At 37.6% G+C, this 144,179-nt stretch overlaps 9 protein-coding genes, 1 long non-coding RNA gene, 1 other non-coding gene and 1 pseudogene across 11 annotated transcripts in view; 8 read left to right on the top strand and 4 right to left on the bottom strand.

Moving 5' to 3' along the window:
* Positions 1-34,288: 34,288 nt before the first annotated feature.
* On the bottom strand, positions 34,289-36,934 carry LOC146905505 (uncharacterized). Its single transcript, XR_015019644.1, has 2 exons — positions 36,792-36,934; positions 34,289-34,561 (listed from the first exon to the last, which is right to left on the bottom strand). It is a non-coding gene; the product is annotated as an uncharacterized LOC146905505 (long non-coding RNA).
* Positions 36,935-66,996: 30,062 nt separating this feature from the next.
* LOC146905504 (uncharacterized) lies at positions 66,997-67,947 on the top strand. The gene is made up of 2 exons (XM_085727050.1): positions 66,997-67,416; positions 67,506-67,947. The coding sequence occupies exons 1-2, from the start codon at positions 67,276-67,278 to the stop codon at positions 67,815-67,817; spliced, it is 453 nt and encodes a 150-aa protein (XP_085583176.1). The 5' UTR covers positions 66,997-67,275; the 3' UTR covers positions 67,818-67,947.
* A 7,067-nt stretch (positions 67,948-75,014) lies between these two features.
* LOC146905503 (putative calcium-binding protein CML19) lies at positions 75,015-75,715 on the top strand. The gene has a single exon (XM_085727424.1). The coding sequence runs from the start codon at positions 75,241-75,243 to the stop codon at positions 75,664-75,666; it is 426 nt and encodes a 141-aa protein (XP_085583550.1). The 5' UTR covers positions 75,015-75,240; the 3' UTR covers positions 75,667-75,715.
* A 3,616-nt stretch (positions 75,716-79,331) lies between these two features.
* Positions 79,332-80,222, top strand: LOC146905502 (uncharacterized). Its single transcript, XM_085728559.1, has one exon. It carries the CDS (start codon positions 79,332-79,334, stop codon positions 80,220-80,222), a length of 891 nt encoding a protein of 296 aa, XP_085584685.1.
* Positions 80,223-88,039: 7,817 nt separating this feature from the next.
* LOC146905501 (uncharacterized) lies at positions 88,040-88,764 on the bottom strand. Its single transcript, XM_085728557.1, has 2 exons — positions 88,515-88,764; positions 88,040-88,428 (listed from the first exon to the last, which is right to left on the bottom strand). Exons 1-2 carry the CDS (start codon positions 88,762-88,764, stop codon positions 88,040-88,042), a joined length of 639 nt encoding a protein of 212 aa, XP_085584683.1.
* Positions 88,765-95,220: 6,456 nt separating this feature from the next.
* On the top strand, positions 95,221-96,793 carry LOC146905500 (uncharacterized). Its single transcript, XM_085726954.1, has one exon. The coding sequence runs from the start codon at positions 95,338-95,340 to the stop codon at positions 96,250-96,252; it is 915 nt and encodes a 304-aa protein (XP_085583080.1). The 5' UTR covers positions 95,221-95,337; the 3' UTR covers positions 96,253-96,793.
* Positions 96,794-103,206: 6,413 nt separating this feature from the next.
* LOC146905499 (uncharacterized) lies at positions 103,207-106,885 on the top strand (annotated as a pseudogene).
* A 1,099-nt stretch (positions 106,886-107,984) lies between these two features.
* On the top strand, positions 107,985-109,125 carry LOC146905498 (uncharacterized). Its single transcript, XM_085728556.1, has 2 exons — positions 107,985-108,229; positions 108,597-109,125. The coding sequence occupies exons 1-2, from the start codon at positions 107,985-107,987 to the stop codon at positions 109,123-109,125; spliced, it is 774 nt and encodes a 257-aa protein (XP_085584682.1).
* An 11,699-nt stretch (positions 109,126-120,824) lies between these two features.
* On the top strand, positions 120,825-125,778 carry LOC146905496 (uncharacterized). The gene is made up of 4 exons (XM_085728555.1): positions 120,825-121,376; positions 121,698-123,260; positions 123,702-124,235; positions 124,372-125,778. Exons 1-4 carry the CDS (start codon positions 120,825-120,827, stop codon positions 125,776-125,778), a joined length of 4,056 nt encoding a protein of 1,351 aa, XP_085584681.1.
* On the bottom strand, positions 121,071-121,177 carry LOC146905497 (small nucleolar RNA R71). The gene has a single exon (XR_015020890.1). It is a non-coding gene; the product is annotated as a small nucleolar RNA R71 (small nucleolar RNA).
* A 2,894-nt stretch (positions 125,779-128,672) lies between the features above and the next one.
* On the top strand, positions 128,673-128,981 carry LOC146905495 (uncharacterized). The gene has a single exon (XM_085728554.1). It carries the CDS (start codon positions 128,673-128,675, stop codon positions 128,979-128,981), a length of 309 nt encoding a protein of 102 aa, XP_085584680.1.
* Positions 128,982-142,122: 13,141 nt separating this feature from the next.
* The window catches only part of LOC146905494 (uncharacterized), a 4,650-nt gene continuing 2,593 nt past the window's right edge, over positions 142,123-144,179 (bottom strand). The window contains exon 2 of the mRNA XM_085728553.1: positions 142,123-142,818. Within this exon, the coding sequence (XP_085584679.1) occupies positions 142,123-142,818 (696 nt within the window). The remainder of the gene's footprint in view (positions 142,819-144,179) is intronic.

Raw genomic sequence — 144,179 nt, 5'->3', positions numbered from 1 at the left:
TCAACTTGATGCCCCTTTCAATGATGAAGAAGCTTGGATATGGTGAGCCAAAACCAACACGAATGACCATTACTTTAGAGGATCGGTCAATCTCTTATCCTTTTGGTGTGCTTGAAGATGTGTTAGTGAAGGTGAATGATCTTGTATTTCCAGCAGACTTTGTGATTTTAGACATGGCTGAAGATGAAGATATGCCACTCATCTTAGGAAGACCTTTCCTTGCAACTGGTCGTGCTTTGATTGATGTTGAGATGGGAGAGCTAATGTTGAGATTCCATAATGAGCCAGTGGTGTTCAATATCTTTGAAGCAATGAAACACCGAGAGGAAAACTCCAAGTGTTACCGAGTTGATGTTGTTGAAGAAATAGTAGAAGACAACTCTCGTGAATCTCAACCACCACAACCTCTTGAAAGAGCAATTGTAAATTCTATAGAGAGTTGTGAGCCTTATGTAGATCTTGAGGTGAGTGATTGTGTCAAGAAACTTGAGGCAAGCAAGCAAGAGTTAGGTCCGGTAAAAATTGAAAAGTTAATTGGTAAAGACGACACCGTGGCATCTACTTTGAGTAGAGAAGGAGAGAAAAACCCAGAATTAAAAGAACTACCTTCTCACTTGAAGTATGTTTTTCTCACTAAAGATGCCTCTTAGCCAGCAATCATCAGCAACACTTTGACACCTTTAGAAGAAGAAAAATTGATGAGGGTGTTGAGGGACAATCAAGGATCTTTGGGGTGGAATATTTATGATTTGAAGGGTATTAGTCCAGCTTATTGCATGCACAAAATACACATGGAGGCTGAATACAAACCCGTTGTTCAACCTCAAAGAAGGCTCAACCCAACAATGAAGGAAGTGGTGAAGAAAGAGGTGCTAAAGTTACTGGAAGCAGGTATGATTTACCCTATCTCTGATAGCTCATGGGTAAGTCCGGTCCACGTGGTACCAAAGAAAGGTGGAATGACGGTGGTGGCTAATGAAAAAAATGAATTAATACCCACCCGTACCGTTACTGGCTGGAGAATGTGTATAGACTACCGTAGGTTGAACACCGCAACAAGGAAGGATCATTTCCCGTTACCATTCATGGACCAAATGATCGAGAGGTTGGCTGGCCAAGCCTTTTATTGCTTTTTGGATGGGTATTCGGGGTACAATCAGATTGCGGTAGCTCCAGAAGATCAAGAGAAGACAGCCTTCACTTGTCCATTTGGTATATTTGGTTATAGGAGGATACCCTTTGGGCTGTGTAATGCGCCGACGACCTTTCAAAGGTGTATGCTCTCCATCTTCTCTGACATGATAGAGAAGAACATTGAGGTATTTATGGACGACTTTTCTGTGTTTTGTAAGTCTTTTGATCAATGCTTGTTTCACCTAGATGCTGTCCTTAAACGATGCACCGAAACTAACCTTGTTTTAAACTGGGAAAAATGTCACTTTATGGTGACCGAAGGTATAGTTTTGGGGCATAAAATAAGTGCGAAGGGCATAGAGGTGGACCAAGCCAAAATAGAGGTTATAGAGAAACTCCCTCCACCTGTTAATGTTAAGGGAGTAAGAAGTTTCTTGGGGCATGCTGGTTTCTATCGGCGTTTCATAAAAGATTTTTCAAAAATTTCCAAGCCCCTCTGTAACCTCTTGGTCAAAGAAACTGAATTTAATTTTGATGATGAATGTTTGAATGCTTTTTCTTTGATTAAAAACAAGTTGGTAACTGCACCAATAATCATTGCACCCGATTGGGATTTACCATTTGAACTTATGTGTGATGCAAGTGATTATGCTGTTGGTGCAGTCCTAGGCCAACGCAAGAACAAGTTTTTCCATGCAATTTACTATGCAAGCAAGGTTTTAAATGAGAATCTAATTAACTATTCCACAACTGAAAAAGAGTTGCTTGCGGTAATTTTTGCATTGGAAAAGTTTCGTTCTTATCTAATAGGCTCCAAAGTCATTGTTTTTACAGATCACGCAGCTCTTAAATATCTCTTGACCAAAGGGGATTCGAAGCCTCGGCTGTTGAGATGGATCCTTTTGTTGCAAGAATTTGATCTTGAGATTCGTGACAAAAAAGGAGTAGAGAACGTAGTAGCTGATCACCTCTCAAGGCTGGAGAATGACGAGGTGACAAAGAAAGAGAAGGCCGTTGGGGCCGAGTTTCCAGATGAACAACTGCTTGCTATTGAAGAAAGGCCTTGGTTTGCTGACATTGCGAACTTTAAGGCCGGTAACATAGTTCCTGATGATATGACCTATCCTCAGAGGAAAAAGTTCTTTAAAGATGCAAACCACTACGTGTGGGATGACCCTTATCTGTTTAAATTAGGCACTGACGGTTTGATGAGACGTTGTGTTGCAGGTGAGGAAACTCTTAGTATCATGTGGCACTGTCATAGCTCAGCTTATGGGGGCCACCATAGTGGAGAAAGAACCGCGGCGAAAATTTTGCAAAGTGGATTCTGGTGGCCCACCCTTTTCAAAGATTGCCACGACTTTGTTACACGTTGTGACAAATGCCAAAGGACAGGTAGCATCTCTAAGAGGAATGAGATGCCCCTATCTGGAATCATCGAAGTTGAACCATTTGAATGTTGGGGCATCGATTTTATGGGACCTTTCCCTTCCTCTTACTCTTTTCTTCATATTCTTGTCTGTGTTGATTATGTCACAAAATGGGTTGAAGCGATACCAAGTTTTGCTAATGATGCTAAGACAGTTGTTAACTTCCTGCATAAAAACATTTTCACTAGGTTTGGAACACCTAGAGTCTTGATCAGTGATGGGGGAAGCACTTTTGCAATAATTTTCTTGAAAATGTGCTCAAAAAGTATAACATAAGGCACAAAGTTGCAACTCCCTATCACCCACAAACAAGTGGTCAAGCAGAGGTTTCAAACCGTCAGCTGAAACAGATCTTAGAGAAAACAGTTGCGTCAAATAGGAAGGATTGGTCTAAAAAATTAGACGACGCACTGTGGGCATATAGGACTGCCTTTAAGACTCATCTAGGGCTCTCACCCTATCAGTTAGTCTATGGAAAGGCTTGTCATCTTCCAGTTGAGCTAGAACATAAGGCATACTGGGCCATTAAGGCCTTAAACTTTGATCAAGAAGCCGCTGGTAAGAAAAGACTCTTGAAACTTAATGAACTGGAGGAGATGAGGCTTAGAGCAAATGAAAATGCGCTCATTTATAAAGCCAGGACTAAAAGGTATCATGACAAAAACTTAGTGTCTAGGGATATTAACTGTGGGCAACTAGTTTTGTTGTATAATTCCAGATTGAAGCTGTTTCCTGGGAAGCTCAAGTCAAAGTGGTCTGGACCGTTCTTGGTAAAAAGTGTGTCACCTCATGGAGCTGTTGAGTTGATGACACCTGAAGGTGACCGAAGTTTCAAGGTGAATGGGCAAAGAGTTAAGCCATATCTGGGTGGTGACTTACCGAAAGCAAGGGTAGGACTTATTTTGAATGATCCTTAGGGGTCATCAGAAGTCAAGCTAGTGACGGTAAAGAAGCGCTTGGTGGGAGGCAACCAACATTTAAATTTCAGGTAGTATTTCTTATTTCTTTTTTTTATTGCTTTCAAATATTCAAAAACACAAAGATTTTAGCTGAAACAGACAGAGGAAAGAAAATTTTCATGACCAGTACTGTGCAAATCGTGACACGTTTTGGGCAAAATGTGACACGATTTGCCTCCCTCTGAAGCTCCTCTCAGAAATTTTTCTAAGTTAAAAAGGTGCCCATTCGACATTTTCAAAAACGTGTCACGATACTGAAATCGTGACACGATTTTTGGCACCTAAAATTTTTTCTAAGTCTCAAACTGGTGCAATTCGACAATTGGAAATCGTGACACGTTGGCCAAAACGTGACACGATTTCTGGGCAAGAAATTTTTCAAAAATGAGAAATCATGACACGTTTCGCCCAAAAGTGACACGATTTTTGCAGTTTCAAAAATTAAACCGTTACAAAACCAAATCGTGACACGTTTTTGGCCAAACGTGACACGATTTTCCCAGCCTATAAATAAACCCAACACGATTTTCATTCCATTCACTTCCAAAAGTAGCCAAACTCTGCCAAAATTTTCCCAGAACCCTAACCTACGATTTTCTAACCCTTTTCTACCAAAAATCTTCATCTTTTCATCTTCCAATCACCAAATAAACACCATCAACCCTCATCTTCACCCTTAAACAACCCAAATCCAACATCTCCATCATCTCCACTCCAAACCTAACTCTAATATTCATTTTCCTTCAAACCCTAACCCTAACCATGGTTGAGACCCGCAACAAAGGCAAGTCCCAAGCCACATCCCAACCAGCCAAAAAGGCCAAAATAGCCCCCAAACGCTAACAACCTGTCAAACCTAGCCCCAACACCGCACCCCCACCGTCCATAAACCATCGGTTTTATAATACTACTGCCCGAGACCGTTTCAAGGACATCCGAGGCTATAGGGTGATCCCATAGAGAGGTTTTGATTTCACCAAACTCATCTCTAACCCTGAGTTCCATCAAGTGATCACTGAGAGAGGGTGGGAGTCCCTTGTTAGTATGATTTTCGAGCAGGCCAACAAAACTATTGGGATAGAATTCTATTCCAATGCTAGGTATATGGGGAGGAAGTATGTGTCCGGAGAGGATTAATCAGTTGCGGGAGATTGTGCCACCAGAGACTTGTGATGTGAAGAGGAGGATGGAGGAGTGCAAGAATTGGGATGATGATAGGTGGGAGGAGTTGCTAATGCAGATTTGCGTTGAAGGTGCTAAGTGGCATGGAGGGTCACATATGCGGTTGAGGGCTGACTTCAAGCCCCATGCAAAGGCGTGGGCATCTTTTGTGGTGTAAATTATTGAGGGCACCTCTTGTACTTCAGAGATTCCGCTGCCCCGCTTATTGACGCTGTCTGCTATTCTTGATGGTTCACCCATCAATGTTGGTGAGTTGATTGCCAACAATATTTTTATGTTTGCTTCAGGTACCAAGAAGGCACTCCCTCACTTAAGCCTTATCAATTGGCTTTGTGAGGAGGAGGAGTGCGATTTGTTTGCTAATGACTTAAGTGCAGCAATGATGAAGCCCATCACCGACACTTACATGGATGGCTTTGTCAAGGATTATCATGACCGCATGCATGCTATCATGGTTGCCGAGGCAGCAGCAGCAGGACAGCCACAGCCGCCACCACCACATCAGCCACAACCACCACCTCAGAGTCAGACTTTTCATGGAGAGGGGAGCAGTCAGCAGGTTACCTATGCGCCTATTCATCCGATGATGCTAGACTATATGTTCAGCCATGCCAACTGGATGAATGAGGTGTCAGATCAGGAGTATTGGAACCGTCCGAGGTTTGGTCAGGAGTTCACTGAGGCGGTCTGCCTCAACAGGAGGAAGATGACTGGGTCTTTCGAGCGCTTTGATGGGTCCGAGGAGGCTGTGGACCATTACTTTGATGTCACCAGTGGTCGAGCTCAGGATAGAGAGCAGGAGATTCGAGCTGACTTTGCTGCTGGTGGAGCTCAGTCGAGGCAACACTTTGGGGAGGATACCTATGCAGAGGAAGACCCCAACACTTGGATTCCGGAGGACCAGATGCATGATTGAGTGGGCTACTGATGACCCATTCTTTTATTTTTCTGTTTTTGTTTCAGCACTTTGGTTATGTACTTTTAATTTTATGTTTGAACAATTTTATTTATTTTGGTGATGTTTTACCCCCCGTTTATGTAATTATTCCTGCACTTGTTTATTATTGATGAATTTGTTTGTTTAGTTGACTTTTTACAGTTTGATAACAAATAGCTGTTCAAGTGGTATTCCAAAAGTTCAAAAGGAGGAGTGACTTGATTCAAAGGCGAAGTGTACGGCAGTAAAGATAGGTAGTCACAACTCCCAGAAATCTCAGCCATAAGGTTCATTGCCATATTTTGTTTTTCAATTTACTTATATTTAGATTAGTTTTCCATGCAACTACATTTCTAGAACTTGCATTGTTTCTCTATTATTGATTGGTCTTTGTTAATTACACACTGAGGCAAAAGTGCTTGGTCCTGTGAGCCTTTTGAAGCCTACCCTGATTTTAATTGTTAAATTTATCCTTTTCTTAGCCACTTTGAGCCGGTAGGATTAGAACTTTTTGTTCGGTGACAAACTACATTACAAACTTAGAGACTTTTAGGATTTGTCCCTTATTGTTTTCTGAGTTAGGCATTGTAGAATGTTGCTTAAAATTAAGTTTGGGGTTGCTATTGGAATTTGCAACCAATTAAGTTTGGGGTGGGGGTACTAGAGAATAAGAGAACAAAAATAAGAGAACAAAAAGAAAAAAAAATAAGTCATGCAAAATGCAAAAATACACACAAAATTGGTGTATGGAAAAAAAATTGAAAATGAATGATGAAAAAGGGACAAAACATTGAAAATCCGAGTAACTTCAAACTCAACTGTTCCTAAATGTTAAAAATATTCTCTAGTACCTTTGCATTGATTGTTATTCCACAAGGTGAATGATTGTAGGATTGAATTTGTGCTTTAACTTCCGTAGGAATGCCTAACTCAAATTTTGTGTAGCCTAATTATCCAAATATATCCCGCCTTTCACCTAAGCCCCGTTATAACCCTAAAGACCTCAAAAGTGTGTAATGATATTGACTTTGATTGATGTTTAGAAACTTTTCAAGCGTATGGTAATATGTAGACCTGCATGTCGACTGGTAGAACCCTATTTCAATTATTTGCGTGGAGTTGTGAATTGGTGGATGCGTACAAGTCACACTAGCTCATCTTTAGCTAGTAAGGTGTTGAACTTTTTGGGTAGTACTGCTTGAATAGGTAATTGTTATTTTACTGTTGATTGTCAGCTTTGCAAGTAAATTCCTTGAGGACAAGGAATGGTTTAAGTTTGGGGTTGTGATGACATCTTGTCATTACGTTGTTTTAGATGTATTTTAGCACAAAAATGGAGTTCACAAGGAGACTTATGCAGCAAAAGAGCAGAAAAAGTGAAGAAAAAGCAAAGAATGAAAACGTGTCACGATTTGGATGAAACGTGACACGATTTGAGAAGCTTCAGAAAGGTTTGGTTCGACATTTGAAAACGTGGCACGATTGGTAAAACGTGCCACGATTTGGAGAAACCCTAATTTGTTTTCTTGCTCTACAAGGTGAAAACGTGTCACGATTTACTTAAAACGTGACACGATTTGGGCGATATTCTGTGCCTATTTATGCTGAAGTCTATTCCAAAAACAAGGGTGACGAATTCTAGAGAGAAAAGTGCGATTTTGCAACCGCAAGGAAGACCCGGAGGATGATTTCTTCATCTTCCAACCACTTTGTGTATGTTTTATTACCTCTAATGATTATGTTATTTGTAAACACTATTATGAGTAGCTAAATCCATTAGAGGTTAGGTCTGAGATGATTCGTTGTAACCCTAATTGAGATATTATGTTGTGAAACTCTATTTATTGTGAATGATATTCTAGTCTTTATTCAATTCAATTGTTCTTAATGCTTTTTATATCCTGATCAAATATAAATATGATTTAGTGAGAATGAATGACTACTGACCATAGCTTTCTACTTAGACCTATTGAATTGTTCTAATAAACATGGTTAGTCTTGGAATGGATAATCGTTTATTAGTGATATTAGGTTAACGTGCTTTAAACCTTCAAAGATTATTAGACCACCTAAGGCATTAGGGGCTGTAGTTTAAGAAGAGGGTCCTAACTCAAGGGATTGATTAGGACTATTTTGTTAACTATCGTGGGATTAGAAGATCATTCATACGAATAGGTGCAACATAACAATTAGGGGAACATCGAGGATTCGAAAGACCTAAACTCATCTCTCTCTTATTCTTGAAAACCAATTTATTTTCAGCAATTACTTTTATGCAATCAAACCAATCTACTGCCTAGTGGCAAATCAAAATAACCTTTATACATCCTAAAATACAACGTAGGTGAATTATTGAGATTAAAAACAGTCCTCGTGGGATCGATATTTTTACTACTTCGATAGTATTTGGTGCACTTGCCAATCATCTATCACATGTGCGTTTCACCGGCTAATTATAACGGAATCATAAAATTCACAAAGTTCGTCTCATGGTATCATTTTGAAAAACCAATTCACTTTCAAAACAAAACCAAGTTAGATCCATCACATCATAGGCTAAATACCATTAAACACCTTAATTTAACTCCTAATACTCAAGTTTTGAAGTTTGGAAACAAACTATAAGTTTTGGGTTGACTTAGAAATAGTTATGCGGAATTTTCATAAAATTTCACCAAGACCTCCTTGGAGTGTTTTCATCATAACTCAAAATATAAAAATCATTTTCAAGACAAAACAAAACCACTAGAAAGCTAACACAATTATCTAAAACTTTCGTGTTTACACCAAAGGCCAATTCAAAACAAAAATGTGTGAAAAAGACGCAAGAACGCAAAACAGGGAATGCTGTCAGAGAGAAGCCGCTTAAGCGAAGGAATGCTCGCTTAAGCGACCAACTTACAGTGACTGGGCGCTTACTTCTCGCTTCCAGCTTGCTTAAGCGACCGTGCATCAGTTCTGCACAATTTTTCACGAGTTCAAACCATTTTTCACCCAAAAACCCAAATTTTGATCTCCCAACACCCAAATTTGTTCCCAAAGGTTGTTTACAGGTTCATGTAATCAAAAAGGCTTTCAAAAACACATCAAACTTGAAATTAAAAAACATTCCAACATCATTTACCAATTCAACCCATTTTCACAAAAACTCTCAACAACCATTCAATTCACACCACAAATCCATATTTATAAACACCCAATGTATGAATCATCAACAACAACATCAATTGAACATGAAATCATCAACAATCCATCAACAACAACATTATTCTTCATCAATTTTGAGCAAAACACAAGTATACAAGTATATATATCATGAGTGATGACATGCTGTCATTACGTAATTTTTAGGACTTATTGTGACATTTTGATAGAGTTCTCATGCAATTTATACTGTTTTGGAGTGCAAAAAGCTGAAATAATGAAGTCTGTTTGAAGCAAATCGCGCCACGCCAATTTCAAGCCGTGCTGCGATTTTTGATGCGAAATTACAACCTCCCTGTTTGAGGGAAATCGCGGCACGCCTATATACATGGCGCGGCGCGATTTTGACGGGTCAGGCCCATGACTTCTATAAATACTGCACTCTTTGGTGAGAACAAGGGTTACGATTTTGGAGAGCAAAGTGCGATTTTGAGACATCAGAGACGGCTAGAAGGGCGATTTCTTCAACCTTTTACCAATTCATGTATGTTTTAATTATTTCATTGATTATGCTATTTGTAAACTCGATTATGAGTAGCTAAATCTCTTAGAGATTAGATCCTAGATGAATCTTTGTAACCCTAATTGACACATGTTGCTGTGAAACTCTATTTTGTTTATGAATTCAATTCTAGTTTATTCAATTCAATTGTTCTTAATGCTTTTTATATCTTGATCACATATAACTTGATTTTGTGAGAATGAATGACCACTGACCATGACTTTCAACTTAGACCTAATTGAATTTTTCTAATAAACAGGGTTAGTCTAGGAATAGATAATCGTTTGTTAGTGATTATAGGTTAACGTTCGGTAAAACCTTCAAGAATTATTAGACCACCTAAGGAATTAGGGGCTGTAGTTTAAGAAGAGGGTCCTAACTCAAGGGATTGATTAGGGCTATTTTGTTAATCATCGTAAATTAGAAGAGGATTCATAACAAATAGGTGCAGTAGACCAATTAGGGGAACTTAGAGGATTCGACGGATCTGATTTCATCTCTCCCCATATTTTCTTAACAAATCTTTATTTTCTGTTTCTTGATTTAATTAAAATCAAATTAAATCTACTGCCTAGTGGCAAAACAAAATAAATTTTATACATCCTATTTTTATAACGCAATTGAATTATTGAAGTTAAAAACAGTCCTCGTGGGATCGATATTTTTACTACTTTGATAGTATTTGGTGCACTTGCCAAACGTCTATCAAGTTTTTGGCGCCGTTGCCGGGGACTGTTGATTTATTTCGACAAGGCAATTACGTTATAATTTAGGGTTTTTGCAATTTAATTTTCTGTTTTTGAATTTTATTTTTCTGTTTCAGTATTCATTTGATTACTCTTTATCGTGCAGCGCTACTAAGGTATTTTGCTGTTTATGCGAGGTAAACAGAGCTCTGACGACTTAGAGTACGATCCGAAAATTGAAAGAACTGCTAGAGCACTTCGGAAAGCTGTCCGGTCGCAAAGGTTATCTCAGTCCGTTCCACCGGGTGTTCGAGAACAAATACCGGAGCCACTCTCAACTGAATCTGAAACGATCTCTTCTCCTAAATCTGCAACTATGGAAGGAGAAGGAGTTGTACCACCGAGACCTAAGCTAGGAGACTACGGGTTAGCCACTCATCGCGGTCAACTGACCCATACTTTTCAACCAGCTAACCCCATAGCTTTCGACATCAAGACAACTGTCCTCAACGGTTTGAGGGATAAGCAATTCGATGGGACTGAAGCTATGAGTCCTCATGAACACTTGAGCTGCTTTGCTGAAACTTGCGAGTTTTGTGTGCAACCAGCCACCGTGACTGAAGCACAAAAGAAACTAAGGCTATTTCCTTTCACCTTGACGGGAAGAGAAAAAGATTGGTTGCTAACAATACCAAACGGGACTGTCCAAACATGGGAAGAGTTAGAGCTGAAGTTCTTGGAGAAATATTTCCCTATGTCTAAGTATTGGGAAAAGAAGATGGAGATCTCTAACTTCAAGCAAGGAGAAGGTGAGTCATTATATGATGCTTGGGAGCGATTCAATTTGCTTCTTAAGAGATGCCCTAATCATGAGTTCACCGAGAAACAATACCTCCAAATCTTCACTGAGGGGGTAACACCAAACACTAGAATGTTCTTAGATGCTTCCGCGGGAGGTAGTCTCAAGAGCAAAACTGATCATGAAGTCCAAGCTTTGATAGAAAACATGGCTGGAAATGAGTATCGTGTTGAAGCGAAAAAGAAAGAAAGAGGAGTGTTTGGGGTAAGTGAACAAACTGCTATCCTTGCTAACCAAGCAGCTATGAACAAATAAATCGAAGCTCTAACTAAGGAGTTTCAAGGCTTCACTTTGGCTCATAAGCAACAACAAGTGGCTGCAATCAAGTGTGATCTATGTGGTGAAGAACATCCCAATGGTGAATGTGTACCAGAAGGTTCTAGTGAAGAAGCTAACTACATGGGAGGATATCAAAGGCAAAATCAGTACTACACTCCAGGAATCAACAAGCATCCCAATCTAAGCTACTCGAATAACAACGATTTGAATTCTCAGATGCTTACTCCTCCTCAACAACAACAAAGAAAGCCATCAGCTCTTGAGGAAACTATGATGAATTTTATGAAGATGACTCAAGGCAACTTTGAAGAGATGAAGAAAAGTCAAGAAGCTGAAAGAAAGAACAATGAAGCTTCTAGGAAAATGCTTGAAACTCAATTGGGGCAATTAGCTAAGCAATTGGCTGAACAAAGTAAAGGCGGATTCTCAGGTAACACTAAAGACAACCCTAAGAATGAGTCTTGTAATGCTATTGAATTGAGGAGCAAAAAGGTTTTGACACCTTTAGTTCCAAAAGCTCCAAAGAAGGTTGATGATGTAGTTGAGGTGGAGGAGAATGGTGAAGTTGAAAAAAATAATGAGGGTGTAGTTGAAAAAGAAAATGATCATGGAGTAGTTGAAAACGAAAGGAAGGAAAAAATAGAGGGAGAAAAAAGTGAGAAGTTAATTGATGAAGATTCAATCTTGAGGAAGACGAAGAGTCAAATATTGAAGGATGGAGACAAACCACAGGTTATTCCATCATATGTGAAGCTTCCATACCCTCACCTTTCAAAGAAGAAAGAAAAGGATGAAGGTCAATTCAAGAAGTTCATGCAACTTTTCTCACAACTTCAGGTGAATATTCCTTTCGGTGAAGCTCTCGATCAAATGCCGTTGTATGCTAAATTCATGAAAGACTTGTTGACTAAAAGAAGGAAGCCTAAGGATGATGAGAACATAGCACTTTCTGAGAATTGTAGTGCTATTCTTCAAAAGAAGCTGCCGCCTAAGCTGAAGGATCCTGGAGCTTTTACTATCCCTTGTTCAATTGGACCGGTAGACATTGGTAGAGCTTTATGTGACTTGGGAGCAAGTATCAACTTGATGTCTCTTTCAATGATGAAGAAGCTGAAGTGTGGGGAACCAAAACCAACAAGAATGACAATTACTTTAGCTGATCGGTCAATCTCTTATCCTTTCGGTGTGCTTGAAGATGTGCTAGTCAATGTTAATGACTTGGTGTTTCCAGCAGATTTTGTGATCTTAGATATGGCTGAAGATGAAGACATGCCACTCATTCTAGGAAGACCTTTCCTTGCAACCGGTCGTGCTTTGATTGACATTGAGAAAGGAGAGCTAATGTTGATAAGGAGCAAGTCGTGTTTAATATATTTGAGGCCATGAAGCACAAAGATGAAAATCCCAAGTGTTACCGGATTGACATTGTTGAAGAAATAGTTGAAGATGACTCTTATGAACATCAACCAACACAACCTCTTGAACGTGCAATTGTGAATTCTATAGCAAGTTGTGGAGATGATGAAGATCTTGAAGTAAGTGATTGTGTGAAACAACTAGAAGCAAGCAAGCAAGAGTTGGGACCTGTAAAAATAGAAGAATTAATGGGTAAGTACTCTATGGATGCTCCTATTTTGAGTGGAGAAGGAGAGAAAAATCCAAAATTAAAAGAACTCCCTTCTCACTTGAAGTATGTTTTTCTCACTAAGGATGCCTCTAAACCAGTAATCATCAGCAATACCTTGACACCTTTGGAAGAAGAAAAATTAATGAGGGTGTTAAGAGACAATCAAGGAGCTTTGGGGTGGAACATTTCTGATTTGAAGGGTATTAGTCCAGCTTACTTCATGCACAAAATACACATGGAGGCTGAATACAAACCGGTTGTTCAACCTCAAAGGAGACTTAACCCAACAATGAAGGAAGTGGTGAAGAAAGAGGTGATGAAGTTACTAGATGCAGGTATGATTTACCCTATCTCAGATAGCTCATGGGTAAGTCCAGTTCACGTGGTACCAAAGAAAGGAGGAATGACGGTGGTGGCAAATGAAAAAAATGAATTGATACACACCCGCACCATCACTGGTTGGAGAATGTGTATAGATTACCGGAGGTTGAACACCGCAACAAGAAAGGACCACTTTCCATTACCATTCATGGATCAAATGATTGAGAGATTGGCTGGCCAAGCCTTTTATTGCTTCTTGGATGGGTATTCGGGGTATAATCAAATTGCAGTGGCTCCGGAAGATCAAGAAAAGACTGCCTTCACTTGTCCATTTGGAGTGTTTGCTTATCGAAGGATGCCCTTTGGGCAGTGTAATGCGCCGACGACCTTTCAAAGGTGTATGCTCTCCATCTTCTCTGATATGATAGAGAAGAACATTGAGGTATTTATGGACGACTTTTCTGTTTTTGGTAAGTCTTTTGATCAATGCTTGTTCCATTTAAATGTTGTACTTAAAAAATGCACCGAAACTAACCTTGTTTTGAATTGGGAAAAATGTCATTTTATGGTAACTGAAGGTATAGTTTTGGGGCATAAAATAAGTGCTAAAGGCATTGAGGTGGACCAAGCTAAGATAGAGGTTATAGAGAAACTTCCCCCACCTGTTAATGTTAAGGGAGTAAGGAGTTTCTTGGGGCATGCCGGTTTCTATCGGCGTTTCATAAAAGACTTTTCAAAAATTTCCAAACCCCTTTGTAACCTCTTGGTCAAAGAAAACGAGTTTAATTTTGATTCTGAATGTCTAAATGCTTTTTCTTTGATTAAAAACAAGTTGGTGACGGCACCAATAATCATTGCACCCGATTGGGATTTACCTTTTGAACTTATGTGTGATGCAAGTGATTATGCTGTTGGTGCAGTCCTAGGCCAACGCAAGAACAAATTTTTCCATGCAATTTACTATGCAAGCAAGGTTTTAAATGAAAATCAAGTTAACTATTCCACAACTGAAAAGGAATTGCTTGCGGTAATCTTTGCATTGGAAAAATTTCGTTCTTATCTAATAGGCTCCAAAGTCATTGTTTTTACAGATCATGCAGCTCTCAAATATCTCTTAACTAAAGGGGATTCAAAGCCTCGACTGTTGAGGTGGATCCTATTATTGCAAGAATTTGATCTTGAAATTCGTGACAAGAAGGGAGTCGAGAATGTGGTAGCTGATCACCTCTCAAGGCTAGAGAATGATGAGGTGACCAAGAAGGAGAAGGCCATCAAGGCCGAGTTCCCCGATGAACAGTTGTTTGCTATTGGAGAAAGGCCTTGGTTTGCTGACATGGCGAATTTTAAGGCCGGTAACATAGTTCCTGATGATCTGACCTACCCTCAGAGAAAAATGTTCTTCAAAGATGCAAACCACTACTTGTGGGATGACCCTTATCTGTTTAAGGTAGGTATTGACGGTTTGATTAGACGTTGTGTTGCAGGTGGGGAAGCACATAGTATCATGTGGCACTGCCATAGCTCAGCTTATGGAGCCCACCATAGTGGAGAAAGGACAGCTGCAAAAGTCTTGCCAAGTGGATTCTGGTGGCCCACCCTTTTCAAAGATTGCTACGACTTTGTCACAAGGTGTGACAGATGCCAAAGGACAGGTAACATTTCAAAGAGGAATGAAATGCCCCTAAAAGGAATCATTGAAGTTGAACCATTTGACTGTTGGGGTATTGATTTTATGGGACCATTCCATTCCTCTTACTCTTATCTCCATATTCTAGTCTGTGTTGATTATGTCACAAAGTGGGTTGAAGCGATACCATGTGTTGCTAATGATGCCAAAACTGTTGTCAACTTCCTTCAAAAGAATATTTTCACTAGGTTTGGAACCCCTAGAGTATTGATCAGTGATGGGGGGAAGCATTTTTGCAATAATTTTCTTGAAAATGTGCTCAAAAAGTATAACATTAAGCACAAAGTTGCAACTCCCTATCACCCACAAACTAGTGGTCAAGTAGAGGTTTCAAACCGACAGCTGAAACATATTTTGGAGAAGACAGTTGCGTAAAACAGGAAAGATTGGTCTAGGAAATTAGATGACGCACTGTGGGCATATAGGACAACCTTTAAGACCCATCTTGGGTTTTCACCCTATCAGTTAGTCTATGGGAAGGCATGTCATCTTCCAGTCGAGCTAGAACATAAAGCTTATTGGGCCATTAAGGCCTTAAATTTTGATCAAGTAGCAGCTGGTAAGAAAAGAATTTTTAAACTTAATGAACTTGAGGAGATAAGGCTTAGAGCGTATGAAAATGCGCTCATCTATAAAGCCAGGACAAAAAGATATCATGACAAAAACTTAGTACCTAGGGATATTAACTGTGGACAACTAGTTTTGTTGTATAATTCCAGGTTGAAGCTGTTTCCTGGGAAGCTCAAGTCAAAATGGTCTGGACCATTCTTGGTCAGAAGTGTGTCACCATATGGAGCTGTTGAATTAGTGACACCTGAAGGAGATCGAAGTTTCAAAGTGAATGGACAAAGAGTTAAACCATACATAGGTGGCGACCTACCAAGAGAAAGGGTGGCACTCATTCTGAAGGACCTCTAAGGATCCTTAGCAGTCAAGCTAGTGACGATAAAGAAGCGCTGAGTGGGAGGCAACCCACTAGATTTACTTTGTTTTCGATTCATTCTGTATTTTTTTTATTTTCTTTTTATGTCGAAGTCCATTGAACTTATTTCCCTATTGTAATTGCTCCTGCACTTGTTTATTATTAATGAATTTGTTTTGTTTCATGTGACCTATTCCAGTTTAGTAACAGTTGTTTGATGAAACGATATTCCAAAAAGTTCTAAAGGAGGGGTGACTTGATTCAAAGGCGAAGTGTACGGCGTTGCTAGGTAGTCACATACTCCCAGAAATCTTAGCCATAAGGTTCATTGCCAAATTTGTTTTTCAATTTACTTTTATTTAGATTAGTTTTCCATGCAACTACATTTCTAGAAGTTGCATTGTTTCTCTATTATTGATTGGTCTTTGTCGATTACACACTGAGGCAAAAGTGCTTGGTCCTGTGAGCCTTTTTGAAGCCTACCCTGTTTTAATTTGTTGAATTTATCCTTTCTTAACAATTTGTGAGCCGGTAGGATTAGAACTTTTTGTTCGGTGACAAACTACATTACAAGCCTAGAGACTTTTAGGACTTGTCCCTTAATGTATTTTCTGCGTTAAGGCATTGTAGAATGTTGCTAAAGATTAAGTTTGGGGTTGCTATTGGAATTTGCAACCAACTAAGTTTGGGGTGGGGGTACTAGAGAATAAGAGAACAAAAATGAAAGAATTATGAAATTGTCATGCAAAATATACACAAAAATGGTGTATCAAAAAAAAAATGAAATTGAATGCTGAAAAAGGGACAAAACATTGAAAATCCGAGTAACTTCAAGCTCGATTGTCCCTAAATGTTAAAAATGTTCTCTAGTACCTTTGCATTGATTGTATTTCCACAAGGTGAATGATTGAAGGATTGAATTTTGTGCTTTAACTTCCGTAGGAATGCCTAACTCAAATTTTGTGTAGCCTACTTATCCAAATATATCCCACCTTTCACCTAAGCCCCGTTATAACCCTAAAGACCTCAAAATTGTGTAATGATATTGACTTTGATTGATGTTTAGAAACTTTTCAAGCGTATGGTAATATGTAGACCTGCATGTCGACTGGTAGAGCCCTATTTCAATTTGAATGCGTGGAGTTGTGAATTGGTGGATACAAACAAGTCAAACTAGCTCATCTTTAGCTAGAAGGAGAATGAACTTTTGGGTACTATCGTTTTGTCAGGTAACTGTTATTTTATTGTCGTTTGTCACTGTTGCAAGCAAATTCCTTGAGGACAAGGAATGGTTTAAGTTTGGGGTTGTGATGACATGCTGTCATTACGTAATTTTTAGGACTTATTGTGACATTTTGATAGAGTTCTCATGCAATTTATACTGTTCTGGAGTGCAAAAAGCTGAAACATGGAAGTCTGTTTGAAGCAAATCGTGCCACGCCAATTTCAAACCGTGCTGCGATTTTTGAAGTGAAATTACAACCTCCCTGTTTGAGGGAAATCGCGGCACGCCTATATACATGGCGCGGCGCGATTTTGTCGGGTCAGGCCCGTGACTTCTATAAATACTGCACTCTTTGATGAGAACAAGGGTTACGATTTTGGAGAGCAAAGTGCGATTTTGAGACATCGGAGAGGGCTAGAAGGGCGATTTCTTCAACCTTTTACCAATTCATGTATGTTTTAATTATTTCATTGATTATGCTATTTGTAAACTCGATTATGAGTAGCTAAATCTCTTAGAGATTAGATCCGAGATGAATCTTTGTAACCCTAATTGACACATGTTGCTGTGAAACTCTATTTTGTTTATGAATTCAATTCTAGTTTATTCAATTCAATTGTTCTTAATGCTTTTTATATCTTGATCACATATAACTTGATTTTGTGAGAATGAATGACCACTGACCATGGCTTTCAACTTAGAGCTAATTGAATTGTTCTAATAAACAGGGTTAGTCTAGGAATAGATAATCGTTTGTTAGTGATAATAGGTTAACGTTCGGTAAAACCTTCAAGAATTATTAGACCACCTACGGAATTAGGGGCTGTAGTTTAAGAAGAGGGTCCTAACTCAAGGGATTGATTAGGGCTATTTTGTTAATCATCGTAAATTAGAAGATGATTCATAACAAATAGGTGCAGTAGACCAATTAGGGGAACTTAGAGGATTCGACGGATCTGATCTCATCTCTCCCCATATTTTCTTAACAAATCTTTATTTTCTGTTTCTTGATTTAATTAAAATCAAATCAAATCTACTGCCTAGTGGCAAAACAAAATAAATTTTATACATCCTATTTTTATAACGCAATTGAATTATTGAAGTTAAAAACAGTCCTTGTGGGATCGATATTTTTACTACTTCGATAGTATTTGGTGCACTTGCCAAACGTCTATCAATGAGCATGTAAAATTCAACATTAACAACTTAATTATCATCAAATTCATATACCCAAACATTGCATCAAAACATAAGCACGAATTTCACCAATTAAAATCACAATAATCACTTATTTCAAATAAGCACTTTTGCATAGAATTAGAGAAGGGATTACAACTAATAGATTATGAATGAAATCTAACCCCCTTACCTCAATAAGCAACAATCCTAGCAAAAGCTTCAATTTAGCTCCTAGAATCTCTTTCACCTCTTGATTCTTCAAGCTTCCTCTTCTAACCCTCTTCTTTCTTCCTCTTGTTCTTTCTCTCTCTACCTCTCTCAAATTTGCAAAATGAATGTGAACCCTATTTTCTACAAAGACTAGAGCTTAAATAGTGTCCACACTAATGGGCTTGACACTTAAAAAGTTTTAATGGGCCCAAGACCTCTAAATAACTAAACCACAAAGTCTTACTCACGTACGGTAAAAAGTTATCGAACACTTACCGGCTCACCACTAATTACTACAACCCACTTGTAACTTAGTAAAAATAATGGTTCTCACTTGAAACACTAAAAATAATCATCATAGAGGAATTACGAATTTACCCTTGCTCACACAATGACTAAAATAACCCTAAGTCCAAAATGACTAAAATACCCTTCTAACACCGAATTCTAATAATCTCGACCAAAATACACATAGAGGCAATTAATCACGTATAAGCACGTGTATAAACACATAAAAAAATAATTAAAATAAATCTAACAAAAATCGGGCTGTTACAGGTACCAGTTTTTACTCACCAAAATTGTATGTTAGAGTTATGTTACTGAGCAATACAACACATCACCAATCATCACCAGAATCAGAATTATGTTATGATGCATGAAGACTCACTATAAATAGACAACAAAAATTCATCACCAATATTCTTCACCATAAGATTTATTTATCATCACCAATAATCATCACCATACTATTTATTTATCATTACCAACAACATCCCCATATTATATATATATTTCACCAAGGACGACATCAAAATCAATATTAACTCGCTACATAGCGACACCACGACACAACACTACCCTCATCCATTAACGACACCATTTTTACATCTATTCGTTTTATTAAAAGCAACCTTATAACATTTTTCTTCAGCTCTTTAATGGAATTCCTATCTCCCTTTAATTTATCTCACTGTTAGTAAGCTCGTTATCCCAAGTCGTGACTCCACCATAACTTAATATTTGTCCCTCTATTATCGTCACCTATAACTTCAACAATTCCCCTAACAATACCCTCATTCTAACTTAAGGTCTTTACATCATCATTATAACGTCATCAACTTTCCCAACAAAGACTTCATTACATATTACGGTGTCATTCTCCTATTATCAATCACTATTACCATCATCAATTATTATAAACCACCATCACATATTTTCATTTATATTTGTCTTACTTTTCTGTAGATGGTTTCTGTTTTAAACTCACTGTCATTACAACATTTAACTCACCTATTTATCTGCACCATTTACACAATTAAAATTCATCTTAATAACTTTAAATAATTCAACATTTCACCTTACCACTAATATTATCCTTAACATTACAAAGGAATAAAATATATCACATTTGTAACAACACAAGGAATAAAATATACTCCCTCCGTTTCTTTTTTAAGTGTCGTTTTAGAATTTTAACAAAAAAATATGAAATGTATTTTTGCACATTTTTTTCCTATTATACCCTCATTTTAATCCACTAATAATTTCCTATTTTTTTTGTACACACTTTATCTTTTCAATAAATTTAATATGTAACAAAGAAGTGTTAGTTACTACTCTCTTTCTCCAACAAATTCCTATTTTTTTGCGCTTTAACTTTTTCACATAACAAACAATTTTTTATTTTTTTAAGAAAAAATTAACTTTCCTCCAACTCCTTTAATCAAAATTGAGGCTTCAACTATTTCACCCTCTTTATCTAGCATCAACAATTCCAATGAGTCTTCCACTCTTTCTTCCTATTGAACATTCATGGAGTATTTTATTTTTTTCTCTCAGATTTGTTCTTTTACTTTACACTTGTAATTTTTAACAAGTACTACTCATCTTAATTATTTATAGAATTTTAACTCTCAATGGAACCATTATCATAGGTAACAAAATTTTGTTTAAATTTGAAGATAACAAGAAACAAATTTTGTTATAAAACAAAACAAACAAAATTTGTTTAAAAAAACAAACTTTAGTTTTTCAAATATATAGAATTAAATAGTTTTATTGAAAAATATAAGAGTAGTATACAAAGGGTATAATTGAAAAATTGTACCCTTAAAATACCAAAACGACAGTTAAATAGGAACGAAAAATACACCCTAAAAAGACACTTAAAAAGGAATGGAGGGAGTATCAACGATTCATCATAGGAATATATAAAACATTGAAAGTTAAGAACTCTTCACTACCCACATGAATATACAAACCTTATGTTGAATAAAACTCCCCCTTACCTCAATGATCAGTAGAAATAGTGATTCCTACAATTGAATCTTTCCCTAGCCGTCTCTCTATGCCTCATTTGCCTCCTTTCCTCTTCACCCTAGTTTTTTTTTTTACCTCTTCTTCCTTTTTCTCTGTTTTGTTGTAACCCTAATTCTTTACTATTCTCCTCTATTTATAACCACCAATTGAATTTGTTTCTCCCTTAATTTTTCAACAGACTTACTATCTGCACCTCTAATTTGGTTACTATTCTTTTATAATTACACAACCTTGCTGCTCACACCTCCCTTTGCTTAAATCATTAAAACACTACACATGTTACTATTTACACCTCCTTTTCTAGCCAGTCTTATTACTGCACTACTGTTTGCACCTTATCTCTTTATTCTTGCTAAACACGCTATTTATTCCTAAACATTATTTCATCCCACTTTTTAACCAACTAAATAACCCGTCTATGTAACAGCCCGATTTTCGCTAGATTTATTTTTTTAATTGTTTTAATATATGTTTATATGTGTTTATATGTGCTTGTGTGTGATTAATTATCTTGGGTGCAATTTAATGGGTTTTCGTGTTAGAAGGGTACTTTGGGCATTTTGCGAGCAAGGGTAATTTGGTAATTTCATGGTGAGGATTATTTTAGTGTTTAAGTGTGAATCATTATTTTACTAAGTTACTAGTGTGGTAATTAGTTGTGAGACGGCGACTATTCGATAACTTTAACCGTAGGCGAGTAATTAATTGCGGGTTAGTTAGTAAGTGTGTTGATCCCATTAAGACATAAGGGGTTAAGCCCAATAGTGGTGAGCCTATTTAAACCTTAGTCTTTGAGGAAATTAGGTCACCTAATATCATTTGTTCATTCTCAAAAAACATTTTTAGAGAGGTAGAGAGAGAAAGAGCAAGAGGAAGAAGGAAGAGGGTTAGAAAAGGAAGAGGGTTAGAAAAGGAAGCTTGAGGAATCAAGAGGTGATAGAGATTCTAGGAGCTAAATTGAAGCTTTTGCTAGGATTATTGTCAATTGAGGTAAGAGGGTTAGATTTCATTCATAATCTCTTAGTTTAATTTCTTCTCTAATTCTATGCAAAAGTGCTTATTTGAATAAGTGATTATTGTGAACTTAATTGTTGAAATTCGTGCTCATGTTATAGTGATATGTTTGAGTATATGAATTTGATGATAATTGAATTGTTGTTGATGAAATTGCATGTTCAAGATATGTATAAATGGGTATATTGTGAATTGTGCTCAAATTGATGAATTGTGCTATGTTGTTGTTGATTTGTGATTGAATTCAAGATTTTGGATTGTAGTTGTTGCTAATTGTTGTTGCTGAATTGAGTTGAATTGGAAGAAATGAAGTGTTGTTGTTGTTAAAGACCTTGTTGTTTTGAGAAAACAGTTTTTAAACATTTCATAAGTTATTCAAACGCCATGAAACGAGTGTGTTCGAAGTGTTGGAGCCTTGGGTTGTGCCATGGATCATTTTTGACGAATGGGGGGACTTAACTATTCGATTTTGGGGCGAAAATGGCAAAAAACCGTGGCCGAAACACGCAAAAATGCGCGTTTCAGAGCGCTGCGCCTGAAGTGGGGCGCTAGACGCCCACTTACAGGGAGTCAGCGCTGGGCGCTGCACCTCTGGCCCGAGGCATCCTTGACAGGCTTCACGTTGTCTTGTGTTCGGGTGCTTGGGGGCAGTCGTGTAGGGACCCTGTGCGACCGTTTGAAGGTGTTCTTCTTCTGTTTTCATTCACTTTACTACTGGATCATACTTGGCTTGGTTGAAACTTAAATTTTCTAAATGAATTAAAACTTGAATTGGTGACATTTCGGTTTTTCGAAATTTGTCAGAAAATGAACTTTTGCGAACAAAAAGGATTGCATGGTTAGTCTACAGTTCATTTGGACTTAGGAGAATCATTTGAAGTTAGTACGATGTCTTAATCTTGTTAAACTTGATTTTCGGGTGGAATTGTGGGATATACAAACTTGGGATTTTTCAATATGAACTTAGGCTAATCTTTGAACTAATGCTCGATAGTTTGTAAGTGGCCTATGTTTATGCTTATATGATGGATTAAGATTGAATTGTAGGTTTACAAACTTGAATAAGTTGTCTTGCTTTGAAAAATGTCAATGTTGGCTGTTTTTGAAAAAATGATACGAATTTGTCGTAACTTTGTGATTTTGTCATAGTTGGTCGGTGAAACGTACATGTATACTCAATTACACCATATGTGATCTAAGTGTATACATAGTTGAGGCCTAGAGTTTATTTACTTGGTTTTGGTTCAATTGTCCCAATTATTTTGAAGTTGTGAAATGAGAGATGAACTTTGTTGAAAATAATCTTTAAGGACCAAATACTTGGCAAAACCTTTAAGAATAGTCTGTGATCATTATGTGGAGATATGTGAGTGATTGTTAGGTGTTGAATATGAGGTTTATCTCCTTTACTTGAATTTTGAGAAATTGCATGAAGTTGTCGTGATGATTGGTTGATAATTGTGATAATGATTATGTTGATAATGATGTGGTGATGACTCCTTATTGAATTGTGACTTGTTGATTGTGTGGACGTAAATACTTGATAATGCATTTGTTGTTGAAATTGTTCAATATAAATGGATGTTATCCTTTATATTGTTGTTGAATGTATATGAGGTGATTTTGCATTGTCGAGTTTCTGCTTGTATGTCCATGCATCATAGTCACGTTGAGTTATTGATGTTGTAAAAGGGTGTGCTCTTTTACTTCAGCGAAAATGTAAGACGGGCGTGAAATCTTACATATAATGTTTCGGTTACATCATAAGGTGACGACCTTGAGGTGATTTGGTACCACATGCATATATGTGTCGTGAATAGGCGCATAACATAATTGGCATGAGTCTCATTGTTTACATGTGGATGATGATTAATTGACGTTAAATGTGATTGATGAATACATACTTGACATTTGGAATTGTTATGTTGATGTGAATATTGAAGTTGAATGCTCATGTTAATTAATTGAAACTTGATTTGATTCATTTATGTTTAATTTATTTATGTCGATTATGATTGATGTGAAGCTAACCCCCAATGGTTTTGACCGCCTACCTGTTTGTATGATTGGGTAGACGGAGTGCAGGAGTAGTTTTGCGTATTTGGTGAGTTGCTTGAGGATAGCAGGAGCTTCCTCTACTTTTATGTCTCGATGTCTTAGATTAGACTCTGATCTAGGATGTTGTCTTTAAGATTATTCTAGTTTGATTATTTTGTATATGTTGAATGTGAGAAAAAAACACAAGAAGGGGGGGTTGAATTGTGTTAGACGTTTCTTCGTTTTCTCTAAAACTCAGAGCACTTAAGTTCAAAAGCTTGTAGAACTGCTTCTGAATGGAGTGGTCAGGAGCGTATGCAGCGGAATAAAACAGAGAGAAAGGAAAGAAGAAAGACACAAAACAATTATACTGGTTCCTTCCACAATCTGGAAGTAGTCCAGTCCCCCTTGCACTTCCAAGGAGATTTCACTAGAATGTAATATCTGATATAGACAGAGGTGCAATTATACTTGTTTGAGGTTGAACACTTGATATACAATCAGAGGTGCTCACAATACAATCAGATACAGACTCTAAGACTTAAGAATTTCTAAGATAAGAACTTGAAAACAGAAATTCTAAGTGACTTTGATAGCAAAACAATTTCAGCAAAGTTTTGGCACTTGTAAATTGTAGTAGAGTCGTATACCAAACTCTAAGTCTTCACTCCTTTATATAGAGGTGTGAAAGAGATGTTTTGAATTGCCAGCACATCAAAAGAGTCGTTGTTGAAGCTTGATCTTTCACCAATGATCTTTTGCCTGATTTGGTTGTTGTCCTATGAAGAACCAATTTGAAATCCATTCCCATTGTAAAGCAACATCTTGCAGGCGTAGCCGTATTCTGGAGCTGTTTTCTTGTCTTGTAGCATGGACACAAAACAGAGTAGTGGAGAAGGTGGTTGTACAGTTCGTACAAAGTACAATGTCAATGCTTTCGTCCATTTCGCAAGCACATGCCTTCAAACACCTTTGAAATGACCGTTGCAAAGTTCCACTAGTCTTCTGCTGTCCGTAGATGAATTTCGATCCATGAAACAACTCTTGAATCCTTGAATTTTGCAAATCCAGTTGATCTTCAGCTTCTGGTGAAATGGCTTCTGATGAGGCAGCTTCTGATGATATAGCTTCTGATGATATAGCTTCTGATGACGTGACGCTTCAGGACTTCTAGTCTTCAGGAGCACTAATCTTCAGGAGCACTTTGACTTCAGCAGCACTTTGACTTCAGGAGCACTTTTCTTTCAGGAGCGCTTTAGTCTTCAGGAGCACTTTTCCTTCAGGAGCATCTAAGCTTCAATTTCGTTGATTTCTTTTGCTCTTTATTTGCTCATTCAGAACCTTTGTATGATATCAATTTTTAACTATGGTCCTGTACACTTGAACAAATATTAGCTAGTCCAATTTACAATTTTTAATACCTTGTTATCATCAAAACTCTTTAAGGTTCATTGTTAAACACATTTTGTTCCAACAATCTCTCCCTTTTTTATGATGACAAACAATAGTATTTAAAATAGATCAATTGTTTTTAATCTAATTAACAAGTTGACTTTGGGGTACTGAGGTTTGTAAGCTCAGAGTCAGAGGTTTGTAAGCTCTAACTCCCCCTGAGTCTGATAGTCTTTAAGGTGAGGTTTGTAAGCTCCCCCTAAGTTCTACCCAGGTTAATTAAATTCATTTTAGCGCACAATAATAATCAGAGCTTTAAAAAAAATCAATTGATAAGAAGAATGGTTCAAGTAATTATTTGAAATTCGATACTTCAGGTAAAAATGATAGAAGTTTTTCAATATTTTCAAAAAATTATTAATGGGGCTCAGAGCCTTTAAATACTATCACATATACTCCCCCTTTAGCCATTAACAAAAAGAATTAAACAAAAAGAAGAGATGAGAAAAACATAGAATAAAGGTTCAGAACATTAATTAAACATATAAACAATCTAAAAATATTGAAAGCAGAAAAAAATTAAGATTATTAGAGCAAAAACTAAATAATATAAACAATATACACAGAGTTTAGAGACAAAAGATAATCAGGAGAAAAAACTAAGTCAGGAACAAAATATAACACAATGTGAATCAGAAGCATAAAGAACAAAATCAAGCTAGAGGTGTGCAACTAAGGGTTTGGCTTGTTTTGGTTCTCTAAGATCTTATTCAAAATCTCTCGTGTTTCTGCAAGTTTCCGGTCCGTTTCTGACTTGTATTGCTCTTCTCTGATTCTTGCTTCTCTCATTTCAGCTTCAAACTTGATTAGCTTCAATTTCTGGTCTTGTAGCTCTTGTTCCAATTGCTTGTTCCTTTCCTCTAACACCTTGTTTTTCTGAACTAGAGCCAGATCAGGTGCAGCATTGCTCAAATTTACCTTGGAAAGGAATGTCAAGTCTAGATCCTTGGGGTGAATAAATTTAGGAAGAAAGTCCTCAGGTTCTCTTCTTCTTATACTCAATGGATTCTTCACCCAAGTACCAAGGACTTCTATCTCTTCTAGATTTTCTTCCACACCATTCAGCCAGTCTTCCAACTTCTGCTTAGCTTGCTCTTGAGCTTCAATATAGGAGTCATGCAGAGCTGAAATGACATTTACTACCCTTTCCTTCAGTCTCCTCCACTGCTTCTGATAACTTACTGTATGACCCAAGTCATTTCTTCCTTTTATCAGCTTGAGTGCCTCAGAAGCAATGTCTTCCCACACATCTTGTAAAATCTGAGAATACAGGAAAATGGTGGGTGGTGAAGGTTGTTTAGAGGGTTTTGGTGGGGCTGTGGGTACAATGGCTAGGTTTGTTGGTAATTGGCCATTTGTAGTTAAAGGTTGGCTGGTTGAGGGTTGGATATAATCAGTGTCTATAACCATTTCAGAGGCATGATCATCTTGATCAACCTCAGAGTCTATATCCATATCAGACACACCATCATAGTGGGTTACCTTGACTATTTGTACAGGGAAAGGAATGGTAGATGATTGAGTTGGCTCAGGAACAGGTTGTTCAGGAGCAGCATGTTCAGGTTCAGGAACATTGTGTTTTGGGCCGGTTTGTTCAGGAACAGTTGGTTGTTGTTGTGGTGAAGAGGCCTTTTGTGGTTCAGGTGCATGGTGTTGAGGGCTTTCTAAAATGACCTTTTCAGAAGCAGATGGTTCATGAGCCATTTCAGAGGCTTTTTGTAAGTCAGACTCAACATTATCAGGTACAATCATGTTGAGGGTTTGGATGTTTAGAGGTTGAGGGTGATGGAGGAGAATTCTATCAATGTATTGGTTTCTTCTCTCAGAAATTTCTTCTAACTTTTGATCAATCACATGACCAACAGGCTCATAGGAGCTTGTCTGAGAGGGCTTTTTGTGGGTTTTGGTTGATGTTGGATGACTTTGTACTAGTTTTGGATAACGATAACCTAGGGGTTTATCATCATCAGAATCAGAAGATGATGATGAGGTTGATAAAGAGGTTGATGAGTTGCTGGATATCTCATGTATTACGGGTTCTAGGTGAGAAGAGACATTACCTGTTGTAGAAGCTTCTGAACAATCAGTTGTTCTCTTCTGATCAGCTTTAGCAGTATCAGGAGCCATCAGAAGTTGTGAAGCTTCTGAAACTACCATCTCTTGTAATTCAGTAGCGATCTCCAAAGCTTTTTCAGCTGCTTCAACAACTCCAGATGCAGCAGCAGCAACTTCTTAATAATATGAGGAAATTCCTTGATCCTCCTTATAGCTGGCTTCCTCTTCTTCTTTGGTATTGTGGGTTGATCAGGAGCAACCAAGGAAGTAGCCACTTCTCCAATTGATGGCATTGCAGAACCACCAATCTTAAGCTTGTCAGAAGCAACTTTTACTTTCTTCGCAGGTTTTTCAGCTTCCAAGTACTCTTCTGCAGTCAAATTTCTCTTTGATTTTCTACTTCTAGCAAGTGGAAGAGCACCACCATACATTTCTTCAGGTACATCCTCCAGCCTGATGACCTTGTTAGTTGCCTCAAAGTTATCCTTGATGAAATACATCTGCACATCAAGAGGATCCTTCTTGCAGATGGGTGGAAAGTCTTTCATAAGATCAGACTTAGCTCTGGATTCACTCAAGTCAGTATCAAGCTTGGTGACAGATCTGATCAGCTTCATCTGCTTAAGTGTATGAGCATTAATGAACTTTCCAGTTTTAATGTCAAGCTGCTCATCTGAGTAGGTGCCAACACTACTGAGACGGTCCAAAATACCTCCTTGATAGAAAATTTCTAATAAGAGCCTTCCATAAGGTACCCAGGGTCTATCTTCCAATTGGCTCTTACTCAGATTGTCAATGAAATACTTGAAAAGATACTTGGGCATATTTACCTTTTCCTTCTTGATGAAGTGCTGAAGAAGAACTTTCTGTGCCAATGTAGGTTTATCTCCTCCACCTTTTGGAAGCAGATTCTCATTCTGAATCTTCAGAAGAAGCTTCTTATCAATGCTTAAGTCAGCATACTTTCCTGCCCGCGTGGAGTTGTACATAGCTAGGTTTACTTTTTCTTTCCAGAAGCCTTCTTCAGAACTTGAGATATTAATCCCTGAATATTTCCCAGATGCTTCTACTCCGAGTACAGAAGCTATCTGCCATTCAGCAATGAAACCTGGAATTCCACAGATGCTTGACCTGATTTCTGTATAAGTAAACGGTTCAAGTCCCATTTCTTTTCTAGTCTTCCCCTTCAGACTTGGATAAAGCAAAACAATCTCCCTCTCTTCAGCTAATGACGCAGCTTTGTCATAAATTGATGCTCTTACCCAGAAGTGCCTAACCAAAGCTTTATATGTTGGTCCATTCAACATTCTAAAGTATGGTTCGAGACCTTGTGCTTCATAGCAACTTCTGATCCAACATCCATGGAAAGCTAAAGATTCAAAATCCACAGGATTCTCTATTTGAACCATTAAATCCCATTCTTCAAGTTTCATGGTTCTTCCTTTGATATCATAGTCAAGGGCCTCTTGTGCAGAGGATTCTGGAATGTTCTGATGTGAGCTTGATGATGCCATTGGTGATGATGAAGAAGATTTAGGGTTCTAGGGTTTGAGGATTGCGCTTACTTCGCAAGAGGTTTGAAAGAAAAGTGTTTGTTGTGAGTGAGTAGTGTGTGAATTGACAAAGTGTTAAAAGTAAAACAATTGCAATTCAAAAGAGACAAACAAACATAGAATTAATGACACTGGGGGCGCGTGAAAGTACTTTTCAAAGCTATTAAATCATCATTTCCCTTTTAAGTTATACACCAATACATATAAGCCACGTGAAAAGTTCTCAGAGTAACTGCCAAGTTAGTGGGCCAGTGTTACTACAAAAAGTAACTTCCAGCGTTTCCACTAACTCAACTATTCAGGAGCATAAAATCCAGCTTCTGAACTTCAGGTGCTGACATCATCATCAGAAGCGTGTTTTCCTCAGAACCTCAATAAAGAGCTTCTGATGGACCACAACTTCTGAACTGACTTCAGAACCTAAAATCCTATTCAGGAGCAAGCAAGCATTTAATCAGACACAAAGTGCATGTTCAAATTTTTCTTTATAAAATCAAATCTTTCAACAGTTAAAGGCTTAGTAAATATATCAGCCCATTGATTCTCTGTATCAATGAATTGTATATCTAAAATTCCTTTTTGAACATAGTCTCTGATAAAATGGTGTTTGATTCCAATATGCTTAGCTCTTGAATGCAAAACTGGATTTTTAGACAAACAAATAGCAGCAGTATTATCACAATAAATGGGAATACTGTTAACAATTATCTGATAGTCTTCCAACTGATGTTTCATCCAAAGTAGTTGTGTACAACAACTTGCAGCTGAAATGTATTCTGCTTCTTCTGTAGACATAGCAATAGTTGTTTGTCTTATGCTAGCCCAGGATATAAGATTATCACCCAGAAATTGACAATTGCCACTGTTTGACTTTCTTTCAATCCTATCACCAGCATAGTCAGCATCACAGAATCCAATTAGCTTATAATCTAAGGATTTCCTATAAAAGAGTCCAAGATTAGTTGTTCCCTTCAAATACCTGAAGATTCTCTTGACAGCAGTCATATGAGATTCTCTAGGATCTGATTGGAATCTTGCACACAAGCATACACTGAATAAAATATCTGGCCTAGATGCAGTGAGGTATAACAAAGAACCAATCATACCTCTGTACAGCTTCTGATCTACTTTAGCACCTTCATCTTCTTTGCTTAAGGTGCACGTAAGATGCATTGGAGTGTTCATCACTTTACAATCTTCAAGCTTGAACTTCTTCAGAAGCTCCTTTGTATACTTTGATTGATGAACATAGACTCCATCTTTGCATTGATTGATTTGAATGCCCAGGAAGAACTTTAGCTCTCCCATCATGCTCATTTCAAATTCATCCTGCATTAACTTAGAGAATTCCTTGCAAAGAGATGCATTAGTAGAACCAAATATTATATCATCAACATATATCTGCACAACAAAAATATCTTTTCCAAGGGTCCTTTTGAAGAGTGTTGTGTCAACCTGTCCTCTTTTAAAATCATTTTTGATTAAGAAATTACTTAGTCTATCATACCAAGCTCTGGGAGCTTGTTTCAAGCCATATAGTGATTTCTTCAGTTTAAAAACATGATCAGGATATTTAATATCCTCAAAACCAGGAGGTTGCTTGACATACACTTCTTCTTCTATGACACCATTAAGAAATGCACTCTTGACATCCATTTGATATAATATTATGCCATGATTAACTGCATAGGACAGAAGTAACCTGATTGCTTCCAATCTTGCAACTGGAGCAAATGTTTCAGTATAATCAATGCCTTCTTGTTGACTGTAACCTTGTGCAACAAGTCTTGCTTTATTTCTTGTTACTTCTCCTTGCTCATATAACTTGTTTCTGAATACCCATTTTGTTCCAATAATGTTCTTGTGCTGAGGTTTGGGTACCAGATCCCACACATCATTTCTTTGAAATTGATTCAACTCTTCTTGCTTAGCTAAGATCCATCCATCATCTGAAAGTGCTTCATCAACTGTTGCAGGTTCAATCATTGATATCAGTCCAATCATAGACTCTCTTTGTATGAAGTATGATCTTGTTCTTCTTGGACTTTCTTTGTTCCAATGATTAGCTCCTCAGGATGTGAAGACTTATGTTTGAATGTGTTTCTGGGAGGATCTGCTTGATGTGAGCCATCTTGTGCTTCATCAGAAGCAACTTCATCTTGTGCTTCTGATGTGGGTTCAGCTTCTGGACTATCTTCAGATTCAGCTATCTGATCAGGTTCTGGAGTAACTTCAGGAACCTGTATCTCTGCAAAACTTTCATCTTGCTTTGAAGTTTTATATTCAAGCTCTTTGTCATCAAATTTAACGTGCATAGATTCTTCAACACAGAGTGTTTCTGAATTATACACTCTGTATGACTTTGACCTTTCAGAGTAACCTAAGAAGATTCCTCTTTGGGCCTTGGCATCAAATTTCTTTAGGTAGAGCTTGTTATTCAGATTGTAACATGTACATCCAAATTGATGAAAGTAAGAGATATTGGGTTTTCTTCCTTTAAAGAGTTCATATGCTGTTTTCTCCAATATAGGTTTGATATAGATCCTATTCTGGACATAACATGCTGTATTCACTGCTTCTGCCCAAAAATGTTTTGCTAAATTGTTTTCATGGATCATGGTTCTAGCCATCTCTTGTAAAGTTATATTCTTTCTTTCTACAACCCCATTTTGTTGTGGGGTTCTAGGAGAAGAGAATTCATGGACAATTCCATGTTTTTCACAAAAATCTTCAAATGGCTCATTTTCAAACTCTCCACCATGATCACTCCTGATTTTCAAATCTTTGATTCTTTTTCAGATTGTATTTGAGTGCAGAACCTACTGAATACATCACAAGCAACATCTTTACTCTTTAGGAATTTTACCCGAGTCCATCTGCTATAATCATCAACAATGACTAATCCATATTTACTTCCATATAAGGATGCAATACTGACTGGTCCAAATAAATCAATATGGAGTAATTCTAAGGGTCTGGAGGTTGAAACAATGTCTTTGGTTTTAAAAGATGATTTCACAATTTTCCCTCTCTGGCATGCACCACAGAATGCATATGAATGATAGTCAATGTTTGGTAAGCCTTTGACGAGTTGTAACTTACTAAGCTTAGAGATTAATCTCCAGTTAGCATGTCCCAACCTTCTGTGTCATATCCATTTCCTATCATTCACTGACAAAGGGCAAATCACCTTCTGGTCAGCCAATTCAGAAAAATTGATTTTGTAGACATTTTCTACCCTCTTTCCTTTGAACACAATGGATTTGTCTTCCTTGTTGATTACAGTACAATTGGCTTTCTCAAATAATACATCATAACCATTATCACAAAATTGACTAATGCTCAAAAGGTTATGTTCAAGAACATCTACCAACCATACATTATTAATTGAGGTAGAGGAATTACCAATAGTTCCTGTACTTATGATCTTGCCAGACTGGTTGCCTCCAAATCTCACACTTCCTCCTTCCTTCATTGTTAGGCTGAGGAAACTGGACTTCTCTCCTATCATGTGTCTTGAGCAACCGCTGTCCAGGTACCATGATTTTTGTTTCACCTTTGCTCTTAGACATACCTGCATTATTGACATTTTTAGATATAGGTACCCATTGTCTTATGGGTCCTTTCAGGTTAGTACTGGAAGTTTTACTCTTCACTTCATGTACCTTGTGTTGTAAGTTGGGTTGCTTCTGATTAACCATCACCTTAGGTTTAACATCCTTTGGTTTTGGTACTTCAGGAGCAGCAACTGTCTTCTTCTGAAACTTAGACTTCAGAACCTCAGATTTTGGTTTCACCAAACTCTGAGGAACAGGTTCTGATCTCTTTAGAATCCTGATCTTTGAAGTCTTGGAATCAGAGTTGATCATAGCCTTTGGCTTAGAGTTCTTTGGCTTTGAAGTAATCTTAGCCTTAGAGCTAGAAGCTTCAGGTTCTGATTGAACAACAGTTTCCAACTCAGCACCTTCAGGTACAAAGGAGGTTTTCAATCCTTCCTTTATCCATTCACAACATGCTTTGAGACTGATTTCATTAGGTTTCCCTCCGGAAAAGCCAATCCCTTTGCCATTGTTTCTGTAAATGTTGTATATCATTGAAGCCACTCTGCTTCTGTCAATGCCAGATATGATAAAATCTTCAAGAGCAATTTCATGGTTGCTTAAAGGTTTTTCATTACACTTTTCTTGTAGCTTCTGACATAAGAACCTGAGCTTGTCTTCATACGTTTTACAAATGAAGTCAAAGCCCCTAAGTCCTTCTTCAGAAGCTTTCAGATCCAATAGAGTTGATTTTTGTTGTTTCACTAAATCAACATATTTTTCTTTTAAATCCTTCAACTCATTGGTTCTTACTTCAAAATGTGTAAGAAGTTCTTTAAGTGACTCAACAAGTTCATTTCTGGGAATTTTGGAATATACCTCATTTTCATCTTCTGAGTCTGAATCTGATCCAGCTTCTGAAGTTGTTGTTGCTACCAACCCAACAGCTATCTTTGCATCTTTATCAGCTTCCTCTTTATCAGATCCAGATTCACTTCCCAAATCAGCCCAGGTAGCCATTAAACTCTGCTTAATCTGCTTCTTGAATTTACTTGGTTTGACTGTTGACTTCTTTGAGTTGTCCTTTGACTTTTCCTTCTGAAGATCAGGGCAATCAGCAATGAAATGTCCAGGCTTCTTACAGTTGAAGCATCCCTTCTGATCTTCTCTCTTTGAGCTTCTGGAGTTACTCCTTCTTGTCAGAAACTTTTTATTCTTCTTGGCCAGATACTGAAGTCTGTTGGAGAGCATAGCCATCTCAGCAGCGTCTTCTTCAGAGTCTGAACCAGATGGTTCTTCTTCTCCAGATTCAACCACTTTGAGAGCTTTTGACGACTTGCCTTTGGATGGAAGAGCTATTGATTTACTCTTCTTAGTAGACTCATGTTCATTAAGACTTAACTCATGAACTTTGAGAGAACTAACAAGATCTTAGACACTTAAAGTGTTTAAATCTTTAGCTTCCTCAATGGCAGTCACCTTTGGTATCCATCTGGCAGGCAAGCTTCTGAGTATCTTGCTCACATGATCAGAAGCAACATAACTCTTCTTCAGTATTTGAAGTCCAGAGACCAGAGTTTGAAACCTTGGGTACATCTCCTCAATAGTTTCATCATCCTTCATCTTGAACAACTCATACTGATGTACAAGCATAAGAGCCTTTGCTTCTCTGACTTTCTTGCTCCCTTCATAGTTAGCACAAAGAGAAGCAAACATTGCTTTAGCAGTTGACTTGTCACTCATCTTCATGTACTCTGCTTTAGGAATAGCAGTGACAAGTGCTCCTCTGATGATATGATGTGTCACGACCCAAAAACAATCATCGTGACCGGCGCGCGAACTAGATCATTCTAGCCCGGCAAGCCTATTCATCAAACTTGACAACTATAATACATAAAAAATTTCAATTTAAATTTCATTTCAAAATAAATATCCACTGAAATTTCGACAGAGTTTCGTCTATATTTTCAACATTTTCCAAGATGTAAATCCTGTTTTAAAAACCTGTTATCAGCCAGAATCTCCAAATAACATCTTTATTTTTAAACTACTTGTACAACTCAAAATAAACATCCTAGATATTATATTAAATCATGCCCCTTTCTAACTAGTCTAAATCCACAATTTAGCTCATTTCGCAAAAATCATGACAAAACCCGTAAGCCTTTTTCCAGCAGAATTATCCAACTTCAAACGCACTTTCCGAGTTCATTACTAATCGGAATCACATGAAATTTAGGTCCAAACTGTAGGGAATTGAATGAGGAATCCAAAAATCTAATTATTACTTTATTCCAGGTTACACAACAAGATATATCACGAATATACTACGAATATGTCATACGAAGCTTTTACCCAATTTTCATAAGGTTCAAGTACGACCACTTTTAACAATAATACTCCATTTTGATCACCAACTCATCTCACTTACATTAGCAATAAACCATCAACAATGATCATCAAACAAAATTCTCTAATTATCTCCTTTCATGAACCAAGCTACTCTAAAATGAAATTTATCATAGGAATCATATCTTTCACACACAATTCACATACCCATAAAGCTTAATCATAAACATAATCACCATAATCATAATAATCATAAACATATATTCAATATATCATATTCTAAAATAGCTTATACTTTGACATACTTATCTGAGTATGTCTCTGATTCTTTATGATAGCAACTAGCTCGGCTAACTAAGTCGTAGATCCATAACTAAAATTCCTCATTTCCAATGATTGGCCAAGTGCTCATAAGATATTGCTTCGTAGCTAATTCATTCTAAACATAATTTTCATGTTAATATGCGTATGCTATGTTAGTATTCAAGTTGGAGGGTCCTTAGAATTTTTTTTTTCCTTGGTTTCATAATTTTAATTTTTGTTCTCTTTCAAATATTATTCGAATAATTCTTGACTTAAAAGTTCATATCATTAATTATACATTTCAATCGTTACTATGAGCCGTACCTCATAGTCTACATTATCTCTTCGTTGTAGCAAACGGAGTTTTCATATTCGTTACTATGACCCGTACGTCATAGGCTACATTATCTCTTCGTTGTAGCAAACAGAGTTTTCATATTCGTTACTATGACCCGTACGTCATAGGCTACATTATCTCTTCGTTGTAGCAAACAGAGTTTTCATATTCGTTACTATGACCCGTACGTCATAGGCTACATTATCTCTTCGTTGTAGCAAACGGAATATACCACATTATCTCTTCGTTGTGGCGAACGGAAATATACCACATTATCTCTTCGTTGTGGCGAACGGAAATATACCACATTATCTCTTCGTTGTGGCGAACGGAAATATACCACATTATCTCTTCGTTGTGGTGAACGGAAATTTCATAAAATATCTATGAGCTTGTTACACATAGGCAGCATTATCTCTTTCAAATCATTTCTATAAGTATATATGCATCAATTTCGTTGTTAATTTCCCTCCAACATTTATACTAACATCAACATACTTATTAACATAAAAGAGATTTTAGAATAAACTAATAAAGATACCGAATTCAGAAATAATCATTCTAACTATCTTATATTTATTCTAATTCAAATGCACCCTTCATATGGCATAATAGTAATGCTTGCTCAAAAGGCAAGTAATCATAAAAATGGTCTAATTATTCATGTTAATGACAACAATTCCAACATCGAGTAGTACTCATTGGTTCAGCCCCTTCACTTGTTTTCATGATTTTGATATATTTCGAGAAATATGAAAAGATCCCATTGTATCATGAACATTTCATAACAGCCCCAATTCAATTTCTAATGCATAATCATCTATCCTAGTGTTCAATATGGAATTAATAGCATAACTTTGGACTAGGCCATTCACAATTCAACAATCACTTTTCCTATGCTCAAACAACATAATCAACTTTGCTAATCTATATCAATGTATTGTATATTCTCTAAAGTAACACTTCCACTCTCATGAAACCTTCAAATTGTTCAATCTCATTGTTGGCAAATTGAATCAAACAAACTCAATCAAAACACATAATCCGTACAACCTTAACATAAAAAGTAAGAAACTAAATTCAAAGAGACATGCATACGATCACAATAACATTACTATGTGACTATATATATATATATATATATATATATATATATATATATATATATATATATATATATTAAAATATGTAATATTAATACACAACTTGGATGACAACTTGGGTTGCGGCTACATGATTGTGAATAGATATATAGTACTTAGCATTTTGTTTTAGACTAGATAGAATGAAGGGTTGAAGTGTAAAAAGAAAATTGCCCTTCTTAGCCTCATGTATCAAAACAAGTCATCACCATAATCACCCACAACTTATAATTGCATTCCTTAAGCTTAATTTAACAATTTCTCAACAAAAGGTAAAATAGATAGTGATAGCGTGTGGTTCGACCACACAAGAAAGGAAGAGGAAAAGAATTCATTGATGCTTACCTAGTAGCTTTCCATCATGGGTATTCCCAAAAACAAATTTATTTGATGATTTCCATGAAATTGGAGGAAAGATGATGAACTTGGAAAATGAGAGAAAGAGGGGCGGTTGAGCAATTGGAGGGAGGAGAAGTGAGTAGAATCATGTGGAAGCTTGTGGATTTTCCACTTAAAAAAAAATCTTGAGTTGCAAAATTACAATTATGCCCCTTGCTTAAAAAAACTTATGGAGGGATATTACATGATGCTTCTTGTAAATCTTCATATGAGCATGAGTATGTTTCTTTCTATCAACAACAGCTCCTTCTTCATCAAGAACCAAGTCATCACCAACACCTTCTTCTAGTATGTCCCAAAGTTCTTCGTTTAAACTCATGACATAACTATAAAAGTTGGTTTTCCACCAAGAGAATTCTTCACGGTCTCCATTAAATCTAGGAATCTTTCCTACACTGAATTTCTTGTTGTCAACATTGTAATCATGAGCCACAGTAGAATGATCAGGTCCAGATCCAGAGGTAGAAGTAGACATGTTTTTCTCAGATCTTGGACTGTTACACTGTTAGGTGTTATCAACATAACCAAGGCTCTAGATACCAATTGAAGGTGAAAAAAACACAACAAGGGGGGGTTGAATTGTGTTAGACGTTTCTTCATTTTCTCTAAAACTCAGAGCACTTAAGTTCAGAAGCTTGTAGAACTGCTTCTGAATGGAGTGGTCAGGAGCGTATGCACCGGAATAAAACAGAGAGAAAGGAAAGAAGAAAGACACAAAGCAATTATACTGGTTCCTTCCACAATCCGGAAGTAGTCCAGTCCCCCTTTCACTTCCAAGGAGATTTCACTAGAATGTAATATCTGATTACAAATGCTGAAGCACACAGCAAGAGACTTCCTTTGCTCAAGCACACTTTGCAAGAGTCTTCCTATGCTCAAGAATACAATCAAGAGACTTCTATGCTCAAGCACAACTGCAAGAGACTTATAAACAAACAAGATTACAAAGAATAATGTTTGAGGTTGAACACTTGATATACAATCAGAGGTGCTCACAATACAATCAGATACAGACTCTAAGACTTAAGAATTTCTAAGATAAGAACTTGAAAACAGAAATTCTAAGTGACTTTGATAGCAAAACAATTTCAGCAGAGTTTTGGTGCTTGTAAATTGTAGTAGAGTCGTATACCAAACTCTAAGTCTTCACTCCTTTATATAGAGGTGTGAAAGAGACGTTGTGAAATTGCCAGCACATCAAAAGAGTCGTTGTTGAAGCTTAATTTTCACCAATGATCTTTTGCCTGATTTGGTTATTGTCCTATGAAGAACCAATCTGAAATCCATTTTCATTGTAAAGGAACATCTTGCAGGCGTAGCCGTATTCTGGAGCTGTTTTCTTGTCTTGTAGCGTGGACACAAAACAGAGTAGTGGAGAAGGTGGTTGTACAGTTCGTACAAAGTACAATGTCAACGCTTTCGTCCATTTTGCAAGCACATGCCTTCAAACACATTTGAAATGACCGTTGCAAAGTTCCACAAGTCTTTTGCTGTCCTTAGATGAATTTCGATCCATGAAACAACTCTTGAATCCTTGAATTTTGCAAATCCAGTTGATCTTCAGCTTCTGGTGAAATGGCTTCTGATGGGGCAACTTCTGATGATATAGCTTCTGATGACGTGACGCTTCAGGACTTCTTGTCTTCAGGAGCACTAATCTTCAGGAGCACTTTGACTTCAGTAGCACTTTGACTTCAGGAGCACTTTTCTTTCAGGAACGCTTTAGTCTTCAGGAGCACTTTGCCTTGTTATACCCTAATTTTGGACCTAAAAATACTTGTTCAAAATTTTCTTTCATCTTTGATATATGTCTATTATTCTTGAATAATTGCCAATTTGCTATTGTTTACACTGACATTTTACTCTGCTTTATCTCTCAACTTAGCTTTACAAATCTTTTCAACTGTGTATTTGTCCATGTCTTCTTGCATTTCAAGTCATCCAAAACATCTTTCTTGCATTTCAAGTCATTTGAATTGGTCTCTGATCAATTGCATATTCATCTGCATCTTATTTCAATGTTATTTGCAAAATTCATGAAAAAGGGTATTTTAGTCATTTCCTGCATTCAAATTCATTTTAGTCCTTGAAAATTGTTTGTGTCTTTTCATTTGATTTGTATAAGTCTTTGTTTCAATCTCATGTTAAAACCCATTTCAAAAATCACATTTGAAGTCTTTGAGTCAGTTTAGCCCCTAGGGGCATTTTAGTCATTTCCTGTGTTAAAACTCTGTTTAATCCCTAAAACTTGTCTCTGAGTCTTTTCATTTAGTTTGTATAAACTCTTGCTTTAATTCCCTGTTAAAAAACCATTTTAAAATTGCATTTGAGTCATTTTGAATCATTTTAGTCCCTAGGGGCATTTTGGTCATTTCACACAAAATTTTAACAGAGAGAGGTTACTTTGAAGTACCTCATTTGTGTAGTTGGTTCATTTTAGTCCTTTTGTTGATTTTATTTTTTGTTTCATTTTACGTTATTTTCATTTTACCAAATTTTAACCAAATTTTATTTTAATTACATTTTAGTCCCTAAAAATCCTCTTCTTTGCATTTTAGTCCTTAAAAGTCCATACAATTTGCATATAAGTCCTTTTTATCATTTCAGTCCTTAAAGTCTTTGTCATTTTTTACATTTTAGTCCTTTAGTCCTAATAAATTGCAGTCCAGTCCATTTTTATTACTTGTAGATTGGTCCCTCAACTTTCGAAATTGCAAAAAGGACCCTTAAGCCAAAATTAGTCCAATTTTCAGTCCAAGCAAGTCCAGGATACGTGGCAAGCCCTCATTGGCCTACAGATACACATGTCAAGCTATAAAAGGAGCCAACTCATCAAATGCATAGGACAGAATCAATCACAACGTGCCAAATCATCATAAACACAATTCTCAATTCTCTCTCTTCTCCTAAGAATCAAAATCATAATCGTTTTCCAGATTCACCAAGAACACCAATTCAAATAAAATAAAAATTCAAACACTTTCTTCTCCCTCCAATTCTTGACTTAGTAAACTCTTAGGTGTAAATATCATTTTCCAAATAGCATTTAAAAATAAAGCGCGCGCGTAGAAAGTAAAGACGGTTCCTATAGGATACTATAGTCGTTATGGGTGCCTAACACCTTCCCGTAGCGAAAACAACTTCCGGACCTCGATTCTCAAGGGTTTTGCTTATTTTTTCCCTTCCCAAGAAAAAATGAGATATCAAAGGTTAAAAAGGTTCAAACGTAATCAATGTTTGACACCCGAAAGCCAAGATAAAACAGTTGGCGACTTCACTGGGGAAAATTCGAGAGTTACGCCTAGTCTTTATTTCCACGCTTGCGCTTTCGTTTTTACTTGCTTCTTTTTGTTTTCTTATGTGAATAAATGCTTAAATTCTTGCAAACATGTGGGGTGAGAATATCAAAAGTCCTACACCCGGGCTGAGTGAACTTAGGATTTAGGGGGGATATAATCGACAATTCATTCCGGGGGTTGCCTCGTGTTTTGGATTATGCTATCAATCTAAGGCATTTTGGGGGTGATGTTGTCGGCGCGTGTTGTCCCGTTTAGGCACTTTACTTCTAATTGTTCTATGACGCTATGAACCATAGATAACCGAACCCATCCATGGCCATTTTCTAGGATGTAGTGCGGAGGCTAAACCGAGTTTTGTCTCGAGTTTTAGTCGTCATGCGATACTACACTCAAGTTAGACCTTCTTACACATAATCATGGAGCGAGTGTTTGTCTCGTGGCACCATGATATACGTCGGAGAGGTTGCAACTTAGGAACCTTTTTAGAACCTGGTTACTATTATCCAAAGCCCTAGTTTCACCGGACACCATGTCCACCCATGACTCCTTGACTTTGAACCTCAACCCACCATGTTTTCTCTGTACTTGAATGTGATCATGCATACATGCATACATGTATAAACTTTTCCCATGCATTTATCGGAGGACTTAGACAAGTCATCTTTTGAACATCACAGATGTGAACACCAAGTGATACCATCTCAACTAAACTTCTAGTTTTGCTCAAGATCTTCAAATAAAACCGTGTTTCTCCGTGATCTTCACAACCACTTTGACAGGTCTTCTGACAAAAAAAAAGAGTCTTTTCGCATTTGCATATCATGCATCATATGCATCATTCATCGGTGACAAATGGCTTCCCGTGCTCATTGTCTCCTGGTTCCTCTGCCGCAGTCTGAAAAGTGGCTCGTGCTCGATCTGATGCGGTATGCTGACTTGCTCCCAACTCTACTCGCTAAAGGACACTGTGTCACCAGACCAGGCAAGCCTCCGCCTACGCCATTGCTTCCCAGGTTCCGACAAGATCTCACATGTGAATTCCACCAAGGCGCTCAAGGCCACGATGTTGAGGGTTGCTACGCTCTGAAATATGTGGTAAAAGACCTGATAGACAGAGGACTGTTGATGTTTGAAAATAGTGTTCCTCATGTTCTCGACAACCCACTTCCAAACCATGCTGCCGTTAACATGATCGAGGCTTTCGAAGGAGTTCCTGTTCCTAGAGAGGCTCCCACTTTAGATGTCCGTAATGTCGCTACTCCTTTGGTGCCACTACATGTCAAACTTTGCCGGGCTTCTTTGTTCAATCACGATCATGCTTCTTGTTCAGAATGTCTTCAAGATCCTATGGGTTGTTGTAAGATAATATACAGATGATGGATGATAAACACTTGATTTCCAGTGACGTTTGTGTGATTGTGCCAGTGTTTCATGATTCGCCCACTAAAAGTATGTCCCAGACAAGGAATGTTGAACCTTTGGTGATCAGGCTACCTGGTCCGGTATCTTATGCCTCTACAAAGGCAATCCCTTACAAGTATGATGCAACCATGATTGAGAATGGAGTGGAAGTGCGTCTAGTATCCCCAGCTACGGTTGATAACGTCGCCGGAGAAATTACAGCTCTGAGAAGCGGAAAAGTCCGTCCACCCTTGTTCCAAAAGAAGGTGGTTACACTTGTTGCTACAATAACTCCACCAGTTGCTCCTCCTATTGACAAGAACGCCGGCCCATCAGGCCAATCTATTGAGGAGTCTAATCTGGATGAAATTCTGAGGCTTATTAAAAAGAGCGATTATAAGATTGTGGACCAGCTGCTGCAAACTCCGTCAAAGATATCCATCTTGTCTCTACTCATGAGCTCAGAAGCTCACAGAAAAGTGTTAATGAAGGTACTGGAACAGGCCTATGTTGATCATGAAGTCTCCGTGGATCGGTTCAATGGAATAGTGGGTAACATTACTGCTTGCAATAACTTGGGATTTGGTGACGATGAGCTCCCCGAAGCAGGGAAATACCATAATTTAGCTTTGCATATCTCCGTGCACTGTAAGTCTGACATGATATCCAATGTGTTGGTGGACACTGGATCATCCTTAAACGTAATGCCTGAGTCTACGCTAAGACAGTTGAGTCATCATGGACTCTCTCTAAGAGGAAGTAGTTATTTGGTTAAGGCGTTTGATGGATCTCGTAAAGATGTTCTTGGGGAAGTAGACTTGCCAATTACCATTGGCCCTGAGACATTTCAGATCACTTTCCAGGTCATGGACATCAATGCTTCTTATAGTTGTCTCCTCGGAAGACCGTGGATTCACGACGCTGGGGCAGTAACTTCTACTCTACATCAGAAACTCAAGTTTGTGAGGAATGGGTCCGCTGAAGGGATGTCATTTCAAGGCTTGACTGTTGAAGGTGCAGAACCCCGGAGAGCTAGTGCTAGTATGACTTCATTGAAAGACGCCCAGAGAGCTGTTCAAGAAGGGCAAGCTGCTGGCTGGGGCAAGGTGATACATATTTTGGAAAATAAGCGTAAAGAGGGCCTTGGGTTTTCCCCGACCTCAGGCGTTTCAACAGGAACTTTCTATAGTGCTGGGTTTATCAATGCTATTGTTGAAGATGCTGGTGAAAGTAGTTATGTGCCTACGTTTGTTGTACCAGGAGGCACTGTGAGAAATTGGGAGGCCATTGATGTTCCTTTAGTCATGCATGCTTCCATGTAATGTGTCTTGTTCTCATGTTTTTCTTTGTTTTCAAAATAACAATCCTTTCGATCTGCCCAAGGCGAAAGTGATATTCTTGTAAGGGCATGTTTGTTTCGGCATTGCCGTTATCAATAAAAGTTGTCGTCTTTCCCACGACTCTTTGTTTTTTCACTTTTTAGTGCCTTTTCTTGGAAATAATGGTAATGCCAGAAAAAACCAAAACATCTGTATTTTCTTATTAATTTCAAAAATCTGCATGAAAAACATTTTTTCTAAAATCATCCCAATCATATTATGCAGATTGAACCACAATAAACCCGTTGAACACAGTGACCCTATGGTTCCTCCAAATTTTGAATTCCCTGTATATGAAGCTGAAGATGAGGAGGATGATGAAGAGATACCGTATGAGATCACTCGACTGCTGGAGCAAGAAAGAAGAGCCATTCAGCCTCACCAAGAAGAGATTGAGCTTATCAACCTGGGTCTTGAAGAGAACAAGCGAGAGATCAAGATTGGTGCTGCACTTGAGCTAGAAGTGAAAAAGAAGATTACTCAGCTTTTCCATGATTATCCAGATGTCTTTGCATGGTCCTATGAAGATATGCCGGGTCTAGATCCCAATATTGTGGAACATCGGATACCGACAAGACCTGAATGTCCTCCTGTTAAACAGAAATTGAGAAGGTCTCGCCCAGACATGGCTCTTAAGATCAAGGCTGAGGTGCAAAAGCAAATTGATGCGGGTTTCCTCATGACAGCTGAATATCCTGAGTGGATTGCCAACATTGTACCAGTACCGAAGAAAGATGGGAAAGTTCGAATGTGTGTTGATTACAGAGATCTGAATAAAGCCAGTCCGAAAGATAACTTCCCATTGCCTCATATTGATGTGCTTGTTGACAGTACTGCTCAATCCAAAGTATTCTCTTTTATGGATGGTTTCTCTGGCTATAACCAGATACGGATGTCACCTGAAGATAGAGAAAAGACGTCCTTCATCACTTCGTGGGGAACATTCTGTTATAAGGTGATGCCGTTCGGCTTGATAAATGCTGGTGCTACCTATCAAAGGGGTATGACCAATCTGTTTCATGATATGATTCACAAAGAAATTGAAGTATATGTTGATGATATAATTGTGAAATCAAGTGATGAAGAGCAGCATGTTGTGTATTTAAAGAAGATGTTTGAAAGACTAAGAAAGTACAAGCTGCGGTTGAATCCTAACAAGTGTACATTCGGTGTAAGATCTGGAAAGTTGCTAGGCTTCATCGTCAGCCAAAGAGGCATTGAAGTTAATCCTGATAAAGTCCGAGCCATCAGAGAGATGTCGGCCCCTCAAACTGAAAAGCAAGTCAGAGGTTTCCTCGGACGCCTGAATTATATTTCAAGATTCATATCTCACATGACTACTACCTGCGGACCAATTTTCAAGCTGCTCAGAAAAAATCAGCCTGTTGTATGGAATGATGAATGTCAGGAAGCTTTTGATAGCATTAAAGAATACTTGTTGGAGCCACTTATCCTTGTCCCGCCGGTGGAGAGAAGGCCTTTGTTCATGTACCTGTCAGTGTTGGATGATTATGTAGGGTGTGTTCTCGGTCAACAAGACGAGACTGGAAAGAAAGAACATGCTATCTACTATTTGAGCAAGAAATTCACCGACTATGAGACTCGGTATACAATGCTTGAAAAGACTTGTTGTGCTTTAGCTTGGGCTGCCAAACGCTTGCGTCATTATATGGTGAATCATACAACTTGGTTGATATCCCGAATGGATCCAATCAAGTACATCTTTGAAAAACCTGCTGTTACTGGAAAGATTGCACATTGGCAAATGTTGTGTCTGAATATGATATTGTGTACAAAGCTCAGAAAGCAATCAAAGGAAGCATCCTTGCCGAGCATCTTGCTTGTCAACCTCTTGATGATTACCAGCCAATTAAGTTTGATTTCCCTGATAAAGAGATTATGTACCTGAAAGCAAAAGACTGTGAAGAACCACTGATCAATGAAGGGCCAGATCCCAATAGCAAATGGGGACTGGTGTTTGATGGTGCTGTCAATGCTTATGGTAAAGGGATTGGGGGCCATCATTGTAACTCCGCAAGGGCACCACATTCCTTTCACTGCTCGAATAACTTTTGAATGCACGAACAACATAGCTGAATATGAAGCATGCATCTTGGGCATTGAGGAAGCCATTGACCTGAGAATTAAGCACCTTGACATCTATGGAGATTCCGCACTTGTTATTAATCAGATAAAGGGTGAATGGGAGACTCATCATGAGAAGCTGATCCCTTACCGTGACTATGCAAGACGTCTGTTGACATACTTTACAAAGGTTGAGTTGCACCATATCCCTCGGGATGAAAACCAGATGGTTGATGCTCTTGCTACTTTGTCTTCCATGTTTCGTGTGAACCATTGGAATGATGTGCCCGTAATCAAAGTGCAGCGTCTTGATAGACCCGCTCATGTGTTTACTATTGAAAATATGCCAGATCAAGCTGATGAAGGTGTGAATAATGGAAAACCTTGGTATCATAACATCAAACGGTTCTTGCAAAATCATGAATATCCACCTGGTGCTTCCAATAGGGATAAAAAGACCTTGAGAAGATGGGCTAGCAGATTCCTTCTGGACGGAAAAATCCTATACAAAAGGAATTATGACATGATCTTGTTGAGATATGTTGATAAACAAGAAGCTGAGAAATTGATGCATGATGTACATGACGGTACCTTTGGGACCCATGCTACGGGTCACACCATGTCAAGAAAACTATTAAGAGCCGGCTATTACTGGATAACCATGGAGCGTGACTGCCACAGACATGCCAAGAGATGCCACAAATGTCAAATTTATGCTGACAAGATCCATGTGCCTCCGCATGGCCTCAATGTTATTTCTTCTCCATGGCCTTTCTCTATGTGGGGCATTGACATGATCGGGAGAATTGAACCAAAGGCTTCTAACGGACATCGTTTCATTCTAGTGGCAATTGATTACTTCACCAAGTGGGTTGAAGCTGCTTCCTATGCAAATGTGACCAAGCAAGTGGTAGTGAAGTTTATCAAGAATAACATCATCTGTCGATATGGGGTTCCTAACAAAATCATCACCGACAATGGTTCCAATCTGAACAATAGCATGATGCAGGCTTTATGTGAAGAATTCAAAATCGAACATCACAACTCTTCTCCTTATAGGCGCTAGATGAATGGTGCAGTTGAGGCCGCTAACAAGAATATCAAGAAGATTGTTCAGAAGATGGTCACTACTTACAAAGACTGGCATGAGATGCTACCGTTTGCCTTGCATGGTTACCGTACTACAGTGCGCAGTTCAACCGGGGCAACTCCTTTCTCTTTGGTATATGGCATGGAAGCAGTTCTCCCTCTAGAAGTGGAGATTCCATCACTTCGAGTGATCATGGAAGCAAAGTTGACTGAGGCTGAATGGTGTCAAAGTCGGTATGACCAATTGAATTTGATTGAAGAGAAACGCATGGGTGCTATGGCTCATGGACAGTTGTATCAAGTGCGAATGAAGAATGCGTTTGACAAGAAAGTCCGACCTCGTGAATTCAAGGAGCGCGAACTTGTTTTGAAAAGAAGAATAAGCCAGCAACCCGACCCAAGGGGCAAGTGGTCACCTAACTATGAAGGTCCTTATGTTGTCAAGAAGGCTTTCTCTGGTGGTGCTTTGATCCTTACACACATGGATGGTGTCGAACTTCCGAATCCTGTTAATGCCGATATAGTCAAGAAATACTCTGTCTAAAAAGAAAAGAACAGCGTGGTAGGTCGAAAACCCGAAAGGGCGGCCTAGGCAAAAATGCGCTTCCCGGTGGATCGAAAACCCGAAAGGGCGATCCAGGCAAAAGTTAGGGACAAAAAAAATGAATATGAAAAAGCTCGCTGAGATTGTACGCAACTCAAGCAAGAATGAGCGTCTCGATGAGCCGAAAACCCGGAAGGGCGGTTCATGCAAAAATGAGATTGATAATCAAAGACAAGTAACTATATCTGGCGAATCACCATCACCCCTTGGGGCATCTGCAGCTGTCAATGATCGTCTTCATCAGAAGCTTCTGTACTTGTGAATTCAAAATTTCTATGAAATGTAGCGGTCATCGTGTTCAATGTACCACCAACCAATAAAATTACCATTTTCCAAGCTTTGTAAATCCGTGAAGTCATGCCTTTGGCTGACTCTCACTCTTCTACATCAATTTGAGCCTGTGCTATTGTTTGAAACTCTATTTTTCTTTCTATTTTCAATGCTATATACAAAATATTTCCTTTCTATTTGATAATGTCAATGTCTGGAACAAACATCTTTGGAAATTAAAAAAACCTTTTTCTGTCTATTTTGAAAGCAAACCTGAGCAATAAGGTACATTCCAGTGAAACATGCATGAATAAATGTATATCAATGTCCATTTCAATACACGTTACAAGCAGGTTGTTCCCCAGGATGATCTGTGGTCAATGGCAAGAATGAAAAAACAGAATGAAAGTAAAAAATGCAAATAAAAAGCTCGCTAAGTTGAAAACCCGAAAGGGCGGCTTAGGCAAAAATGAGCACCCTGCTGATTGACAACCTATGAAGGCAATTCAGGCAAAATGGGGCAATGAAAAGAATTTATTCCAGGTGAATCGAAAACCCGAAAGGGCGGTTCAGGAAAAATGGGATTGAAAAATGAAAAAAGAAAGAATGAAAGAATGAAAAGCATTGACCACAGATGCGAACATCCAACGTTTACCCAGCACTGACACGCCTAACAACGGCCCAAGAATCTTCCAAAGGTCCCTCCTCTACAAGTTTCTATTGCCCTCAGCCATGGTTTTGATACGTCTTTCAACGACGGTCTCTCCAAAGAGGATTTCCATATGAATATGTTATAGCATGAGCCACTACGTGCCCAATCTTCCAATGTTTCGTCTGTCTCTGTGAAATTTCTCTGTCAAACTACAAACCAATCATGCATTTCAAGCATTCATACATGCATAATCATGCATTTTATGTGCTCATACATTCAATAATCTTGTTATACCATACATACATGTTGCATTCCCAATCTCAACTTTCAATTCAACCCAATCTTCACTTTCAATCCAGTTCAATCTCAACTTTCAACTCAACTCAATCTCAATTTCAATTCAACCCAATTTCAATTTTTAATTCAATTCAATTTCAATTTCCAATTCAACTCAATTTCAACTTTCCAATTCAATGTCTATGTCTCTGACTATTTTCAACCTCCAATGTCTCTTTCAATATCAACTTTCAATTCAATTCAAATCAATGTTAATCCATTCCCAATTTGCTTTTGGGCCAACAATAATGGTCATGTCTATTCTCAAATCAAATCAATGTCAACTTACTCTCAATTTGTATCTTTTCAAATCAAACTTCCAATTTGTATCTTGTCATATGTCTTGTTATTGGTCAAGTGGCTAGTTCGCTCCAAAGAACAGCTTGTACCTGCTTATATGCCTATGTTTTTGGTCAAACGGCAAGTTCGATCCAAAGAACAGTGTGTACCCTGCTTATGTTTTGTCATCGGTCAAACGACAAGTTCGATCCAAAGAACAGTTTGCCCTACCTACATGTTGTGATATTGATCAACCCGCAAGTTCGATCCAAAGAACAGCTTGTATCAACTTTTTGTCTATGCTTCCAGGTCAAATGGCAAGTTCGATCCCAAGAACAGTTTGTACCTGCCTATTTGTTTATGTTTTCAATCAAGCGACAAGTTCAATCCAAAGAACAGCTTGTATCTTCCTATATGACTATGTCTCCGGTCAAGTGCCAAGTTCGATCCAAAGAACAGCTTGTACCTGTCTTGTATTTTTATTCCCAGTCAAGCGGCAAGTTCGATCCAAAGAACAGCTTGTACCCATCTCCTGTTTGTATTCCATGGTCAAGTGGCGAGTTCGATCCAAAGAACAACTTGTACCTATCTTTTGTCCCCTGGTTTGTCTACCCTGTCAATGTCTACCTAAATCCCCAGTGATATGGCATGCTCTGTAGACTCCAGTTCGTTTGTCTTGCATTCATAACCAAAATGTTGCATGGCATTCATGTTTTTGAAAATGTGAGAAGTGTATTTTTATGTCCAAAAACAGTGCAAATGTTAATATTTAAGTATCTTCGTCCCGTCAAATCAAAGACTTCGTCTCTTGACTCTCCGGACAAAGAAACTTAAATAGGGGCAGCTGTTATACCCTAATTTTGGACCTAAAAATACTTGTTCAAAATTTTCTTTCATCTTTGATATATGTCTATTATTCTTGAATAATTGCCAATTTGCTATTGTTTACACCGACATTTTACTCTGCTTTATCTCTCAACTTAGCTTTACAAATCTTTTCAACTGTGTATTTGTCCATGTCATCTTGCATTTCAAGTCATCCAAAACATCTTTCTTGCATTTCAAGTCATTTGAATTGGTCTCTGATCAATTGCATATTCCTCTGCATCTTATTTCAATGTTATTTGCAAAATTCATGAAAAAGGGTATTTTAGTCATTTCGTGCATTCAAATTCATTTTAGTCCTTGAAAATTGTTTGTGTCTTTTCATTTGATTTGTATAAGTCTTTGTTTCAATCTCATGTTAAAACCCATTTCAAAAATCACATTTGAAGTCTTTGAGTCAGTTTAGCCCCTAGGGGCATTTTAGTCATTTCCTATGTTAAAACTCTGTTTAATCCCTAAAACTTGTCTCTGAGTCTTTTCATTTAGTTTGTATAAACTCTTGCTTTAATTCCCTGTTAAAAAACCATTTTAAAATTGCATTTGAGTCATTTTGAATCATTTTAGTCCCTAGGGGCATTTTGGTCATTTCACACAAAATTTTAACAGAGAGAGGTTACTTTGAAGTACCTCATTTGTGTAGTTGGTTCATTTTAGTCCTTTTGTTGATTTTATTTTTTGTTTCACTTTACGTTATTTTCATTTTACCAAATTTTAACCAAATTTTATTTTAATTACATTTTAGTCCCTAAAAATCCTCTTATTTGCATTTTAGTCCTTAAAAGTCCATACAATTTGCATATAAGTCCTTTTTATCATTTCAGTCCTTAAAGTCTTTGTCATTTTTTACATTTTAGTCCTTTAGTCCTAATAAATTGCAGTCCAGTCCATTTTTATTACTTGCAGATTGGTCCCTCAACTTTCGAAATTGCAAAAAGGGCCCTTAAGCCAAAATTAGTCCAATTTTCAGTCCAAGCAAGTCCAGGATACGTGGAAAGCCCTCATTGGCCTACAGATACACATGTCAAGCTATAAAAGGAGCCAACTCATCAAATGCACAGGACAGAATCAATCACAACGTGCCAAATCACCATAAACACAATTCTTAAATCTCTCTCTTCTCCTTCGAATCAAAATCATAATCGTTTTCCAGATTCACCAAGAACACCAAGAACATTCATCCCCAATTTCAAACCCTAACCGTCAAATCCATCACCAATTGAACAGAATCAATACAAATTTCCAGGAAATCAAAGCCAAAACTATCACAATTCAACAAACTAGTTCGAATGTACAAAAGTTCTCAGTGATTCTCTTCAAGAATCTTCATCACCGAACCATTTTGCACCTTCTTGCAATTCAAACATGAAATGCAATCACAAGAGGGAAACTGAGGAAGAGAAGAAGAGAGATCGAAGCTAGGTTTGATTCGAAGAAGAAGAAGAAGAAGCTCAATGATCTATTTCTGGTTTCCAGAGACAACAAATCAAACGCCAGAAGAATTAGAAGCAGTTACGAAGTTCTCCCGTGAGATCTCCGTTCGAATCTCCGATTAAGACAGGTAACATCACCAACCTTCTCTTCTTTCCTTTCAAAAATATCAATGAAGGCGCGTGAGTGTGTCTAATCGATGGAACGATGTAGATCTGTGAGTTTCCAGAAAGTTCCTTTTGAAAAAGTTTTAAAGATCCAAAAAGTCTTTGAAAACCGTAAAGTTTTTTTCGATCTACAACGTTCCAGTGTTCGTATGTGATTTCTGGCTTTGGATTCATGTCTAGGAGGAAAAATAGAATAGATTAGGGTTTGTTGCATTTAAATCGGTGAAAGATTCAACCTCGTCGGAATCTGGAAGGGACGGTGGTTTGGATGAAGATTCCGGCCGATCTTCATCTTCTCCGACCAGTTTCTTTCAGAAACCGGTGAGAGGTAGAGAGAGAAGGAGAGAGTTAGAGACAGAAACGAAGAATGCGAATGAGCCTGGACCGGCCTGTTGTGTTTATAAAGGGGCTTGAACCAGACCGGTTCACCTGAACCAGTCTGGTTCACCCTTGAGCCTGTGTCTCCACCGTCTGATTTAGGGTTAGCTTGATCTGGATCAATCCAACGCCCCTGATGCGTTTGGATGATCCAAGATCCTTTTTCTCTTGGGCCTGGGTCCTTTCTGCGCAGATTTTTGCATCCATATGATTTTCCTACTATTCATACACTGCTATTTGATAATTACACCCCAGTTTTTGTCTAAAATTCCATATTAAAATTCCTAAATTTTTTCATATGTTCTTGATATTTTTCTTGACATTTTTGTAATATTTTTATGTGTTAAAACCTGAGGAAAATATATGTAGTATTTCTTACTAATGTGTTTACTATTTTTTTAAAAATTGTGAAGTTTTGTATGTTTTTGAGTCTAAAAATCCTTTAAAAATTCTAAAAATTTACCATGAATGTTTCTTGTTATTTTTGTGACATTTTTGTGATGATTTTGCATATTAAAAATTGATAAAAAATACTGTGATGCTTTTCTTGCTATTTTGTGATGTTTTTGTATAAAAATTTGTGAAAAGTACATGTCCTTGATCCCTAATCATGATACATGATGTTGATTTGTGAAGTGTGAATTTGTAATTATTTTTTTTGGCTGTTTTGAAGTGGTTTTTACTGCATGTGAATATATTGTATGAGTTTACTTGTTTTACAAGTCATGTAAATGGTTGTTTGTGAAATTAAAGTGACAAATATACCTAAAATATGTCATGGTTCTTGACTTGAATGTGTTCTTATGATTCTCACATCACTAATTGTAATAAAACCTTTAGAAAATTGTCATGATGTGAGGATTATAAGTCATATACTTGCCTTGATGATATGGTAAATTTTAGGTATACTTTGCTACTTTTAGGTTAAGAGTCTTATTACTTTTTGCCAAGTTTTTAGTGCTTCTTTTGCTTATAATTTCCATTCTATGATACCCTATGCTACTAACCACTTTACTTCATGTTTCATGCATTCCATAAGGCATCCCATCCTCCATCTTATATTCTTAGTCTTTATCTTTCTTACACTTTAAAATTCATGCAAAATTAGAATGTAAAAATACCTAGGAATTCTTGTATTTCACTTTATGCTTTTAAATTCTTGCAAGACCATAGCATGTAACTAGGGTATGATGTAAAGGACAATGGACTCTAATGACGTACACCGACACAAGCACCGACACATGCACACACATCACATAGATATTTTTAGATGTATGTTTAGGATATGTATGCTTAGATGTATGTTTAGGAGATTTGAAACTTAGAAAAAACTCTCTTTTCCAAAAAATATGAACAACATCACTCAAATCTTTTTCCTAATAAACTTTGGGATCCAAATTCCCATTGATTTTCCCTTTCTTTTCTTAAATAAAATCTTAATGAATTTTAATCATACTTTGACTTTCTTTTGCAAAATAACTAATTCAACCTCACAATTTCACAATCTTATGCCCTTGAGGCCTCTCTCTCTCATTCTTCAAATTCCAATTTTCAAACTTAAAATCAGCCAACAAAAACAAAAACATTTTTTGGAAGAGAACTACGATGGATTTGATATCTTAAAATTGTACGTAGGCAAGGAAACAATATTCCTTCAATTCAAATAAAATAAAAATTCAAACACTTTCTTCTCCCTCCAATTCTTGACTTAGTAAACTCTTAGGTGTAAATATCAATTTCCAAATAGCATTTAAAAATAAAGCGCGCGCGTAGAAAGTAAAGACGGTTCCTATAGGATACTATAGTCGTTATGGGTGCCTAACACCTTCCCGTAGCGAAAACAACTCCCGGACCTCGATTCTCAAGGGTTTTGCTTATTTTTTCCCTTCCCAAGAAAAAATGAGATATCAAAGGTTAAAAAGGTTCAAACGTAATCAATGTTTGACACCCGAAAACCAAGATAAAACATGCCTTCAGGAGCATCTAAGCTTCAATTTCGTTGATTTCTTTTGCTCTTTATTTGCTCATTCAGAACCTTTGTATGATATCAATTTTTAACTATGGTTCTGTACACTTGAACAAATATTAGCTAGTCCAATTTACAATTTTTAATACCTTGTTATCATCAAAACTCTTTAAGGTTCATTGTTTAACACATTTTGTTCCAACATATGTTATGTTGATCGAGATTGTGCCCATTTGACGGGTTGGAGATTTTATGTATTGATGTATTTGGAGTTTATGACATGTATAGTTTGGTGATTGATGACATCTTGTCATTACGTAATTTTAGATGTATTTTAGCACAAAAATGGAGTTCACAAGGAGACTTATGCAACAAAAGAGCAAAAAAACTGAAGAAAAAGCAAAGAATGAAAACGTATCACGATTTGGATGAAACGTGACACGATTTGAGAAGCGTCAGAAAGGTTTGGTTCGACATTTGAAAACGTGGCACGATTGGTAAAACATGCCACGATTTGGAGAAACCCTAATTTGTTTTCTTGCTCTACAAGATGAAAACGTGTCACGATTTACTTAAAACGTGACACGATTTGGGCGATATTCTGTGCCTATATATGCTGAAGTCTATTCCAAAAACAAGGGTTACGAATTCTAGAGAGCAAAGTGCAATTTTGTGACTGCAAGGAAGCCTAGGAGGACGATTTCTTCATCCTTCAACCACTTTGTGTATGTTTTATTACCTCTAATGATTATGTTATTTGTTAACACTATTATGAGTAGCTAAATCCATTAGAGGTTAGGTCTGAGATGATTCGTTGTAACCCTAATTGAGATATTATGTTGTGAAACTCTATTTATTGTGAATGATATTCTAGTCTTTATTCAATTCAATTGTTCTTAATGCTTTTTATATCCTGATCAAATATAAATATGATTTAGTGAGAATGAATGACTACTGACCATAACTTTCTACTTAGACCTATTGAATTGTTCTAACAAACATGGTTAGTCTAGGAATGGATAATCGTTTATTAGTGATATTAGGTTAACGTGCTTTAAACCTTCAAAGATTATTAGACCACCTAAGGGATTAGGGGTTGTAGTTTAAGAAGAGGGTCCTAACTCAAGGGATTGATTAGGACTATTTTGTTAACTATCGTGGGATTAGAAGATCATTCATACGAATAGGTGCAACATAGCAATTAGGGGAACATCGATGATTCGAAAGACCTAAACTCATCTCTCTCTTATTCTTGAAAACCAATTTATTTTCAGCAATTACTTTTATGCAATCAAACCAATCTACTGCCTAGTGGCAAATCAAAATAACCTTTATACATCCTAAAATACAACGTAGTTGAATTATTGAGATTAAAAACAGTCCTCGTGGGATCGATATTTTTACTACTTCGATAGTATTTGGTGCACTTGCCAAACATCTATCAAGTTTTTGGCGCCGTTGCCGGGGACTGTGGATTTATATCAACAAGGCAATTACGTTATAATTTAGGATTTCTGCAATTTAAATTTCTGTTTTTATTTTAAAATTTTCTGTTTCAGTATTCATTTGATTACTCTTTATCGTGCAGCGCTACTAAGGTATTTTGCTGTTTATGCGAGGTAAACAGAGCTCTGACGACTTAGAGTGCGATCCGGAAATTGAAAGAACTGCTAGAGCACTTCGGAAAGCTGTCCGGTTGCAAAGGTTGTCTCATTCCGTTCCACCGGGTGTTCGAGAACAGATACCGGAGCCAATCTTTACTGAATCTGAAACAATCTCTTCTCTTAGATCTACTATCATGGGAGAACCTGCACCAAGACCAAAGCTAGGAGACTATGGGTTAGCCACTCATCGCGGTCAACTGACCCACACTTTTCAACCTGCTAACCCAGTTACTTTCGACATCAAGACTACTGTTCTCAACGGTTTGAGGGACAGACAATTCGATGGCACCGAAGCCATGAGCCCACATGAACACTTAAGCCGCTTTCCTGAAACATGTGAGTTCTGCGTACAACCAGCCACTGTGACCGATGCACAGAAGAAACTAAGGCTGTTTCCTTTCACCTTGACGGGAAGAGCGAAAGATTGGTTGCTGACTATACCCAATGGGACTGTTCAAACTTGGGAGGAGCTAGAGCTTAAGTTCCTCGAGAAATATTTCCCTATGTCTAAGTATTGGGAAAAGAAAATGGAGATCTCTAACTTAAAGCAAGGGGAGAATGAATCATTGTATGATGCTTGAGAGCGATTCAACTTGCTTCTTAAAAGATGTCCAAACCACGAGTTCACCGAGAAACAATACCTCCAAATCTTCACTGAGGGGGTGACACCGAACACTAGAATGTTCTTAGATGCTTCCGCGGGAGGTAGTCTCAAGAGCAAAACTGATCATGAAGTCCAAGCTCTAATAGAAAACATGGCTGGCAATGAGTATCGTGCTGAAGCGAAAAAGAAAGAAAGAGGAGTGTTTGGGGTGAGTGAACAAACAGCTATTCTAGCCAACCAAGCAGCTATGAACAAACAAATTGAGGCTCTAACTAAGGAGTTTCAAGGGTTTACTTTGGCTCATAAGCAACAACAATTGGCTGCAATCAAGTGCGACTTATGTGGTGAAGAACATCCTAATGGTGAATGTGTTCCCGAAGGATCTAGTGAGGAAGCCAACTACATGGGAGGCTATCAAAGGCAAAATCAATACTACACTCCGGGCATCAACAAGCATCCCAACTTGAGCTACTCAAATAACAATGCTTTGAACTCTCAAATGCTTACTCCTCCACAACAACAAAGAAAGCCTTCAACTCTTGAGGAAACTATGATGAACTTTATGAAGATGACTCAAGGCAACTTTGAGGAGATGAAGAAGAGTCAAGAGGCTGAAATAAAGAACAACGAAGCCTCCAGGAAGATGCTTGAAACTCAACTTGGGCAATTAGCTAAGCAATTGGCTGAACAGAACAAAGGCGGATTCTCAGGTAATACTAAAGAAAATCCTAAGAACGAGTCTTGTAATGCTATAGAATTGAGGAGCAAAAAGGTTTTGACACCTTTAGTTCCAAAAGCTCCAAAGAAAAATGATGAAGTAGTAGTAGAGGTGGAAGAAGATGGCGAAGTTGAAAAAGAAATTGAAAATGGTGTAGTTGAAAAGGAGAATGATCAAGGAGTAGTTGAAAATGAAAAGAAGAAAAAAATAGAGGGAGATAAAAGTGAGAAATTGATAGATGAAGACTCAATCTTGAGGAAGTCAAAGAGCCAAATCTTGAAAGATGGAGATAAGCCACAAATTATTCCATCATATGTGAAGCTTCCCTACCCTCAACTAGAGAAGAAGAAAAAGAAGGAGGAAGGACAATTCAAGAAGTTTATGCAACTTATCTCACAACTTCAGGTGAATATTCCTTTCGGCGAAGCTCTTGATCAAATTGATGAAAGATTTGCTAACGGGAAGAAGAAAGTCTAAAGATGATGAAAACATTTCTCTTTCCGAGAATTGTAGCGCCATTCTTCAAAAGAAGCTACCACCTAAACTAAAAGATCCTGGTGCTTTTACTATCCCTCGTTCTATTGAGCCGGTAAATGTCGGAAGAGCTTTATATGATTTAGGGGCAAGCATCAACTTGATGCCCCTTTCAATGATGAAGAAGCTTGGATGTGGCGAGCCAAAGCCAACAAGAATGACCATTACTTTAGCTGATCGGTCAATCTCTTATCCTTTTGGTGTGCTTGAAGATGTGTTAGTGAAGGTGAATGATCTTGTATTTCCAGCAGACTTTGTGATCTTAGACATGGCTGAAGATGAAGATATGCCACTAATTTTAGGAAGACCCTTCCTTGCAACGGGTCGTGCCTTAATTGATGTTGAATGGGAGAGCTAATGCTGAGATTCCATAACGAGCAAGTGGTGTTCAATATCTTTGAAGCAATGAAACACCGAGAGGAAAATCCCAAGTGTTACCGAATTGATGTTGTTGAAGAAATAGTAAAAGACAACTCTCGTGAACCTCAACCACCACAACCTCTTGAAAGAGCAATTGTAAATTCTATAGAAAGTTGTGAGCCTGATGAAGATCTTGAGGTGAGTGATTGTGTCAAGCAACTTGAGGCAAGCAAGCAAGAGTTAGACCCGGTAAAAATTGAAAAATTAATCGGTAAAGACTATACCGTGGCATCTACTTTGAGTGGAGAAGAAGAGAAAAATCCAGAGTTAAAAGAACTACCTTCTCACTTGAAGTATGTTTTTCTCACTAAAGATGCCTCTAAGCCAGCAATCATCAGCAACACTTTGACACTTTTAGAAGAAGAGAAATTGATGAGGGTGTTGAGGGACAATCAAGGAGCTTTGGGGTGGAATATTTCTGATTTGAAGGGTATTAGTCCAGCTTATTGCATGCACAAAATACACATGGAGGCTGAATACAAACCCGTTGTTCAACCTCAAAGAAGGCTCAACCCAACAATGAAGGAAGTGGTGAAGAAAGAGGTGCTTAAGTTACTGGAAGCAGGAATGATTTACCCTATCTCTGATAGCTCATGGGTAAGTCCGGTTCACGTGGTACCGAAGAAAGGTGGAATGATGGTGGTGGCTAACGAAAAAAATGAATTAATACCCACCCGTACCGTCACTGGTTGGAGAATGTGTATAGACTACCGGAGGTTGAATACCGCAACAAGGAAGGATCACTTCCCGTTACCATTCATGGACCAAATGATTGAGAGGTTGGCTGGCCAAGCCTTTTATTGCTTTTTGGATGGGTATTCAGGGTACAATCAGATTGCGGTAGCTCCAGAAGATCAAGAGAAGACAGCCTTCACTTGTCCATTTGGTATATTTGCTTATAGGAGGATGCCCTTTGGGCTGTGTAATGCACCGACGACCTTTCAAAGGTGTATGCTCTCCATCTTCTCTGACATGATAGAGAAGAATATTTAGGTATTTATGGACGACTTTTCTGTGTTTGGTAAGTCTTTTGATCAATGCTTGTTTCACCTAGATGTTTTCCTTAAACGATGCACCGAAACTAACCTTGTCTTAAACTGGGAAAAATGTCACTTTATGGTGACCAAAGATATAGTTTTGGGGCATAAAATAAGTGCGAAGGGCATAGAGGTGGACCAAGCCAAAATAGAGGTTATAGATAAACTCCCTCCGCCTGTTAATGTTAAGGAAGTAAGAAATTTCTTGGGACATGCCGGTTTCTATCGGCGTTTCATAAAAGATTTTTCAAAAATTTCCAAGCCCCTCTGTAAACTCTTGGTCAAAGAAACTGAATTTAATTTTGATGATGAATGTTTAAATGCTTTTTCTTTGATTAAAAACAAGTTGGTAACTGCACCAATAATCATTGTACCCGATTGGGATTTACCATTTGAACTTATGTGTGATGCAAGTGATTATGATGTTGGTGCAGTCCTAGGCCAACGCAAGAACAAGTTTTTCCATGCAATTTACTATGCAAGCAAGGTTTTAAACGAGAATCAAATTAACTATTCCAGAACTGAAAAAGAGTTGCTTGCGGTAATTTTTGCATTGGAAAAGTTTCGTTCTTATCTAATAGGCTCCAAAGTCATTGTTTTTACAGATCATGCAGCTCTTAAATATCTCTTGACCAAAAGGGATTCGAAACCTCGGCTGTTGAGGTGGATCCTTTTGTTGCAAGAATTTGATCTTGAGATTCGTGACAAAAAGGGAGTAGAGAACGTAGTAGCTGATCACCTCTGAAGGCTGGAGAATGATGAGGTGACAAAGAAAGAGAAGGCCATTGAGGCCGAGTTTCCAAATGAACAGCTGCTTGCTGTTGGAGAAAGGCCTTGGTTTGCTGACATTGCGAAATTTAAGGCCGGTAACATAGTTCCTGATGATATGACCTATCCTCAGAGGAAAAAGTTCTTTAAAGATGTAAACCACTACGTGTGGGACGACCCTTATCTGTTTAAATTAGGCACTGACGGTTTGATGAGACGCTGTGTTGCAGGTCAGGAAGCTCATAGTATCATATGGCACTGCCATAGCTCAGCTTATGGGGGCCATCATAGTGGAGAAAGAACCGCAACGAAAATTTTGCAAAGTGGGTTCAGGTGGCCTACCCTTTTCAAAGATTGCCACGACTTTGTTGCACGGTGTGACAAATGCTAAAGGACAGGTAACATCTCTAAGAGGAATGAGATTCCCCTATCAGGAATCTTCGAAGTTGAACCATTTGATTGTTGGGGCATCGACTTTATGGGACCTTTCCCTTCCTCTTACTCTTTTCTTCATATTCTTGTCTGTGTTGATTATGTCACAAAATGGGTTGAAGCGATACCATGTGTTGCTAATGATGCCAAGACTGTTGTTAACTTCCTGCATAAGAACATTTTCACTAGGTTTGGAACACCTAGAGTCTTGATCAGTGATGGGGGGAAGCACTTCTGCAATAATTTACTCGAAAATGTGCTAAAAAAATATAACATAAGGCACAAAGTTGCAACTCCCTATCACCCACAAACAAGTGGTCAAACAGAGGTTTCAAACCGTCAGCTGAAACAAATCTTAGAGAAAACAGTTGCGTCAAATAGGAAGGATTGGTCTAAAAAATTAGACGACGCACTGTGGGCATATAGGACTGCCTTTAAGACTCATCTAAGGCTCTCACCCTATCAGTTAGTCTATGGAAAGGCATGTTATCTTCCAGTTGAGCTAGAGCATAAGGCATACTGGGCCATTAAGGCCTTAAATTTTGATCAAGAAGCCGCTGGTAAGAAAAGACTCTTGAAACTTAATGAACTTGAGGAGATGAGGCTTAGAGCATATGAAAATGCGCTCATTTATAAAGCCAGGACTAAAAGGTATCATGACAAAAACTTAGTGTCTACGGATATTAACTGTGGGCAACTAGTTTTGTTGTATAATTCCAGGTTAAAGCTGTTTCCTGGGAAGCTCAAGTCAAAGTGGTCGGGACCGTTCTTGGTGAAAAGTGTGTCACCACATGGAGCTGTTGAATTGATGACACCTGAAGGTGACCGAAGTTTCAAGGTGAATGGGCAAAGAGTTAAGCCATATCTGGGTGGCGACCTACCGAAAGCAAGGGTATAGCTTATTTTGAATGATCCTTAGGGGTCATCAGAAGTCAAGCTAGTGACGGTAAAGAAGCGCTTGGTGGGAGGCAATCCACATTTAGATTTCAGGTAGTATTTCTTTTTTCTTTTTATTATTTTTATTGTTTTCAAATATTCAAAAATACAAAAAGTTTTTAGCTGAAACAGACAGAGGAAGAAAAATTTTTCATGACCTGTACTGTGCAAACCGTGACACGTTTTGGGCAAAACGTGACACGATTTACCTGCCCTCTGAAGCTCTTCAGAATTTTTCTAAGTTAAAATTGGGTGTCATTCGACATTGCTTAAAATGTGTCACGATACTGCAATCGTGACACGATTTTACTACCCAAAAATTTTTCTAAGTCTCAAAAGTGGTGCATTTCGACAATTGGAAATCGTGACACGTTGGCCAAAACGTGACACGATTTCTGGGCAAGAAATTTTTCAAAAATGAGCAATCGTGACACGTTTTGCCCAAACGTGACACGATTTTGCCCAAACGTGACACGATTTTGGTGGTTTTCAAATTCTGACCGTTACAAAACCCAATCATGACACGTTTTTGGCCAAACGTGACACGATTTTCCCAGCCTATAAATAAACCCAACACGATTTTCATTCCATTCACTTCCAAAAGTAGCCAAACTCTGCCAAAATTTTCCCAGAACCCTAACCTACGATTTTCTAACCCTTTTCTACCAAAAATCTTCATCTTTTCATCTTCCAATCACCAAACCACCACCATAAACCTTCATCATCACCCACAAATAACCCTAATATCCATTTTTTCTCTAAACCCTAACCCTAATATCCATTTTTTCTCCAAACCCTAACCCTAACCATGGTGGAAACAAGGAACAAAGGCAAGTCCCAAGCCACACCCCAACCATCCAAAAAGGCCAAGATAGCCCCCAAACGCAAACAAATTGTCAAACCTAGCCCTAACACCGCCCCACCACCATCCGTTAACCACCGGTTTTATAACAACGCTGCCCGAGACCGTTTCAAAGATATCCGTGGCTTTAGAGTGATCCCAGAGAGAGGTTTTGATTTCACCAAACTCATCTCCAACCCCGAGTTCCATCAAGTGATCACTGAGAGAGGGTGGGAGTCCCTTGTTAGTATGATTTTCGAGCAGGCCAACAAAACTATTGGGATAGAATTATATTCCAATGCTAGGTATATGGGGAGGAAGTATGTGTCCTATGTGAGGGGGAAGGAGATTGACTATAGCCCGGAGAGGATAAATCAATTGCTGGAGATTGTGCCACCATAGGTGTGTGATGCTAAGAGGAGGTTGGAGGAGTGCAAGAACTGGAATGATGATAGGTGGGAGGAATTGCTTTTGCCGATATGTGTTGAAGGTGCTAAGTGGCATGGAGGGTCACACATGCTGTTAAGGGCTGATTTCAAGCCCCATGCAAAGGCGTGGGCATCTTTTGTGGCGCAAACTATTGAAGGCACCTCTTGTACTTCAGAGATTCCGCTGCCCCGCGTACTTACCTTGTCTGCTATTCTTGATGGTGCACCCATCAATGTTGGTGAGTTAATTGCCAACAATATTTATATGTTTGCTTCAGGTACCAAGAAGGCACTTCCTCACTTGAGCCTTATCAATTGGCTTTGTGAGGAAGCGGAGTGCGACTTGTTTGGTAATGATTTGAGTGCAGCTATGATGAAGCCCATAACAGGTACTTATATGGATGGCTTTGTCAAGGATTATCATGACCGCATGCATGCTATCATGGTTGCCGAGGCAGCAGCAGCAGGACAGCCATAACAGCCACCACCACATCAGCCACAGCCACCACCTCAGAGTCAGACTTTTGCTGGAGAGGGGAGCAGTCAGCAGGGTACCTATGCACCCATTCATCCTATGATGCTGGACTATATGTTCGGCCATGCCAACTGGATGAATGAGGTGTCAGATCAGGAGTACTGGAACCGTCCGAGGTTTGGTCAGGAGTTCACTGAGGCGGTCTGCCTCAACAGAAGGAAGATGACAGGTTCTTTTGAGCGCTTTGATGGGTCCGAGGAGGCTATGGACCATTACTTTGATGTCACCAGAGGTCGAGCTCAGGCTAGAGAGCAGAAGATCAGAGCTGACTTTGCTGCTGGTGGCGCCCAGTCTAGATATCACTTTGGGGAGGACACCTATGAGGAGGAGAACCCCAGCACATGGATTCCGGAGGATCAGATGCAGGATTGAGTGGGCTACCGATGGCCCACCTTTTATTATTTTTCTGTTTTAATTTCAGCACTTTGGTTTTGTAACTTTAACTATTATGTTCGGACAATTTTATTTGCTTTTGGTTAAGTTTAACTCGGTTTCACCCCCCGTTTATGTAATTATTCCTGCACTTGTTTATTATTGATGAATTTGCTTGTTTACTTGACTTTTTCCAGTTTAGTAACAAATGTTTGTTCAAGTGGTATTCCAAAAGTTCAAAAGGAGGAGTGACTTGGTTTTCAAAGGCGAAGTGTACGGCAGTAAAGATAGGTAGTCACAACTCCCAGAAATCTCAGCCATAAGGTTCATTGCCAAATTTTGTTTTTCAATTTACACATATATTAGAATATTCCATGCATTTACATTTCTAGAACTTGCATTGTTTCTCTACTGTTGATTGATCTTTGTCATTAGCACACTGAGGCAAAAGTGCTTGGTCCTGTGAGCCTTTTGAAAGCCTACCCTGATTATAATTGTTATGTTTTATCCTTTTCTTAGCCACTTTGAGCCTGTAGGATTAGAACTTGTTGTTCGGTGACAAACTACATTAAAAACTTAGAGACTTTTAGGACTTGTCCCATATTGCTTTTCTGAGTTAGGCATTGTAGAATGTTGCTAATAATTAAGTTTGGGGTTGCTATTGTAGAATGTCATGCAAAATGCAAAAATACACTCAAAAATTGGTGTATGAAAAAAAATGAATGAATGAAAAGGAATGATGAAAAAGGGACCAAACTTTGAATATCCGAGTAACTTCACACTCGATTGTCCCTAATGTTATAAATATTCTCTAGTACCTTTGCATTAATTGTTGTTCTATAAGGTGAATGAATGAAGGATTGAATTTTGTGCTTTAATTTCCGTAGGAGTGCCTAACTCAAATTTTGTGTAGCCTACTTATCCAAATATTATCCCACCTTCACCTAAGCCCCGTTACAACCCTTAAAGACCTCAAAGTATGCATTGACATTGATTTTGATTGACGTTTAGAAACTTTTCAAGCGTATGGTAATATGTAGATTGCATGTCGACTGTGTATGAACCCTTTTCAATTAGTTGCGTGGAGTTGTGAATTGGTGGATGCGTACAAGTCAAACTAGCTCATCTTTAGCTAGTAAGGTGTTGAACTTTTGGGTACTACTGCTTGATCAGGTAATTGTTATTTTACTGTCGATTGTCAGCTTTGCAAGTAAATTCCTTGAGGACAAAGAATGGTTTAAGTTTGGGGTTGTGATGACATCTTGTCATTACGTAATTTTAGATGTATTTTAGCACAAAAATGGAGTTCACAAGGAGACTTATGCAGCAAAAGAGCAGAAAAACTGAAGAAAAAGCAAAGAATGAAAACGTATCACGATTTGGATGAAACGTGACACGATTTGAGAAGCGTCATAAAGGTTTGGTTCGACATTTGAAAACGTGGCACGATTGGTAAAACGTGCCACGATTTGGAGAAACCCTAATTTGTTTTCTTGCTCTACAAGATGAAAACGTGTCACGATTTACTTAAAACGTGACACGATTTGGGCGATATTCTGTGCCTATTTATGCTGAACTCTATTCCAAAAACAAGGGTTACGAATTCTAGAGAGCAAAGTGCGATTTTGTGACTGCAAGGAAGCCTAGGAGGACGATTTCTTCATCCTTCAACCACTTTGTGTATGTTTTATTACCTCTAATGATTATGTTATTTGTAAACACTATTATGAGTAGCTAAATCCATTAGAGGTTAGGTCTGAGATGATTCGTTGTAACCCTAATTGAGATATTATGTTGTGAAACTCTATTTATTGTGAATGATATTCTAGTCTTTATTCAATTCAATTGTTCTTAATGCTTTTTATATCCTGATCAAATATAAATATGATTTAGTGAGAATGAATGACTACTGACCATAACTTTCTACTTAGACCTATTGAATTGTTCTAATAAACATGGTTAGTCTAGGAATGGATAATCCTTTATTAGTGATATTAGGTTAACGTGCTTTAAACCTTCAAAGATTATTAGACCACCTAAGGGATTAGGGGCTGTAGTTTAAGAAGAGGGTCCTAACTCAAGGGATTGATTAGGACTATTTTGTTAACTATCGTGGGATTAGAAGATCATTCATACGAATAGGTGCAACATAGCAATTAGGGGAACATCGATGATTCGAAAGACCTAAACTCATCTCTCTCTTATTCTTAAAAACCAATTTATTTTCAGCAATTACTTTTATGCAATCAAACCAATCTACTGCCTAGTGGCAAATCAAAATAACCTTTATACATCCTAAAATACAACGTAGTTGAATTATTGAGATTAAAAACAGTCCTCGTGGGATCGATATTTTTACTACTTCGATAGTATTTGGTGCACTTGCCAAACATCTATCAGTGATGTATGAATTATATCCGTTGCGTAGTTGGTTGAATATTTATGCATGTTATATTTGTGAAAGATTTTTGGTAACGTGACGTCTATTTCTTGAATAAATGTTTTATTCGCGTGTATTATCGTTTTAATAGAAATAGGGCGTTACAGTCTACTTCTTCATTACCCATAGATTAATAATTGCAAATAATTTAAGTAATAATATCACATTACTAACCACTAATAATAATAAATACTATTAAATGAGGGATGCTATGTGCACTCTCTCTCACACTCTCTCTTAAACACTCCCTCAATCATTGGTCCACGTCATCAATTTTTTAAAACTAAATACCTGTTAACATGTTATGCTGGTTTAGGCTCACTAAACATCATGTTCTTCTTCAAGTACAGATATGACCTTTGAGAATTGCCAAAACAACCACATCCCAGCAAGCCAAACACGTATTACTCTCGAATGAAAAATGTGTTCTTTGTCTATTTAAAAATCTTCTTCAAGTACAGATCTGACCTTCAAGTAAAAAAAATGGGATCTTTGGTTTTCTAAAAAATTATTATGTCTCTATTTCTTCATCTTTATCTCATCTGAAAAAAAAAAAAACAATCTCACGGTGAACCAGATGAAATTTGCTTGAATCTGACTTCTTCATCCATATTACGTGTTACTCAACATCAACCCTATAACAATTTTTCAATGATTCAGGTGCTTTCTTCACATCAACGGTTCAAATGATTGAGTTGTAGTGCAAAGGCTCAATTCTTTTCTTCCATGGGTTTTTGACGAGCTTGATGAAGACAAAGGGGGTTTGAGAAAAGCCAAGTCTAGAAACGTAAAGCTAATTAAATGGGCCTTTTTATTTTAAATTAAATTAAAATAATAAATTGATACTAATCTAGCCGGTTGCCTGTTTCAAACCATTCCTCTAATAATAATTTGGATCAATAGGAGAGAAAGTATCCAATAACGACTGTGTAAGCGATGGTGCTTAGCATTCCTCTTTTAAAATTAATATGAATTAACCATTCTCAACGCAATTAACATTTCAAAGGCACTTTGACCTATAGTTTGCGCCTCTACGGCCAATCATATATTTACCAAAGGGTTTATTTTGAAAGGATATTTACCACGGGTTTGTTGCTGGTTGAAAAATAAAAATGAATTTTTTTTGAACATATCTTAAAAATATAAAAGAAGAGCAGTTCTGCAGGCAAAATCTGCAAAAACCCTAAGCAAATTCTTCCCAATTTAACTAGCAACTTGTGTGGAGGGAAAATCCTAGGGTTTAAATTGGACAAATTACTTTGCTGTCCTTGAGGTCATGTGCAATTGCCTTGGGAACCAAGTAGCTTGTGGGTGAAGGAAATCTGCATGGAGAATTGAGCTCACGTTTCCCAGGCTTAGTGTAATGATGGTTGTTCCTTTTCACCATACACTTGGCTGAGGATTTGCATTAAGCATTTGAAATGAACGCATGTGATGGCCTCAATTAACTAATGAGCATTTAACCATACACTTGGCTGATAATTTGATTTGTAAGCTTGAGATGAAGCCATGAGAATAGCCATTTCTTCTTTCTATATAAATGAAGCTCATGCCTTCGCAAACCACAACACATAAACAACATTTCATTTTCTGCAACCAAAGTAAACAATGGAAAATTTTGGGAACTTCACAATGTATGCCAAGGATCGTGAGGCTGCTGGTGCTATATGTTTGATGAAAGGTGCACCTTAAGAACTTTATTTGTTGAATGCTTGATGTTTGATTCATAATCTGAGTTTTCTTAACCTGCACCTATTTGTAATTGTGAAGCTATTTTATCTTTTTGATAGTGTGTAAAGTTGTTGTTCAATTTCTTATATATGTGTTTCTTTATCCCATCAAAGGTGTGAATGCAGAATCTCAAACAGGAAGTGGTTTGTGTTTGTTGTTCTTTGGATTGATGTAGTTCTTTAAGTATGTGCTATGTGCTACTTTGATTTTGTTCATTTGTTGTGTGTTTACTTGACATCATGTTTGGTTTAAACATAATATGTGTATGAAGAATAATAAAAGAATAGGTCTGGGATACTACATGGTAAACATGTCATGATTTAATCTTAGTTTCTTATCTGTTGGTGTTATTAAGATGCTCATGCATGTAAAGACTTTAACATCTGTTTGGAGTAGTCATGGGTTTGCATGATTATTCTTTAAACCATGGCAGGAAATTAATTCATGATCATTTGATATTTGTGCAGCATAAGGGAAGGCTGCCTGCTTGCTTTGCAAGATGTTTTAGTTTGCAAGTTGGTCCATATGTCATGCTGCGTGATCATAACTACAATGAGATTGAGATTGCCATTGAAAAAAAGAACGGGAAAGTCTATTTTGCTGATGGATGGTCATTTTTGAAGAACTTTTATGGCATATTAGCTGGTGGTTGAGTCACAATCATCTTTGCAAATTGACACCTCTTTCTGATTGAAGTCAGGAATCTCTTTGGAGATGAATTGGAATATCCTCGCCTGAATCCTCCCCTCAAAATGATGTTGGAGACTCAAAGTGCCAAGGACTATAGAAAGTCCTTTGTTAGATATGGTTTGAATGCTCTTTTCCTTCCCACTGTTTTCTGTCACACAATGGTTAAGCAGTTGACGTCTGATGATGTTTCTTCTGGAGTGTTGGTGAGTTGCACACTTTTTTTATATAAACTTGCTTGCTTATGATAACTGATTAGATGTCTAACTTATTCGTGTTTTTCCCGTGTATTCAGAAGCTGAATTGGCTAGGTTACTGTCAATCTGCATTTCCTGCCGAGCCAACCGAGACAACTCTCATTGATTATCTTGGTTATCCTTGGAAATTGATGATGGAGTTTGGTCGCGATGGAGATATGACATGTCTATTTTCTGGTGAATGGAAAGGTGTGTGCGTTGCGCGTCTCCTGGTTGAAGGATCAAGTGTCAAGTTTGGTGTCACAGAATCCACCAACAATAAGGTTATGTACCTGTGTCCACCTCAGATGTTGGTCTTGAAGACCAGGTTACCACCATCTGCTAATGCCGGTGAAAATGGTGCGTCCTAACGATTCGAACAGTATTTCTGGAAGAATTAGTCTATTATCATGTTGGTCTGTCTTCCCATTGGGAAAATGTGGTCGTCTTTGTAAGATCATCAATGTTACATGATGTGTTTCTATTTTGGTATTAGTTGTACTACTAAAGCTACATGTGTACATTTCAGTGTCTTTGTTGCTTGGTCTTTATATATTGAATCAATTATGAAGTTGCTTTTTATAAGGCAACTTAGTATTTAAGTTCTGATGTTGTACTCTTAATGTTGTGTGTGCTATGTATGTTCACTGTTAATGAAGATTGTGGTTTTGTTTGTTGTGATATGACTGTGTGTGTATCAATCTTATTGCCTCTATTCCTAGGCCATGAGATAGTTTCATGAGGATATCTTAAGTTGTGAATAAGTATTGTATACTGTCATGCAATTGTTGCTAACAATTGCGTATTAAACTTATGCCCAAAATGATATATGGCTTCTATTTATATTATGTGTGGTTAATTCTGAAAAAATGAAAAACTATGGAGATAAAATGATGATATCCCATTGTAGATAATAAAAGGGGTCACATTTACCATACATCTGCATATTGGTGATATCGTATATATTGTCCCTTTTAGTGAATATTTTTCAAACTGCAACAACCTCAATGCTAGCAGTCAGGGCTTAGGTTTTTTATTGTATGCATGATCATTCAACAAACTTGGCCATATTATCTATAATTCTAATATATACTGAAGTATAATGCCATTTAAGAAAAATCCCATAATGCAAGCATGTTTTTTCATGATATGCGCATCTGTTTTTTTTTTTTTTTTTGGTGAAAGATATCCATTTGGTATGGTACTTCACTTATCAATGAGCATGATTTTTCTATGATGCATTTTCAAACGTGCAGATAAATCCTTTTGAGATTGGTTTTGTGGTAAGATTTGTTGCAAATGATTTCATTACTTGATGCACTCAATGTAACCCATGCTTGTGCCAAATGTTGGCCATTTAAGTGTGCATGAGATATTGTCCTTTATCAATGGAATGTAATTGGTTGTCTATTGGTTGGAGTGGAGTGTTGCATCAAATATAAGCTCGAGTTCCGTGTTTAGCTGTCATCTGCCACCCAAATTCACTCATCTCACAAGTTAACTCCAAGTTGTAGGCCTATTGTTTTCATTTAAGCCTAAGGAATGATTTGGTATGCTAGGAAAGTGGTTCTAGAGCCTTTTTGTGATAGCCATTCTGCATACCTACACATGTCATTAATATATTCCAGACAAGTGTTTAAATGATGTATGTTTAGTGGTAATCAGGATTTGTTTTCCGAAGCAGAGATAATAATCATTCATTAAGTAGAGTTATAGTTAATGATAGCTCTATTTGATTAATGTATCTTCGTATGATATGGTAAACCTTGATCAATGCTAAGTTTGTGATTGTTTTTTCGTCTAAAGTCCGGTCATTTTAGAAGTATTTTCTAATTATAGTTGAATTTGATGCAACATAGCACTTATGCACTTACTGTGATATGACTGTGTGATAGATTAAGTGCTTAGTTAAAGTCCAATTCACTGTATGTTGTATTTTTATAAACCTGTGTATGAGTGAGCCAAGGATTATTTGCAAAGTACGATGAATATCATATGACTGTTTTGTTATGGTGATAGTATGCCTTGATAACGTGACACTGATTTTTTTTGGATTTATCCGATTTTTTTTCACAACGACTGTGTATAACCGGCACGGCAAATCTGGTGCAGAGATCATAATAAAAAATTCTCCTATATACTTGAAAAATCCACAACTTCTAAGTACTATATACGCAAAAAGAAAGAAATTGGCAACTGTGATAGGAATAGGCCACCCGTGGCTCCCTTCAGCACGTATTAACCGTTTCTGCTATATGCTTTTCGACAGCAGGGTTAACTCAGCTGTCAACGCCGCTTATCTCTCCCTCGACCAATAAACGCTAACAGAAACTAAATCACTGATGCACCAAACACTCATTTCGGTTACGATCCCATTTGTATAACTGACAATCCGGAAAATTCGATTGATTAAATGTGCATTCATCTCGATCAATAAGGTATTTTTTCTACCATGGTGTCACTTTATGGTTATGCATTCTATTTACCTCAGCATTCATCAAACATCACATTGTTAATATTTTGATCCGTATTAGTCTCGCACAAGAATTAACATAACTTATTCTTCTATATCCATACAGACATCAGGTATAACTCAGATGTCGACGCTCCATATCACAACACTCGGCATATCAATGCAACCAGAAGCTACGACAATGAGCAGGAACACTCCTTTTGGTTTCAATACCATCCGGTATAGCTGAGAATCCGAAAAATTCTATTGATCGAATGTGTATTCGTTTCAATATTTGAGTTATTTTTTCAAGGTTAGGTTCTCTTCTGCTATGGTGTTAATTTATGGATATGCTCTCCATTTTCTCGAACATAAGGCAAACATCGCATTGCTAATATTTTGATCCTTATCGATATCGCGCAAGAATGAGCCAACCAAATTTCGTGTTAGAAATATACTCCAAGATAATTCCTGTTCATATGGATACGAGCACATCAAATATATTTGGACTGCAACCATTGATTCCTTGAAATACATCTCAAATTAATTTTTTTGCAAAGGAAACAACCATTTTTTTATAATGACAGCTGCTGTTTCATCGTATCAGATATCAAAGATTTTGAAAGTAGACCGTTTAAGGAAAAACTAAAGAATGCACTGAGATTATCTTATAGTCATGAGATATCTTTCATAAATAATGAAGGTAATCTAAACAAGGCACTAAATTTCTTCAATTTTGCTATAATGATGGCAGTGTTTTAATTTTACAAGTCAAGATATAAGTCAAATTAATCAAAGAAGCTGCATTTTAATCTACTAATACAATCTTTGTGCAATCTTGGAGAAGAAAAATATTTATTTTCGTTTGAATGTCTCAAGTTGTGGATATCAAGGATGGCTTCAAGAATGCTTTCTCTTGTGTGTTGGTCAAGCAACCGATAACCTCTAATGCATATAACTTGCACTTTTGGATATAAGATTTTTGGTCATCATTGCTATTGCCAAATGTAACAAAGTGCATTGGTATGTGCATTTCTTCATGATTATCATCATTGCATTCTACATGAACACGTTTCTCTAAATGGAAGGCTTGAATACTCTTATAGTAAAGCTTCTATATTACTTGGCAGGAAATCATTGGCAATGCATACAAGCTGAAACACATTATAACTAATCCTTTCTATCTATAAATACTGTGTTCCCAGTTTTCATGAAATCCACCAAGTTTTGATTCATCTATTGTTAAGTTTTTGAATCTCAGATAAGATGGCTAAGGATAAGATGGCTAAGAGAGGTAATCAACTCTATCTTATATGTGTTGAAAGAAAACGCTCATTTCTACAAACATTACACATGATTTGCAATTTTTCATGAATGTAAAGTAATAATGCATGTTTATGTTTATGTTTTAGCTGTGGCTCCAAAGATGACTCATGTGGAAGGAATTAAGTGTGGGAATATTGATCTGGAATTGACGGCTAGAGTAATTCACCTATGGAGTGTTCCTGACCATACGAATCCAGCCAAGGAGGGAAGTCTGCACATGCTCTTGCTCGATGAAAAGGTAGTTCTTTCATGCTTATCTCATTTCTTTTTTTGAAGAAGCTAAATTAGCCCACCCAAATTAGCACCGGTGTTATTAGTTTTTTTTGGTCAATCTCATAATGTAGCATTTTAATGGAAAAGAAGATGTGTCGAAGCTTTTCCTGAAAGTGATCAGTCAGTTGGAACTACTACACGTTATACAAGAGGGATTTTTATTCAATTTGAGCATCATCAAGTTTGAGGTTAGTACAATGGTTATAAGATTCGACACATCTGGGCAGTTACAGATTTTAGGAAATTGGTATCAACAAACCGTTAAGAATTGTATTGTTTCACTGGGCATTGTGACCATTCTAACAGTTGCCACCATTTCAAAATCTGCCTTTAAACAGATAGGTCGAAATTGTCGTAGTTTCATTCTCATTCCTATTTGCATCTTCATCGATTAGAGATTACGATGAATAACATTGATAATGATGAGGGGAATTTGTCCCAGGCTTCTGTAGTTTTTCATTGTAGTGATGCAAATAGGCCTCATGTTTCAAGCTTATTGGTTCGAATCAGAGAAATACTGGATCGTGATTTTGATGCCATCACATACGATGAATCAAATATCGACAATTTGCTTCAACTAATTGTTGAAGTTGCGGTCTGGAAACATCTTCTTACTGATGTTGAATTCGGTTTTTTTATTGCTCTGAGGTTTTTTGTTGATAACTTTTCTTCTGACATGAAACATATTGACAATGCTCTTGCAACTCTCACAGCAGTACAACAGGAATGTGATGTCACAAGAGATGATTTCAATGATGCAGATAATCAATGTACTGTGAATGCCAATGCTATTAAGTAACTTTCAATTGCATAAAAATATGCAGATATCTACATCAATGATTTTGGGGACAAGTTTCACAGAGTACAAGAAAAGAGAACGACATTGAAAGAGAGACTGAGGAATTAATGAACACATATAATGAAGTGTTTGCAAAAATCATGGCAGTGCAGAATAGAAGAACAAATCTTCGGTCTAAATTGGTGAAGGCACGGAGGGATTATGATCAAACTCTTCAAAAAAAAGTCAAAATTGATTGAAGCATGGTCAAATTTAAAATCATTCATCCATATGTAATTTCATCAGTTCTTCATACTGTAGTCCCTGCCTTAACCATGGCCTTTATGATATTCAATAGATATCCCATTTCAATTGTCTCCTCTATTATTGTAATTTTGTGCTCGAAGTTTTAATCTTGGTTGTAATTTGAACTGCTAAGTTATATTATAATTTGATGCTCAATTTTGACGTTGTTGGCAGTTTTCTATACAGTTTCAATTAAGATCATATATTAATTCTGAAATAATTATATGTTTTTCGTTAGAGTTTATATGGGTTTTGTTAGAATAGTGTTTATATGTCGTTTGTATAAGCGTATTCATTTGATATGCTTGGACAGTAAGTTAGCACTATGAATGAGTGAGAATATTGCCATGTAGATACGCTATCTGCAGTTCTGCACAATACTTTCGAGTAATGGTGATATGCACTTTGAGTTTGTAAGTACTGTCTGTCGTAATCAATTACCCTTGCACAGGTTTTACTTGCTCTCTATGTTATCTACGAAGAGATGTAGTGTTGGTGACGATTTCATGGAATTGGTCGCGATATATAGGAGCCAAATTTCCCAAGAGATGATCGCCATGTATGAGTGCATAGATGTGAGCCAAGTTCCCTAAATTAACAAGACTACCGGTTGAGACTAAAACTGCAATTAGAGTCCATGTTTGATTCAATAATTAAGGCCTATCAGATAGAATCAAAATTCTCTGCATAATACTCTTGAAATTAATAATGAATTGTCTTGGTTGTATGTGATGTCTGTGTATAAATTCAATACCATGCTTCATCGCTATAACTCCACAGATATATTTGTTTCCCCAATGAAATATACCTGTATTTATAACCTTGGTCTAAATATACCTGTATTTATAAGTTTGGCTGATAATCATATATACTATTTCAATTTAAGAAGATTTTAATAGAAATGCTAATCATATATATAGAAAAAATTAAAAAAAGTTTGTTAATACGTACGGATCAAAAGTCCACAGTGACTTCAAGAAAAGGGTTATGAATATTGTTAACTGATGTGGAAGACGAAAATACAGATGTTATATCTAATGTAGTTTACAAAAAAGTGTTCCAAAATATTCGTTACTTAATATTATTACTACCCGTGTGATCTTGCAATGAAGTTTAAATTATAATATAGTTCACATTATTTTAGTTTATTTTCATCTGATGTTGCAGTTCTAAATTGCTAATATATTGTGCTCATTATTGACCCGTGCGAATGTTAACAGTTACTATCATAGGACTAATGAAGTTTTTTCGTATTGCTTGCTTCAGCTATTTTACAGAAACTTCCGAATTTCAAAGGTCGGTCACCAGATATTCCAATACTCCGTCTATGTTCTCACGCGTTACCATGCCTTTTCCCATGTTGTGTTTACTTTTGTTTGTGTCTTACAAAATCTTTGGCGGCGCCTCATTTTCCACGCTGATGAATAAACCTCACGTGTGATTGATTGAGTGTATTTCTATATATCCACGTAATACTTAAAAAATGTGAATTCTATCTATTAAGCTATTTGACCACAAAAAAAACTAACATGATAGTTTGTATTATAATTTCTTGTGTTGTTTTTGAAATTAGCTTCATGAGAAGATGTAAAAACAATTTTCATTAATTATTTGTTATGGAGAAAATGAGAGGGAGAACAAATTAAATACACTTTGAATTTAATTTCACTTTGAAAAAGATGATTTTTTAAAATAATAAAATGATTTTTTTATCTTTTTTTTTTATAATTTGGGACAAAGAAAATGATTTTTTTTACATATAATTTGAGACAGATGAAGCCAAAGATTAATAATTTTATTTTTGTGGTGGCTAAGTTTGAACCCCGAACTATGCATATTTTATGCATTGTCCATACTAACTGAACTAAGCTCACGAAGACAAAGATTAATAATTTTTTTTTGGTGTTGACAAAGATTAATAATATGATATAAGATGTTTTTTTGTAAGAATATCATAAAATGTTGATTTGTCTTTGATGAATATTTTTAAAATATAAAATTTCAATAAAATTCTAATAATTGATTAAAGATATTAGAAATAAAAAATATGTATCGATAGTGACACCGTCAACTATATCATTTAATATGAGATGGAAGAAGTACTACTCCCTCCGGTCCTTATTATAAGAAACAATTGACTTTTTTCGTTTATTGTATAAGTGATGTATCTAGTCTATATTTACAATAAGATACATTAATTATTCTATGAAACTAAAAAGTCAATTTTTTCTTATAGTATTACTTTAAAAAGTTTCCAGAATTTTCCAAGATGGTACGTTTTCTTTGACAATTTCGGTACTATAGTTTGGTCGTACAAACTAAATTTTTTTTTTTTTTGAAATAGATACAAAATAATTAATTGGTCAAGTCACGTCACGCGCATTTCATCTTTATATATACTTTTCCCAAATTTGTATTCTCCATTTTAGCATCTTCTCTTTTACATCTTTACTTTAAATTCTTATCTTTTTCTTCTTTACTTTTTTCTTTTTTTGAATAAACCTTTACTTTAAATTCTTATATGATGCAAAAAAATTAATTTGGCTGCTTTTTTCTTTTTACTCAATTTATTTGATTGCTACAACTACATCTATATATACGTGCATGCCTCAGAAAATTTTAGATCATAAAAATAAATTTGTATGTTATTTGTGATGTTATGGACAAGGTAAGCCAATATGAGCGCGTGTTCAACCGTTTTGATGAAAATGGAGATGGTAAGATATCGCCGGCTGAGCTGCAGCAATGTGTTGAGGCGGTCGGTGATGAGAAGTTATCGGCGGAGGATGTAGAGGCGGCCGTGGCAGTTTTGGACTCGGATGGTGATGGATTGTTGGGGTTTGATGATTTTGTAAAGTTTGTGGAGGGAGCAAAAGAGGAAGAAAAAGTGAATGACTTAAAAGAGGCTTTTAAGTTGTATGAGATGGATGGAAGTGGTTGCATAACACCTAGGAGTCTTAAAAGAATGCTTAGCAGGTTAGGTGATTCTAGAAGTATAGATGAGTGTCAACTTATGATCTCTAAGTTTGATCTTGATGGGGATGGGAAAATCAGTTTTGATGAATTTAAGGTCATGATGTTGTAATTCAGTGTTTGTTCCTATTCTTTGAATTATTGATACACTTTTTTCTTTAGTTGTTTTGCATTCTTATAGGCACAAAGTATGTGAAAAATTTACAGTCGGCAACACCTAGATAGAAGATATACAATGGACCAGTAGTTAAAATTCGTTTGAAATACTACCAACATTGAGTCGGCTTTTAATTGTAGAAGTTTATATTCTTTGATATCATTTTTGACAAAATTTAGAAAGAAAAAAAAACAAGATTAACTCAAAACTCAAACAATTTTTTTTTTTTAAAAGACCATGAACCGTCATAATATTCCTAAGGGCGTAGAAGACCTCCAGAAAGGCTCTAAGACCTCCAGAAAGGCTCTAAGATCTCCAGAAGGGCTCAGGAGCCCTCCAGAAGGGCTCCTGAGGCCCAGGCACGCCCATCTTGAAGCACCGCCCTTCTGGGCTTCTAGAAACCGCCTAAAACCGCCTAAAATACGTAAATGCCCCCTGTTGCTTGGGAACCAAGCAACCAAAACCCAAGCACATAGCAGGCTATAAATACCACCCTTGAGAGCATCCTCAAGACATCCAATCATCAGTCTAAACCCTAGCATACGATTCTTAATCCTAGAATCCCTTACCGTACTTTTTGCAAGTACAGTTGGCGCCGTCTGTGGGAAAAGGTAAAACTAGCCTTGACCACGTTTTCTGGATCGCAAATCACGATTCTGGAACCCTCGAACTAAACTTCCAAATCGTAAGCCTCTTTTGACTTGGAAACCCCAACCCTTTTTTTATTCAAACCAACCTAGGTCGCACCCTACGTACGATCTAGAGAAAAGCCTCTCATCATGGCCACACTGGAAGAGTTGGAGTCCCTGCGAACCCAGCTCGCTCAACTCAAGGAGCATAACGAGGCCCTTCAGGGCTCGATGGAAACCTTACAGCAAAAGCAACTAGAGGAGAAAGATGAATCCAACCACGGTGAGATGGATGACCCGGAGCCAGAGCCCTCGTCCACCGAAATCTAGGGAGTGCCGGTACCAGAGAACTTCAAGCCCCCTCATCTCTCCGTTTTCGACGGAAAGAGCGACCCCATGGAGCACATCACGGCTTTCAACACCAGCATGGCTGTGGTCGGAGCCCCGGATTCCCTCAAATGCAAGTTGCTGGCGGGACCCTCTCAGACGCCGCCTTACGGTGGTACATGAACCTCCCACGCTTCTCCATCCTCAACTATCAAGATATGACGAGGAAACTTATCCAGCAATTTTCAGCAAGCCGGCATCGCAAAGTTCCTGCAACCACCCTCTTCAATGTACGCCAGGGGCATAATGAGTCTCTCCGAGATTACTTGGCAAGGTTCAACGACACGACCATTAAAGTAATCAATCCCAATCAAGAAGTGTTTGTGGGCGCCTTCCAGAATGGTCTGCGGGCGGGGGAATTCAATGAATCCCTGGCTCAAAAACCCGCCGATTCCATGGAAGAAATAATCGACAGGGCGGATTATTACAACAAAGGAGAAGAGAGCAATGCAGAAAAGAAGGCAAGGGACGCGAAGGAACGTACGTCCAACAACACGGAGCGGCGAGCTTACCAACCAGCAGCAAACAAGGACCGTGCTCCCTACAGGAGACTCGAAAGGTGACCTTATACACCTTATTATCACAAGCGGCACCTAGAAGATTTCACCCCCCCTGAACACCAAACCAGAACGAATCATGAAGGAAGTTTACGAAACAAAGTTAATCCCAGAACCGATCCCGTCACGTTACCCCGTGATGGGAGCAGACAAAAGCAAATGGTGCAAGTATCACAAAATAAGGGAACATGACACCGATTCCTGCATTCACCTCCGCCAAGAAATCGAGAAATTAATACAAAGTGGAAAGTTAAGGGGATACACCCAGGAAAGAAGGAGTGGAAACAGACTAGCAGATGACAAAAAAGAGGAAGTAAGTAAGGAATACAGACACACACTGAACACCATCTCAGCAGGATTTTCGGGTTGAGGGGAATCAAGCTCATCGCGAAAGAAGTACGTAAGACAAGTAATGTTGTGCCAAGAATACGGGGAACAGATCCCTAAACATGAACCCGATGTTTCCTTCATAGCCAGAGACTATCGAGACGTCATTCCACATGACGACGACCCCATGGTTATCACTCTGCAAATTTTCAAGTGGGATGTAAAAATGGTATTGATAGATCCAAAAAGTGCTGCTGATATCCTATACTACGACACGTTCGATCGAATGAGTTTGGACCCAGAACAGCTACAACCCTTCAAAAGAACGTTGGCGGGCTTTACGGGCAAGCAGGTTCACGTACGGGGTTACATCACTCTCAAAACAACCTTTGGTAGTGGATCTCAGGCAAATACCATTCGTGTCAGGTATCTCGTAGTAAACTCGCCAAGCTCATACAACATCATTATCGGTCGCCCTGCTTTCAATCTTTTGGGAGGTTTCCTATCTACCAAGTACTTAGTCATGAAATACCCTTTAGACGGGGGGAAGATCGAGACCGTCTGGGGCAACCATAAAATTCCGAGAGAGTGCTATCACAACAGTCTACGACTGCAGAAAACCAGGAAGAAGTCTAGTAACGAAGTAACGCACGAAGTCAACATGATAGACCTTGACCCCAGAGAAGATTTCCAACAAGAACGCCTAGAACCCACTAAAGACTTAAAAGAAATCTCCATCGGTCCTAAAGTTCATCAGACTACTAAGATTCGTACATCTTTAAGCCCCGACGAGGAGACCACCCTTATTAATTTGCTACGAAGAAATTTAGATCTCTTTGCCTAGTGCCCTGCTGAAATGCCTGGGATGGATCCCGACATTGCCTGCCATCACTTATCTGTCAAACCTGGCGTGAAACCAGTCGTTCAACGAAAAAGGAAGATGGGCGAGGAAAGAAGAAAAGTTGTGGATGATGAAGTAAAAAAATTAGTGGATGCCCGTTTTATCAGTGAAATAAAATATCCCACATGGATGGCCAATACCGTCCTCGTCAAGAAAGAAAATGGGAAGTGGAGAATGTGCGTAGACTACACTGACTTAAATATGGCGTGCCCCAAAGACCCATATCCACTCCCAAATATTGACCACCTGATCGACAACGCCTCAGGATACCAAACCCTGAGCTTCATGGACGCCTACTCTGGTTACAATCAAATAAGGATGGACCCCCTGGACGCCCCTAAAACGGCCTTTATGACCAATACCAAAAACTACCACTATGAAGTCATGTCTTTTGGTCTAAAAAACGCAGGCGCCACCTTTCAAAGGTCTATGGACACTGCCTTTTCTCAACAAATAGGACGGAATCTGGAAGTGTACCTTGACGACCTGGTGGCAAAGACAAGAGAAGGACGTGGCCACGCAAATGACCTAGAAGAGATTTTGGGACAAGTGAGGAAGTATAAGATTCGGCTGAACCCTACAAAGTGCTCTTTCGGAGTGCAGGCGGGAAAGTTTTTAGGTTTTCTCTTAACAAGGCTGGGTATCGAGGCAAACCCCGACAAATGTCAAGCAGTCATCAACATGAGGAGCCTTTCTAACATCAAAGAGGTCCAACAATTAACGGGAAGGCTCGCAGCTCTGTCTCGTTTCTTATCCTGGGCTGGCGATTAAGCTTTCGCCTTCTTTGCCTCTATCAAAAAGAAAGAGAAGTTCGAAAGGATGCCCGAATGTGAGGACGCCTTCAAACAGATAAAAAAGTTTCTGTCCAGCCCGCCCGTTCTTCAGCGACCGAGTACACACGCTGTTCTTTTCCTATATTTGGCAATCTTCGAAAACGCCATGAGCACTGTCTTGGTAGAAGATTCTGACGCAGGTGAAAAGCCGATTTATTTCGTAAGTAGAGTATTCAAATGCGCAGAGTTGCGATACCAAAAGATAGAATGCCTAGCGTTAGCTGTAGTTACAACAGCAAGAAAACTTTGTCCATATTTTCAAAGCCACAAGATTGTCGTCAAGTCAGATTATCCCATCAGACAAGTCCTTTTTAAACCAGATCTGGCGCGAAGGATGGTAGCTTGGTCTATAGAACTTTCGGAATATGACATCCAGTTCGTCCCAAGAGGAAGTATCAAATCCCAAGTTTTGGCAAATTTCGTTGTGGAACTCATCTCACCAGCCCAGGAGGAACCTCCCTTCGTATGGCTATTGTCTGTGGATGGATCTTTAAACTTGAAAGGCAGTGGATCAGGTGTGATCTTGGAGGGACCTAATGATATCCTCATAGAGCAATCTCTCATGTTCGAATTTAAGGCAAGCAACAACCAGGATGAGTACGAAGCGTTGATCGCCGGCATGATGTTAGCACGAGAGATGGGAGCCGAGAATTTAAGGGCAAAAAGCGATTCCCAACTAGTAACAAGTCAGATCACGGGCGAGTATCAAACAAAAGACATCCAACTTACTAAGTATCTGGCCAAAGTGCAGGATCTCGCCAAGATATTTACTTTCTTTGAAGCAGTCTACGTGCCACGAGAGCAGAATTCTAGAGCAGATTTATTAGCAAAACTCGCCATTACCAAGTGTCCAGGCAACAACAGAACCGTCATTTAGGAGGTAATTGTCGCGCCCAATACCAGGATTGAAGAAGTGCACCACATCGCCGAAGGCAAAGAAGGCTGGATGGAGCCATTACTCAGATACTTGACTAGATCATTCACACCCATCAACAGCGCAGAAGAGCAGACAGTCCAGAAACGGGCTTCAAAATTCATTATCGTCTCAGGAAAGCTTTACAAAAGAGGTCGAACGACTCCTTTATTGCGCTGTCAATGTGAGGACGAGACCCACCTGGTTCTGTTAGAAGTACATGAAGGCGTGTGCAGCAGCCATATTGGCGGGCGAGCTCTAGCAGCAAAACTCCTCTGAGCAGGATACTACTGGCCCACCATGCTTCAGGATAGCTCCAATTTCGTCACAAAATGTGACAAATGCCAAAGGTTTTCAGATAAGAAGCACATTCCAGCTCAGGAATTGATTTCCGTTTATTCTCCGTGGCCTTTCCATAAATGGGCGGTTGACATTGTAAGACCCTTTCCTCTCGCCCCAGGGCAACTGAAGTTTCTTATAGTAGGCGTAGATTACTTTACTAAATGGATCGAAGCATAAACGGTCGCAAAGATAACGACTGAGAGGGTCAAGAAGTTCTACTGGAAGAAGATCATATGCCGTTTTGGCCTTCCCAAATGCATAGTATCAGACAATGGAACTCAATTCGCAAGCTCGACGGTGATCGATTTTTGTAAACACCTAGGGATACAAAAAAAGTTCGTCTCCGTCATCCATCCACAAGCTAATGGGAAAGCTGAGTCGGCAAATAAAGTCATTCTCAACGAAATCAAAAAGAAGCTGGAGGTCGCCAAAGGACTTTGGGCAGAACAGCTCCATGAGGAACTATGGTCCTATTACACTACCCCGCATTCCACAACCAAGGAAACGCCATTCACAATGGTCTATGGTGCGGATGCCATGCTCCCTGTAGAAATAGATATCTCAACTTGGCGTCGAGAAGCTTTTTCAGAGGAAGGTATAGAGCTTTTCTTTGTTTGACTGCCTAACAATTTTCTTATGCAGGAAAAGTCTTTTGCTCTTTTTACTCACTAAGCGTAAATTCATGAAACGTTTCTCTACCAAAGCAAATGAAGCAGGTTTGGGCAGTCAGCATGGATGTGATTGACGAAGTCAGAGAACAAGCCCACATCAGAGAATTCACCGCCAAACAGAGAGCAGCTCTCCTCTACAACTCTAAAGTAACGCCCAGAGAAATGAAGGAAGGCGATCTAGTCTTGAAACAAGTCGTCGCCCCAACAAGGAAAGCTCTTCCCAAACTGGGAAGGACCGTACAGAATTGGAGAAAAGTGTTCTCATGGGACGTACAAGTTAGAAGAACTAAGTGGAGAAGTCGTGCCTCGCACCTGGAACGTGGCTAATCTGCGCCACAACTATAGTTGATTTCCTATTTTATTGTTATTTACATTTTGATTTCTTGTCTTCAGAATAGGAATGGTACCAAACACCACTATGATTAAGTATTGTCTCACTGATTTATTAATAACATAGGGTCAGGGTAGCACTCTTTTCCCCTGCAAAGGCAGGGGTTTTTAATGAGGCGCCCTCTCCTTTTTTATATATGATGATCCCTATACTCCTGGTTATTTTTCTTCTTGCTCTCACTTTGAACAGTTAGAACTCAACTACGCAGAATTCTGGCGATGAAGAACCCGATCCAAAGGATCTGCGATCCCCCATGAAATGTCAACCTCAACAAGGGGCTCTGGCGGGGGTCGACTATAAAAATCGCTGCGATCCCCCATGAAACGTCAACCTCAACAAAAGGCTCTGGCGGGGGTCGACTATAAAAATCGCCAAACTCTTATAAATTTGCGATCCCCCCGAAACATCAACCTCAACAAGGGGCTCTGACGGGGGTCGACTATAAAAATCGCCAAAATATTATAAATATGAAATCTCCCTGAAACGTCAACCCTAGAAAAGGGCTCTGGCGGCGTTCGACAACAGAAAGTCGCCCAAAGACAAAACTCTGATCCATAGGCTCTGGCAGGGTTCGACTATAAAAATCACTTAATTATTACAAATATGTGATCGCCCTACTAGCAGGATTCGACTAAGTTATAACGAAAAACTATCATGAGTCCACAGGTGGCTCTAACGCGCCAGCATTCACGGCGGCCAAAATCACGGATTCATCCCAATTGTGCTAAGTAAATTACGCACCTCGCCAAGCAACGTACCAAACTGGATTCACAATAAAACTTCGAAAGCACACACCCTCGACGATAATAGCAAAGCAATAAGTTTTCTTAAACATAGCGACATCAGATAAAAGGCTGTGGCCTCGCCAATCAAACGTATGGACTAACTCTAAAGTACGTCGAATTGCAAGAAAGCAAGTGCAACAGGATTTCAGTTTACCAAGATAAAATAAATTAAGGTTCCACATAATAAACAGAATGTCGAAACAAACAAACAAAAATAGAAATATTGTTCAAAAATGCGCTTCGCAGAGCCGCCTAAGTTAAATTACAAGCCATAATTAAAAACTGCAAAACTCAAAAAGAAAGTAGGTTCAAAGCAAAATCACTCATCATCCACCAACTTGCCGTCGACAATAACCTTGAAATTATCGAGCTCTTCCACCTTGGCCTCAGGATTAAATAGCATAACCTGCTCCGTAGCACGCTTGAAGCCATTCTCAAAATAGACAGCCAGAGCACGTCTCCCCTCATCCACAGCTAATTCGGACTTGTCCAAAGCCGCCTTGTTGGCATCTCTCTCCTCCTCCACAGCTTTTTTGGCCTGCTTCATTTCCTCAAGGGCCTTCTCCGCAGCTTTTTTCTCCTTCAGAGCATCTTTCAGACGCCCCTCAAAACCAGTGGCTTTATGTTTCCACTTCTCCACGTCCTCAGTCACATCCAAGTACTTCTTCTCCACCGCACCATGCTTCAACTCCATCGTGTGGCCCATCAGCAAGACACGAAGAGAAGCAGTACCAGCATCGGCGACCAAGTCACTAAACTTGGCCTTCACGCCGGCGTCAACGTCGACCTTCGCAAAGGGCACCTGCTCCAGCATATACCTACAAATCGCCAGACAACAACGTTACACCGAGACAATTCACATAAAGCATTGTATACACATAAACATTTTTTGTTTCAAAGTTGTAAGTATGTACAACTACAAATGCAAACATTCAACGACAAAAACTATACGCATGATAATAATTTAAAGGAATTAAAGGAATGGAAAACAACATATAGTATAACAAACACAAACTGTTAAGGACACTCACGCAAGTAGGCCTCCAGGCGGTTAACATCACCTTCCCTATTCAACAGCTCGTGTATATTACTTAACGGAACCTTCTCCAAGAAATTAGCCAGCTTCCGCTCATGGGGCGACATTGCATCCAGATCGTACCCTCTCACTGCTAAAGGGACCCTTGTCCACCGAAGAGGGAATTTGGGTTCCCCAGCCACTAAAACAGAGGATGTAGAACACTCCGACGCCCCTTGTACCCTAACAAAGGTATCACGCCATTCCTTCTTAAAGTTGCAGGCATATTGAGGGAAAAGTCTTTTCCTAGAATAAGCGGAAATGGCAATCCACGTCCCTTTGTTCACGTCTTTGGTACCATAAAAGTGAAAGAAGACGCCAACAGAGGGCTCGAGACCCAGGGATTCGCACAAAATTTCGAAACCACAGATGAACGCCCAACTATTGGGGCGTATCTGGGTGGGCGCCACATTTAAGAGCTTCAGTACGTCCATCTCAAAGGGCGTGAAAGGAATCTTCACGCCGAACTCCTCTAACACAGCGGTGTACATAAAATAGGACTCGTCGCCCTCCCCCGCCATCTCTTGGTCGCACACTCGCTCGTCAGCATCGCAGGAAACGAGCACCACATCCTCCTCACGACCGGTAGCAGAAATGTTAAATATGCTCCAAAACAAATCAACAGCAGCAACGTTGATATACAACGACTCTTCCACGAGCATCTCTTCAGCAAAGGAAGCCATTCCTGTCAACCTATTCGATGATTCCCCTTATATTGGTCAAGACGGAGTTGTTTGAAGTGGACAAATGTCCCGGCAATTGTCCTCCTTATGATTCATTCCTGAAGTAGCAGACACAAATACACAGTCACTATCGCTACCCGAATTGACACTAGAGTCACTAGATAGATCACTAAACAACTCCTCTCCATGTAACCCTAAGTAGTACGCATCCCAGTTTATAATCCAGTCTGGACCAGTGGCATGCCTCAAACACTCTTTCCTCAACTGATCCCTTTCAGCAGGATCAGTCACACAAACCAATTTTCCCTCCTCATCGCACTCTCTAATTAGAACCATTCCCTAGGTTTACAGTCGCGCAGACGCAAAGAAAAATGCAAGGAAAGAAATTAATAAAGGGAGGGGAAGTGGAGGAATACCTGAAGAGATTAGGCGAAGAATTCTTCAAAATGTGAACAAAAGGAACGGCAGACAGGGAACCGACGGGGACGAAGACGAAGAAAAATGAGAAAAAGTGAAAATGTTGGAAAACCAAACACACTTTAAAAAGGACAAAGGTCGCCTCGGGAAACGTGTTTGGGAAGATGGTGAGTGGGGACATGTCACCGGATTAAAACACGTGGTGGCTACTCGAAGGGTCGTAGAATAAGAACTGTTTGGATACGAGCAGGGCGCCTTCCAACTACAGAACGACGTGCATGCCACACCAACGAAGTATAACACACCGCCTCCAGGCGTTTAGCCCTTATTCAAGAACGCCCCATGGCGTACATAAACTGTTGACCAGTCACAAACCATCTCGCCTTATTTAAAGGCTCATGTTTGGGGGGGCTATAGTACATGGACCAAGTACGGTCTATAGATGAACGATACACACACCCTTACGACATACTAGAACACTTTAAGGTCACCCTACGGGAACGCTTTAAACACAGATCACATATATACCCTCGGGGGCTCCAGTCCATTCCAGGATCGCCCAAGGAGAACCCTCGGAAATAATACCAAGCACAAAACTAAGAATTTGAATCACTTCGCCTCATCCCAAGACTCGTGCTTGGAGGGCTGTGAACCACCAAAACCTTCTTAAAGACATGATGACCCCCAGAAGATCCAGTCCCATGTTGTCATCACTTCGCCTTATCCCAAGACTTGTGCTTGGGGGGCTGTGAAACGTCATAATATTCCTAAGGGCGTAGAAGACCTCCAGAAAGGCTCTAAGATCTCCATAAGGGCTCAGGCGCCCTCCAGAAGGGCTCAGGCGCCCTCCAGAAGGGCTCCTAAGGCCCAGGCACGCCCATCTTGAAGCACCGCCCTTCTGGGCTTCTAGAAACCGCCTTAAACCGCCTAAAATACGCAAATGCCCCCTGTTGCTTGGGAACCAAGCAACCAAAACCCAAGCCCATAGCAGGCTATAAATACCACCCTTGAGAGCATCCTCAAGGCATCCAATCATCAGTCTAAACCCTAGCATACGATTCTCAACCCTAGAATCCCTTACCGTACTTTTTGCAAGTACAGACCAAAAGGGAAACATGTTAACAAATTTCTCTTCAAAATATTAATTTTTCTTAAGAAGCTAAAGATGAAATATATTAACACAGAAACATTGTCCTATCCAATACAAGGCGTACCAAATATATGCACAAGTTACAAAGAATCCAAAACCGAAAGAAAAAAAAAAGAACATAGGAAAGAACCACAAAAGATTTACATGGTCAAACTCATGCACGACAAAAGGATCAAGCCACCCATTGTGATAATCAAAATTTAAAATGACATTTTCTATTTTCAACCACTTAAAGGAAAGTAACTTAATTTTATCTATCAATATGTGCATATGATCAACCTTAGGGTTAAAGATCCTATTATTTCTTTCTTTCAAAATTACCCAAACAACTGGAAACCAATTAAGCTGCAATAACAACTGAAAACCCTTTGAGTAAAAAAAATCATGTCATCCGCTAAACCTGAAGAATCAACAAAAATAACCCCAATCCTACAAAAATATTACTAGCAGGCTGCAGAATACCATGTTTGGTTAGATTATCTCTTGTTGAAAGACGATTGCGGAGAAGATACCAAACAAACAACTTGACCTTCAACAACACTTTTTTGTGCTAAATATAAGCCATGCACTCCACTTCAGTTAGCCTTTTAGAAGATATGAGATAGTAATAAACGCCAGTGATTGTGTACCTTTTGACAGGATCTAGTAGCCAATGTTATCGATCCTCTATGTGAACCTGCAAAACAACATTGTGAAGCAAAGCACAACATCGTGCAACATTATTATTATGCTTGTTTTAGTAAATTAAATATATTTTACAATTAAAATCAACAGTACTATAATTGTTTTAATAACTGTGTAAAACTTAAAAGGACACCTGCCATGAGAGGGAGAGTAGCTTATTTAGAATCATATTTTGATTCAAAGTGATAATCTCTTTCACAAACCTCGGGACTTAGTACCTGCAATCTATAAAGAGTTTTTTTAACATGTGCAAATATACACTTTTTAAGAAGTTCAAAATAGTAAGTTTGTATTGAAACTTGTGCATTTTATAGTCCATCAGTTTCACAATACTTGTCATTTTTGGAAAATAATTTTGTTTCACATTACTTGTAACTTTCAAGTTTCAATGCAATAAATATCGGCTTGTCAATAATAAAATGGTTAAGGGTATTATAAAGAAAAACACACCGAATTTCATCAAAAATAATAAAATTTATTTGATTTCTTGGTATTTGTAAACTACTCAAAACATCAAGTAACGTGAAACGAAAGGAGTGTTAAATACTCCCTCCGTCTCAAATTATAAGCAAAAAAAAAAATCACACTTATTAAGAAAACTAAAACATAAGAATTTGGAGTATGGTTTTTTGTGTTTTCTTTGGAAAAAGTTTCATAGGGAGATGTAAAAACAATTTTCATTGGCTATTGGTTATGGAAAAAAATGAAAGAGAGAGAAAATTGAATGTAATTTGCATTTAATTTTATGAGAATAAACAAAAAAATTTATTCGAAAAGAGATTTTTTAAAAAAACAAGATTAAATAGGATAAAAGTTTGTCTTTTTTGCTTATATTTTGGGAGAAAGAAAATGAGTTTTTTTTGCTTATATTATGGGACGGAGGAAGTATAACTTTTTAATAAATAATTGTTGTTTTACAATAAAAAAATGTTGATACTTTTAGTTGCTTTAACATATGCAATATTGCACATGTTAGACTAACACATTTATAAATTACTATTTATTTGTCCTTATCAGATTTAAATCTTTTATTTTTTCCCACAATATACATATACATAATAATAAAAAAACACTTGTTGCGGTAAGGTGCAAAAGAACAACCTTTATTATTATCCAACATCTTCGTGATTATGTGAGACTGAGCCCTATCACGATCATTTTGTCCTTGAATGGAAAATGGATTCCATAAAAACATACACATCACTCTTGCCCAAGTGAGTATAAAGGTGTTACATATACCTAAGGTATTGAAATAGAGCAATGCTAAACAATGCTCATTAATGTTTGTATAACAAAAGAGGTTGTTTGTATAACAAAAGAGGTTCGTGATCACTAATCTCATATGCAAATTTCCAATACATAGCTATGATAACTCCACTGACAGTGTTAACAAAAAATGTAGAAACTCAGGAAGATATGAGAAATATTTGTATATTCAGTGTGTGTTTTAAGTACAAGAAAATTGTTCTATTTATATTATAGGATTGGAGACAAGGAAACACAAAGAATAATTAAACATAAAGACTAATTACTCCTAACATAATTACAATATAATTACAATAAATAGAGAATTATAATATATCTTAACACCCCCTCTCAAACTCAAGTGGGCGGAGCTTCACCAACTTGAGTTTGGAAACTAAAGTGCGGAAACGTTCTGGAGAATGAGGTTTTGTGAACAAATCAACCGGTTGATCAAGAGTGCCAATGGAGATAAGATGAAGTTCACCATGGAGAAGATCCTGACGAATGAAGCGACAATCAATTTCAATATGTTTGGTTCGCTCGTGGAAAACGTCATTGTGGGCAATTTGAATCGCACTTCGATTGTCACAATATAGATCAGTTGGTGAAGATTGTGATGTCTCTAAATCAGCAAGAAGCCAACGAAGCGATATATTCAGAAGTAGTATCAGCAAGAGCGCGATATTCAGCTTCAGTGCTAGAGCGAGCCGCCAAGGTTTGTTTCTTGCTACGCCAAGATATAAGAGAATATCCAAGAAAAATACATAAGAGAATATTCAAGAGGACTGTGTTCAATTTTACTATCACTGAGACCTGCTCGAGAGACAAGATCAGAAGCATACTTAGCCTGTGAGAGAAACAAGCCATCACTCGAAGATAATACTTCAAGCCCTAGAAAGTAACTTAATGGTCCAAGATCCTTCATCTCAAAATGTTGACACAAGAATTTCTTGAGCTCTTCAATTCTAACACAGACATCTCCAACGATAATCATGTCATTGACATAAAGAAGCAAGACAACATTACCATTATCAGTTTTTTCAAGTAAAGAGAGCAGAATCATGACCACTAGAAGAGAAATTCAATTGGGTGATAGTTGATGACACTAGATCATATAACACTTTTGTTATAGTTTTTATGTAATTTTAGTTGAGTTCAGGTGATTCTGCATGAGTTAGAAGCTACAAAAGAACATATTTGATACTTGAAGGAAGCAAGAAATCGTGCTCCGATCTGCTGGCATCGTAGCCCAATTTATGGACCAACTTGGAAGCATTAGCTACGTAAAATATCGTAGCCCGATGGAATCTCATCGTGCTCCGATTTGAGGAGCGTTTGACCAAGATTTGTGCAGTTAATGAAAAATCTTACTCCGATTTTATACATCGGGCTACGATTTTGACGAACCCAGATTTTTTATTATAAAAGCCAAATCGTTTTCTGAGTAGAGGGTCGAGATTTTGGGGAAAGAAACTGACTTTTGGAGCAGGAGATCTGGAGAGAAGGTTGGAGACCATCAAAACTCATATCCGGTTACCAATTTCATGTAATGAATCCTTCTTTCATATTAGTTATCTATGCTTTAACCATGAGTAGCTAGATCCTTTGTGATTAGGTCAAGAGATGATTTTGTTCTAGCTCATGTGATGTAACCTGAAACTCTTACGTTTATGAATTTCAATCTAGTTTATTTAGCATATTTTGTTCTTAATGCTTTTATGATTCTGACCCAATATAATTGATCTAAGAGAATATATAACTACTGACACTAGGTATCTCGGAAATATTTGTGCTGTTCTTTCTAACGGACAATCTAGGGATAAAGCGTTGTTAGATTGTGATAATTGAATTAACGGACTTAAAACCTTTGATGTATATAGGTTCACCTAAGGGATTAGGGAATTATAATCAGAAAAGAGGGCTTAGGATCAAGGGATTGACCTAAGCTATTTTGTTAATTTGTCGTTAACTTTATAGCATTCGTAGGCTTAAGAAACAGGTTGCTAATATGAGCGATGAGCAGATGAATCGAATGACCTAGTCACCTCTCCATATCATTTCTCAAACCAATTTTATTTGAACCATTTTATTTTAAATTGCAAATCAAACCAATTGCCTCAGTGCACCCCCCATTTTACAAACATCCTTTATAATAACGTTACTACCGAGTAGAAGTTGAAACAGTCCCTGTGGATACGAATCTTATAAATTTTATTACTTCGATATAAGTTAGTACACTTGCTAATTATGTATCAATAGTCTTGTGAAATTTAGCAAACCAAGCTCTAGGTGTAATATCCCGTCTAATGACACTGTCAACTTTCTGTGTGTCAGACATTTTTTATATGTTCGTAAAATAATTGAAGCAAAGGGCAAAATGGTCACCTCACCATTTTTAGAATATTTAAGTGGTAATTCACACTATTCTTCACAAAAATATCTTACCTTTCTCTCTAAAGAAAATATCACAAAATTTTTCCCCTCCTTCTCTCTAGGACCATCGGCCTCCACCACCAAACCCGTGACATCTATTGTATTTTTATACTATTTGTTATATTTCAAAAGTTATAATTTTCATACTTTGTTTCATATTGATATGACCACAAATTAATTATGGCTTACTTGGTCAATGAGTGAGTTAATTGCAAACATCTATATGCCTATATTATTCCATTCCATCAGTTTTGTAAAATGGTTTTAATTTGTAACTTATTTGTATTAATTTGCCAACGGAATAGTATTAATGGACAACGTCTCCTTCTGGCATATATTGAAGGCATATATAGAAAAGCTCTTAACTACTCTTTGCTGATCAGTATTGAAACAAAATAAGAGTTCTCCCTCACGTGTTTTCCATAGAAAAAAAATTATCCTCACTTTCATGCTTTTAGACATATACATTACCAATACAAAATCAATTTTCATCAAGCTAATACACATCTTGGGTTTCATCTTCCTGATTAAATTATATTCTTGCTAGTTCTGTATCCTTGATTACCATCAAGAAGAGTCTGTTAAATCCTGGGGGGTTAGCGTATTATACGCGGAAAATCCTTGAGGACAGCGCGATCAGCGTGTCTCAGACTTTCTCACCAATTTTGTTTTGCAGGTATTTGTAGCAGTTTTTACAACAATCTCAAGGATTTTCCTTCTTTCATGGCTGCTCGAAAAAATATGGTGCAAAACAAAGCTGCAATGAAAAGGTACGATAACAAAGAGTCTGATCAAAATAACCATAAAATAAATTTTTTCAATGGTGTTGTTAACCCCAATTTTAAAAGAAGTGGTATGTCTTGTGTTAGTGGAAAGTCAAGTCTTGAAATGAGAAATGACTATCCTCCGAAAGCTAAAGTCAATTTGGCTGAAGCTAAAGGAGATGATATAATTGTTGCGGTCATTTCTCATGTCAAAATTATGACCAATGTGAGTAAATGGATTGTAGACTCTGGAACTACTAGGCATATATGTGTAAGCAGAGATGCTTTCACCTCCTACACTATTGCAGAGGATGATGAAAAAATTGTTTATCTCAATGATTCAAAAACTGCAATAGTTTCAGGAAAAGGAAAAGTTATTTTAAAACTCACATCGGGAAAGACTTTGGCTCTCACTAACGTACTTCATGTACCTAGTATAAGTACAAATTTAATTTCTGTGCCCTTGTTGGTAAAGAATGGGGTTAATGTGTCATTTGAATCTGACAAGATTGTAATGACAAAGAAAAATAAATTTGTGGGAAAAGGCTATTTTGATCAAGGACTCTTTGTACTTAATATTTCTGAAATTATGAATTATAAAGCTTCTTCTTTTGCTTACTTGATTGATTCATATGATATATGGCATGCTAGATTAGGACATGTTAATTCTTCTTATGTTAATAAATTGCAAAGTCTTGGCATGATTACTTTAAATGATATGCAATCTGGTAAATGTGATATTTGTTTAGAATCAAAATTGACTAAAAAGAAATGTATGTCTGTGCAACGTGAATCTGATCTTCTTAGTTTAATTCATACTGATTTAGGAGATTTAAAGCAAACTATGTCTAGAGGAGGTAATAAATATTATATAACTTTTATAGATGATTTTTCTCGATACACCAAAGTTTATTTATTGAAACATAAAGATGAAGCGTTTGATAAGTTTCTTTTATACAAAGCTGAGGTAGAAAATCAATTGAGTAGAAAAATCAAAAGGGTTAGATCTGATAGAGGTGGAGAGTATATTTCTTTTAATGATTTTTGTGAAAAAGAAGGTATAATTCATGAAGTAACTCCCCCTTATTCTCCTGAATCAAATGGAGTGGCAGAAAGGAAAAATAGAACTTTAAAAGAAATGATGAATGCTATGCTTGCTAGTTCTTCTACACCAGACAACCTTTGGGGTGAAGCTTTGTTAACTGCATGTTTTTTACAAAATAGAATTCCACATAGATTTACCGGAAAAACACCTTATGAATTGTGGAAAGGTTATAAGCCGAGTCTTAAATATTTAAAAGTGTGGGGGTGTTTAGCTAAAGTTATGTTACCTGATCCTAAGAAAAGGAAAATAGGTTCTAAAACCTCGGATTGTTTATTTATTGGTTATGCCGAACATAGTGCTGCATATAGATTTCTTGTTCTCAAAAGTGATGTGCTTTCTTGTAACACTATTGTTGAAACTAAAAATGTGGAATTTTTGGAAAATGTTTTTCCTTTGAAAGTTGAAAGTGTTAGTGATAAACCTTCTTTAAATAAAGAAGATGTAAACTCATATGATGATTTAAGAAGAAGTAAAAGACAAAGAAAAGAGACATCCTTCGGAAGTGATTTTTATACATATCTTGTTGAAAATGAACCTCAAACTTTTTATGAAGCAATTTCTTCCTCTGATGCAAATTTTTGGAAAGAAGCTATTAAAATTGAAATGGATTCCATTTCTAAAAATCATACATGGATTTTGGTTGACTTACCTAAAGGAGCAAAACCAATTGGTTGCAAATGGATTTTTAAGAAAAAATATTTTCCTGATGGTTCTATTGAAAAATACAAAGCTAGATTAGTAGCAAAAGGATTTTCTCAAAAACAAAATATTGATTACTTTGATACGTTTGCTCCTGTGACTAGAATTTCATCAATTCGTGTTTTAATAGCTCTTGCTTCTATTTATAAACTTGTTATTCATCAAATGGATGTAAAAACAACATTTTTGAATGGTGATTTAGAGGAAGAAATTTATATGTCACAACCCGAAGGATGTGTAGTTTCTGGTCAAGAAAATAAAGTTTGTAAACTTCTTAAATCATTATATGGTTTGAAACAAGCACCAAAACAATGGCATGAAAAGTTTAATCAAGTTTTGATTAGTGATGGATTTTCATCAATTGAAGTTGATAAATGTGTTTACACTAAATGTGTGAACAATGAATGTGTGATTATAAGTTTATATGTTGATGACATGCTCAGTTTTGGTACTTGTATTGATATTGTGATTAGAACCAAGTCTTTTCTTGCTTCTAAATTTGATATGAAAGACATGGGTGAAGCAAGTGTAATTTTGGGAGTTAAAATCATAAGTAAGGATGATAGGATAATACTATCTCAAGAACATTATGTTGAGAAACTTCTAAGAAAGTTTGGTCATTATGACTCTAAGTCAGTGAGTACCCCTTATGATTCTAACTCTCATTTAAAGAAAAATAAAGGTGATCCTATTGATCAAACTCAATATGCCCAAATTATTGGTAGCTTACTGCATTTGATGAATTCTTCTCGTCCTGATATTGCATATGCAGTAGGTAGATTGAGTATATATACACATAATCCTAATCAGGATCACTGGGAGGCACTTGCTAGAGTAATGAAATATTTAAGAGGTACCATGAATTATGGTATTGAGTATAGTGGATTCCCCGCTGTGTTAGAAGGATACAGTGATGCTAACTGGATCTCTGATTCAGATGAGACAAAATCTACTAGTGGTTATGTATTTACACTTGGTGGAGGTGCAGTTATGTGGAGATCATCCAAACAATCCATAATTGCTAGATCAACTTTGGAATCAGAGTTCATAGCTCTAGAATTGGCTGGTAGTGAGGCTGAGTGGTTAAGAAATCTCTTAGCTAATATTCCTTTAGGAATAAAACCAACTCTATCAGTGTCAATGCATTGTGATTGTAAATCGGCAATAGCCGTGGCAAAGAACAAATCGTTCAATGGTAAGAATAGACATATTCAATTGAGACATAATGTGGTAAAACAGCTGTTAAAAGATGGAACAATACCGATCGATTATGTGAGGTCAGAAGTGAACTTAGCTGACCCTTTGACAAAACCCCTGGGGAGGAAAATAATTTGTGACACATCGAGGGGAATGGGACTTAAAGCCACTTGAAATTAATAAGTGATGGGAATCCAACCTTTGTGACTGGAGATCCCATGAATAAGGTTCATATGGGTAAGAACAAGTCACTTATTAGTTCTGCTAGCACCAAAAATTAGATAATTAATTTTTGTTTACGTCCCTTTCCTATGGTGTGAGTGAGAAGTGCTAGACACTGCATTATTGAGAGGATAAGCATTTGTAGCTTTTAATGAATTTCATATCCCTTATGGGTGGTGTATGATTTGCAGCATACACTTGATGAAATCACGTATGTGAGTGTCAAGTGGGGCCGCTTGTATGAGATCTTGGCGAAATCTCTGGAGCACTCATGAAATAACCAGGCACGCGCATGGCCTATTAGCGCACCACCGTGTTAACGGCAAGAATTGTGGGGGTGTGATGCGAGTGGTAGACCGCTAACATACATAAGTGTCTTTGGTTCATATAGCTTGCTACACCAATTTCACTGTGTGTTAAGTACTATCATTCTAGCACTGGTTCATATAGCTTGCTACACTAGTTTGATGCATTACATCCAAGATGTAAACCCAAAAAGTGTTTTCTAAACTAATTTTTGAACTTTTGAAATATGTGGGGGATTATTGTATTTTTATACTATTTGCTATATTTCCAAAGTTATAATTTTCATACTTTGTTTCATATTGATATGACCACAAATTAATTATGGCTTACTTGGTCAATGAGTGAGTTAATTGCAAACATCTATATGCCTATATTATTCCATTCCATCAGTTTTGTAAAATGGTTTTAATTTGTAACTTATTTGTATTAATTTGCCAACGGAATAGTATTAATGGACAACGTCTCCTTCTAGCATATATTGAAGGCATATATAGAAAAGCTCTTAACTACTCTTTGCTGATCAGTATTTGTTAAGATTCATAGGATTTAGTGTGTTAATTAGGATTAGTGAATATTTAGTTACAACTTAGTGGAGTTTGAAGTTAGTTACACAATAGGTTAGTCCAATAAGTCCTATAAATATAGACTGGTATGTACACATTTTATATCTTTTGATCAAAATGTTTCTCTGATAATGTTTTCTCAATAAAAGCCTTATTGCTCTTTTTCGTTCTAATTCTCCGAATTCTCATAAACTCAACATGGTATCAGAGCCTGGTTGCGATCTCCGAGATATCCTTCTTTTTCCGCTGCCGTATCGGAGAAATCTTCGACCGCCGTATCGGAGAAATCTTCTCCCTTTCAGCACAAAGAAATTTTTACTGTTCTTTTTGATCCTCCGTCGTTTCTAATGACATACTCCATTGTTTGTCATCTATGGAAGATATCAAAGGCTGAAAAGAAGTTTTCGCCATTACCGCCACTTCGGAAACCACCGCAAGATTCTACGGTTCTCCCAACCGAAGCAGTTTCTTTCAATTTTGGTAGTTTTAATTCAGAAATTGTTCCGATCATGTCAACCAAATCTGTTATACCAGCAATTGAAGGTTGTAATATCAAGATTGGTGAAATCTCATGTGTTTTGAACGATCATGTTTCCGCATCATCAGTATTGTATGGGAAAGTTCCTGTTTCTGCATCATCAGTAGTGTCTGCAAATGATTCTTCTGTTTCTTTCGATTTCGCATTTGAATCCAATACGAAGTCAAAAGAGCTTGTTACGGAAGATCAAGAACCACAGAGTTTTCGAGTTGCTTCCGCTGTTTTCAGTTTCGTCATCGCAAATCAATTCCGCGGTGATAATTTCTCCAAGGTTCTAACCAATCTTTTCATGAAGTTTGTTAACATTTTCAGAATTGTAATTTCAGCACCGCCTTGGTTCGCCGAAGGTGATGGTTATTCTCCATTGATTTTCGATCCCGGCGGTGTTGCCATACCTCTCTTCATCGCGACAGTTCCTAGTTCGATAAATTTGATTGAGAATACGTTTCTTGCTATTTTCGTGTTTGGAATTGATTTTTCAGAATTGCATTTACAGAAGAACCTTTTCAGAATCAAGTTTGAAGAAAACACATTTCAAAAGCACGTTTGTAACAAGCTATTTTGGTTGAAATCGCGTTTGCAGAATTTCCTTTTAGAATCGCGTTTGAAGAAGGCGCATTTGAGAAGCAACTTTTGTTCATTCTTTGACGCTTTGATTATGTGCAAAATCGTTTTTGGAGAATTATTTTCTGTTCCTGGATTCACATGCGTTTCGTTTTTGTAGAGAATCACAGATGCGTGTTTTAGAAAGTTGTTCTGGAAAAACTGTTTTGCAAAAGTGCTTTTTGGAAAAGCTGTTTTGGAAAAGTGCGTTTTGGCTAAGTTCTTTTTGGTTCAGACGAGTTTTATCCTGCTTGCATAATCACATTTTGAGAAGCTATTTGCAGTTTTTAGAATTGGTGTTATCGTTCTGTGTTCTTTCGCAGCCTTCTGCATTCCTCAGTTTCTCAGGAAGGTGCTGCTTGCTGAACTTCTCATTTGGTCTTGGGCCTCTTCAGTCTGCTGGATTCTACCTTGGGCATCTTTTCATTTCATATCAGCTTATTTGTTTTTACTAGTTCACACTCCCTATTTCCCTTAGTCCTTGTAGTATGCAAATTTCAATTGTACTTTCATTGTATTCCAAACTCAAATTGGTGAATTTCTCCATTTTGAGTTTGAGGGAGGCTGTTAAGATTCATAGGATTTAGTGTGTTAATTAGGATTAGTGAATATTTAGTTACATCTTAGTTAGTGGAGTTTGAAGTTAGTTACACAATAGGTTAGTCCAATAAGTCCTATAAATATGGACTGGTATGTACACATTTTATATCTTTTGATCAAAATGTTTCTCTTATAATCTTTTCTCAATAAAAGCCTTATGGCTCTTTTTCGTTCTAATTCTCCGAATTCTCATAAAATCAACAGTATTGAAACAAAATAAGAGTTCTCCCTCACGTGTTTTCCATAGAAAAAAAATTATCCTCACTTTCATGCTTTTAGACATATACATTACCAATACAAAATCAATTTTCATCAAGCTAATACACATCTTGGGTTTCATCTTCCTGATTAAATTATATTCTTGCTAGTTCTGTATCCTTGATTACCATCAAGAAGAGTCTGTTAAATCCTGGGGGGTAAGCGTATTATACGCGGAAAATCCTTGAGGACAGCGCGATCAGCGTGTCTCAGACTTTCTCACCAACTTTGTTTTGCAGGTATTTGTAGCAGTTTTTACAACAATATCTTCATTTTTCTCAATCTTTCCATGAATCCTTTAGCTTAAACCTCAAATAAGTTCCTTGTGGTGCCGTTAGCAACTATTAAGCAAGCAAAACTCTTCTCTTTCTCTCTAGTAAGCAAACAACTCCTTTCTTGTTTATTTCCAAAATCACCATTTTTCATTCTTAATCCATTGGAATTATTAGAAAGAAAGTTTTTAGGAATACCCTTGATGTTTTAAAGCATTGGTAAGCAACAAAATCTCCTCCATCTCACCACACCTTGAGGGCCGCCCCTCACCTCTATTTTTGGGGGAAGATGGCTTTTGTGAAATTGCTCCATTTTTTTATGCTTTATATGTGTTTATGTGTTGTGGGTACCATGATTTTAATAAGTTGGTTGATTGTAGGACCAATTGGAGGAAGAAAGGATTTATCTAGTGGATTGGAGTTGTTGTTCTTGCCACAATTTTCATCAAAGGAATCAACACAAGAGTGTGAGTTCCTTTAGTTAGAAAACTTCCCTTTCGATAGTTAAATTATGCCTTTAGAATAATAGATTATGATTTAATACATTAGGACATAATTTAGTGACATTATGATTTAAGATTTATACCCTTACTGGTGTACTCTAAAATAGCTTTTATGTTGAGAATTATGCTTATGGTAATGTAGGAGTTAAAGGAAAAATATTATGACAAGTTTTATATAAGTATGAACAAATATGCAATTTCGACTAAAATTTTGGAAAGTGAGAATTGTTGGATTTTATTACTTTAATTTGTTTCGATTCTTAGCTAATGTAAATTACACTTTTAAGGTAATATATTGGTTTCGTTTGGCTAAGAATCTAAATTCTCATTATTACCGAATGTGTAGCCGAAATTACTACGTCTTTATTAACATAATTAGAAATATTATTATAAGGAAATCAGTTAGGCTAAAATATGTCTCTCTAACTCCTCGCTAGTAGTGGAGTTGAGTGATTATTTCAGTTACCAGAGAAATCAGTCAGTTTATAGTATTAAAACATTTATAAGTCGTGGCTTTTGCTATCCTCGCCAGTTAGGATACAAAAGGTTCCCACCAGTTGGAACGGGCACTATCCGTGACGATGACCCTACGATAATCAGAGGAGTCCGTTATCCCCATCAGTTGGGTTCCCGCCAGTTGGAATTATTACCGGTTAGCAGTGGAATAAATTCCGGGGTTACTCCACCTGGATTTATTCCGTAAAATCAACTCAGATAATATTGTTTGTTCAACGCTAACATTTCTAACATAATATGACAAACATTATGATTATAATTATGATTGTGATTTGAGCATTAGTATCAAGATTATATCAGTATTTTAGACAGCGATCCTAGTTATCCCCTGATCGCTCAGTTATGCATCAAGAAATTGTATAATCCTGAAAGAGGTTGAGTTTAGACAAAGGGCAATCATAGGTATCCCCAAGGATTGCCTGCAGCCTAGGATAGGTGGAGCTCTCTGAGACATTATGTCTCATTCCATTCCATTTATTATTATTTTTCAGGTCCTCAGTCCTCTAGCAAGAAAGGTTAAGAGAATGCTACAGATTGAGATCGAGCTCTTGGGATGATGTTTATATATGTATATACATGTCTCTGGACTTTTTGTGATGTTTGTAGTCCCTATCAGTTTATGGGAATTATGTATCAGATTATGTATATTATTTTTGTGCTCAGTTAGTACAAATATTATCCAGATAATATGTAAAGTTTATCAGATATTCAAACAGAAGTTCTAGAGACATGTGTACATTATCAGTTATCACAGGTAAATTCGGTATTGAAATTTAATGTACCCAATATTAAATTCTAACGCTTTGTAAAATTCTAGACACTTTTATGAGGGCGTTACACTAGGTGCTTGTTTGAGACCATAAAGAGCCTTACGAAGGCGACATACTTTATTTTCCTGACAAGTATATCCTGGAGGAGAACTCATGTAAACCTCTTCTTCTAACTCACCATTGAGGAAGGCAATTTTAACATCCATTTGAGTGAGTCTCCATTTGCGAGTGGCGGCAATGGTAGGAAGTGTTTGAACAGAGGTGATGCGTGCAACAGGGGCAAATGTTTCTTCATAATCAATACCATACTCTTGAGTGAACCCTTTTACCACAAGACTACCTTTGTAAAGCTCAATAGATCCATCCGAGAGAGTCTTTATTTTATAAACCCACTTGCACCCTACAAGAGTCTTATTAGAAGGATGATCAACACGGTCCCAGGTGTGTGTTTTTTCTCTAATGTTTGTAATTTTTCCTGCATAACTTGCCGCCAATGAGGATCTAATGAGGCTTCCTTATAGGACTGTGGTTCATGATAGTGAAGCATAGTGGAATAACAATGGTAATCACGAAGGTAAGGATGTGGATTTCTTACCCGTTTAGGAAGCTTAATGGTGGGTGGTGCATGATCAACAGTAGGAACAACATCATCGAGAGTGGGTTGAACATCGGAAGAGGTTGGAAGCTCACTAGAAAAAACTACATATGTCTCAGAACCTACAAGTGTGTCACTAGGAAGTAGACGTGATTGATTTCAACTTTGACAAGGAAGAGAAAATTATATGTTTCCAAAATTCAACATGGCGAGAGATGCGAATGCATTGGGATATTGGACCCAACATCGATAACCTTTGTGTTCAATGCCATAACCAAGAAAACAACACAGACAAGCGAGATGCTCAAGTTTAGTATACTCATGGGGCTGAAAGAGGACAAAACAAGCACAACCACACATCTTAAGTGAGTTATAATTTGGTGAAAGTGCGATAAAGACGCTCAAAAAGAGAGACATTACCAAGGACAAAGGAAGGGAGACGATTGATTATATGGACAACGGTAATAGCGACTTCACCCCAAGCGCGTTCTAGACAAGAGGTTAGAAATGGTGAAGTTAGACCCCAAATAGTAGGTGTGGGAGCAGGACCCCAAATATCAGAATGCAAAAGATCAAATGGTGAAGCTGAAATGGAAGTACTTTTATTGAAAGATAATGCTGGTTGTTTAGCAGTTTGACAAGCGGTACAATCAAAAGACTCATTGGTAACATATCCTAGATAACCTTGAGACACAAGAGGACGCAACTTACCAATTGAACTATGGGCTAGACGACGATGCCAAAGTTGAATGGAAGAATGTGTGGAAGCGGCACAAATATTTGACTCATGAGGAAAATGCAATTCTGTGAGCACATATAACCTTCCGATCTTACACCCAGTCCCTATAAGTTTACCCATCCGTGGATCCTGCACACGACATCCAGAGGAAGAAAAGGTAATTTCATAACCAAGGTCACATAATTGGCCAATAAAGATAATATTAAAATTTAATTTAGGAATAAGATATGTGTTAGGTATGCTTACATTAGGCAGAGAGATATAACCTATATGACTTACATGCATAAGAGATCCATCATCAGTGTGGATAGAAAGGTTAATGTCTTTTTTAGTTAGGGAAGAAAATAAATGAGACGCTAATGTCATGTGGTTACAACATGCAAAATCAAAATACTACTTAGAATTACCTGGTGTAGTTGAAAGAGCGGCAGGGGTATTACCAGAAGGAAGAAGTTGTGTGAGAAGAGACTCAATGTTTGTAATACGGAGTGCAGGCTGGGAGGATCCTCGAGATGCATTGGCAGCAACATTAGTTTTGACTACAAACCCAAAAGAGTTAAGACAACAATTTGAAGCAATATGACCCTTTTTCAAGCAGTTATAACATTCAACTGTAGGACAATCGGATAAGGAGTGTCCAAAATTACGGCAACAACCACAATAATTCTTCATGATATTGAAAAAAATATTCAAAGAAAGATCCCAATGATTTTCAAATACAACACTGTCAGAGGTGAATTGGAGAAAATCAACCGGAAATCTCACCAAACTGCTTTAGAAAGACAGCAGTGTGATACTAAATTAGCGAAGTTGCAATTGGCCAACCAATTTGTTGTAGAACAACCTTACAATTGTTGTCGGTGGAAGCATGGACTCACAAAAGCAGTGATAACACAAAATTAACAATACTCTGATGAAAGAATCAACGAGATGTTGGTTCTAGTTTTTTTTGTTTAATGAAAGCAAAATTAATTAGTATGTGAACTATGAAGTGATTCAATGGAGTCGGTGAGCGGGAGAAAAAAATACCACAGGAAAACTAACGAAAAAATAATGGATCTAAAGCCGAAGCTATTGATACCATGTAGAAACTCATGAAGATATGAGAAATTTTTTTTTGATGGCGGCCGGGATTCGAACCCCGGACCTTGCATATATTATGCATATTGTCCATACCAATTAAGCTAAGCTCACGAGGACAGATATGAGAAATATTTGTATATTCATTATGTGTTCCAGGTACAAGGAAACAAAAGACTATAATTACACATAAAGACTAATTACTCCTAACATAATTACAATATAATTACAATAAATAGAGAATTATAATATATCTTAACAAAAGAGATTCGTGATCAATAATCTCATATACAAATTTCCAATACATGGCTATGTTAACTCCATTGGCAACATAATAGTTGTTGGGGAGTCTGGAGAGCGCTTGGAGCGACAATTGGCTAAACATCTAGGACCCGTTAAGAGAGAGACACCACACTTTATTTCTAATTGATGTGGTACATTATCACTCGCACTAGATTTCTAACAATGAAGTTATCAAGTTTCAATAGGGATGATTGATGTTTTTATGCGGAAATCTATTATAGGTAGTTCATAATAGGGATGAAAGAAACATAAGTTTGATACATCTTCAAGATTGGTGCAGCATGTTGCGATGATTCTCTAGTGTTAGCAATCTACAAAAATCCAGCTTTACTAATTGTACAAAATTTTGGAACAGAATCCCAAATCCATTAAGACTGAGACTATGTTCTATTATTAAGCTCATAAGGGGATATAAAACATATCTTGAATCATAAAAACTAGGCATGTAATATTATTAATAGCATGTTAATTCGATACATCGGATCTTAACTCAAGAAGTCCTCTATGCTTCGAGCTGCTATTTATGCTTACATCTTTACCATTTCCTGGCACCTCTAAGACGAACATCCACGCAAAACTATTTAAGCAAAATTGTTTATAATTGCATTCAGGGAGAGAACGATCATAGTTGTGTTAGCCTATATTTTTAAGGCTATCATTTAATGTGGTGTTAAATGCAGTCAGAGGAGAGTTGACTTCATCATCAAAGAAATGAAGAGTTGTTCTAAGGGTTCTATCGAAGTTGGGCTTGCTGGGAGCACGTGCTTCAGTTCGACGGATAAAAACCATCGAAGGACAGTTATGTTGGATAAGGGCAAGCAACAGATATCTCCAGGCGGCACATTCGAAATTCAAATTAGGAAGTTAAGACTTGTTAGTTTTTATATATGGTTATAGGTTTGAATTTGAATGTAGGTAGTTATTTCTATTTGTATAAATAGTAGTTTTTCATAGGAAAAAAGGGTTGCAATTCAATCATACAAAACTTACACTCAAATTATCCGTATGGAAGCGAGAAATGAGTCACAAGTTGCAATGTATGAATCTGTGTACCAATTTACTTTCGATCAATGCAATTTAAGTTCTTTTTCTTAAACGTCTTTGCATTTTACTTGTTCATTTATTTAACAACTTCGATTGAAGTCAACTGGGTTGATTTCGATTGCTTTTTATTTTCTTTGTTTTATTTAACATTCAAGAACATTACGGTTTCCCACTAATTACAAAAGCACAAATATGCTCTTAAGATTTACTGGTTGATCTTGCAAGTAACTCTGTTTAAACCAGCATTTGTTTACCAAAAATCAGCGTAAACAAATTGGCACGCCCAGTGGGACTGTTTTGTGCCTTTGTAAATAATTTCATAACGAAATTTGTAGAATTTATATTGTTGGTTTGTTTTGTGTATGCTCTTAAGGAGTAGGAAAAAACTTCCTGATATGGTACGTCCTCCTCCCAATCCAAGTACAGCGGCATCGAACGCCGCTGGTTCATCAGGAACCACAACCAATCCTTCTTCATCATCTGGTGGTACACAAGCAATTCCAAATAGTACCACAATGACGGCATTAGAAACCGTCGAATCAACAATGGCCATGCCAACATCGCAGGCCATTCCAGCGGTTACAACATCCGCTCAAGTGTCTCAGGCCATTCCGATGGGGTCAACTATCCCTGGCCAAACTACACAGGCCATCCCAGCATTTTTTAATCTGGGCACAAGTCGTCGAAATATGCAGTATGGTATGCCGACTTCCTTAATGCAAGGCCTGCATACAAACCCATCTTCGTTCTCCGAAAGTTTAAACGTGCCAATGCCTCAATTGTTTACCCCAGGGGTGAGCGTTCCGATTGCAACGCCCCAACAAACTTTAACGAATGTATCTATGATGGCATTAAGGCAACAAATGGACGAGGCCAACCATGATATGGCCAATTTAGTAACGCAACAAATGGGTGCAGTGATTAATCCTTTAATTCGAGATACTAACAATAGTTATCAAACGTTGTCTGCTCAAATGGAGCGAATTGCTGACTTTTTCGGCGCCCCTGCTGCACGAAGCCCACCGTCTAATCGAAATTTAAATGGTGGGTCGATAGAACCCCCAGCAGTTAGTCAAAACGCTAAGGTGCCTGAAAACCAATTTCAACCATTAGGTGCACAGGCCCAAATTCCGGAAGAGCCTGAAAGGGCACCGATATTAGTGAACATGCATCAAGATGCAGACCAAGTGGTCATGCAAGCCCGTCGAAACAATTATGAAGGGCATAACAACATAGCGAATGTTGTCGAGGCTTTGTTAGCCCAAAATGGCTTTAATATGGGTTTACATAGGCCAAACTTTGTATCACCACTGTCTGAATATGTTTTAGAAACTGACTTACCAAGAAATTGGAAGGTTCCCAAATTTACTAAATTTGCAGGGGAAACCAATGAGTCAACGGTTGAACATATTGCTCGATACCTTATGGAGGCAGGTGAAATGGAAAATAATGAGAATTTAAGGTTGAAATATTTCCCAAGTTCTTTGACAAAAAATGCCTTCACTTGGTTTACAACATTGCCTCCTCATTCTGTTTTTAGTTGGAATCAATTGGAAAAAGCTTTCCATGAACAATTCTACATGGGCCAATCTAAAATTAGTTAGAAAGAATTGGCTAGCGTTCGACGAAGGACGCATGAATCCATTGACAATTATTTGAATAGATTCCGCCTTCTTAAGGCCAGTGTTTCACTTCAGTACCAGAACATGAGTTGGTCGAAATGGCCGCTGGTGGCCTTGATTATTCTGTTCGAAAGAAGTTAGACACCCAATATCTTAGGGATATGGCACAATTAGCAGACAGAGTTCGACAAGTTGAAAGACTCAAGGCTGAAAAAGCCCGGTCAAACAAATTCCCTAAGAAAGAAAAAATTGCCTATGTAGATACAGGAGACAGTGACTCTGAATTCGATTGGGGGTCAGACATTGTCGAAGAAAATGAGATAAATTTTGGCAGATCTTAAAGATGGACCACCTTATACTTGCAAATTGTTAAGGCCATCGAATGGACAAAATCCTGAAGAGCCTAAAAATGATAAATACCCGTCCAAAACATATACTTTTGATGTTTCTAAATGTGAGGAGATCTTCGATCTTTTAGTTGCATATGGCATAATTTTGGTGCCAAAAAATATGAGACTTCCTCCTTTAGAACAAAGAAAGAAACGAGGTTTTTGCAAATTTCATGGATTTTTAGGCCATAACTTATCTCGTTGTACTCGTTTCAGGGATTTTGTGCAAACAGCTCTCGATGAGGGGAGGTTGAAGTTTGGAGACAAAGCCAAACAGTCGATGCAAATCGAAACAGATCCTCTAAAGAAAGTTGATTCAATGTATGCTGATGTGGTTGCCATTAACATGGTAGATATCTCAGAAGAATTCAACACCGAACCACATTCTTCCTTCCCAGTTTCAGATCAAAATTTAAAAACTGGAAATGAAGAGATGGTTGTTGAAAACCATCAGTTTGAAGAGGCAATGGTTACTGAGGATCAGTTTGCTGAAAAAATGAAATTAGCATATCCCAAGGCTGAAGAAGATTTGATAGATTTTCTCAACAGGTGCAAAATTTCCAATGCACATGCCATGCTTTGTCCAAGATGCAGTGTAGTTTTCGATAAAGAAGCCGCAAAATCTGTTGAAGGATTTCAGCCCCAAACTAAACGTAAAGGGGGATGGGTGGATAACCGGCCAAAATTTGGTTTCAACAAACGAGGAGTCCCCTATAAAATGAATCCTTCAGAGAAAAATCCAGATAAAAATCACAGAAAGACTTTCAACCCTTCTTCGAAAGTTCCTACAGATACCTGGGTGTTCTCTGGAGGTAAAAAATCTATTTACTCCGCTCCACCGACAAAATGGGTGAAAAGAGTGGCCACAACCTCTCATCAACAAGAGACATCGAACTCCAGCAAGTACGCCTACAACAATAATTATAAGGGTAAGAAACCTATGACAAAAACACAATGGCGAAGGTATCAACGCCAGAAAAAGGCAAGTGCTTTGAAAGATGTTACTAATGTTGAGAAGAAAGAAAAGAAACAGAAAACTGTTTTCGAAATGGTCAAAAGACCAGCTACTGAAAGGATATTTCCTCCTTTGTCAATCCTGAAAGAGGACCTCCCAAAAGAGGATGAAGAAATGACTTCAAACTTTTCAGAATCTGACCCAAGTCTCGATATAGTGTGCAACGTTGTATCAGTATTGCCAGTCGAGTATGATGTACCTTCTGAAGTAAATGAAGTGGAAAACGATTTCACTGAAGAAATGGCTATTCACAAGCCATTGTGTTACTATGAATGATGGTTGTGTTGAAGATCAACATGCAGTGTTTGAGAGACCTGACATTTCGATGATGCATCACCTCAAACCTTTGTTTATTCAAGCCAAAATAAATGGTGTGGGAGTGAATAAAGTGCTGGTGGATGGAGGTGCTACAGTGAATTTGTTACCCCAATCCTTTCTAGGGAAAATTGGTCTTGTCGATTTTGATTTGAAACCACATAACATAGTTCTCACTAACTATGAAGGAACAACTGGCAATTCCCTTGGGGCTGTCGAAGTCGATTTGATAGTTGGAAGTGTGAAAAGAACAACTACATTTATGGTAGTCCCTTCTAAGGCTAACTTCAATGTGTTGTTAGGAAGGGAATGGATCCATGGTGTGGGGGCAGTACCTTCTACTGTACATCAAAGGATTGCTATTTGGAGAGAAGATGGTTTGGTAGAGAACGTGGAAGCTGACCAGAGTTATTTTTTCGCTGAGGTGAATACAATCACCAAGAAGAATTTCGACAAACAACTTGCCAATATTTCTCCAGTCCTTTCTCTAGGCCCCAAATATGTAATTTCTGAAGATGAAATGTATACTATGAAATTACATCTTGATGGTTTTGTATAGGAAAGAGAACTCGTCGATCATGATTATATAATGGTAGATCATAAGGAAGTTCCTCTAAAGGAGGAAAACTTGCTTAGAACAAGAGCTTCAGCATACAAGAAGGTTACTGATGACCTCACCCCAGAATCAACGGAGTATGCTATCTCACCAACTGGGTGGGATATTGAAAAATAATTTATGGTTAAGCCCAATTTTTGGGACAAAATTACGGCCTATGTGGCCGAAACTCATGCCAAAACGGTTGAAGCAGCCGAAATTTCGCAAAATGAAATGATTGAGAATCCAGTGGAAGATGTTACTGATGATTTTCTTGAAGATCAAAAACTGGATTGCATATATGACGAAGAACCTTTGGGTTTTGAAGAAGATCCTATGGGATCTACCATCAAAATGAAGGCGCAGGATCCTCTCGAAGAAGTGGATTTCGGAGATGGTTCTGTCAAGAGACCAACTTATGCAAGCACAAAAATTCCCAAAGAGTTTAAGGATCGAATAGTGGAACTTCTGAAAGAATATAAAGATTGTTTTGCTTGGGATTACAATGAAATGCCTGGTTTAGATCAAAAAGTGGTGGAACTAAAGTTGCCAATTCGACTAGACAAGAAACCTGTGAAGCAAATTCCTAGGAGGTTCGCGCCACAAATCTTGCCAAAGATTAAAGAAGAGATCGAAAGACTCTTGAAATGCGGTTTCATCAGACCGGCCAGGTATGTAGATTGGCTAGCAAATGTAGTGCCTGTTAAAAAGAAAAATGGGACAATAAGAGTCTGCATTGACTTTAGAGATTTAAATCTCGCTACTCCCAAAGATGAATATCCTATGCCAGTAGCAGAAATGCTAGTAGATTCAGCAGCAGGATTTGAATATCTAAGTATGTTTGATGGTTATTCAGGCTACAATCAAATCTTTATTGCTGAAGAGGATATTCCTAAAACAGCGTTTCGATGCCCGGGGGCATTAGGCTGTTATGAGTGGATAGTAATGCCATTCGGCCTAAAAAATGCTGGTGCTACATATCAAAGAGCAATGAATTCGATGTTTCATGAATTCATAGAAGAATTTATGCAAGTTTACATCGATGATATCGTAGTTAAATCCTCATCGGAGGATAGACATTTGGAACACCTGCGCCAGTCATTCGAAAGGATGCGGCAATATGGATTAAAAATGAATCCATTAAAATGTGCATTTGGTGTTTGTACAAGTGATTTTTTTAGGTTTTGTTGTTCACAAAAAGGGGATTGAAATTAATCAAAACAAAACCAAAGCAATAATGGAGACTAAAGCTCCTTCGACCAAGAAAGAGTTGCAATCTTTGTTGGGAAAAATTAACTTTCTTCGCAGGTTCATATCGAATCTAAGTGGTAAAACGCAAGCATTCACATCATTGCTTCGTCTGAAGAAAGAGAATGTGTTCAAATGGGAACCAGAGCACCAGAAGGCTTTCGATGATATCAAATCTTATTTGATGAATCCTCCTACTTTATCTCCTCTTTTGAAAGATAAAAAGATGAAATTGTATATAGCAACTTCTGAAAATACTATGGGAAGTATGTTATCACAAGAGGATGAAAATGGTGTAGAAAGAGCATTTATTATCTTAGTAGGGTTTTAAATGATGCTGAAACAAGATATCATCCAAGTGAAAAATTATGTCTTTGTTTGTATTTATCATGTACAAAGCTTAAGCATTATATAAAGCCTTTTGATGTTTGTGTTTATTCTCATTTCGATATAATTAAACATATGTTGTCAAAACCTATTCTGCATAGTAGAGTAGGAAAATGGGCTTTAGTACTTACGGAATATTCATTGACTTATCAATCTTTGAAATCCGTCAAAGGCCAAATTGTGGCTGATTTTATTGCTGATCATTCATTGGAAGATCTGATGCCTGGGGCATAGAGAACTTGTGGTGGAAGCTATATTTCGATGGCTCTAGGAATAAAAATGGAATTGGAATTGGAATGGTGATTATTTCACCTAGCGATACTATAACTAAGTACCAATTTCGAATAAACCAATTTTGTTCCAATAATGAGGCTGAATATGAAGCCTTAATTACCGGTTTAGAGATTTTACTCGAACTGTGGGCAAAAAATATCGAAATAAATGGGGATTCAGAACTAGTATTGAGACAATTGACTAAAGAATACAAATGTGTCAAAGAAGGTCTAATTTTATACCTCACCATAGCGAATGCATTACTCAAGCGTTTTGTTCATGTCAAAATACAACATGTTCCACGAATGGAGAATCAAGAGGCGAACGATCTTGCTCAAACAGCCTCTGTATATAAGGTTTCGCATGATCAAGAGCAGGAGCCCATCGAAATTAGAAACAAGCGCAGTTCGATAGAATCTTTTCCCAATAAATTGTCAACACCAAAACTTGGGGGCATAGAAGCATCTTAAAGACAAATACAAGGTATGAATTTAATCGAAATTTTGGTTGTTAACAATTTATCTGATAATGATTGGCGAAAACCCATAGTTAATTATCTGGAAAACCCCAATGGTACAACTTGTCGAAAAATAAAATACAAAGCTTTGAGTTTTGTGATTGTGGGAAATAGTTTATTTAAGAAGACCCCAGAAGGAGTTTTGCTTAAATGTCTTGGAGAAACTGAGGCATACTTAGCTATTTCCAATACCCACAATGGAACATGTGGTACACATCAAGCTGGCCATAAAATGAAGTGGCTTTTGTTTCGACAGGGTTTATATTGGCCAACTATGCTAAAAGATTGCATAGAGTTTGCCAAAGGATGCCAAGGATGCCAGAAGCACGCTGGAATCCAACGTGTGCCAGCAAGTGAACTACATTCGATAGTCAAACCTTGGCCATTTAGAGGTTGGGCTTTAGATGTATTTGGGGAAATAAAACCTAAGTCATCGAAAGGCCACAAATATATTTTAGTTGGGATAGATTATTTTACCAAATGGATAGAGGCATTCCCACTAAGAGAAGTTACACAAGAAAAAGTGATAAGTTTTGTCCAAAAACATATCATATACAGATTTGGCATTCCTGAAACTATCACTACAAATCAAGGATCTGTGTTTACTGGTCGAAAGATGGTAAAATTTGCTGAAACAATAGGTTTCAAATTGTTAACCTCAACACCATATTATGCTCAGGCAAATGGTCAAGTTGAAGCGGCAAACAAAAGTATTATTTCGATAGTTAAAAAGAAAGCCAAAGGTAAACCCCATAATTGGCATGATTTTCTTGGTGAAGCTTTGTGGGCATGTCGAACTTCTCCCAAAGAATCGACTAATACTACACCCTATAGGCTTACATTTGGCCATGATGCTGTCTTGCCAGTCGAAATCTTACTTCAATCAACTAGAATCCAAAGACAATTTGAGATTCCAACGAATCATTATTGGGATATGATTTTGGATGAGTTGGTAGACTTAGATGAAGAAAGATTAGTGGCATTAGATGTCCTCACAAAGCAGAAGGAGAAGATAGCTAAGGCTTATAATAAAAAAGTTAAATCGAAACTTTTTGCCCAAGGAGATTTGGTATGGAAAGTTATTTTGCCCATGGACAAGAAAAGTCGAGTGTTGGGGAAATGGTCTCCTAGTTGGGAAGGACCATGGGAAATTCGAAAAGTTTTTTCGAATAATGCGTATGAAATCAAAGAATTAAATGATGATCAAAGAGTCATGCGCATAAACGGAAAATATTTGAAAAAGTATAGGCCGATGTTGCAAGAAATTAAAATTGCACAAGAGTAGTTCGAAATGAAAAACGAAACATGGCATTAATAAAGATAAAGTGCCAACTATTGGGCAAGTTACATCATAAGTCCCAAAAATGGATAAACTAACCATTACTAAAAAAGGTGCAAATAAAACAAAATAAACGGATTAAGACTTGAAACAAAGGTAGGCTACTGAATCTACCACTGGTGATTCATGCCAAAGACTTCCATGAACCATCGAACTTCGCTATCCATGCGGCAATCGATGCAGAAGTTGTGGAAGTTATAGTCTTCTTCAGCAGCAGGGAGGAAGCCGCGATAGTGCCCTGCCCTTCCATCACCTGGGCAGTTAAGCCAATTGTTGCAGAATTGTCGACGGATCATACCTGCAGGCATGGGTCTCCTATACCAGGTACAGTGAAACCTAAAAGGAGTAGTACCTCCCAAGATGTCCAGTCGAAATTGTTCCATTCTTCTGGTCATCAATAGTTCCCTGAAATCTTCAAGAAGCTTCTCGTAATTCAGACGAGGAGGACCACAAGCCCTCAAGAGGAGTTGAAAGTACTTAGCACTTTCAAAAGGAGCAGCGTTCTCCAATAGACGGTTTATAGTATCAAGGTTTGGAGTTTCATGCAAAATTTGTTGAGAACATCGAAGAAGACAGAACATGGGGTTGCCATGGTTCCACAAGCGCAGCATGAAATCAAGCTTCTCATGAGTTGGTTCCAAATCATTAAGCAGGCGAATACAGTCATTGCCAAAGGATTTGGTGACAATGGGATCCCTACAAATGATTGCATGCCTTTTGTTGGTTCTTTGAAAATAAAAGAGGTCATACATACTGTGTGCAGCAACCCTTTTGGCTATATTGATGAGAAGATCATCACTTAAAGAATCCATTTTTGAGAAGAGAAAACTTAGAAAAGTTGGAAGGAGTTTTCAAAAAAAAAATGAAAATGGAAGAAGATGATGGAACTTTCAAGAGAAGTTTTACATTTATAATGAAGTAGAAGATGGAGAAGTTACTTTTTACGGTTTCTAAAACTATTCAGATGCACACACGTGGCGCTAGGAACTGCACATTGCCTTGGGAAAAGAGGGAAGTTAAAAAGTTGATTTATTTACTTTTTATTTTATTTTCCTTTAATTGTCATTATTGACAAGATAGTTTGACGGTTCCCTAGACTAGGTTAACTTGTTTGGTTAAGCAAAAGAAAATTTTTAGTTTCTCATCATTACTTGTCTTTGAAACATGTTCCTAAATAATATTTTTAGAATATTTTATGGTAAATAAATTTGGCAAATAAGTTTTTAGAAATAAAAAGTACTTATGCCATTTCAAGTAGTAAAAATACCATCACAAAATACCAAACGAAGGTAAAAAGGAACTAAGTGTTTCGAAATAAAATTATTACAGAAATGCTGATACTAAAAAGTTGAAAGCTTATCGAGTTGAAAGCTTTTAAAAGTTGAATGCTGATACTCTTGGCTTTTAAAAGTTGAAAGCTTTCCATCAAGGGCACTACAATTTTGAGTAAGGGCTTGTATTTGCTGTTGAAATTGTTGTGACTCCCTGGCCTTTTGAAGAGTAACTTGAGCCTCTTGTTTCATGAGCTTTTCCTTGTCCAAGAGTTTAGTCTTTTGAGTCTCTAGTGCTTGGATTTCTGCCTTGTATTTTGCAATGGTAGCATCAATCTCTTTCACCTTTTGTTGAACAACTGGGGTTTCCTGTCGAAAAGTTTCAAATTTAACATTGAATGCGGAAACGTCTGCCACAAGCTGATCACAGCGCTGCGTGTGCTCTTCAATTTGGGCTTGATCAGTCTTCTTTTCTTGGAAACTTTGATTGATGTTATCAAGAAGAGGCTCTAGTGAGTGAGAAAGTTGCTGGAACTTAAAATCAGAAGGAAGCTCACAAAGTTTATGCAGCAAGTCTTTTACTTCACCTATGATGCCCTCATCTTGCTCGATAGCTTCCAACAGGTTAACTTTCAGGACTTTGTCTCGGAATGCTGCTAAGAGATTTTCTTTCGATGTCTCTGATGGAGCATCAGTAGAAACGTTCGAAGATTTGCCACTACTCTTCGAAAAGAGTGCATTGCTCTTCATCAAGAGCGCAAATGCATTAAGAGGGTCCTCTTGTTCCAGACGGTCGAGTTCCTCTTGGTTGATGGTAACGTCCTCCAAGTTTAACTTGTTCATCGACGTGATCTTCTCCAATAAAGGGTCAGTCTGATCAAGAGTGTTCTTCTCAAGAAATGGCCTTCCTTCTTCAGCCAGCTTGCTAAGGATCAAACCTTCGTCATTTGTTTTCGATGGTAGATTAGGAGAAACATTAGCAGAACCAGGAGAGCTGGTCTCTTCCCCTTCTTCTTCTTTAACAATTGGAGTTGGGATATCTTTATCAGTCGAGAAAAGCTGACCTTGTTGAGAAGTATCAACAATGCCATGTTCGATATCCTGTAAACGAAATAAATGTCAAGGGATTATCAAAAGAACATAGAATAGAATATGTTAAAAATGGCATTAAGTTGATAAATTACCTTCGAAACATTGTCACCTACACAAGATTGAGCACTGTTAGGATTTGAATGTTTGTGCCCATGCTTCCGCCTTTTTGGACTTGATTTGAGTGGAGATCCCTCAGTGTGTGTTGTCTCAATGGTGGTCTCTTGGACTTTATGTTTCCTTTTTCTTCGGTCTTCTTTAGCTTTTGGCATTTCTGAAGTTGTAGTAACTTCGACGGCCTCAGAAGTAGAATCAGGCTGGAAAACATCGACTATAAGATTATCACACAAAGAAATAGTCGAAAATAGGTCAATAAGACTTACCTGATCTTCAATAGCAAGTTCCTCGACGTCCATAGGAGATGGTTCAGGAGAAGGGGTAACCTGTTTCTTCTCTGATTTCGATGACTTTTTCTTCGATGCCTTCCCCGACTTGGATTTAGATGGCTTTGGAACATCATCATTATCGCTTCCATCTTTGGAGTTCAAGGAAACAGCTGCAAAAAGAGGATACAAGATAAGTGACAAATAATTGTTCTTTTAAAAATCTTTTATTTGGTTTGCCTAGAAATTGATTGGTAATTTCATTACCTATTCCTATCGGAGAAGTGATTCGAATATGAACAAGGTCTAAGCCAAGATGACCTCTAAAATTGTAAAGGTTCAATTTCGATGCAGTCACTCTATCCTCCTCTTTCTTTATTAACAATTGCTTCATTCCCAATAAGGAAATACAATTTAGCCTTTTTGGATATGGTGGCCTGAAAGCTAATGCCAGTCTACTGGTTGGCAATGGTGGGAATTTTGTTTTAAAGTGCAGTGTAAAAAGGTATTTGCTAGAAGTAAAAGGTGGAAACTTCATCGAAGGAAGTTTATTATAAATTTTATCTCTTAGAGTTTGGGCGGCATAATTGACTGTTCTTTTTAAATGCAAAGGATCATATATAGTCTGAAAATACTTTTGAAAAGCCTGAATTTCTCGAATATGCGTACCTTTGGTCTTCTTAGTCTTGCTCTGCACATTGTTAAAAGCAAGGATTAGTTGAGGAAGTATTCGATCAGGATTCACTCGATTGGTCTGGCGTTCATAATAATTCCGCCACCATTGAAAGAATGCTTCAGTGCATGATGTAGATAAAACAAAAGGAATAGGCTTGAAAACAAGTTTTTGTTTTTCAGCTTTACATAAAGTTGACCTCCAAAAGTGTTCTATCATTGGCTGCTTCAGGTCATCTATGCTTTGGTACAAAGAAGTGGGCTTAGGCTGAACTAACCCAAATTGTCTAGTAACATAGTTCGGTTGATAACCATATAACCCATAAGGACTACCAGGTGTAAGCCTGCTAGATAGATATGTGGGGGTTAAATAAGCTTCCCAAATGGCATTGATTTCCGCCTCATCTTCGATAGAAGTTGTTGGAAATTCCTTTGTAAACCAAGTTGGCCCTCGAAGCCTGACAGTGAATGGAGCCATGGCAGGAGTAAAGGTATCACATTCTAAGAAGGTATTAAATGCAATGGAAAATAGGTCTTGAAAGGTTCTATTGTTATATTGGATCATGGCTAAACCAATACCTTCGATAGGGCTATCTTCATAAGCTTTCTGGAGGCGCTTAGGAAGTGTAATAGCCAGCTTTGTCCTAAAAGTGGCCAAGAGCCACAATTGAAACAACCAAATAGGGCCAGGAATAATCAAACTACCCCGAGATGGATAATCTTTGATGCTGGTTACTGCTTGGTTTAGGTTCTCATACAGGGACGCTAAAATGAGTTTGCTTAAGCAAATGTCTTTGCCTTCATGCAATTGAATGGCTAAACCAGTTAACTTTTTGGGAATCTGGATAGACCTTGAGCAAAAAACAAATCTAGATAACCAACAGGTTAGAAAGGCAATGTATTCTGTGTCAGAAACTTCAGTGGTCGAAGTATCATGATGATCTATGGCAAAGTAACCATAGGCAGGCCTAGTAAAATCAAAAGAAAAGTCTGACTGATGAATTTCAGGATCGAAAGTTTGGCCAGTAGGCTTAAGGCCCGTAATGCCTGCGACATCTAACAAAGTAGGTGTGAGCATACCACATTTCAGGTGTAGGCTATTTGTCAAAGGATTCCAGAAATGCAAGGCAGCTATTATCAGTTCATTATGGTACATAGGTCCTAACCTAGACAGCTGAATAAGGTCAAAAATGCCTATGTCTTTCCAAAATTGACCTTTCTTCTTCTCTAGTTTATCTAGCCAGCTAATGTAAGGGTCATTTTCGCCAATTCGTGGCTCGGTTCTGAATTTGGATTTCAAGAAACTTAAATCATATGGACCCTTAGTGAAGACTAGTGGAAGTTGTTCTTCTGAACACGGAAAAATGGTGCTAAGACCCTTTGGGGTTTCCTTTTCTATAGGAAGCGGCCCTAATAATGCATGTTGTGAATTTGGGCAAGAGATAATTACCTGGGATTTCCAGATTTTATCTTCAGCTTCCTTAATGTCAGGTTCCTCTATGAACACAAGAGCACCGATAGAAAATTCCTTAGAGAAATTTATAGGCTCATCATGCTTAGCAGTTCCGGATGAAGAACCTTGTGCTTTCGTCATGATATAAGTGTTTAATGATTGAGAATGACGAACGAAATGAAGTAATTTCTTCTGGAAAAGATGAGGTTTAGAAAAAGGGTTTTTCTGGTTTTTGCTTTGAAGAAGACGAATGAATAGTGAAAAGGGAAAGTTTGGAAAGTGGAAAGGTAAAGGTAAAACCTTTGTGTTTTATAGCCTTTTGATCAAGACAGGTGTCAACATCTTGTGTTTGACAGTTTTACAAAAGTGGTAGTTCCCAATGGAACGTGGCCCACTAAGTATGGTGGGGACACCAAGATCTTCTTTTGAAAAGTTTCTTTGCCAGAATGACGTCAGTTGAATTTCAAGCATCGATTAAGTCAAAATATAGGCATTGGGGTCAAAAACATCTTTCTCTCCCTATCGACAAGATGAGTCGACAATGACGTTTCTGGGGGGGCAATTTGTTAGCCTATATTTTTAAGGCTATCATTTAATGTGGTGTTAAATGCAGTCAGAGGAGAGTTGACTTCATCATCAAAGAAATGAAGAGTTGTTCTGAAGGTTCTATCGAAGTTGGGCTTGCTGGGAGCACGTGCTTCAGTTTGGATAAGGGCAAGCAACAGATATCTCCAGGCGGCACATTCGAAATTCAAATTAGGAAGTTAAGACTTGTTAGTTTTTATATATGGTTATAGGTTTGAATTCAAATGTAGGTAGTTATTTCTATTTGTATAAATAGTAGTTTTTCATAGGAAAAAAGGGTCGCAATTCAATCATACAAAACTTACACTCAAATTATCCGTATGGAAGCGAGAAATGAGTCACAAGTTGCAATGTATGAATCTGTGTACCAATTTACTTTCGATCAATGCAATTTAAGTTCTTTTTCTTAAACGTCTTTGCATTTTACTTGTTCGTTTTGAACAATTTCTTTGTTTTTATTTAACAACTTCGATTGAAGTCAAGTGGGTTGATTTCGATTGCTTTTTATTTTCTTTGTTTTATTTAACATTCAAGAACATTACGGTTTCCCACTAATTACAAAAGCACAAATATGCTCTTAAGATTTACTGGTTGATCTTGCAAGTAACTCTGTTTAAACCAGCGTTTGTTTACCAGAAATCAGCGTAAACAAGTTGAAATAAGGGAGAAAGTGTACTTGCAAGTTACACCACCAATGCTCGTAGAATAGTGACTTGCAATTCTTAGTGTCATTGAGACGAGCAAGGTGTTGGGTATTTTATAGCACGATTTGTTTTGTTTATACTCTAAAAGATAAAAAAAAAAATTATTTCTATTTTATTTCTAGGCATATGTTAGGAAAAATATTTATCAAGAAGATTTGTTTATATTTTATTTTGTTATCAAAAAGAAAAAAAAAGTTATCAAAAATATGTGTTTTTATTTTATTTTGTTACCAAAAAAATTTATATTATTTTAATTAATTTTAATTTAGAATCTCTCCAGATGAAATTACGTGTTGTTTGATCAATGCTATCACAGATGCTTTCGGGGAGCCAATTAATCTGCATGTAATACGAAGGGATAGATGATAAAACAGAAGAAGCTAAGGCTAATCTACCCGGTTTGTTGAGAAGCTTGTTCTTCCAAGAGGCTAATCTAGTTTGCATTTTCTCAATGATGAAGAAAAAATAATTCCTTTTAGGACGCCCTTTGAGAAGAGTGAAGCTCAAATACTTGTCAAGAGAGGTAGTACTACGAATACCAGATATAGAGGTGAGATTGGTGATTTTGCTCTGAGGAGTACCTGAAGAATAAAAAGCTCTAGACTTGTGAAGATTAATTTTTAACCCTGAAACTTTGCTGAACCGATCAAACAAATCTCTGATGAATCTAGCTGCGAGCTTTAGTGAATAAGAGAACGTCATCTGCGAAGAGTAAGTGAGAAAGTTTAGGCCCTAAATTTGAAATTTGAATAGGATCCCAATTCCCTTGACTGACGGCGTTGTTGATGGCCGAGGAGAGCTTTTCCATGCAGAGAATAAAGAGGTAAGGGGAGAGCGGATCACCCAGTCCGAGCCCGTGAGTAGGATGAAAGGTAGGTAACTTGTTTCCATTCCAGAGGATAGAGAAAGTTGAAGAAGAAACACAATGCATGATGAGATTGATAGTGGCATCTGGGAATCCAAAATCTTGAAGACAAGAACTGAGAAAATCCCAATTGACATTATCAAAAGCTTTCTCTAGATCAATTTTGAAAGCCACATAATCATCTTTCTTCTTTGACCTGCTCATGAAGTGAGTGATTTCCTGCAAAACAATTGCGTTGTTAGTAATGCCCCTACCAGGCAGAAAACTGCTTTGATAAGGACCAATAATATTGCTAAGAATAGGTCTCAGGCGATGAACAAGGACTTTGGTGATGATTTTGTAGATGATGTTTCATAGGCTAATGGGGCGAAAGTCTTTGTAAGTGGTGGGAGGGTCTGTCTTCGGTATGAGGGCTATGAGAGTGTCGGAAATGGAGGGGTCGAAATGGCCGGTGTGGAAGGCTGAGGGAACAAGGTTGAAGACGTCATCTCCAACAATGTGCCAATACTGTTTAAAGAAGATACATTGAAACCCATCCGGACCAGGGGCTTTGTAGGGTTTCATGGAGTCAACGGTGGCTGTCACTTCTTTCTTGGTTATGGGGCTAGTGACTGCGTTTCTGTCGGCATCCTCTAGGGTGGGGTAGCTGCCTTCATTGTGGACATGGTTATGGTGATGATGGTGATTCCCACATAAAAGGTTTTTGAAATATTTTAGGGCCTCCTCTTGAAGAATAGCAGTATCTATGGACCATAAACCATTGGGAAGTTGAAGCTTATGAATTCTATTCTTCTTTTGGTTGGTTGGGATAAAATAGCTAAACCAAAAATCATGGGAGGCTTGGGTCTCCGCTCATCTAGAAGAATGAATATTTGTCTCCTTGGTAAATTGGTTTAGGACATGGTTCAACACTCCACCAAGTTATGGGTCCAACTTCTTACTCACAAATATTCAGCATCCCCGCACTTGCTCCTCACCACTGATCATCCGAGTTGCTCCTCCACCTGGGCAGCCATTGTCAGCATAAAATACTTGCTTTCCGCCGGCTATGCTTGGAGACATAGCAGTGGTGCCTCCTCCTTTTGGTTCACTAATTGGACCTCCACAGGTTACCTAGCCAACACCGTCCCTTATATCGACATTCATGACCTCCACCTCACCGTCAAGGATGTCCTTATCTGTCCCGCACCTCACACCAACATTCTTTACACCTCTCTTCCTACTGAGATTGCTAACGACATCAACAGTTCATAACGATGCCATAGACGACACTTTTGTTTAGTCTCACAACAAAAATGGAGTTTATACTGCTAAAAGTGGCTACAATTGGCTCCTCTCCCACCCTGCCGCCGACACCACTGCCAACCCTCATCAATCTTGGACCTGGATTTGGAATTTGCACCTCCCGGAAAAATTTAAACTCCTTGTTTGGCTGGCTTGTCATGATGCCACTCCTACTCTATCTCTATTATCGCATAGAAACATTGCCCAATCAGCTATGTGTACCCGTTGCAACCAGCAGGATGAGTCCTTTCTTCATTGCATTCGTGATTTTCCTCACTCCTCCAAGATTTGGCGCCACTTTGGTTTCAATTCGGATGCTTTCTTTGCGGAAACAAGCACCTTTGTTTGGTTAAAAAATGGCCTCATAGGTACTCAATCTTTTACCTTCGCAGCAGGGGTTTGGTGGGCTTGGCGTCACCGCAATTTAATGTGTCTCAACAATGAGGAGTGGTCTCTTAATCGACTTGCATTCAATATTCTCAATGGAATCGCACATCCTTCCTGCATAACTGATGAGTCATAGATTAGTATATTTTAATGCTTTATTTAGTTTAGTTTTAAATAAGATTTGATTTAATTATATTGCATTTTATTTCCTTTTAGAATATTTTACTTTAAATTGTATTTTATTTTATTTTAGGAGCGAATATATGGTGGAAGGTGTCTTGGAGCAAAAGAAAGAGGACTGGAGCAAATACAGTGCGAAAATACGAAGATATGGAACAAAAATATGTTCCCACCAAGTCAAAAGCTTGGCACGGCTAGTGCCAACATGTGGCACGGCCGTGCCACCTCCAGAAGCCCCTTTTGCTGCTTTTTCTTCGGGCCCAAGTTACCCTGTTGCAGCTTTACTGTTTTACCCTTTTAGTTGCTTAGTTTCTAAGTCGATTGTAAAGCTATAAATAGAGTAGCTCTCCACCATAAACATTCACCTTTTACTTTGAATATTTCAAGTCTTTATTTCAATAAAAGTTCTTTACTTTATTTACTTTCTTCTTTGCAATTTACTTTTATCGTATTCTCTCTTCTTCCCCCATGTCTACGATGAACATGAGTGAGTAGACTTCTTTGTCTTGGGATCGTTGGATAAGTCTAATGACGTAATCCGGATCAAGCCAAGCCTTAAACCCTAATTATTTGTTACCTTAATTCCTAATCTAAATTCACCGTTTTAACATGAATTAATTATTATCAAACTATGGAAGCGAACGCAGAGGGTTTGATAATGGTTAGTTCATCACCACAGATATCAATTCATAAAGCGAACGCGGAGCTTTGATATCCGATCAAGTGAATTTAGACAAGGTTTGCGAAACATGAGAATAGTCTAGCAAACCTTGGGACACATAAAGTTTCGATCTTCAAGGGTCCCAAAGGCAATCACCCATGAGAATAGGTGTGGTTGTTGGAGGGATACACTCACTGACTTCGAGAGGAGCTGTGATATGCTAAAGAGAGACTTGTCCTTAGTAATTAGGATTAACGTTTAATTATAAGTTTAAGGCTTGCTTGTGAAAAGATTCGTTATCATGATGAACCAATGATCCCAAGGTTTTTTAATATTATTGTTATTTACCTTCAAAAACTGCACTCTCCAACTTCTTATTTCTTTCTCTTCTAATCAATTTCTAAAAGCTAATTGGATTGACCAACTCCCTAGCGGAACGATAACTCTACTTACTACAATTACTTCGATAGGCCGTGCACTTGCGGTTTGGCCCTATCAAGTTTTTGGCGCCGTTGCCGGGGAGTTAACTAATTTAATTAGCTTTTTCTTAGTGATTAGAACTCTCTCTTCTTCTTTCTCTATTCTTTTTATTTTTATTTTTTTTTATTTTTATTTTCCTTCACCATTAACTTCTTGGAAAGCACAAAAATAATACCAACATGGCTGAAAGACGTGCTCTTATAGAATACGTGACTCCTTCAACGGAAGAGCCATATGCTATTATTGTGTACCCAACGGTTGAGGGTGAAGACTTTGAAATTAAGCCTGCCCAACTTAAGATGGTGCAGCAAAATTGTTTTTCGGGATCCCCCGATGAGGATCCCAATCTCCATATCTCAACTTTTTGGCGGCTCACTGTGACATACAAGAAAAACCAAGAAACTTTAAGACTGCATCTCTTCCCTTTTTCTCTAAAAAACAAGGCTCTCGACTGGTTCCATTCCCTAAGAGTTGGTTCCATCACCTCATGGGACCAATTAAAGCGTGAATTTCTCATCCGTTTCCTCCCCCCGTCAAAAATCGGCCAACTTAGGGAAAAGCTTTTTCAATTTACTCAAAAAGAGGGGGAATCTCTTCATGATTCATGGGGACGTTTTAAAGAAATGCTTAAACTTTGCCCTCTCCATGGTCTAGAAGAGTGGTTAATCATCCACACCTTTTACAATGGTTTATCTCATACTACTAAAATCTTTGTTGATACAGCTGCAGGTGGTGCCTTAATGAACAAGGACTTCGAAACAGCCTATGCCTTGATCGAAGACATGGCTCGAAACCTCTTTCTATGGACCGATGAAGAATTCACTACAAGATCTTCACCCTCCAAAAAGAGGGCAGGTATGTACGAAGTCTCTGATTATGACCACCTTGCTTCTAGGATTGATGCACTAACCCACAAATTCGAAAAACTTAATGTTAGTGCTAGTACTTCTACCTCTACACCTTCTTCTTGTAAAGCATGTAGTGATTGCAAACTAGGTAGTGTTGAGCAAATAAACTTTATTCAAAACAACCAAGGGGTAAGTTTTAACAAAAGCCCCAATCCCTCGGTTCAAAAAACGACACCACCAAGTTTTGCAATTGATCAAAAGGTTATTCAAAAGTCTAATCTTGAACTTTTAATGGAAAATTTTCTTCTTAACCAATCCGAACAGCTCAAGGAGCTTGCAAATCAAACTAGACTTTTGAATGAATCTTTCATTACACTTACATCAAAAGTAGACTCTATTTCCTCTCACAACAAAATCTTAGAGACTCAGCTCTCACTAGTTGTTCAAGAATTTCGCCAACCTAGAATGAACGCCGTTACACTCAGGAGTGGTAAGCAACTAGAGGAACCCTTAAGAGTCAAGCCTAGTGAGGAAGAAGCTAGTAAACCACAAGGAGAGGTGATTGAAGAAGAGAATGAGAAGCCACAAAGTGAGGAAGTTACACCACCACCCTTCAACCCAAAAATCCCTTTCCCTCAAAGATTTGCCAAGTCTAAGCTTGACGAGCAATTTAAAAAATTCATTGAAATGATGAATAAAATCTACATTGATGTTCCATTCACCGATGTCCTAACTCAAATGCCTACCTATGCTAAATTTTTAAAAGAAATTCTTTCAAAAAAAAGGAAAATTGAGGAAAGTGAAACAGTGAACCTTACAGAAGAGTGTAGTGCTATCATCCAAAATAAATTGCCACCAAAGCTTAAGGATCCAGGAAGTTTCTCCATACCTTGCGTCATAGGCCCTGAGATGGTTAAAAGGGCGATGTGTGACTTAGGAGCTAGTGTCAGTTTGATGCCTTTATCACTTTACGAGAGATTGGGGTTAGGGGAACTTAAGTCAACTAGAATGACCCTACAATTAGCGGACCGTTCCATTAAGTATCCAGTTGGAATCATAGAGGACGTCCCTGTCAAAGTAGGAGAAATTTATGTCCCCACAGATTTTGTTGTGATGGAAATAGAGGAGGATACCCAAGTACCGATACTTTTGGGAAGGCCTTTCCTTGCTACCGCTGGGGCTATAATAGATGTTAAACATGGGAAATTGGAATTTAATGTTGGTAAGGATACTGTTGAATTTGAACTTGCTAAACTAATGAAAAATCCTTCCATTAAAGACTCTTGTTGCATGTTTGATATAATTGACCGTTGTGTGAAAGAGTGCCCTTTGGCATCAACTACACATGATGGTTTGGAAGTATGCTTGGTTAGTGATGCAGGTACAAAACTAGATGGAGACGCCAAAGAGTATGAGAAGATGTTAGATGGAACTCCTCCTATGGAAGATGTGGGCATAGAGGAGCTAATGGGAAAAGAACCAACCCCTTCACCAAAGGAAGCACCAAAGGTGGAGCTTAAACCACTCCCACCAAGCTTGAGGTATGAATTCTTAGGCCCTAATTCAACCTACCCTGTCATTGTGAATGCAAATCTAAATGAGGTGGAAACTGAAAAATTGCTTTATGTCCTCAAAAAGTATCCTAAGGCTATAGGTTATACCATTGACGACATTAAAGGAATAAACCCCTCATTGTGCACACATAGGATACTACTTGAGGAGGACTATAAGCCCTCCGTTGAACACCAAAGAAGGTTGAACCCTAACATGAAAGAAGTTGTGAAAAAAGAGGTCTTAAAACTCCTAGATGCAGGTGTCATTTACCCAATTTCTGATTCCAAATGGGTTAGCCCGGTTCAAGTAGTACCTAAAAAGGGTGGTCTCACTGTTATTAAGAACGATAAAAATGAATCCATTGCCACTAGAACCGTCACCGGTTGGAGAATGTGTATTGACTATAGGAAGCTCAACAAAGCAACCCGTAAAGATCACTTCCCACTCCCCTTTATAGACCAAATGTTAGAAAGGCTAGCTAAGCATTCGCACTTTTGTTACTTAGATGGGTATTCCGGATTCTTCCAAATACCTATTCACCCCAATGACCAAGAAAAAACCACTTTCACATGTCCTTTTGGTACCTTTGCCTATAGGAGAATGCCTTTTGGTCTTTGCAATGCCCCCGCTACTTTCCAAAGATGCATGATGTCTATTTTTTCTGATTTTGTTGAAAACATAATGGAAGTCTTTATGGATGATTTTTCTGTGCATGGATCTAGTTTTGATAATTGTTTGACTAACCTGGAAAAAGTTTTGGAGAGATGTGAACAGGTAAACTTAGTGTTGAATTGGGAGAAGTGTCACTTCATGGTAAGAGAAGGAATTGTCCTAGGACACTTAGTTTCTGAACGGGGTATAGAGGTGGACAAAGCAAAAATTGCAATTATTGAAAAAATGTCCCCTCCTACCTCGGTGAAGGAAGTAAGAAGTTTCCTAGGACATGCAGGGTTTTACCACCGTTTCATCAAAGATTTTTCTTCAATAACCAAGCCACTAACAAGCTTGCTCCTTAAGGATGCAGATTTTGTGTTTGATGATGCATGCCTAAAGGCATTTTGCAGGTTAAAAGAAGCTTTGGTCACTGCCCCTATCATACAACCACCGGATTGGAACTTGCCTTTTGAAATAATGTGTGATGCGAGTGACTATGCAGTAGGGGCTGTGTTGGGACAAAGAAAAGACAAGAAGATGCATGCCATTTATTATGCAAGTAAGACCCTTGATGGGGCACAGGTAAACTATGCCACAACAGAAAAAGAATTGTTAGCGGTAGTTTATGCCATTGACAAATTTCGGCCATACTTGGTAGGATCAAAAATCATCATTTACACAGATCACTCGGCAATAAAATATTTGTTAAACAAAAAAGATGCCAAGCCGAGGTTGATCCGGTGGATTTTGCTCCTTCAAAGAATTTGACCTTGAAATAAAAGATAAAAAGGGTACCGAAAATGTTGTAGCTGATCACTTGTCCCGCCTTAGGGAGACCAATGAGAATGAGTTACCCCTGGATGATTCATTTCCGGATGATCAACTCTTCTTATTGGCACAAACTAACGCACCTTGGTATGCAGACTTTGTTAACTTTCTTGCAGCTGGAGTATTACCACCTGGATTGAGCTACCAACAAAAGAAGAAGTTCTTCCAGGACCTCAAACATTATTATTGGGATGAACCCTACCTTTTCAAAAGAGGCTCAGACGGGATCTTCAGAAGATGCATTCCTGAAAACGAGGTAAGTAGTATTCTAACCCACTGTCACTCCTCTTCTTATGGTGGCCACGCCAGTACTCAAAAGACCTCTTTCAAAATTCTTCAATCTGGTTTCTGGTGGCCATCGCTTTTCAAAGATGTGCATAAATTCGTTTCTAAATGTGACAAATGTCAACGCACCGGTAACATTACTAAGAGGAATGAAATGCCCTTAAACAACATTCTTGAAGTCGAAATTTTCGATGTTTGGGGTGTTGATTTCATGGGACCTTTCCCCTCTTCTTTTGGAAATCAATACATATTGGTGGCAGTTGACTATGTGTCCAAATGGGTTGAGGCTGTTGCCTCACCCACTAATGATGCACATGTTGTTATAAATTTTTTCAAAAAGATTATCTTTCCAAGGTTTGGAGTGCCAAGGGTTGTAATAAGCGATGGAGGGTCTCACTTTATATCTAAACTTTTCGAAAAACTTTTACAAAAGTATGGAGTGAAACACAAAATTGCTACACCCTATCACCCACAAACTAGTGGACAAGTTGAGGTCTCCAATAGACAAATAAAAGCCATTCTTGAAAAAACAGTTTCAAACTCTAGGAAGGATTGGTCAAGTAAGCTCGACGATGCTCTTTGGGCCTATCGAACGGCTTACAAAACTCCAATTGGAATGACACCTTTTAAGCTAATCTATGGAAAATCTTGTCACCTTCCGGTTGAACTTGAACACAAAGCCTATTGGGCAGTAAGAAACCTCAACTTAGATCCCGATCTAGCTGGTCAAAAGAGAAAACTTCAGTTAAGTGAGTTAGAAGAACTTAGAATTGATGCTTATGAAAATGCCCGTATTTACAAAGAACGAACTAAAAAATGGCACGACAAGCATATCCTCAAAAGGAACTTCAAGAGCGGTGACCATGTACTGCTCTTTAACTCTAGGCTAAGGCTTTTTCCAGGTAAGTTAAGATCCAGATGGTCTGGTCCATTCACTGTTCGTACTGTCTACCCCTATGGGGCAATTGAAATTTTTTCTGAAAAAACTGGACCTTTCAAAGTTAATGGCCAAAGACTAAAGATTTACAATGCAGGTGAAGCTGTTGAAGAAGAAACAATACTAGCCCTCTTAGATCCTCCATGAGGAACCACTCTTACATCTTTCGTCAAGCTAGTGACGGTAAAAGAGCGAGTTTAACTGCTTTCGTTTTGTTTTAAGTTGTTTTGTAGGTAATTGTCCGAGTACGATTCAAGAAAATGAAAAAAAATTAAAGTCCCTGGAACCAGAAGGTTGGCACGGCCGTGCCATGTTTTTCAAAGAAAAAATGGAGCCAGCCACAGAATGTTGGCACGGCCTGTGCTGAGGTTGGCACGGCCGTGCCAGCTTACAGAGTCCAAAAATTCATTTTTTTTACTATTTATAACACCTTGTGAGCTTTCTGCACCCCTTCTTCTTCCTCTACTTCTTCTTCTTCTTTTTAATTTCTTTTTCTTTTGAATCATTGAGGACAATGCTTCCCCTAAGTGTGGGGGGGGGGGGGGGGGGGGGGGGGGGGCTAATAAAGTGTCTAGAGTCGTAGTGTTTCCAAACTCCCTTGAACTTTATTCTTTTGTTTTGTTTTTATAGCAAGAGGCATGACTAGTAGCTTGTTTTTAATATAGAAAATGGCATGAAAATTTTTATTTTGTCTCTTCTTTAGGTTGCTTCTTGTACATAAAAGTAGTTTCTTGTGTTTCTTATGTTCTTGCTATACCCATATCTTGTTTTATTGTGAAATTCTCCAATGAGAAAAGCACCCGGTTGCAATCCTTGAGCAAATGTATGAATAGGTATTTTAAGGAACACGTTCTATCTTTAGTGTTAACTTAGACCCTTTAAAGTCTTAAGAGTAAAAGTAGTATAAGTTTGTGTGGGAAATTAATCTATGTTCTTAATTGTTATATCCTTAATTGTTAAAGTTAAAATGGGGCGGGAGAATGGCACCAACATGTGGGGGAAAGGACAATCCCTAACTTCCTAATTGTGGTGGTGACTCCTTAATTTGAACTTAAATGAAACAAATTCATCAATGCTAGGGGGAAAGGACAATTACATCCAAAAAGACTTCCTACGCGGAGATGAAACAAATAATGATTTTGCAGCACTGCTTAGGGTGATTTTGAATCTAGGGGGAAAGGACAATTACATCCGAGAAGACTTCCTACGAGGATAGATAGCCCCTAAGCATCTGCAGCCCCTTGTGCTTAATTGTTAAATTAATTCAATCTTAACTTTAATTCCCATCACTCTTATATGAAATGAAGAAAGGACTTTTCTCGGTTACTTTAGCACTAAGGATAGAACCTATTCCTCATAATATCTGTTTTATACAGGAGCAAGAAAAGGGTTGGACTGCACACACACACTCACTTGAGACTTGATGTTGGGTAGAATAGGTTCATGAGAAGTATTTGAAATTGTAATTAGTGTACTTGAAGCAAAGCCTTTCTTTTGAGACATGTGTTCTTAATATTGCCATAATAATCTTTTGTTGCTGCTATGTCTGTTGCCTTTTGCTTGAGGACAAGCAAAGATTCAAGTGTGGGGGAGTTTGATGAGTCATAAATTAGTATATTTTAATGCTTTATTTAGTTTAGTTTTAAATAAGATTTGATTTAATTATATTGCATTTTATTTCCTTTTAGAATATTTTACTTTAAATTGTCTTTTATTTTATTTTAGGAGCGAATATATGGTGGAAGGTGTCTTGGAGCAAAAGAAAGAGGACTAGAGCAAATACAGTGCGAAAATACGAAGATATGGAACAAAAATATGTTCCCACCAAGTCAGAAGCTTGGCACGGCCAGTGCCAACATGTGGCACGGCCATGCCACCTCCAGAAGCCCCTTTTGCTGCTTTTTCTTCGGGCCCAAGTTACCCTGTTGCAGCTTTACCGTTTTACCCTTTTAGTTGCTTAGTTTCTATGTCGATTGTAAAGCTATAAATAGAGTAGCTCTCCACCATAAACATTCACCTTTTACTTTGAATATTTCAAGTCTTTATTTCAATAAAAGTTCTTTACTTTATTTACTTTCTTCTTTGCAATTTACTTTTATCGTATTCTCTCTTCTTCCCCCATGTCTACGATGAACATGAGTGAGTAGACTTCTTTGTCTTGGGATCGTTGGATAAGTCTAATGACGTAATCCGGATCAAGCCAAACCTTAAACCCTAATTATTTGTTACCTTAATTCCTAATCTAAATTCACCGTTTTAACATGAATTAATTATTATCAAACTGTGGAAGCGAACGCGGAGGGTTTGATAATGGTTAATTCATCATCACAGATATCAATTCATAAAGCGAACGCGGAGCTTTGATATCCGATCAAGTGAATTTAGACAAGGTGTGCGAAACATGAGAATAGTCTAGCAAACCTTGGGACACATAAAGTTTCGATCTTCAAGGGTCCCAAAGGCAATCACCCATGAGAATAGGTGTGGTTGTTGGAGGGATACACTCACTGACTTTGAGAGGAGCTGTGATATGCTAAAGAGAGACTTGTCCTTAGTAATTAGGATTAACGTTTAATTATAAGTTTAAGGCTTGCTTGTGAAAAGATTCGTTATTATGATGAACCAATGATCCCAAGGTTTTTTAATATTATTGTTATTTACCTTCAAAAACTACACTCTCCAACTTCTTATTTCTTTCTCTTCTAATCAATTTCTAAAAGCTAATTGGATTGACCAACTCCCTAGCGGAACGATAACTCTACTTACTTCTATTACTTCGATAGGCCGTGCACTTGCGGTTTGGCCCTATCAATAACTCTCTTTCTCAGGCCACCGACACCGTGGTAAAATGGAATCGCGACAACCACTATTGTTATATTCTCAATGTTGACGGGAGTTGTCTTAGCAACCCTCAGCGTACCGGATTCGGCGGCCTCCTTAGGAACAATGCGGGATTATTTATCTCTGGTTTCTCCGGGAACATTGCCAACGCGTCTGACATTTTTTTTCCTGAACTCCATGCCATCTTTCAAGGTCTGCGAATGGTTTCAGATATGGGAATATCCGATTTCGTGTGCTACTCCGATTCTCTCCACTCTGTTAGGCTCATCAACGGCCCTTCCATGAAGTTTCATGTCTATGCCACTCTCATTCAAGGTATAAAGGACCTCATCATTACCAGCAAGGCTTCTGTTTTTCACACTCTCTGTGAGGGAAATTACTGCGCAGATTTTCTTGCAAAGTTGGGAGCGGCTTTGGACTCTGTGTTGACGATTCATGCCTCACCTTCTGATGGGATGATTCAACTGATTAAAGATGATGCTTGGAGAACTCTCTTCCCTAGGGGCTAGCTAGCATCAGTTTTTTTTCCTTTTTTCTTTTCTGTTTTCTTTGCTTTTCGTTTCTTTTCCCCTTGTAACCAAAAATTAATTTTAATTTCTCAATCATATTTTTGTTTTGAATTTGTTTTGGTTATATCTTAAAAATTTCTAAAAAGACTTTGCCTAGTTTTATTTTTAAATCAAATGTTTGTGAAATGCTAAAAAGATTTTTGTTTTTATTTTTTGATGTTTTTTAAGCCAAATATTCTAAAATAACAAAATAAAAATAATTTAATTTTGTTTTGTTTTTATTATATTTTATTGAAGAAAAAAACCCCAAAAACATTTTATTTTTATAATTTATGGATCCGTCCCTAGCTACAAAGGTATTTTGTTTGTTGTGTACTCTACGTTATGTCTACGAAACTTTTGTACTATGCATCCATACAATTGTTATCCGAGCGCATACCTTCAAATGTTTCTGCCAATAACTTTTCATCGGAAGAAGTTTGTTGAACTAGAAGCTTAGAACATTTTACCTCTATTCTAATTTCATGGAATAGTGACCCTTCCCTTGATCCTTTAACTATAACTTAACAACCCAATATAATTCAGATTTTCCAAGAACCAACAATATTCAAGTAATAGTCCACACAAGAAGTCAACAACGAGGAAAAGGGAAATTTATCTTGGTTTAACTGGTGCTTCAATTGGCAATTTCTTTACTTTATTAGTAACCTTTTTTCTTCAAGTGGTTGAAGCGAACGAAGGTGGAAGGAAATTCATGCAAAGTATTTGTGCATGTAAAAGAAACACAATTTTTTTTTTTAATAATCTGATTGCAAACTCTTCGTTGTCAAATGCAAAGTTATGATTCGGTCACATTTATAAGCAAAACACAATTTTTTAGCTTCATTGAATAACTAATGTATTTGATCTATAAATGTGACTACATACATTAATTATTCCATAAACTTAAAAGGTTGTTTTTTTCTTATAAATGTGACCGGAGCGAATAAGAGACATGGAGCTACTTTATAAATCTAAATCAAAGTGTGAGAACCACAAGTGATAACAAAGTTTCATTTGAAGGGTCACATAACACATCCTAAATCATCAACGAAACACCGTATAAAGATGTTGCTAGAGACTAAAAATTGAAAAGAACATGGCGATCAAGAATCAGTTCATTCTTCTCGATGTTGTTTCTTAAATTGGAACCAAATGCTAAAGATTTGTTTTGATGTGGCTAGTGCTATGAGTTACATGCACAATGTTATGATTTGTCTTGATGAATCCAAGCTGTGTGCATACAAATGTAAAGAATTTTTTTCTAAGGTAGGTAATTTAAATTGTGTTGAGAATGAAACTGAGGATCCTCATTCCTATTCAAACCTTGCGTATAAAGGTGAAGGAAGTGTTTAAAGACTATTTTGAGGTAAGAAAATAATGTGAATGAATTACAAAGAGGCAGTGCATTAGGTGAGAATTACTCATTTGATGGAACTTCGAAAGTGGCTAATAGTAATATTGATTTATATCATTAGAACTATTGCATTATTGAGAAATGTTAGGGTCACACCCACTAACACTCTCTTTTAACGCACCCCAATCATAACTAACCACATCATCCACTTATTTTAAGTGATTTACCAGTAACAGGAAGTACAAGTTGCAAAACATTTTTTTGACATTTTTTTTTTTAATAATCTGATTGCAAACTCTTCGTTGTCAAACGCTGGCTTTGAGTTGTAACCAAAAAAAACGCTGGCTTTGAGTAAATAACAGAGTCCATGGAAGAAAAATCTACATGGCTTCTTCTCCTTCCCTTTCCATCTAACCCATCTCCTTCTGTTTTCTTCTGACCTCGTCTTTGTCTCCTAACCATCCCACCTTTGTTTTATTCAAATCTAAAAGAAAATGTTTTCATTGGGTTTTGTTTCTGAAGTGTCGTAATTGAAAATCTATATAAACATTCAATATAGCAAGCAAATTAAACAACATAAGAAGAACAAAATTGGGAGGAGGATCGACAAGAAAATTGAAATTGGATCTTTTTTAGGAGGATAATTGATAGACAATTTTCTGCTTTTCAATTGGTTAAAGCAACAAAACTGACGAGCCTGGGTTTGTGAGAGGTTATGCAGAGAAGATGAACAATTAAAATCTGATTTAATTACAAAAATAAAATAAAATACTACCTCCGTCCCTAATTATAGGGCCCTTTTGAAAAAATAACGGGAATTAAGATAGTGGATATTTGTATTAAATATGTTTGTAATTACTATTGTTTTTACAATTTTATCCTTAAAGAGAGAGAGTTGGTTTATGTTTTCAACATGTTATTTATTGTTGATTGAAGAAAAAGATGTATAATAAATAGGGGCATGTATGTAAAGAAATAATTAATGTAGTTGGAAATAGCAAAGGGGTCTTATAAAAAGGGACAAAAAATATTCTCAAAAGGGTCTTATAATTAGGGACGGAGGTAGTAAATGGTAAAGATGAATCCGGTTACCAGGTAAAATCAACTAAAAAAGTGGATGACATGGCTAGTTATAATTGGGTGTGTTAAAAGAGAGTGTTAGTGGGTGTGACCCTAGCATTTCTCTTGCATTATTTCGTAGCAAGCAGGTTCAGAAAAAAGCAACAAAGATGCAGGCTTTCTAGAATAATGATATCACATTATGAGACTATATCCCTTCAATGCAAAACTAAATTTGAAAAAATTAATAATAGCCCAATCAAAGAAGACATCTTCAAATTAATCCTACACTATATATTAATGAGAAGACAACTTCTCATGAAGAACTGGCTACTGTTTAAAAAAAAAATACAAAAACTAACTACCAATTGGATAACAATGATGAGTTTTGCCTCAAGCAAATATTCACTGATATTTTATTAATTAACAAAAAACCAACAATGAATTACAAACACGTGAACAAAAAGAATCAATTCATATGAACAAATTAATCAAGGAAATTACAGTAGTTGAAATATATAAAATATGACTGATGAAGGACCAATCTAAGATATCCCGATTGCTCTATAACGGAGACCAAATAGTAGATGGCCCAACGGATCTTCGATAGACTTTGATACCATAATTAAAACTAAGCTAAAAGTTATGAATCCAATTAGTATTAATGTATGAAATACTTATGTAGGGACCAGCTTCATATATCATAATATCAATACATTCATTAGCAGCTACAGCGACATCAGACATGTGGTAAATTGTCTCCAAGGTCTTCCAAGCGACACTTTCCTAAGTAACTCTGGTTTTGCTATAGTATTCATGATATATTCCATACAATGCCCAAAGATTGGTCAACGTTAACTCTTAGTGTCACTGCTTAAATGTCCAAAGATGAAATCGGTTGCGGTAGAATTGGTGGAGTTTGAGTACATACAATGTGTCTTAACCATGAATTCCACATGAAGTGCCACTGATGAGTTTGAATCAAGAGAAAAGATATTCAAAGGACAAGAGAAGGAGTTTCAGTCAAAAGAGGGGGAATTTAAATCCAAAAAGCAGCAATTTGAAAGCAAGTTGAGGACAATCTCAAATTTGTCAAGGACAGTCTCAAAGTACTCCAGTTAAAAGAGAATCAGTTTGAAATGAAAATCAGTTTGGCAATGAAATCTTTAGCAAGGGTATACTGCTGGGCAAGCTGTGTTCTTGGAGCTAATGTTATAGGCATGAACTTAGAAGCAAAGACACCAAATAGAAACACTTTATGTTCTTTGCCGATTAATCAAGGAAATTACAGTCGATATATTCTCCGGAGATGGAGACTGCAGACCAAGATTTAGTAGAGGTTAAAAGAACAGAAGACAAGAAATCAAATTAATTAATGGTTGCAACTAATGAATGGACAGAGAAACGGATTGTTGAATGATTATACCTGTAATCATGGCATCTTGGCATCTACGTCTGAATTTGAATGAGCGGATCGATCTATTCTTTGGGAAAGAAAGCATAAGGAAAGACTAAGGAGCACCGACAACAACTTGAGGTTTTAACTTTGAACCCTAACTAGACTTTTGACCCGTGCGTCGCACGGGTTTTCTCGACTATAATAGAGACCAATAAATAATCTTTAACCCGTAAGATCATTGACATGGTAGAAAATATTTTCTTCAAAAAAAAAGGCAAGTGGATAGAAATGAAATTGGTGCGCAATGCATTTTTTAGATGAAATTTGTTAGGTTAAATAACTGCAAACCTAGTAAAGCAAATGAGCGGAAAAAAATTAGGTTAAGTTGCTGCAGACGTAACAAAATTAATAAATAAGGATGTAAAAAAAAAGCATGAAATTAAAAAAAAAATCCAAAAAAAAAGTGTAAAATTCTTGACAAAAAAAAAGGTATAAAATAGAAGGATCATACGTGATGATTGATATGGTAGAAAATATTTTCTTCAAAAAAAAAGGCAAGCGGATAAGAATGAAATTGGTATGCAATGCATTTTTTTAGATGGAATTTGTTAAGTTAAATAATTGCAAACCTAATAAAGTAAATGAGCGGGAAAAAATTAGGTTAAAATGCTGCAGACGTAACAAAATTAATAAATAAGGATGACACCCAATCTTCTAATATACAGTGTGTAATTCAGACAAGCAAGGTGTTGGGTTTTTTATAGCACGTTGGTGTATTAGGTTTTTTTATTTATTCATATCTTTGTTTTATTTTTTTTGTTTATATTATTAAAGTTTTAATAAGATTTTTTTCAATTTTATTTTTGGGTATATATTTGGAAATAAAATTATCAACATGATTTGTTTTTATTTTATTTTGTTATCAAATATTCAAAAACTCTAAAAATATTTTCATGTTATTTTTTTTTTTTTGAAAAAAAACTGCTCTCTCCCATACAAACTGCCGAAAATACCCCTCACATTACTTAAGTCACGCAGGTGTTATACCCAGTGTGACTTAAGTGGCATTGACATCTAGCGTGACTTTAACTCATGCTATTACGCGTCAACGTGACTTAACTCACATAGGCAACGTGAGGTAAGTCACATGGGGCCTATGTCCACTAACAGAACAGTTGTTTTGGCTTTTTTCCCTAATTTTCTTCATTCATTCATACTTCCATATATTCATTCATTCATAATTAAATATGCATAATAAAACCAAAACTTACACAAAATTAAACTAAAAAACTAATGAAAATGTTATCAAAATGGGCACCGACATGAGTGTAATTATAATACATAAAAATTCACCAAAATGTTATAAAAATAACTAAAAATATACAAATGTCCTAAAAACGCTAGAATAAGACCCTACTCATGTGGACTGGCTCCTATAGTCCTCCTCTGCGGAACCGACTCCTCTTGCATCATGATATAATCCAATCGGATGCCCTCCATAATGCAGGCAAAGACAAAATGTGTAAACATATCAGGATGCTCCATTGCATTATCCATTCTGCTCCTGATGTTTTCAATGATCTAAAATGGGTGGGGAACCAGACTAGCCACTGCTGCTCAACAATAACCTCCTAGTAAGGAGGGACATGAGTTGTTTACTGAGAAACGGGTGCAGGCAGGGAAAACATAGGATTGGATACAAGGCAAAATAATTTGGTGTACCCCTTCGCATACCTCCACAATTTGTCCTCTGGGACCAGTCGACCCCTCTCCGCCTGACTAAGGACATGGACCATGAAATCCTGAAAGGCGACTACCACATCCTCTGGCTCAAGAGCCCCAATCGTCGCAGGAGGTCTGGGAATGGTCGTACTGACATCAGTGTTCACCATCAAATATATGAGGCCTCTATACTGTCCAGCCTCAATATAGCCTCTAGGGGGTTTCCATCTAGCCGCCAGCGGGTCAGCACACTCGTAGCCCTTCACAAGCTTCAATAAAATGAGCTTTTTGAAGTGCTCAATAACCCATCCCTACAAACACAAAGAGACACAATAATATCACCACAAGTTTCATACAAACAAATATACATTTATGATCCGCTAAAAAGAAGAAAAAAATGTTACCTCAAGTAAAGTCATGTAATCAACAACGGCTCTAATCTTTGCGTCCGAGGTAAGAGAAATCTAAGAGTACAAAAAAGCAAGTGTCATCCTGTCCCATGACCACTCACCCAACGCGTTTAAGTCCTGAAACCGCGTCAGCCATATCAGATGAACGCTTTTGTTGTTCTTGTTCGCGAAAATGGTGTAGCCAACCAAGAGCAACTAAAACGCCTTAATGCAAGAATTCCTAACAAGGCCCTGCTCCTTCTTCTCCTCGTCTGATGTCGGCTCCTCCAACTGATTACGCAAGAGTTTTTCATATGAACGTTATTTTTGCTTGAATTTGCGACTGTTCTTTACGGACGATCGGTCATTTATCTTACGCACGAGGCAATTTTTCTTTGGAACCTTGAGCCTTTCAAGCCACCCTTTTTATATTCCTATTATCCTTTGTGAAACCACTTTGAGCCACCAAATGCAAAATTCTTTTGTAGTTACTAAGTGACGAATCATGTCACAGTCCTGTACCTTATTTCCTACCCATTTTGATTTCTCTTGGAGTTAGAATAGGTAATTATTATTGACTGAGTATGGTTTGAAGCTAATTTTGGGGTAGTTCTTTGGAATTAGCAACATTTTAAGTTTGTGGTCGGGTACTATTAGAACTTATTTATAAAAAAAAAATGTAGATGACCATGGATCTACACAAAAAAAAATAGAAAAAAGAAAAAAATCAAGAGCCAAAAATTTTGGTATCTTAAAAGAAATGTTTTTTTTCTGTCAAAAATAAAAAGAAAAATAGTGCTATTGTTTTACCCATCTTGCCTGAATTAAGGAAGGAAAAAATTGGCAGCACATCAATGTTTAGTAGGAATCCTTAGGTTAATGAACTAACTCCAAGTTCTTTTGTAAGCCTACTTTCCCAAAATATATATGTAACACCCCGATATTTTATATACATTATTTATGTCATTTTAATAATTTTCTAAATTTATTATTTATTAACAATTTTTTTACGCGTAAAGAATTTAAGAAAATTGTAGCACTCTCTATTTAATTTTATTATTATTATTATTATTATTATTAAAGTTTCGTTACAAATGGTTTACTATATTTATGGACAATCAATTTCTTTTATATATATATATATATATATATATATATATATATATATATATATATATATTTTTATGTCTTTCAACGGTTCTAACATTTAGTGTGACATCAGTGGGGGTTTACTACACATCAACGTGTAACAAAATTATATAAGGGAAACTAGTGAAAAATCTTCATTACTCTATTTCCTTCAATTACATTTACAAGCCATTGACTTCTTGCCATGCGTTATTTTCGGCCTGTAAATTAAATTGATATATCAACCATTGACACCATAAGCCAATCAATCCATCCATATATATTTTGTAACCTAACCTTTCCAACAGAATGTAGTCACATGCGTGTATTCTTCTATCATTATTATATTCTAAATCCCCTCAAGAAAATCATCTAACAAGAAATCATCTAGCAATTCCCTCTACTCGAATTTTAGGAAGTTTAATGATTGTGCTTGTGCCTCCGTTCAATGCTTGAATCTTCTAAAAGGTGTCTCGAGGGAGAGAAATTTGTGTACGCGCCGTAGCTGCGAGTTTGCGGCTTAGAATTTTGCATTAGTAAGAAAAACATACAGGTAAGGGCTTTTTCCCCACACCATCATTCTAGGCCGGATAAGTGTTGTGAAATAGTAGTAGAATTCTTGTCCATTAAAAAGAGTTAGTTTTTCTGTTTTATTATATGACTTCTTGTTTTGATTGAATATTGTGGTGATTGTCATGAGAATTTGTTTATTAGATTTGGCATGTTGATAACTATATATGCTTCTAAATATGATATGTGGATCATAAAATATTAGAGGTTGGTCGGTTGCATTTCATGGTCTTTTTGGATATTTTGTTGATGACATTGAGTCGCATAGCATATCATGGAGTCTTTGGGCAACGGCCTTGCAGAGACCATTTAGTGGTCTAGTTTCTTTGGGCTACGGCCTTGCAGAGACCATGTAGTGGTCTAGTGTCTTTTGGGCTACGGCCTTGCAGAGACCATTTAGTGGTCTAGTTTCTTTGGGCTACGGGCTTGCAGAGACCATGTAGTGGTCTAGTGTCTTTTGGGCTACGGCCTTGCAGAGACCATTTAGTGGTCTAGTTTATTTGGGCTACGGCCTTGCAGAGACCATTTAGTGGTCTAGTGTCTTTTTGGGCTACGGCCTTGTAGAGATCATTTAGTGGTCTAGTTTTTATTGGGCTAATGTCACTGGGTGGCGGGCCTTGCAGGGACCATTGAGTGGTTCATTCTTCCAATAGTCGCGGTCTAGTAGTTCATTTGAGTCTTGCATATCATCACATCATGCATAAAGTTTTACAAAATAGTTTTTGTATAATTTATTCTTTTTGCCAATTTTTAATTCTTTTTAGTTGATGAGTGTTTTTATTATTATTTTATGGCATTTTTCTGAGTTTAGGTGATCCCATGTGGAACCGGAAATTGACCCTTACATTAAAATAATGTTGTAGGTACCAAAGAATGAAATATGAAGTTTATGTGTGATGAAAGCGTGCGCGGGGTCAAATTGGGTTTTCAATGAAAAAGAAGAGTAGTTTTTATTTAATTTGTAATTGTAACTTTTAAAATCTTTTTGGACTCTATTATTAAGGAGTAACTTTCTAAATTTATTTAAATAGCAAAGAATAAATTTTAATTATGTAATGTCTTGGATCAAAAATCCGAGGCGTTACAATATCCACCCTTAACCTAAGCCATATTATAACCCTCAAAGTCCTCTAAGTGTGTAAATAATTTTATAGCAAGATACATTCATATGACGACTGGAGTGGGAAAATGTCGTGACCAACCCTATTGGCTTTAGGAGATACATACGTGCATCATGGAAAGAGTATGGCTGAGAATATATGTTACTTTCGTCTAGCCGGACCCGCTTGAATGTAACGTAGTCAGTTAGTTGCTGCTCTGCTATAAATGTAATGAATGATGTCCTAAGCACAACTACTGAAAATGTATGTTTTTCCTAAAAGATGCAAAGAAGAAAATATATTTTTCTTTTGTTACTTGAGGACAAGCAACAGTTTAAGTTTGGGGTTGTGATGACAGGTCATCTTACGTTATTTTTAGCATGTTTTTCAGTCATTTTCAATAGGTTTTAGCAGCAAAATGGAGGAGTATTGGAACGATTGCCTATGATTTCTGGAATTTCGTAATGTTTTCTATATTTGAGTATGCAATTCTAGTCTTCCCAAAACATAGCAATTTTAGGGGGGTTTTGAAGTAATTCACGAAAAAATCATGCAAATCGGCAAGTCAAGAACATCTAAAGATTTGTGAAAACTTTGGGGAAGACCAAGAATGAAGATTCAAGAGGCCTCTTGAGACTTTAAAGAGGGAGGAATTCTGTTCCCAGGTCCCGAGAAAAGTTATTTGAAGACAAACACGTAAAACGAAGGAATATCGGAGAAACTGGGCCGAGACAGCATCACCATGCGCCTATAGTGTAACACCCTAATTCCCGACGATAATTATAAAATAATAAGAATAAATTTAATAATTAGGATGTTAAAAAATTTCACGTGATATCACATAACAACATAAATTTTCTTTTTAAAATAATAAATTTAAACAATCCTCTGATCTCATTATCAAAATTTTCTTTTGTCATTCAACATCGAGATAGAAATAACAATAGTTCTCAAGATTTAAACTTAAAGATGAAAAAATCCAACATCGACCCCAACCCTGGTGTTACATATCAGATCTCATATCCGACTACATGTCTAATCGTCATTAAAATAAATTTGACAGAAGCTAATTTGACGGGCTAATCGTGCCACGATCATCGTTCCGGGTTTAAATGCGCCACGATGTAAAACAAGCATGCCAAGATCATACTGATTCTCTCAGTAAACGTGCCACGATTGGAAGTATGTCGTGCCACCAAAAATCAGTGACAATCAGTCTGTTTTCAACTTCAAATTGTACCATGATGGAGAATGATCGCGCCACGTTGCGGTGGACTTGGAAAAAATTTCTTTTTGTTTTCAGCTTTCAAAAAAATCTTCTTTTTTTTTTATATGTAAAAATGCATAAAATAAATATAAACACTACCTGAGTGGATCAAAAATCTAATGGGTTGCCTCCCACCAAGCGCTTCTTTACCGTCACTAGCTTGACTTCAGATGACTCCTAAGGATCATTTAACACCACACCTTCTATTTCTTTTGGGAGTTCACCTTCAAAGTAAGGTTTTAACCTTTGAGCATTTTCCTTGAAAGTAACTTGTTCTCCAGGCTTAACCAATTCTACAGCTCCATGGAAAGAGATGCTTTCAACCATAAAAGGACCATACCACTTGGATTTTAACTTCCCAGGAAACAACTTCAACCTGGAATTAAACAGCAAAACAAGTTGTCCAACATAAAACTCTCTCCTCACCAAACCCTTGTCATGATACCTCTTGGTTCTCTCTTTGTAGATTACGGTGTTCTCATATGCACACAATCTCATCTTTTCGAGCTCATTAAGCTTTAAAAGCCTTTTCTTACTAGCTAAAGTTTGATCAAAATTCAGTGCTTTGATAGCCCAATAAGTTTTATGTTCTAACTCCACTGGGAGATGACAAGCCTTCCCATAAACCAAATGATAGGACGACAAACCAAGGTGCATCTTAAACGCAATCCTATATGCCCACAGAGTGTCATCTAACTTTCTAGACCAGTCTTTCCTAGAAGACGCTACAGTTTTCTCAAGAATTTGTTTCAACTGACAGTTTGAAACCTCTACTTGACCAGTAGTTTTCTCAAGTATTTGTTTCAACTGACGGTTTGAGGGTGATCGGGAGTTGCAACTCTGTGCTTGATGTTATACTTTTTAAGCACAATTTCAAGAAAATTGTTGCAGAAGTGCTTCACTCTATCACTGATCAAGACTCTAGGGGTTCCAAACCTAGTGAAAATATTCTTTTTTAAGAAGTTGACAACAGTTTTGGCATCATTAGCAACACAAGGTATCTCTTCAACCCATTTGGTGACATAGTCAACACACACTAGTATATGGAGATAAGAGTAAGAGGAAGGGAATGGTCCCATAAAATCAATGGCCCAACAATCAGAAGGTTCAACTTCAATGGTTCCTATTAGGGGCATATCATTCCTCTTAGAAATGATACCTGTTCTTTGGCATTTATCACACCGCTTTACAAAATCTTGGCAATCTTTGAAAAGGGTGGGCCACCATTAGCCACTTTGCAAGATTTTTGCAGAGGTTCTTTCACCACTATGGTGACCCCCATAAGCTGAGCTATGGCAGTTCCACATGATGCTAGTAGCCTCCTCAACTGCAACACAACGTCTAATCAAACCTCCAGTGCTTACCTTAAACAAATAAGGATCATCCCACAGATAGTGGTTTGCATCCTTGAATAACTTCTTCCTTTGTTGCCAATGCAAGTTATCCGGAACAAGATTACTAGCCTTAAAGTTCGCCATGTCGGCAAACCACGACCTTTCTCCAAACATAAACAACATCTCATCAGGAAACTCGGTCATGATGGCCTTTTCCTTGTTCGTCACCTCATTGTTCTCCAGCCTTGAGAGATGGTTAGCCACCACGTTCTCCACTCCCTCAATGTTCTTCTCTATCATGTCAGAGAAGATGGAGAGCATCCACCTTTGAAAGGTTGCCGACGCATTACACCGCCTAAAGGAAATTCTCATATAAGCAAAAACCTCAAATGGACAAGTGAAGGCAGTTTTCTCTTGATCCTCTGAAGATATGAAGCCCGGATACTCCAAATTGGTGTCGTACCCGTGTCGGATACGTATCGGATACCGATACTCCGCGGATACTCTGGATACCGTATCCCAGAAGTATCGAAATTAATTATTTTAATTTAAAATATATATTTTATCGGATACTTAAAAGATACTCGATGGATACACACAGATACTTATAAGATACTTCACACAGACGTATCCAAAAAAAATGAAGTGTATAAAAATGAGATTGTGTTGTGAAAATTTAAGATACGAATCACTATAATTACTTTTCAATTAACAAATTAAATATTACTTTGAGGGGAGATTTAATCAATCAACATTAAACAAACTTTGTTTTGAGTTCTTTTATTGATACATTTGTTGATATCCTAACATATGAATGAAAATAGAATATGATTTATACAAAAACTTTACATTTTTTATTTTGATCATATGTATTTTTTTTTTTTTTTTGTAAATTGTAACTTTTATGATTATATAGTATGAGTAATCAATGTTTTTTTTAAGTATTTTACACGCATATAAATTTTAATATAAATATTTTGTTAACGTATCTTAGCCGTATCGTATCCTAAATTTTAAAAATTTCGCGTATTCACGTACCCGTATCGTATCGTACCCGTATCGCACTATGTATCCGGGCTTCATAGCTCCGAAGACACCACAATCTGATTATACCCCGAATACCCATAGAGAAAGAAATAAAAGGCTTGGCCAGCCAACCTCTCTATCATTTGATCCATGAAGGGTAGGGGAAAATGATCCTTCCTTGTTGCTTGATTCAGTCTCCGGTAAACTATAAACATTCTCCAACTAGTGACAGTACGGATGGGTATCAATTCATTTTTTTCATTAGCCACCACCGTCATTCCACCTTTCTTTGGTACCACATGTATAGGACTTACCCAAGTGCTATCAGAGATAAGGTAAATCATCCAAACATCCAGAAGTTTCAGTACCTCCTTCTTTACAACCTCCTTCATTGTTGGGTTAAGCCTTCGTTGGGGTTGCACTACCGGTTTAAATTCAGCTTCTAAATGGATTTTATGCATGCAATAGGCTGGACTTATACCCTTCAAATCAGAAATCTGCCACCCCAATGCTTCTTGATTCTCCCGTAAAACCCTCATTAATTTTTCGTCTTCAAGGGGTAATAAGGAGCTGCTGATGATGGCTGGCTTTGAAGCATCTTTACTTAAGAAAACATATTTCAGATGGGGAGGAAGTTCTTTCAATTCAGGGATTTTTGCTGTTTGCTCTTCATCTTTGACTTGATTTAGAGTCTCTTTTGGCACACCATCCCTTTGTGGTTCACTAGCTGCAAGTTACCTCACACATTCCTCTACTTCAACTTCACCATATTTCTCATAATTAAATTAATCAACACTCTTTCCATTGGTGGAATGGGATTTTCTTCTTTTTTAACATCTTCAACAATTTCATCTACCACATCTACTCGGTAACATTGCGGGTTTTCATTTCTATGCTTCATAGCTTCGAAAATGTTAAAGAACACTTGCTCATTTTGAAACCTCAACATCAATTCTTCCTTTTCCACATCAATAAGTGCTCTCCCACTTGCTAGTCTCCCTAACAACACAGGCATCTCATCATCCTCAGCCGTATCTAATATCACAAAATCAGATGGAAACACAAAGTCATTCACTTTTACTATAACATCTTCCAGCACTCCATAAGGATATGAGATTGACTGATCAGCTAGAGTGAGGGTCATTCTTGTAGGTTTTGGTTCTCCACATTTTAGTTTTTTCATCATGGAAAGAGGCATCAGATTTATACTCACTCCCAAATCACAAAGAGCTCTTCCCATACTCACCTTCCCAATGGTACAAGGAATAGTAAATGCCCTAGGGTCTTTCATCTTAGGAGGGAGCTTTCGTTGGAGGATGATATTACAATTTTCAGATAAAGCTATATTTTCATCTTCTTTAGGTCTCCTTCTTCCGGTCAATAAATCTTTCATGAATTTAGCATACACCGGCATTTGATCAATAGCCTCACTGAAAGGAATGTTCACCTGTAGTTGCGAGAATAGCTCCAAGAACTTCTTGAATTGCCCTTCCTCCTTCTTCTTTTTAGACAATTGAGGATAAGGGATGTAACACCCATACTAGACGTATCTAGACAGTCTATTATGTAATATTTACTCAACCATTTGCATTCGTACAATGAAAATACAAAACATCTCGTCCAAACATAGAAAATGCAACCCTGATATCCATAACATCATGCGGAGGTACGAACATAAACTTGCTGAATCATCCATCCGACTCCAAGCTTGCATAACATCCTGTTTATCTAAAACAAATAAGGATTGGGATGAGACATAATGTCTCAGTGAGTTCCCCTAAATCCTAGGCTATAGGTAACCTCAGGGAAAACCTACGGTCACCACGTGTCTACTTTACAACCTGACGGTTGATTATACGTGTGTAGGGACTTGCTTTCTTAGACGGTTATGCTTGCTAGGGCCGTCATAATATTCTTAACTTGTTATAAGCTTCACTTCTAATACGTGCCATGGCGGTCAAGGGGAATCTAAAACTGCAATGCCAAGATACGCTCTATGCATCAAGGCTCTCATATACTTCTATCATGACACGATTCTAAACCAGACGATTAGGGAAAACCTAAGATCGTCACCGACATATCTTTCTTTACTTTCTTCTACGTGCTTAATATGTTGTATCTACAACATATCATCTCTTATCACAAAAGTGATTCTTGCTATCTTACTACTTCTTGACGATCTACGCCAAGTCTCTACTTGTTCTTGACGATCTATGTCAAGGCTCTATAAAATACATATACATGTATAATAAATATGCATAGTCAGCTTCATTGATTATGTTAGCGTGTAACAAACAACATTATCTGAGTTCATTTTACGGATTAGTCCCGGGTGCAGTAACCCCGGAAGATAATACCTTACTACTGGCGAAATGCTTAACAAGAGCGCACCGGACTCCCTTAGTGACGTGCGGGTCCCTTACGGCTTACCCCGTTCCCCTTGGAGAACCTTTTATATCCAACCTTGGAAGGAATACAAAAGACACGGCACCTTAACTTAGTGACATGCGGTTCCCTTTCAGCTTAACCATTCCCCTTGGGGAACCCCTTGAATCCAACCTTTTAAGGATTACAAGAGACATGACACTCTTATTAAAATATTAGTCTTATGCATGTATGAAGGTTAAACCTATTCATACTATCTCTTTTACCTCGAATCCTTAAACGATCCCACTAGAGGTAAACTTATATACTTGCTTAACTTACTTTGTGAATAGATATCAATCAATTCACATCTCGCCATACTCGTATGGTACTATGCTTCTATGCGAAGATAATCACTTTGCATCTTATCAAGCATATCACTAA

This window comes from Medicago sativa, chromosome 7 (genome assembly GCF_051527215.1).
Source record: "Medicago sativa cultivar Bolivia chromosome 7, Bolivia_mono, whole genome shotgun sequence".
Lineage (NCBI taxonomy): Eukaryota > Viridiplantae > Streptophyta > Magnoliopsida > Fabales > Fabaceae > Medicago > Medicago sativa.
Note: the sequence above shows the minus strand (reverse complement) of the source record. Positions and strands in the feature narration are given on the sequence as shown.

Bases quoted from the DNA above. Each gene is read 5' to 3' on its own strand.
- LOC146905498 (XM_085728556.1), top strand. From the start codon at position 107,985: ATGGAGACTAAAGCTCCTTCGACCAAGAAAGAGTTGCAATCTTTGTTG. The intron at 108,230-108,596 runs GTATATAGCAAC...ATTCATTGGAAG, and splicing joins AAAGATAAAAAGATGAAATT to ATCTGATGCCTGGGGCATAG.
- LOC146905503 (XM_085727424.1), top strand. From the start codon at position 75,241: ATGGACAAGGTAAGCCAATATGAGCGCGTGTTCAACCGTTTTGATGAA.
- LOC146905502 (XM_085728559.1), top strand. From the start codon at position 79,332: ATGCCCGAATGTGAGGACGCCTTCAAACAGATAAAAAAGTTTCTGTCC.
- LOC146905496 (XM_085728555.1), top strand. From the start codon at position 120,825: ATGGTGCAGCAAAATTGTTTTTCGGGATCCCCCGATGAGGATCCCAAT. The intron at 121,377-121,697 runs GCAGGTATGTAC...CAATCCGAACAG, and splicing joins CTTCACCCTCCAAAAAGAGG to CTCAAGGAGCTTGCAAATCA. The intron at 124,236-124,371 runs GTAGGATCAAAA...AAAGATAAAAAG, and splicing joins ACAAATTTCGGCCATACTTG to GGTACCGAAAATGTTGTAGC.
- LOC146905504 (XM_085727050.1), top strand. From the start codon at position 67,276: ATGATGTTGGAGACTCAAAGTGCCAAGGACTATAGAAAGTCCTTTGTT. The intron at 67,417-67,505 runs GTGAGTTGCACA...CCGTGTATTCAG, and splicing joins ATGTTTCTTCTGGAGTGTTG to AAGCTGAATTGGCTAGGTTA.
- LOC146905500 (XM_085726954.1), top strand. From the start codon at position 95,338: ATGACATACTCCATTGTTTGTCATCTATGGAAGATATCAAAGGCTGAA.
- LOC146905501 (XM_085728557.1), bottom strand. From the start codon at position 88,764: ATGATTCTGCTCTCTTTACTTGAAAAAACTGATAATGGTAATGTTGTC. The intron at 88,429-88,514 runs GTCTCAGTGATA...ATCTTGGCGTAG, and splicing joins TGATCTTGTCTCTCGAGCAG to CAAGAAACAAACCTTGGCGG.
- LOC146905495 (XM_085728554.1), top strand. From the start codon at position 128,673: ATGGTTTCAGATATGGGAATATCCGATTTCGTGTGCTACTCCGATTCT.